Consider the following 129616-nt stretch of genomic DNA (forward strand, 5'->3'; position numbering starts at 1 on the left):
GCCCTTGTGTGACCAGGGGCCCAGGCAGTTTGGCAAGGACCATGTGCTTCTCCTGTTTGGGCACAGACTCCTGGGGTGGTGTGGAGGTGGAGAGGGTGGCTGGGACGTGGGACACGAGGGCCAGTGGCTCAAGCTGTGCCACACACAGCCTGCAGGACCAGGTGCAGAGAAGAGGATTCTGGCCATGTGTGCTTTCCCTTGACCCGTGCCCACAGGACTCAGGAAGTGCATAAAGGGTGGATAAGTCACTTCCATGCTGGACCTCAGCTCTCTGGAGGGACAGCAGGGCCCAGCTCCCTCCTTCCCTGTTGCTGGCAGGGAGGCAGCCGTTCCCCTCACCCTGGTACAGGCAGGCGCTGCCGCTCCCTGTCCACCTCATCAAAACCACAAGTTTGCTGTGGGGCTCTCATGTTCTCCACCCATCCTGGGCTCCAGCTCTCTGCCCAGGCTGGCAGCTTCCCTGGAAGTCTGGGGCTGCCTGAGAGCCATGCAAGAGCTTGCAGGGATCAAATCCTCTGTGATGCAGGGACTGAGGGTCAGGGCTTCTCCCCTGTGCTTCCCTCTGCACAGCCATGCTCCGTGCAATCCAAGCTGGGTAAGCCTGCTTGGGGTGGATGGCTGAGGGGTCTGTGAGCATCCCCCATGCAGGATCTCCAGAGAACATCCTATTGCTGCAGGGCATGGGGCACCTTTGCTTGGGAGCATCCAGAGGCTCATCAGCATGAGGGTGTCCAGACAGGCTTGATCTTGCTCCTCTTTGGTTGTTTCCTCTGGCCTGATGGTCGCTGGTGGGATTTGCCACTGCTCAGCTCGCTTGTTTCCTTAAGGACAAACCTGTTTGTCCACAGTGACACCATGGAGGTCTAGTTTCCGTATGTAATCCTGCTCAAGATATCCTCCACTCCTGTCTGCAGCCTCTCCTTGGGCATGACTTGAAGCCCCTGTGGAGGAAAAACTCAAAAGGCAAACTTGTGTGTTCCTGCAGGAATGTGGTGATGGGAAGGATGACGTGTGCTCTCCACTGCCTGTGTGCTGCCTGTGCCAGAGGCTGCAGCTGAGGGGCCTCAGTAGCTCTCTTGGAATCCTGCTGCTACCTTGCACCTGCATCCTACAGAGGCTGTGCTGGACTGTGACCTGGGCAGGACCAGTGTCCGAGGGCTTCGCTGGGGATGTCGCTCCTCTGGGACTACACCTGGTGGTCTCTTTCCTCCCACAGATGCTGGAGTGGGGGTCAGGACACAGGCAGGTAAATGCACCTTTGCAGTTGTGTCTCTTGAGAAGCAAGGTGCCCTTGTAGGAGGGATTGGGCACCTCCTTAGGTGGCTGCACGTTCACTGCTGACCTCAGCAAAAGGCAGCTGAGGGGCCCCAAAGACTCCAGTCCCTTCCTGTCCCCTGTCCCTGTGCAAGACAATGAGCAAGGACATGGCCTCAAGACCCTCAGGACCTTGCCACTCTCATGCAATGGCTTTCCTGCTTGGCCTGTCCACGGCCCAGAGGAGCTGCTGGTGGGTTTTTCCCAGGATTGCTGGACAAGCTGCACCTGGAGAGCAGCCATCTCTGGTGCACTTGTACGTGGGGTTGAGGTGAAGAGGAGCATATGGGAAGGTGACCTGGGAATGTGATTGCCCCTCCAGTGAGGAGGAGAGCAGACCTGTGAGCCAGATTTCCAGCCCTGGGCTGGACCACCAATGGGTGGTACAAGGGAGAGCCCTGGGGTTTGTAAGGGCTTGAGCCTCACTGTAACCTTGGCCAGCTATCGGCCTCCCTTCATCCTCACCTTATTCCATTTCCTGCTGGATGGGGAGCACCCTAGCATAAAAACCTGGCAGAGAGCTGTGTGTCGGTTTCTGCTTGGGCTTGCTGAGGGCAGATTCTGTTTGCCATCAACAACACTCCCTGCTGTGCCCCAAGGTGTGAACAGCCGCCTGCAGGTGGGTGGCACAATAGGGCTCCTGGCAAAGGTGACAGGGACCTTCCAGGCAGGAGCAGGGGAGCTCCTGAGAGAGCTTCTTTGTTCTCCTGAGAGAGCTCGGATGGCAGGACAGAAGTGAGGAGCAGGAGAAAAGCCACTGTTGCTGCCTGGGACAATTCCTTGGCTAAGGAGGAGTCTGACATCCTTGTGAGTGTTGGCAAAGGGAGGCAGCTGCAGCCTGGAGGGTACAGGCAGCCAGGGAGGTGTCTTTGTCAGGAGAAGAGTCTGGGATCCTGGGCGAGATGAAACTACTGCAGGGCTTTGCCAACTGGGACAATCCCTGGGAATTTCCTGGGTCTGGAGTGGCCTGCAGAGGTTTCCTTAGCAGGGAGTGGAGGGTGATGGAGCTCCTGCTGGAAATGTCTCCTTGCTTCTGAAGTCAAAGCAGAACATCTGCAAAATAAACAAAAACATCAGAAAGAAGGAGTCGATGCTGCGTAAGTGAACCCATTAGCTGGAACAATACAGAAAAGTCATATTCAGGGTTAAAATTATCCTGGGAAGGTCCAGGAGTCAAAATGCTTCTCATGAGCTCACGTTAGAGGGGCCTGGAAGACCTCGTGGCAGTGCTGTGATGCTGGGGCAGACTCCAAAGAACCCTGGCTGGTACAAGGGGATGAGGAGCCATCCCACAGGGCAGTACCAGGGTGGCACTGGCTGCACCCACAGTGAGAGTCCAGGTGCCTGAGCCCAGGTCTCCTGGCTCTGCACTTGTCCCTTTGCCTCCTGCAGGCAGCCAGAGTTTGAGGACCTGGAAGGAGGTTGTTGCCACTGGGATAAGACAGGGAATGAATGCTTGATGTGGGACTGGGTTCCGTTCCTCCCTGTGGATGACCACAAGGACCCTGCTCACATTGCTTAGCTATGTCTTTTCCCTGTATTTAATTCTTTAATTTTTCTTTTTACATTTATATTGTGTTTGTGTGTTTGCACGTGCACTTTGCTTCAAGAAGGATTTATCTCCATCGTTTTCTGCCAACACGTGGTCGCTTTGGCCACACCATTTGTACCCTGGCAGCTTGGAGGTTGCTGGATCTCAAAGAGGGATGAAAAGACATGAGGACTATGTGTGCCTTCCCAGCAGGAGTCAGCTGGCAGTCCCAGATGCAGGGACGGATTGGGGAAGCTGAGTTCTGGGACACCCCAATTTCCTAGGTCTGTAGTTATTCCCACAAAACTCCCAGTGGAGAGGAACTTGAGAGAGGGATGAGCTGTCCCCTCGCTGCCAGCAAACCCTTTGTGCAGCTTTTCTGTTTGCTTTTCAGACCAGTTTCCAGACAGACCTGTTCACGGACCGACCCATGATAATTGCTGGATGACTCTCTCCAGGGTTTCCAGCACTCTGCCTTATCAGCAACGTGCAAGTTTGCATTCCAAGTTGTTCTCCAATCTATCAGCCCATGAGACTCCCCTTCCGCCGCTGGGCAGCCGCGCTCCATCAGCACCCACCTAAATTGATCTTTAGTTAATTTTACACTTAGCAAAGAGAGCAAGGCATGCCCATTTCCCATTAACTCCAACACCTCTCCTGGACACTGAAGTGAGCCTGGGGCCATGCCCATCAATACCAGCTCTCTGAAAGGATGCTCAGGGAGCAAATGCATCCAGCTGGGAATTTGGGAGCAAAGCGTGGTGGGAGCTGAGTGCAGTGGCTGCTGGGCTGTGTGAGACCCCACCACCCCAGGGATCTTGTCCCAGAGACAAGGCAGAGATTGTGCCAGCACCGGGCAGGGCTCCTCTTGGGTGGGAAGGCTGATAAGCATGGCTTTAGGCAAGGAGTGCATTGTTGCTCTGGCTGTATGGTTTTGGCTGGAGTTGGGATTGGGACTTTGGCCCTAATCATACTTCTATTTGTTCTTTAATCTCAGTCACCTTATCAGAAACCTTTGAACAACCAAACACATCTCTGCTCACCTGGGGAACAGGCTTTGCTGTTTCTTTTCGGTTGGTTTTGTTTGTTTGCCAGAGACCTCCAAGAGATTAGGTGATCCCTCACAAACCTGGGCTTCGCCTTGAAGCCTCTGGAGGCTGCAGCACTTGGGTGCTGAAAGATATCTATATTTTAGGGTGACTGATATTAGACCAGATCCCTCAAGGCCTCGTAGGATCCAGGATCTGAACCATTCCTGAGACTATCCATGTCGATTTTCTCCAAAGAAATGTTACTGGGAGGATTTGCTGGTCTGTCTGCAGAAGAAGAAATAGAAGTGGGCATCCCAACCACAGGGTGCCATGGGCTCCTCTCCTCAGCAGAGGTGGGATGAGCCTCCCCTCGTCATTAAGTTTTGTCTAGTTTTGGGCTGTTCAGAACAAGAGAGACCTGGAGCACCCGAAATGGGTCTGATGGAGCATGACAAAAATGCTGAAGGGCTTGGAGCATCTCCGTGCCCAGGAAACACTGAGGGAGCTGGGGCTGTTCAGCCTCGAGAGGAGCCCCAGCTGAGAGGGGCCCTCAGCCCTGGGTGGCCCTGTGTCATGGGTTAGCAAGCATAGTCCTGGAAGTGATGTTCTTGCAAAGGGGTGCTTACAGCTTCCTCTGTGACCTGACAGAACCTATCAGCTGGCCAGTTTGAATATGGACAATTCTTTAAGCCACTTAAAGTTGTGACCATCTTTGTGATACACACTTAAGAATAGGAAACTCCGAGGCAGAGCTTCTGTCTGTCTCATTTCTGGTGCTGGGACAGGTGGCTGTGGGCCCCGTGCAGGGGCCAGCGGCCCCAGCCCAGGCCCTGCTCGGGCCAGGCCGGGCCGGGCCATGGCCATCCTGGAGCCGATGGGCCCTGTTCCACCCGCGGAACCCCCCCACAGCCCTGCTGTGGGCAGCCGGAGTGGCTCGGCTCTCCCCCCCCTCCACTTCGGCCAAGATTGAGCTACAGCTGCACCGCTGTCCGGCAGAGATCCGATGACCAACAGCAATAAGCTTCATTCCAGCTGCAAGGCCGAGGTGAGATTAACCCTTTTAGTGCTGTGAAGAGCTGAAAACCTGAGGGAAGAGAAAGAGGAGATGCTTAAAGCTGAAATTCTGTTGTGAAGCTATGATATATCAGAGTATCCCGTTGTAATTTCGTGAAGATATGGGGGGTGGAGCGTTCAGCTCGTATTTGTGAGCAAAAGCACCTGCGCAGTAATTTCATGAGGAGTTTGAACAGGGAGAGATGGAAGCGATGAGGACTTTTGCTCCAAATGGGAAAGGAGAAAACCTCAGTTCCTAGAGATGCTCCCAGAGATAGTCCTAAAGACGAAGATGAGGGAGACCCTTTGCTCCCAGGGAAGGAGAAGGGCCTCTGTTCTTAGAGATGAAATGCTCCCAGAGATCGGTGAAGAGAACTTTTGTTTCTGAACGGCTCAACCTTAAAATTGTACCCCAAAAAAACTTCAAGAGTGAACCCTCGAAAGCAGTTGCGGGAAAAGCTGCAAGTCAGGGAAGGGACTCACATGCGAGCAGAGAGACTCCTCTTCCTAAATGGACTGAACAAAGGTTATTATGGAAGTGGTAAACAGATTGAACACCTGAAGGGTTGTCTTTTTACATTGTCACTTGGAGAAGGGAGAAAGGTGGGGGGAGGAGAAGTGTTCTGAAGGTGTGGTATGATTTTTTTCTTCTTCTTTTAGGTCTGTTAATAAACTTCTTTATATTCTTTCAAGATTGGTGCCCGCTTTGCGTCTCTCCTAATTCTTATCTCACAGAAGGTAAACAGTAATGAGTATCTTGGACCAAACCACTACACTAAATTGGTGTTTCTGCCCGGTTACAAACCCAACCCGCTACACACTGGCTGCAGGGAGGGCTCCGGGCAGGGCCTGGGCTCTGCCCCGGGGACCCAGCAATGGCACCAGAGCAGCGGGCAGGGACTGATCCCAGGAAGTTCCACCTGGACATGAGGAAGAACTTTCCTGGGCAGTGCCCAGGCCCTGAACAGATCCCAGACAGGCTGTGGAGTCTCCCTCACTGGAGATATCCCAGAGCCATATGGACACAATCTGTGCTGTGTGCTCTGGGACAGCCCTGCTGGAGCAGGGAGGTGGCACCAGGTGACCACTGTGGTCCCTTCCAGCCTGGCCTATCCTGGGATTCTGTGGGGCAGCTCCCATGGGTGAATTCCATGCAGTTACATTTGCTCCCATTGCCTCCTGTCCTGTCACAGGGCACTGTTGAGAAGAGCCTGGTTTCCTGCCTTCATTCCCTCCCATCAGATGTTTATATGTATCTACAAAGTCCCTCCAAGACTACTCTGCTCTGGGATGAGCAGCTCCAGCTCTCTCAGCCACTCCTCACATGAAGGATGCTTCAGACCCTCACCACCTTCACGGCCTTGCACTGGACTGGCTCCAGCCACTGCACCTCTCTTGTACTGGGGAGCCCAGGGCTGGACCCAGCACTGCAGGTGTGGCCTCACCAGTACGGAACAGAGTGGGAAAGGAGGCTGCTGGAGCCCAGGAAGCTGCGTTTGGCCTGGGGATGGCCAAGGATGTCTTTAGGACTCTCCATGGCCAGCGGGAGCCGTGTGCTGCATCTGACCCTGAGGAGTGGGAAGTGGGAAGTGCTGGGTCCAGCCCCAGCTTTGCCTCAGCCAGTGCTTGGTGCCCATAGCAACATAGTGGAAATGGTTTTCAGGAGAAGCCTGGAGAGAAAAGCTGTATTGATCGAGGGAAACTGGGTGGAGCAGGTGTTTACAGAGCAAAAAATGCCTTTTGAAACATATCAGCAAGCAACCAGGGCAGGGACCTCTCTGGCTGATGCCGCCTCCTATTTATGGAAAGTGTGAGATGATGTCCAGATAAATGGGATGCCTCACCTGGTGGAAAAAACAACAAAACAGTGAAATCTAGGAGAGATTTTATGGTTTCTAGGAAAGTTCAGCATTGCCATGTGTACTGAACAGTTGCCCCCGTCACTACAAGAAGGACATTGAGGGGCTGGGGCATGTCCAGAGAAGGGAATGGAGCTGCAGAAGGGGCTGGAGCACCAGGAGCAGCTGAGGGAGCTGGGGGAGCTCAGCCTGGAGAAGAGACCTCTCTCTCCACAACTTCTTGACAGGAGGAGGCAGGCAGGTGGGAGTCGGGCTCCGCTCCCAAGGAAGAAGGGACAGGATGAGAAGAAACATCTTCAAGTTGTGCCAGGGGAGGTTCAGGTTGGGTATCAGGGAAAATTTCTTCACAGAAAAGGTTGTCAAGCATTGTCACAGCCTGCCCAAGGCAGTGGTGGACTCCCCACTCCTGGAGGGATTTAAAAATTGTGTGGATGTGGCACGTGGGGACATGGGTTAGTGGTGGCCTTGACAGTGCTGGGGGAACGGGTGGTCTCAATCTTAGAGGGTTTTCCAACCTTAATGATTCCTTGATTCTATGTGTGAGTTACCCCGGCCTCATCTCGCACTGAGGGGTGTTCCTGGCCTATGGAAGGAAGCTGAGGGTCCTCACCTGAAGAGGATGGCTGACATGGGCTGCTCCACAGGTACTCCAAGGGGAGCATCCCTTGCACACCTGCCCTGCTGACTGAGATGGCTTTGCAGGGTCATGCCACAAACAGTTTGCTCTCCTCTCTCTGAGTCCCATCTCTGCACAAGTGAGCCCCTGTTCAGTCAGAGGAAGGACACTGGAGCCTCCTCCTCATACACTGAGAGCCTCATGAGAGGCTCTCCATGTCAGATCTCCTGGGAATTTGTCCATGGAATCCCATCAACAGGTGGAGTAGTGCTAGTATCCTTGAAGGACTTGGAGATGGAAGAGCACTCACCAGGGAAAGGGAAAAAAAAGTGCCTGGAAAACTACTATCCAGAGAGCTGGGAGTCTTGGGTGGGATGGAAGACCTGTGTAAGTCAAAGGGAAGATGGAAAACATCAGGACAAACCAGCAGAGCATAAGCAGTCCAGGATGTTCCTGGAATGTGTAGATGAAAATGTCCTTCTCCAAGGAATAGAGGAGATAGAGGAGCCAACAAGGAGAGATGCTGTGCTGGATCTTGTTCTCACCAACACGGAGGGGCTGACTTGGAATGTGAAGCTCCAGGGCAGCCTGGGTGCCATGACCATGAAAGGTTCAAAATCCCTAGGGAATCCGAGAATTCCAAAATCCCAGAATGGTTTGGGTGGAAAGGGACCTTAAAGCTCATCTTGTTTCACCCCCTGACATGGAGAGGGTCACCTTCCAAGAGACGAGGTTGCTCCCAGGCAAAAAAATCCAGGAGGTCTCTGTGGATGAACAAGGAGGTGCTGGAGAATTTCAAACACAAGAAGGAAGCCTGCAGAGGGTGGAAGCAAAGACAAGTAGCTTGGGAGGAATACAGAGAGATTGTCTGAGCAGGTTAGGAAAGCTAAAGCACTGAGAGATTTAAACTTGGCCAGGGACATCAAGGGCAACAAGAAAAGCTTCTATAGGTAAGTTGGAGATAAAAGTAAGATTAGACAAAATGTGGGCCATCTCTGGAAGGAAATGGGAGAGCTGGTTTCCTGGGACATAGAGAAGGCTGAGGTACTCAATGACTTTTTCACCTCAATTTTCACTGGCAAGTGCTCCAGCCACAGTGCCTGAGTCACAGGAGGCAAGGGCAAGGCCTGGGAGAATGAAGATCCACCTCCTGTAGGAGAAGGTCAGGTTTGAGGCCATCTTAGGAACATGAAGGTGCACATGGAGCCTGTAAACACCAACATCCTGGTGAGGATCCATTACAGATTCAGCCTCTCGATCCATCCCGGCTGACTCCCGGCTCTCATGAGGGATGAGCCAATGCCACCCAGCAATACAGACACAGCACCAGTGTGTGCCCAAGGCAGGGATTCTGCTGAGAGCCCTGCCAGGGCTGGATCTGCCTCTAGGTACCAGAAAACTGCTCACAAACCTCCAGGGCTGCCGGGAAGGGCAGAAAGGGCCATCTTGATTCCTGGCACAGCCTGGGGCCTCCAACAGGAGGGTGCTGCTCAGGGGGAGCCGCTGGCCAGTACCAAAGAGCCACCTCCCGCTTGCCAGGGTTTTCCCACCTACACCTCCATGAGATCTCCATCTGTCTCCAGGGCAGAAGGCACCGTGAGGCCGTGGTCACCCTGAGCAGCCTCACCCCGTGCTCAGCTGCCCTGGATGGGGCAGACTCAGCCCCCAACACTCTTGACACTGATATTTGGGGGCTATTCCTGGGAAACAAGGTCTGCCAAGGCAGCAGGGAGGGGTGGGCAGAAGCTCGGCCCCAGTGCCAGGAGCTCTGCAGCCACCGGGGTCATGGAAGGGGATGGAGCAGGGTGGCAGTGAGGACCTGGCATCCTTTGGGATGCACCCTTTGGACACTGCACAGCTCTTGGGGTGCCCCAGAGTGGGGAAGGGCTCTGGGCTGCTTCAGAGAGACCCCCTGAATATGAGGCACATCCCAGCTGGGGCTCTCTTGTCCTGGAAGCCCAGCACTGGACACAACATCCCAGGGGTGGCCTCCTCAGAGCTGATCTCTTCCTTGATCTGCTGCCAATCTCCTTTTCAGTGCATCAGCCACCCAATCCCTGCACACAGCAACCTTCACAGGAGGAATTAGAAACATCAGGAGTAGCTCCATCCCAGGCTATGGGAGGCAGCCCCTGGGATGAGGATGCCGGAGCCCAGGATGAGCTCAGGATGAGAGCAGAGGACACGGTGCCTGTGCCCTGGGACACTGGGTGCTGCCCTGGCAGCATGGCATGGCCTCTGCTTGTCCCCAGGGCACGGCCACGTTCCATGCAGCAGGTCCATCCCAGCAGCTCTGTCTGCTGCCCTGGCTCAGCAGAGGAGGACAGAGCCAGTCACAAGTGGGGTACCAGGAAGTGGAACTTGCTTGCAGGGTTCCTGAGCTTGCTCAGCGGGCTGTGCCGCTTTATCCTGAGCTGCACCACGGAGCCGTCCTGTCCGGCAGCTTTCAGGTCGATGTGCTCGTTCTCCGCTTTCCCGCCTTCCTGGACGGAGAGCCGCAGGATGCGGCGGCTCAGAGCCGGCTGAGCCGCGGGGTCCCGCTCGGGCCGGACACCGCCCGCCCCGTCCTCGGCCGGCCCCGCTCCTGCTCCCCCCGGCCGGGACGCCTCGGCGGCCTCGCTCCGCGGGCGGGGCGGGGCCGCACCGCAGCCGCGTCCCGGGACACGGAGGGGCGGCCGCCGCTCCCCTCCCTCCCCTCCTCCCTCCGGCTCCTCCCGCTCCTCTCCCGCCTCACTTTGGGCTTCTCCTCCGACGTGGCCGGGGCTCACCGGGGCCCGCGCTGCGGGGCGCGGCCGGCGGCCAAGGGGGCGCTGGGCCGCACGGGGGCGCTGTGCGCCGGCGCGGGAGCGGCGTGAGGGGGGCGCCCGGGACAGCCCTGGACAGCCCAGGACAGCCCCTGGACAGCCCTGGACAGTCCTGGATAGCCCCTGGACAGCCCTGGACAGCCCTGGATAGCCCCTAGACAGCCCCTGGACAGCCCCAGGACAGCCCCTGGACAGCCCCTGGACAGCCCAGGACAGTCCCTGAACAGCCCAGGACAGCCCCTGGACAGCCCTGGATAGCCCCTAGACAGCCCCTGGACAGCCCCAGGACAGCCCCTGGACAGCCCCTGGACAGCCCAGGACAGCCCCAGGACAGCCCCTGGACAGCCCCTGGACAGCCCCTGGACAGCCCAGGACAGTCCCTGAACAGCCCAGGACAGCCCCTGGACAGCCCTGGATAGCCCCTAGACAGCCCCAGGACAGCCCCAGGACAGCCCCAGGACAGCCCCTGGACAGCCCCTGGACAGCCCCAGGACAGCCCCTGGACAGCCCCTGGACAGCCCCAGGACAGCCCCTGGACAGCCCAGGACAGCCCTGGATAGCCCCTAGACAGCCCCTGGACAGCCCCTGGACAGCCCCAGGACAGCCCCTGGACAGCCCCTGGACAGCCCAGGACAGCCCCAGGACAGTCCCTGAACAGCCCCAGGACAGCCCTGGACAGCCCCTGAACAGCCCCTGGACAGCCCAGGACAGCCCTAGACAGCCCCTGGACAGCCCAGGACAGCCCCTGGACACCCCGGAACAGCCTCCGGACACCCCGGGAGCCCTGTCTGAGCACCCCCGAGACACCCCGGAACAGCCGATGCTGGGGTGTTCAGATCCCCTGAAGGGGAGAAGAGGCAAGTTTGCCTCAATCCACAGTTGCGGAAAGAATTCGATTCTAAACATACCCGAAAGCAAAATTAAAACACAAACGAGGTTAAATGTTGGGATCCAAAGTGATATTTCAGCTTTTTTGCCCTTTAAAAATTTTTTTTAACTTTATTCTTCCATAAAAGAGAAAAGAAAGAAGATTGAAAAGTGGGAAAATGCCAAGAATAATGACGTGAAGCACAGGAAAGGGGTTACCGCCACCATGGGTCCAGCGCTGGCTTACAGGGTGCAAGGGGTCTTTCCCCGGCAGAGTCCCTCCGACAGCGGCCCAGCGAGGGAGCAGAGCCAGGCAGCAGCACCAGCGCTGTGGGAAGGCACGAGCAGCCTCACAGGAGCAGCCGGGCAGCCGCGGGCAGCACACACAGCGAAGACTCCCACACTCAGTGGATTTAGCAGCTGCAGCTTCTGTGGCAGGCTAGGCACTTCATGATAGGGTTTTGAGAGTGGCAACGTCATGCCCACCTCAAAGCAACAGCTCGTCCGTGGGCAGATTCATCTTTGCTGCCTTCAAGTTCATTGGCTGCTCGTTGGAATCCAGGTGAAGTTCACCTGACCTATCAAAAAATTTATTGCTTGCTTTTCTCACGTATCAAAGCTTTGCTGCTTGGTCTCCCGATGTATCAACTGCAAGCTCTCTTCGTCACTTCGAACAGGGTTTATTTTCCAAAATAAAGCAGGAACTAAAGTTTTTGTTAGAGGCAGTTTAAAACTTTAATTTTCAAACTTCAATCTTCGAAGAGGCAATGAAGACACATTCCTTACTCTTTACTCGTTCACTACATGGGGCCAGGTGAGAGGAGGCAGCGGGGCAGGAGGTTGGTGCTGCCGGAGGTGCCCCTGAGGGTAGGAGTGGAAAGGGCTCCGGACTTCTTCAGAGGAAACCCCCTAAATATGAGGTCCATCCCACCTGAGTCCACTTCTCTCACAGGCAGCGTTTTCAGCTGGTGGCTGTGCCAGGGCTGCCTCCTCCAGCCTGGAGGGCCTCCTTGGGGTTGAAGACTTTCCCAGCACAGCGGTGTTGTGGGGCCAGGAGAGAGGAGGTTCTGCCCCAAACCTCCATCTCAGCCTGTCCTCACCCTGGCCGTGAGGAAAGCAGAAACTGGTCCCTTCAGAATATGCTCCAAGTCTCAAGGGATTTTCCCTTTTCCATTCCCTTTCCTGGCTGCACCCCCTCAGAGATGAGCAAAGTGGCACAGAAGCAACCAAGAATGGCCCCTCTCTTCCACTTCCAACATCCACATTCCTCCACCTCTACCAGTTCTTCAGCCATATTGATACTATTAAAGTATCAAATAGCACATCCTGTGAGCTCCAAGAAACATGAACGGTGGCTCTACAAAACCGCACGGCCTTAGATCATCTGCTTGCAAGCCAAAGAAAAATGTGTGCTATTATAGGACAGGAACGTTGACCTTACATCAGTGATGGGTTTGAAATCCAACAGTCGGGAATCACCTCAGTAGAAAGAGCAGTAGAAGGGCGGCAGAAAGAAGAAAATTCTTCTTGGTGGGAGTGGCTTACCATGGCTGCCAAATTGGAGACTGCTATGAAATGCATTTGTGGCAGTCACCGTGTCGTGGTTTGGCTAAAAGCCAGGCACCCACGAGAATCGTAACGAAGGGCTCATGAGTTGAGATAAGGATTAGGAGAAAAACACCTTAAGGGCAAAACAGGTTCAAAACTTAAACGGTATAAAGAAAATTTATTATTAACAGAGTCAGAGGAGGATAATGAGGAATAAAATAAGCCTTTTGAACACCTTTTTCTGCCCAGTCCCTCCCTCCTTCCCACCAACAGTGCAGGGAGACAGGACACGAGAGTTTTGGTCAGTTTCTCACTCGAAAAATCTTTCTTCAGTTCGCTTAGGAAAAGGAGTTTCTTTTTCTGCTGTGCTGTGGGGTCCTTCCCACGGGAGACAGTTCTCTGTGACCTTTTCTAGCGTGGCTCTAATTTTCACAAACACCAGTCCCACCCGACCTGCTGTAACGGGAGTCCCTCCCGTGGGCAAAGCAGTCTTCCCGAAACTGCATAGCGTGGGTCATTTAGTTCATGGGGCGGAGTCTTTTAAGGACAAGCTGTTCTGGTTTTGAAGCAAAAGCTCTCTATCTCTGGAAGCAAGGGTCTTCTCTCTCTGCTCGAATTTCCCACTGGATTACAGCTTTTTAGCATCCACCCGCTCCGGTGTGAGCACGTTTTATCACGGGCGGTGAGTGGATCTCTGCATCCCCCCGTGCACTTCATGGATTATAGGGAAACAATTTGTTGTATTATAGTCCTCACCAGCTTGCAGAGAGATCTCGACTCTGACACCTGGAACACCTCCCCCCACTCTTCCTTTGCACTGACCTTGGTGTTGCTATGTTGGTTTTCTCCATGTGTCCTCACTTTCTCCTTTTCTCTGACTAAGAAGAAAAAAACTGCTGCTCCCAAGTACCACTGTCAACAAATTCCAGCAGTTCAAGGATTTCTGTAGGATTTTGCAGCGCTGAGAAGTTGATCTCATCTGGATTCTGTGCTGGGGAATTGCTCACCATGTTTTCGTCGCTGGCCACGTTGTCCCCGCCTGCACCGCACAGGCGCCGGCTCCATTCAGCGCCTCTCTGTATGCGGAGCGCCGAGAAAGAGAAACCGCTGCCGCCGCCTCTGCCCTTCTGCTCGCAGCAGCAGCTGAAAGTGGCTAAGCAGGCAGAGTTCACTGCGAGCTGTCCCGAGATGGCGCCGGCCGCACGGTGCCGGCCGCTGGCCGCTCCTGGCCCCGGGAGGGCCCTGGCCCACGCGCCTCCCCCCCCTCCGAAGAAGAAGGACTGCGTGCGTTCTTGTCCTTCTTCAATATGTCATCACAGAGGTGTTACCAACGTCTCTAATTAGGCCAGCAACATGTCCATCGTCAGAGCCTTCAGGGATTGGCTCTGCTGGACAGAGTAGAAGCTTCGAGCAGCTTCTCTCTCAGAAGCTGCCTCTGGGGCTTCCCCCCGCCCATCAAAAAAAAACCCCAGACTGTTTTAAACTAACACACACCTTAATCATTGTATTGTGTGTACTCGCTTGTATTCAATGTTACGACTGTTGTAACACTGTGCTGGAAAATGAAGTATGGAGACTTGTCTAAAGGAGAGTCCCAAGAAAAGGGGGGACTTGATAAATAAGACAGAGAACAGAAATTTTCAGGTCCCCTGAAGTTGCTGAATAGAGCTCTAAGACTACCTAGCAAAAAAGATAAAAGGATGTAAAGGTATGCACAAAGGAGGATAAACGTAGCTGGAACCAGTGGAGAAACAGATAAAGAGGACTACAGAGGGTTTTTTTCAAGTTAGGTAACAAAAAGCAGCAGTGCATGCCCAAAGAAAAAGTTCAAAGAAAGGTCACCTGTAATATTGAAGCACTCGGTGAATGTGACCACCAGACACCCCTTATGACGACCTCCAGGACCAAAAAAGGACTTCCAGGAGAAGGCAAATGCATGGAAATTAGTTCTAGGAAAGTGGTGTTTGTGTATTAGCTGGGAGGCACATTGTGATGGATAAGTGTGATCGGGACGGAATAACAACGGACCCTGTTACGAAGTTTCACCACAGACGTCAGATTAAAGGAGATATTATTCCGTGTGTCCGGCGCTAATAAAGAATGCCTGCTTTCTAATGCTTCAAATGAATGAAAAAGTTTATTTACAGCTAATTCCACTATCAGTATCCTACTCTCTAACTAAGTTCCTACGGCTAAATGCTTTCCCTCCCACAGCTCCCACTCCCTCAAGCAAGCAGGCAGAAGAAACCAGGCGAAGCTCTTCTCGGCATCCTGGCTTTCGGTTCACACAGGCCATGGAGGCTGCCCATCAGGGGGGAGCACGGCGGGGCGGCGCCCGTTGTCCCCTCCGCCCAGCGCTTCACGTTCGCTCCGCGGCCACCTGCTCTCCTCCTGCCCGTTTCTGTCCAGCTCCTCCAGCTCTCTCCGGGCACGCTGGCGGGGCACAGGGCTCGGCGGCCGGTCCCCATCAGCCAATCTTCGGCGCCGGCCACCTCCAGCAGCTGCCTCCTCCTGCTGCTCCTGCTGCTGCCGCTGCCGCCACCGCGCCACGAAGGGATGGAGGCGGCGGCGGTGGCGACGCGGGGCCAGCCCGGCACGGTTGTCCTGCCCCTGCAGCAGGCGGATGGCCCCAATGGGCTCTTGGCAGATGGGGCAGGTGGCAGCGGCGTCGGGGGCAGCCCGGGGCTGGATGCAGGCGTGGCAGAACACGTGTCCGCAGGGCTCCACGGCAGCGGGGCTGCGGAGGGGATCCACGCAGATGCGGCAGATCCTGACGGCTCGCGGCGCTGCTGGCTCTTGCCTGGCCTCCTCCATTGCTGCTCCCGGACCTGACTCCTCTCAGCTGCTGGCAGGACTCGAAGGCTTGGCTTCCACTGGTGGCACTCAGGTGTTCCTCGGCCTCTCGTGGGACTCACAAGCTCCTCGGTCACTGGCAGCACCCAGAGGCTCCTTGGTCGCTGGCAGCACTGAGAAGCTCCTCAGACTCCGCCAGCGCTCGGGCTCCTCACACACAGGCAGCGCTCGGAAGCTCCTCGGCTGCCAGCGTGTCCCAGGCTGAGTGCTGTGGCACTGCCCAGCGCTGGTGTCCATAGTTACCTACCCACTGCAAGTGATGGCACAGTGATCATGACTGGTGACATCACAGGGCTCTAAGGGGCACACCCAGGAGCTCCCCCATGCACAGAGACGGACCCTGTGGCACAAAGCCGACCTGGCCGTGGGCTCAGTGCTCACCCAGCTGCCTTCCAGGCGGTCTCTGCTGGGGTGGGGCTGTGCCAGTCACACTCGGCAGGACCTGCTCTGCAGAGCTGCTTTCCATGGTGTGTCCTGGTGCCTGGGGCTGCACCTCGCCAGGGGCAGGACCCTGCATAGCCCTTGGTTGGACTTCAGGAGGTTCCATCAGCCCATTTCTCCCGGTTGTTGAGGTCCTTGTGGGCGCAGAGTCATCCTCTGGTGTCTCTGCAGCTCCTCCCACTGTAGGAAATTCAGCAAGCTTGCTGAGGGTGCCCTGGGCCCCATTATTCAGGCCACTATCAAGAAGGAAGGCCCAGTACCGGTGCCTGGGCTACTCTTGTCAGAGACTGAAATATTATAGTTTAAACATTTTCATGAAGGACTTTAAAAATTGTATTACAAGAGCTGCAGAGAAGACTACCATGCCCTGAATGGGGCTCTGAGAGGCCCATCACCACTCAGGGCTGGGGACATTCACAAAGCACAAGCTTAACACCTCCAAGGTGGAGAGCACAGCCCCAGGCCTATCAGCTGCCAGGCTGGCACAGACCCTGCACCAAAGGGTGGAGGGAGAGAGGCTTTGGATGCGTGTTGGCAAAGCCTCTGGGCAGAGGCGCAGTGACTGCCCGTCCTCCACTGCGCAGAGGAGCCCAGCTGAGGGGCCCCTTCAGCCGGGGAAAAGCCGCAGCCGTGGGAAGGACAGCAGGGGGGCTGTCATGGCCCATCCAAGGCCCCCCAAAGGGGCCCTCAGACCCTACACCAGAGGTGATGCAACAAATCCACAGTGTTGGGAGGGACAGTGTCAAACTGGCCCCTGCACGGGAGCCACGTGGGCATTCCCACCTGGCCCAAAGTGGGCATTAATCCCTGGGATTCTGTACTCTCCGGCGTGTGGCAGCGTGGTGCAGCGTGGCGCAGTGTGGCGTGGCACGGCGGCAGGGGACCCTCAGCACCGAGGAGACCAGATGGAAGGGAGCTACGAGACGTCATTGGGACTCTCGGAAGAGCGATACGCTCCCTAACCCTGTCACCTCTCTCCCTGTCCCCCTCCCCCTTTTACTATTAAATAAAATACATCCATTGTTTGGCGCCAACATCTAACCTCGTTTGGTTTTAATCTCAGTTTTGGATGTATTTTGAACATTTCAAGTTCTTTCTGGTTTATATGCATAATTTTTCCTTGCTCTTCTGGGTCTAGACTGGATCGTAACAACACTGCTGATGATCAGCCTCCGCCTCAGCTTCACGCTGCTGATCAACACCCTCTACTTAAAAACCCGGAGTACCAACAGTTAAAATCACTTGCTCACAGGGCAGAGCCTATTTGCAAAGTTCCACCATCCCCAAGCCTCCTGCTTTCTCTGAGCTCATGAGGAATGTCTGGGTGATCATTTATCAGCCCGAGTGAGCATTTTCCCCTTCAAATACAGCAGCTTTGGAATACAGCATAGAATCTGTTCAGTTGTTTGCCTCTTCCTCCACTTTTCCTGAAAATACCACTGTAGCACTCCACACCGAAACCACTGCAAGACACTGAGGTTGTTTGGCAGAGACTCTCCAGCACCAGGCACCTCCAGGGCCCTGCTGCTGCTGCCGCCATCCCTGCCACCACAGCCCCGCTGTGCAGGGAATGGAAGAGGCTGTGATGACAACGGGCCACCCCAGCACAGTTATCCACCTGCAGCTGGGAGGCCTGTGGTCACAGCGCTGCTCCCAAGTACCACTGGCAACAAATTCCAGCAGTTCAAGGATTTCTGTAGGATTTTGCAGCGCTGAGAAGTTGATCTCATCTGGATTCTGTGCTGGGGAATTGCTCACCATGTTTTCGTCGCTGGCCACGTTGTCCCCGCCGGCACCGCACGGGCGCCGGCTCCATTCAGCGCCTCTCTGTATGCGGAGCGCCGAGAAAGAGAAACCGCTGCCGCCGCCTCTGCCCTTCTGCTCGCAGCAGCAGCTCAAAGTAATATTGAAGCACTCGGTGAATGTGACCACCAGACACCCCTTATGACAACCTCCAGGACCAAAAAAAGGACTTCCAGGAGAAGGCAAATGCATGGAAATTAGTTCTAGGAAAGTGGTGTTTGTGTATTAGCTGGGAGGCACATTGTGATGGATAGGTGTGATCGGGACGGAATAACAACGGACCCTGTTATGAAGTTTCACCACAGACGTCAGATTAAAGGAGATATTATTCCGTGTGTCCGGCGCTAATAAAGAATGCCTGCTTTCTAATGCTTCAAATGAATGAAAATGTTTATTTACAGCTAATTTCCCTATCAGTATCCTACTCTCTAACTAAGTTCCTACAGCTAAATGCTTTCCCTCCCACAGCTCCCACTCCCTCAAGCAAGCAGGCAGAAGAAACCAGGCGAAGCTCTTCTCGGCATCCTGGCTTTCGGTTCACACGGGCCATGGAGGCTGCCCATCAGGGGGGAGCACGGCGGGGCGGCGCCCGTTGTCCCCTCCGCCCAGCGCTTCACGTTCGCTCCGCGGCCACCTGCTCTCCTCCTGCCCGTTTCTGTCCAGCTCCTCCAGCTCTCTCCGGGCACGCTGGCGGGGCACAGGGCTCGGCGGCCGGTCCCCATCAGCCAATCTTCGGCGCCGGCCACCTCCAGCAGCTGCCTCCTCCTGCTGCTCCTGCTGCTGCCGCTGCCGCCACCGCGCCACGAAGGGATGGAGGCGGCGGCGGTGGCGACGCGGGGCCAGCCCGGCACGGTTGTCCTGCCCCTGCAGCAGGCGGATGGCCCCAATGGGCTCTTGGCAGATGGGGCAGGTGGCAGCGGCGTCGGGGGCAGCCCGGGGCTGGATGCAGGCGTGGCAGAACACGTGTCCGCAGGGCTCCACGGCAGCGGGGCTGCGGAGGGGATCCACGCAGATGCGGCAGATCCTGACGGCTCGCGGCGCTGCTGGCTCTTGCCTGGCCTCCTCCATTGCTGCTCCCGGACCTGACTCCTCTCAGCTGCTGGCAGGACTCGAAGGCTTGGCTTCCACTGGTGGCACTCAGGTGTTCCTCGGCCTCTCGTGGGACTCACAAGCTCCTCGGTCACTGGCAGCACCCAGAGGCTCCTTGGTCGCTGGCAGCACTGAGAAGCTCCTCAGACTCCGCCAGCGCTCGGGCTCCTCACACACAGGCAGCGCTCGGAAGCTCCTCGGCTGCCAGCGTGTCCCAGGCTGAGTGCTGTGGCACTGCCCAGCGCTGGTGTCCATAGTTACCTACCCACTGCAAGTGATGGCACAGTGATCATGACTGGTGACATCACAGGGCTCTTAGGGGCACACCCAGGAGCTCCCCCATGCACAGAGACGGACCCTGTGGCACAAAGCCGACCTGGCCGTGGGCTCAGTGCTCACCCAGCTGCCTTCCAGGCGGTCTCTGCTGGGGTGGGGCTGTGCCAGTCACACTCGGCAGGACCTGCTCTGCAGAGCTGCTTTCCATGGTGTGTCCTGGTGCCTGGGGCTGCACCTCGCCAGGGGCAGGACCCTGCATAGCCCTTGGTTGGACTTCAGGAGGTTCCATCAGCCCATTTCTCCCGGTTGTTGAGGTCCTTGTGGGCGCAGAGTCATCCTCTGGTGTCTCTGCAGCTCCTCCCACTGTAGGAAATTCAGCAAACTTGCTGAGGGTGCCCTGGGCCCCATTATTCAGGCCACTATCAAGAAGGAAGGCCCAGTACCGGTGCCTGGGCTACTCTTGTCAGAGACTGAAATATTATAGTTTATGGCTTAAACATTTGCATGAAGGGCTTTAAAAACTGTATTACAAAAGCTGCAGAGAAGACTACCATGCCCTGAATGGGGCTCTGAGAGGCCCATCACCACTCAGGGCTGGGGACATTCACAAAGCACAAGCTTAACACCTCCAAGGTGGAGAGCACAGCCCCAGGCCTATCAGCTGCCGGGCTGGCCCAGACCCTGCACCAAAGGGTGGAGGGAGAGAGGCTTTGGATGCGTGTTGGCAAAGCCTCTGGGCAGAGGCGCAGTGACTGCCCGTCCTCCACTGCGCAGAGGAGCCCAGCTGAGGGGCCCCTTCAGCCGGGGAAAAGCCGCAGCCGTGGGAAGGACAGCAGGGGGGCTGTCATGGCCCATCCAAGGCCCCCCAAAGGGGCCCTCAGACCCTACACCAGAGGTGATGCAACAAATCCACAGTGTTGGGAGGGACAGTGTCAAACTGGCCCCTGCACGGGAGCCACGCGGGCATTCCCACCTGGCCCAAAGTGGGCATTAATCCCTGGGATTCTGTACTCTCCGGCGTGTGGCAGCGTGGTGCAGCGTGGCGCAGTGTGGCGTGGCACGGTGGCAGGGGACCCTCAGCACCGAGGAGACCAGATGGAAGGGAGCAACGAGACGTCATTGGGACTCTCGGAAGAGCGATACGCTCCCTAACCCTGTCACCTCTCTCCCTGTCCCCCCCCCCCTTTTACTATTAAATAAAATACATCCATTGTTTGGCGCCAACATCTAACCTCGTTTGGTTTTAATCTCATTTTTGGATGTATTTTGAACATTTCAAGTTCTTTCTGGTTTATATGCATAATTTTTCCTTGCTCTTCTGGGTCTAAACCGGATCGTAACAACACTGCTGATGATCGGCCTCCACCTCAGCTTCACGCTGCTGATCAACACCTTCTACTTAAAAACCCGGAGTACCAACAGTTAAAATCACTTGCTCACAGGGCAGAGCCTATTTGCAAAGTTCCACCATCCCCAAGCCTCCTGCTTTCTCTGAGCTCATGAGGAATGTCTGGGTGATCATTTATCAGCCCGAGTGAGCATTTTCCCCTTCAAATACAGCAGCTTTGGAATACAGCATAGAATCTGTTCAGTTGTTTGCCTCTTCCTCCACTTTTCCTGAAAATACCATTGTAGCACTCCACACCGAAACCACTGCAAGACACTGAGGTTGTTTGGCAGAGACTCTCCAGCACCAGGCACCTCCAGGGCCCTGCTGCTGCTGCCGCCATCCCTGCCACCACAGCCCTGCTGTGCAGGGAATGGAAGGGGCTGTGATGACAACGGGCCACCCCAGCACAGTTATCCACCTGCAGCTGGGAGGCCTGTGGTCACAGCGCTGCTCCCAAGTACCACTGTCAACAAATTCCAGCAGTTCAAGGATTTCTGTAGGATTTTGCAGCGCTGAGAAGTTGATCTCATCTGGATTCTGTGCTGGGGAATTGCTCACCATGTTTTCGTCGCTGGCCACGTTGTCCCCGCCGGCACCGCACGGGCGCCGGCTCCATTCAGCGCCTCTCTGTATGCGGAGCGCCGAGAAAGAGAAACCGCTGCCTCCGCCTCTGCCCTTCTGCTCGCAGCAGCAGCTCAAAGTAATATTGAAGCACTCGGTGAATGTGACCACCAGACACCCCTTATGACAACCTCCAGGACCAAAAAAGGACTTCCAGTAGAAGGCAAATGCATGGAAATTAGTTCTAGGAAAGTGGTGTTTGTGTATTAGCTGGGAGGCACATTGTGATGGATAGGTGTGATCGGGACGGAATAACAACGGACCCTGTTATGAAGTTTCACCACAGATGTCAGATTAAAGGAGATATTATTCCGTGTGTCCGGCGCTAATAAAGAATGCCTGCTTTCTAATGCTTCAAATGAATAAAAATGTTTATTTACAGCTAATTTCCCTATCAGTATCCTACTCTCTACCTAAGTTCCAACGACTATATGCTTTCCCTCCCACAGCTCCCACTCCCTCAAGCAAGCAGGCAGAAGAAACCAGGCGAAGCTCTTCTCGGCATCCTGGCTTTCGGTTCACACGGGCCATGGAGGCTGCCCATCAGGGGGGAGCACGGCGGGGCGGCGCCCGTTGTCCCCTCCGCCCAGCGCTTCACGTTCGCTCCGCGGCCACCTGCTCTCCTCCTGCCCGTTTCTGTCCAGCTCCTCCAGCTCTCTCCGGGCACGCTGGCGGGGCACAGGGCTCGGCGGCCGGTCCCCATCAGCCAATCTTCGGCGCCGGCCACCTCCAGCAGCTGCCTCCTCCTGCTGCTCCTGCTGCTGCCGCTGCCGCCACCGCGCCACGAAGGGATGGAGGCGGCGGCGGTGGCGACGCGGGGCCAGCCCGGCACGGTTGTCCTGCCCCTGCAGCAGGCGGATGGCCCCAATGGGCTCTTGGCAGATGGGGCAGGTGGCAGCGGCGTCGGGGGCAGCCCGGGGCTGGATGCAGGCGTGGCAGAACACGTGTCCGCAGGGCTCCACGGCAGCGGGGCTGCGGAGGGGATCCACGCAGATGCGGCAGATCCTGACGGCTCGCGGCGCTGCTGGCTCTTGCCTGGCCTCCTCCATTGCTGCTCCCGGACCTGACTCCTCTCAGCTGCTGGCAGGACTCGAAGGCTTGGCTTCCACTGGTGGCACTCAGGTGTTCCTCGGCCTCTCGTGGGACTCACAAGCTCCTCGGTCACTGGCAGCACCCAGAGGCTCCTTGGTCGCTGGCAGCACTGAGAAGCTCCTCAGACTCCGCCAGCGCTCGGGCTCCTCACACACAGGCAGCGCTCGGAAGCTCCTCGGCTGCCAGCGTGTCCCAGGCTGAGTGCTGTGGCACTGCCCAGCGCTGGTGTCCATAGTTACCTACCCACTGCAAGTGATGGCACAGTGATCATGACTGGTGACATCACAGGGCTCTTAGGGGCACACCCAGGAGCTCCCCCATGCACAGAGACGGACCCTGTGGCACAAAGCCGACCTGGCCGTGGGCTCAGTGCTCACCCAGCTGCCTTCCAGGCGGTCTCTGCTGGGGTGGGGCTGTGCCAGTCACACTCGGCAGGACCTGCTCTGCAGAGCTGCTTTCCATGGTGTGTCCTGGTGCCTGGGGCTGCACCTCGCCAGGGGCAGGACCCTGCATAGCCCTTGGTTGGACTTCAGGAGGTTCCATCAGCCCATTTCTCCCGGTTGTTGAGGTCCTTGTGGGCGCAGAGTCATCCTCTGGTGTCTCTGCAGCTCCTCCCACTGTAGGAAATTCAGCAAACTTGCTGAGGGTGCCCTGGGCCCCATTATTCAGGCCACTATCAAGAAGGAAGGCCCAGTACCGGTGCCTGGGCTACTCTTGTCAGAGACTGAAATATTATAGTTTATGGCTTAAACATTTGCATGAAGGGCTTTAAAAACTGTATTACAAAAGCTGCAGAGAAGACTACCATGCCCTGAATGGGGCTCTGAGAGGCCCATCACCACTCAGGGCTGGGGACATTCACAAAGCACAAGCTTAACACCTCCAAGGTGGAGAGCACAGCCCCAGGCCTATCAGCTGCCGGGCTGGCCCAGACCCTGCACCAAAGGGTGGAGGGAGAGAGGCTTTGGATGCGTGTTGGCAAAGCCTCTGGGCAGAGGCGCAGTGACTGCCCGTCCTCCACTGCGCAGAGGAGCCCAGCTGAGGGGCCCCTTCAGCCGGGGAAAAGCCGCAGCCGTGGGAAGGACAGCAGGGGGGCTGTCATGGCCCATCCAAGGCCCCCCAAAGGGGCCCTCAGACCCTACACCAGAGGTGATGCAACAAATCCACAGTGTTGGGAGGGACAGTGTCAAACTGGCCCCTGCACGGGAGCCACGCGGGCATTCCCACCTGGCCCAAAGTGGGCATTAATCCCTGGGATTCTGTACTCTCCGGCGTGTGGCAGCGTGGTGCAGCGTGGCGCAGTGTGGCGTGGCACGGTGGCAGGGGACCCTCAGCACCGAGGAGACCAGATGGAAGGGAGCAACGAGACGTCATTGGGACTCTCGGAAGAGCGATACGCTCCCTAACCCTGTCACCTCTCTCCCTGTCCCCCCCCCCCTTTTACTATTAAATAAAATACATCCATTGTTTGGCGCCAACATCTAACCTCGTTTGGTTTTAATCTCATTTTTGGATGTATTTTGAACATTTCAAGTTCTTTCTGGTTTATATGCATAATTTTTCCTTGCTCTTCTGGGTCTAAACCGGATCGTAACAACACTGCTGATGATCGGCCTCCACCTCAGCTTCACGCTGCTGATCAACACCTTCTACTTAAAAACCCGGAGTACCAACAGTTAAAATCACTTGCTCACAGGGCAGAGCCTATTTGCAAAGTTCCACCATCCCCAAGCCTCCTGCTTTCTCTGAGCTCATGAGGAATGTCTGGGTGATCATTTATCAGCCCGAGTGAGCATTTTCCCCTTCAAATACAGCAGCTTTGGAATACAGCATAGAATCTGTTCAGTTGTTTGCCTCTTCCTCCACTTTTCCTGAAAATACCATTGTAGCACTCCACACCGAAACCACTGCAAGACACTGAGGTTGTTTGGCAGAGACTCTCCAGCACCAGGCACCTCCAGGGCCCTGCTGCTGCTGCCGCCATCCCTGCCACCACAGCCCTGCTGTGCAGGGAATGGAAGGGGCTGTGATGACAACGGGCCACCCCAGCACAGTTATCCACCTGCAGCTGGGAGGCCTGTGGTCACAGCGCTGCTCCCAAGTACCACTGTCAACAAATTCCAGCAGTTCAAGGATTTCTGTAGGATTTTGCAGCGCTGAGAAGTTGATCTCATCTGGATTCTGTGCTGGGGAATTGCTCACCATGTTTTCGTCGCTGGCCACGTTGTCCCCGCCGGCACCGCACGGGCGCCGGCTCCATTCAGCGCCTCTCTGTATGCGGAGCGCCGAGAAAGAGAAACCGCTGCCTCCGCCTCTGCCCTTCTGCTCGCAGCAGCAGCTCAAAGTAATATTGAAGCACTCGGTGAATGTGACCACCAGACACCCCTTATGACAACCTCCAGGACCAAAAAAGGACTTCCAGTAGAAGGCAAATGCATGGAAATTAGTTCTAGGAAAGTGGTGTTTGTGTATTAGCTGGGAGGCACATTGTGATGGATAGGTGTGATCGGGACGGAATAACAACGGACCCTGTTATGAAGTTTCACCACAGATGTCAGATTAAAGGAGATATTATTCCGTGTGTCCGGCGCTAATAAAGAATGCCTGCTTTCTAATGCTTCAAATGAATGAAAATGTTTATTTACAGCTAATTTCCCTATCAGTATCCTACTCTCTACCTAAGTTCCAACGACTATATGCTTTCCCTCCCACAGCTCCCACTCCCTCAAGCAAGCAGGCAGAAGAAACCAGGCGAAGCTCTTCTCGGCATCCTGGCTTTCGGTTCACACGGGCCATGGAGGCTGCCCATCAGGGGGGAGCACGGCGGGGCGGCGCCCGTTGTCCCCTCCGCCCAGCGCTTCACGTTCGCTCCGCGGCCACCTGCTCTCCTCCTGCCCGTTTCTGTCCAGCTCCTCCAGCTCTCTCCGGGCACGCTGGCGGGGCACAGGGCTCGGCGGCCGGTCCCCATCAGCCAATCTTCGGCGCCGGCCACCTCCAGCAGCTGCCTCCTCCTGCTGCTCCTGCTGCTGCCGCTGCCGCCACCGCGCCACGAAGGGATGGAGGCGGCGGCGGTGGCGACGCGGGGCCAGCCCGGCACGGTTGTCCTGCCCCTGCAGCAGGCGGATGGCCCCAATGGGCTCTTGGCAGATGGGGCAGGTGGCAGCGGCGTCGGGGGCAGCCCGGGGCTGGATGCAGGCGTGGCAGAACACGTGTCCGCAGGGCTCCACGGCAGCGGGGCTGCGGAGGGGATCCACGCAGATGCGGCAGATCCTGACGGCTCGCGGCGCTGCTGGCTCTTGCCTGGCCTCCTCCATTGCTGCTCCCGGACCTGACTCCTCTCAGCTGCTGGCAGGACTCGAAGGCTTGGCTTCCACTGGTGGCACTCAGGTGTTCCTCGGCCTCTCGTGGGACTCACAAGCTCCTCGGTCACTGGCAGCACCCAGAGGCTCCTTGGTCGCTGGCAGCACTGAGAAGCTCCTCACACACTGGCAGTGCTAAGGCTCCTCACACACAGGCAGCGCTCGGAAGCTCCTCGGCTGCCAGCGTGTCCCAGGCTGAGTGCTGTGGCACTGCCCAGCGCTGGTGTCCATAGTTACCTACCCACTGCAAGTGATGGCACAGTGATCATGACTGGTGACATCACAGGGCTCTAAGGGGCACACCCAGGAGCTCCCCCATGCACAGAGACGGACCCTGTGGCACAAAGCCGACCTGGCCGTGGGCTCAGTGCTCACCCAGCTGCCTTCCAGGCGGTCTCTGCTGGGGTGGGGCTGTGCCAGTCACACTCGGCAGGACCTGCTCTGCAGAGCTGCTTTCCATGGTGTGTCCTGGTGCCTGGGGCTGCACCTCGCCAGGGGCAGGACCCTGCATAGCCCTTGGTTGGACTTCAGGAGGTTCCATCAGCCCATTTCTCCCGGTTGTTGAGGTCCTTGTGGGCGCAGAGTCATCCTCTGGTGTCTCTGCAGCTCCTCCCACTGTAGGAAATTCAGCAAACTTGCTGAGGGTGCCCTGGGCCCCATTATTCAGGCCACTATCAAGAAGGAAGGCCCAGTACCGGTGCCTGGGCTACACTTGTCAGAGACTGAAATATTATAGTTTATGGCTTAAACATTTGCATGAAGGGCTTTAAAAACTGTATTACAAAAGCTGCAGAGAAGACTACCATGCCCTGAATGGGGCTCTGAGAGGCCCATCACCACTCAGGGCTGGGGACATTCACAAAGCACAAGCTTAACACCTCCAAGGTGGAGAGCACAGCCCCAGGCCTATCAGCTGCCAGGCTGGCACAGACCCTGCACCAAAGGGTGGAGGGAGAGAGGCTTTGGATGCGTGTTGGCAAAGCCTCTGGGCAGAGGCGCAGTGACTGCCCGTCCTCCACTGCGCAGAGGAGCCCAGCTGAGGGGCCCCTTCAGCCGGGGAAAAGCCGCAGCCGTGGGAAGGACAGCAGGGGGGCTGTCATGGCCCATCCAAGGCCCCCCAAAGGGGCCCTCAGACCCTACACCAGAGGTGACGCAACAAATCCACAGTGTTGGGAGGGACAGTGTCAAACTGGCCCCTGCACGGGAGCCACGTGGGCATTCCCACCTGGCCCAAAGTGGGCATTAATCCCTGGGATTCTGTACTCTCCGGCGTGTGGCAGCGTGGTGCAGCGTGGCGCAGTGTGGCGTGGCACGGCGGCAGGGGACCCTCAGCACCGAGGAGACCAGATGGAAGGGAGCTACGAGACGTCATTGGGACTCTTGGAAGAGCGATACGCTCCCTAACCCTGTCACCTCTCTCCCTGTCCCCCTCCCCCTTTTACTATTAAATAAAATACATCCATTGTTTGGCGCCAACATCTAACCTCGTTTGGTTTTAATCTCAGTTTTGGATGTATTTTGAACCTTTCAAGTTCTTTCTGGTTTATACACAGAGACATAATTTTTCTTTGCTCTTCTGGGTCTAAACCGGATCGTAACAACACTGCTGATGATCGGCCTCCACCTCAGCTTCACACTGCTGATCAACACCCTCTACTTAAAAACCCGGAGTACCAACAGTTAAAATCACTTGCTCACAGGGCAGAGCCTATTTGCAAAGTTCCACCTTCCCCAAGCCTCCTGCTTTCTCTGAGCTCATGAGGAATGTCTGGGTGATCATTTATCAGCCCGAGTGAGCATTTTCCCCTTCAAATACAGCAGCTTTGGAATACAGCATAGAATCTGTTCAGTTGTTTGCCTCTTCCTCCACTTTTCCTGAAAATACCATTGTAGCACTCCACACCGAAACCACTGCAAGACCCTGAGGTTGTTTGGCAGAGACTCTCCAGCACCAGGCACCTCCAGGGCCCTGCTGCTGCTGCCGCCATCCCTGCCACCACAGCCCCGCTGTGCAGGGAATGGAAGAGGCTGTGATGACAACGGGCCACCCCAGCACAGTTATCCACCTGCAGCTGGGAGGCCTGTGGTCACAGCGCTGCTCCCAAGTACCACTGTCAACAAATTCCAGCAGTTCAAGGATTTCTGTAGGATTTTGCAGCGCTGAGAAGTTGATCTCATCTGGATTCTGTGCTGGGGAATTGCTCACCATGTTTTCGTCGCTGGCCACGTTGTCCCCGCCGGCACCGCACGGGCGCCGGCTCCATTCAGCGCCTCTCTGTATGCGGAGCGCCGAGAAAGAGAAACCGCTGCCGCCGCCTCTGCCCTTCTGCTCGCAGCAGCAGCTCAAAGTAATATTGAAGCACTCGGTGAATGTGACCACCAGACACCCCTTATGACGACCTCCAGGACCAAAAAAGGACTTCCAGGAGAAGGCAAATGCATGGAAATTAGTTCTAGGAAAGTGGTGTTTGTGTATTAGCTGGGAGGCACATTGTGATGGATAGGTGTGATCGGGACGGAATAACAACGGACCCTGTTACGAAGTTTCACCACAGACGTCAGATTAAAGGAGATATTATTCCGTGTGTCCGGCGCTAATAAAGAATGCCTGCTTTCTAATGCTTCAAATGAATAAAAATGTTTATTTACAGCTAATTTCCCTATCAATATCCTACTCTCTACCTAAGTTCCTATGACTATATGCTTTCCCTCCCACAGCTCCCACTCTCCTCAGTCTTGCGGTGACAAGCAAGCAGGCAGAAGAAACCAGGCGAAGCCCTCGGTGGCATCCGGGCTTTCAGTTCACACGGGCCATGGAGGCTGCCCATCAGGGGGGAGCACGGCGGGGCGGCGCCCGTTGTCCCCTCCGCCCAGCGCTTCACGTTCGCTCCGCGGCCACCTGCTCTCCTCCTGCCCGTTTCTGTCCAGCTCCTCCAGCTCTCTCCGGGCACGCTGGCGGGGCACAGGGCTCGGCGGCCGGTCCCCATCAGCCAATCTTCGGCGCCGGCCACCTCCAGCAGCTGCCTCCTCCTGCTGCTCCTGCTGCTGCCGCTGCCGCCACCGCGCCACGAAGGGATGGAGGCGGCGGCGGTGGCGACGCGGGGCCAGCCCGGCACGGTTGTCCTGCCCCTGCAGCAGGCGGATGGCCCCAATGGGCTCTTGGCAGATGGGGCAGGTGGCAGCGGCGTCGGGGGCAGCCCGGGGCTGGATGCAGGCGTGGCAGAACACGTGTCCGCAGGGCTCCACGGCAGCGGGGCTGCGGAGGGGATCCACGCAGATGCGGCAGATCCTGACGGCTCGCGGCGCTGCTGGCTCTTGCCTGGCCTCCTCCATTGCTGCTCCCGGACCTGACTCCTCTCAGCTGCTGGCAGGACTCGAAGGCTTGGCTTCCACTGGTGGCACTCAGGTGTTCCTCGGCCTCTCGTGGGACTCACAAGCTCCTCGGTCACTGGCAGCACCCAGAGGCTCCTTGGTCGCTGGCAGCACTGAGAAGCTCCTCAGTCTCCGCCAGCGCTCGGGCTCCTCACACACTGGCAGCGCTCGGAAGCTCCTCGGCTGCCAGCGTGTCCCAGGCTGAGTGCTGTGGCACTGCCCAGCGCTGGTGTCCATAGTTACCTACCCACTGCAAGTGATGGCACAGTGATCATGACTGGTGACATCACAGGGCTCTAAGGGGCACACCCAGGAGCTCCCCCATGCACAGAGACGGACCCTGTGGCACAAAGCCGACCTGGCCGTGGGCTCAGTGCTCACCCAGCTGCCTTCCAGGCGGTCTCTGCTGGGGTGGGGCTGTGCCAGTCACACTCGGCAGGACCTGCTCTGCAGAGCTGCTTTCCATGGTGTGTCCTGGTGCCTGGGGCTGCACCTCGCCAGGGGCAGGACCCTGCATAGCCCTTGGTTGAACTTCAGGAGGTTCCATCAGCCCATTTCTCCCGGTTGTTGAGGTCCTTGTGGGCGCAGAGTCATCCTCTGGTGTCTCTGCAGCTCCTCCCACTGTAGGAAATTCAGCAAACTTGCTGAGGGTGCCCTGGGCCCCATTATTCAGGCCACTATCAAGAAGGAAGGCCCAGTACCGGTGCCTGGGCTACACTTGTCAGAGACTGAAATATTATAGTTTATGGCTTAAACATTTGCATGAAGGGCTTTAAAAACTGTATTACAAAAGCTGCAGAGAAGACTACCATGCCCTGAATGGGGCTCTGAGAGGCCCATCACCACTCAGGGCTGGGGACATTCACAAAGCACAAGCTTAACACCTCCAAGGTGGAGAGCACAGCCCCAGGCCTGTCAGCTGCCAGGCTGGCACAGACCCTGCACCAAAGGGTGGAGGGAGAGAGGCTTTGGATGCGTGTTGGCAAAGCCTCTGGGCAGAGGCGCAGTGACTGCCCGTCCTCCACTGCGCAGAGGAGCCCAGCTGAGGGGCCCCTTCAGCCGGGGAAAAGCCGCAGCCGTGGGAAGGACAGCAGGGGGGCTGTCATGGCCCATCCAAGGCCCCCCAAAGGGGCCCTCAGACCCTACACCAGAGATGACGCAACAAATCCACAGTGTTGGGAGGGACAGTGTCAAACTGGCCCCTGCACGGGAGCCACGTGGGCATTCCCACCTGGCCCAAAGTGGGCATTAATCCCTGGGATTCTGTACTCTCCGGCGTGTGGCAGCGTGGTGCAGCGTGGCGCAGTGTGGCGTGGCACGGCGGCAGGGGACCCTCAGCACCGAGGAGACCAGATGGAAGGGAGCTACGAGACGTCATTGGGACTCTCGGAAGAGCGATACGCTCCCTAACCCTGTCACCTCTCTCCCTGTCCCCCCACCCCTTTTACTATTAAATAAAATACATCCATTGTTTGGCGCCAACATCTAACCTCGTTTGGTTTTAATCTCATTTTTGGATGTATTTTGAACATTTCAAGTTCTTTCTGGTTTATATGCATAATTTTTCCTTGCTCTTCTGGGTCTAAACCGGATCGTAACAACACTGCTGATGATCGGCCTCCACCTCAGCTTCACGCTGCTGATCAACACCCTCTACTTAAAAACCCGGAGTACCAACAGTTAAAATCACTTGCTCACAGGGCAGAGCCTATTTGCAAAGTTCCACCATCCCCAAGCCTCCTGCTTTCTCTGAGCTCATGAGAAATGTCTGGGTGATCATTTATCAGCCCGAGTGAGCATTTTCCCCTTCAAATACAGCAGCTTTGGAATACAGCATAGAATCTGTTCAGTTGTTTGCCTCTTCCTCCACTTTTCCTGAAAATACCATTGTAGCACTCCACACCGAAACCACTGCAAGACCCTGAGGTTGTTTGGCAGAGACTCTCCAGCACCAGGCACCTCCAGGGCCCTGCTGCTGCTGCCGCCATCCCTGCCACCACAGCCCCGCTGTGCAGGGAATGGAAGAGGCTGTGATGACAACGGGCCACCCCAGCACAGTTATCCACCTGCAGCTGGGAGGCCTGTGGTCACAGCGCTGCTCCCAAGTACCACTGGCAACAAATTCCAGCAGTTCAAGGATTTCTGTAGGATTTTGCAGCGCTGAGAAGTTGATCTCATCTGGATTCTGTGCTGGGGAATTGCTCACCATGTTTTCGTCGCTGGCCACGTTGTCCCCGCCGGCACCGCACGGGCGCCGGCTCCATTCAGCGCCTCTCTGTATGCGGAGCGCCGAGAAAGAGAAACCGCTGCCGCCGCCTCTGCCCTTCTGCTCGCAGCAGCAGCTCAAAGTAATATTGAAGCACTCGGTGAATGTGACCACCAGACACCCCTTATGACGACCTCCAGGACCAAAAAAGGACTTCCAGTAGAAGGCAAATGCATGGAAATTAGTTCTAGGAAAGTGGTGTTTGTGTATTAGCTGGGAGGCACATTGTGATGGATAGGTGTGATCGGGATGGAATAACAACGGACCCTGTTATGAAGTTTCACCACAGACGTCAGATTAAAGGAGATATTATTCCGTGTGTCCGGCGCTAATAAAGAATGCCTGCTTTCTAATGCTTCAAATGAATAAAAATGTTTATTTACAGCTAATTTCCCTATCAGTATCCTACTCTCTAACTAAGTTCCTACGGCTAAATGCTTTCCCTCCCACAGCTCCCACTCCCTCAAGCAAGCAGGCAGAAGAAACCAGGCGAAGCTCTTCTCGGCATCCTGGCTTTCGGTTCACACAGGCCATGGAGGCTGCCCATCAGGGGGGAGCACGGCGGGGCGGCGCCCGTTGTCCCCTCCGCCCAGCGCTTCACGTTCGCTCCGCGGCCACCTGCTCTCCTCCTGCCCGTTTCTGTCCAGCTCCTCCAGCTCTCTCCGGGCACGCTGGCGGGGCACAGGGCTCGGCGGCCGGTCCCCATCAGCCAATCTTCGGCGCCGGCCACCTCCAGCAGCTGCCTCCTCCTGCTGCTCCTGCTGCTGCCGCTGCCGCCACCGCGCCACGAAGGGATGGAGGCGGCGGCGGTGGCGACGCGGGGCCAGCCCGGCACGGTTGTCCTGCCCCTGCAGCAGGCGGATGGCCCCAATGGGCTCTTGGCAGATGGGGCAGGTGGCAGCGGCGTCGGGGGCAGCCCGGGGCTGGATGCAGGCGTGGCAGAACACGTGTCCGCAGGGCTCCACGGCAGCGGGGCTGCGGAGGGGATCCACGCAGATGCGGCAGATCCTGACGGCTCGCGGCGCTGCTGGCTCTTGCCTGGCCTCCTCCATTGCTGCTCCCGGACCTGACTCCTCTCAGCTGCTGGCAGGACTCGAAGGCTTGGCTTCCACTGGTGGCACTCAGGTGTTCCTCGGCCTCTCGTGGGACTCACAAGCTCCTCGGTCACTGGCAGCACCCAGAGGCTCCTTGGTCGCTGGCAGCACTGAGAAGCTCCTCAGACTCCGCCAGCGCTCGGGCTCCTCACACACAGGCAGCGCTCGGAAGCTCCTCGGCTGCCAGCGTGTCCCAGGCTGAGTGCTGCGGCACTGCCCAGCGCTGGTGTCCATAGTTACCTACCCACTGCAAGTGATGGCACAGTGATCATGACTGGTGACATCACAGGGCTCTAAGGGGCACACCCAGGAGCTCCCCCATGCACAGAGACGGACCCTGTGGCACAAAGCCGACCTGGCCGTGGGCTCAGTGCTCACCCAGCTGCCTTCCAGGCGGTCTCTGCTGGGGTGGGGCTGTGCCAGTCACACTCGCCAGGACCTGCTCTGCAGAGCTGCTTTCCATGGTGTGTCCTGGTGCCTGGGGCTGCACCTCGCCAGGGGCAGGACCCTGCATAGCCCTTGGTTGAACTTCAGGAGGTTCCATCAGCCCATTTCTCCCGGTTGTTGAGGTCCTTGTGGGCGCAGAGTCATCCTCTGGTGTCTCTGCAGCTCCTCCCACTGTAGGAAATTCAGCAAACTTGCTGAGGGTGCCCTGGGCCCCATTATTCAGGCCACTATCAAGAAGGAAGGCCCAGTACCGGTGCCTGGGCTACACTTGTCAGAGACTGAAATATTATAGTTTATGGCTTAAACATTTGCATGAAGGGCTTTAAAAACTGTATTACAAAAGCTGCAGAGAAGACTACCATGCCCTGAATGGGGCTCTGAGAGGCCCATCACCACTCAGGGCTGGGGACATTCACAAAGCACAAGCTTAACACCTCCAAGGTGGAGAGCACAGCCCCAGGCCTATCAGCTGCCAGGCTGGCACAGACCCTGCACCAAAGGGTGGAGGGAGAGAGGCTTTGGATGCGTGTTGGCAAAGCCTCTGGGCAGAGGCGCAGTGACTGCCCGTCCTCCACTGCGCAGAGGAGCCCAGCTGAGGGGCCCCTTCAGCCGGGGAAAAGCCGCAGCCGTGGGAAGGACAGCAGGGGGGCTGTCATGGCCCATCCAAGGCCCCCCAAAGGGGCCCTCAGACCCTACACCAGAGATGACGCAACAAATCCACAGTGTTGGGAGGGACAGTGTCAAACTGGCCCCTGCACGGGAGCCACGTGGGCATTCCCACCTGGCCCAAAGTGGGCATTAATCCCTGGGATTCTGTACTCTCCGGCGTGTGGCAGCGTGGTGCAGCGTGGCGCAGTGTGGCGTGGCACGGCGGCAGGGGACCCTCAGCACCGAGGAGACCAGATGGAAGGGAGCTACGAGACGTCATTGGGACTCTCGGAAGAGCGATACGCTCCCTAACCCTGTCACCTCTCTCCCTGTCCCCCTCCCCCTTTTACTATTAAATAAAATGCATCCATTGTTTGGCGCCAACATCTAACCTCGTTTGGTTTTAATCTCATTTTTGGATGTATTTTGAACATTTCAAGTTCTTTCTGGTTTATATGCATAATTTTTCTTTGCTCTTCTGGGTCTAAACCGGATCGTAACAACACTGCTGATGATCGGCCTCCACCTCAGCTTCACGCTGCTGATCAACACCCTCTACTTAAAAACCCGGAGTACCAACAGTTAAAATCACTTGCTCACAGGGCAGAGCCTATTTGCAAAGTTCCACCATCCCCAAGCCTCCTGCTTTCTCTGAGCTCATGAGGAATGTCTGGGTGATCATTTATCAGCCCCAGTGAGCATTTTCCCCTTCAAATACAGCAGCTTTGGAATACAACATAGAATCTGTTCAGTTGTTTGCCTCTTCCTCCACTTTTCCTGAAAATACCATTGTAGCACTCCACACCGAAACCACTGCAAGACACTGAGGTTGTTTGGCAGAGACTCTCCAGCACCAGGCACCTCCAGGGCCCTGCTGCTGCTGCCGCCATCCCTGCCACCACAGCCCCGCTGTGCAGGGAATGGAAGGGGCTGTGATGACAACAGGCCACCCCAGCACAGTTATCCACCTGCAGCCTGTGGTCACAGCTCTGTCTGTCCCAGGGATTTCACCTCTCAGAGTGTTGGCTCTTTGTCCCACCTTTCCTATCACACGGTTGGTATTGGCCCAGTGTCAGCTTTTTGTGGCCTTTCTGTGCAGGGCTGTTGAAGTCTTCTGTGGCTCAGAGCCGAGCTCCCTGTTACATCTCATTAACCCCTTCTTTCCAAGTTCCCTTGTGCACCCTCCTAGTGCCCATTGCAGGTGCTGAGGCACTGTCCCACTCCTCAGCTCTGGTGTTCCCATCGCTATCTGCTCCCCCCCCCCAGTCAGGACAGCTTTCCATCCTGGCAGCCTTGCAAAGGACCAGTTAATCCTCATGAAGTGACTCCTTAGGTGCCAGGCTCCGCTCTTGGTTACGCTGCAGATGCTTCTTCCCAGACCTGAGCAGGCACCTTGGCCACACAAGGACACAGCTTCACCTCAGTGCCATGGCCCAGCCAAGGCAAAGGGTTGATCAGCTTGGCAGTGCATCAGCCACCCGATCCCTGCACACAGCAACCTTCACAGGAGGAATTAGAAACATCAGGAGTAGCTCCATCCCAGGCTATGGGAGGCAGCCCCTGGGATGAGGATGCCGGAGCCCAGGATGAGCTCAGGATGAGAGCAGAGGACACGGTGCCTGTGCCCTGGGACACTGGGTGCTGCCCTGGCAGCATGGCATGGCCTCTGCTTGTCCCCAGGGCACGGCCACGTTCCATGCAGCAGGTCCATCCCAGCAGCTCTGTCTGCTGCCCTGGCTCAGCAGAGGAGGACAGAGCCAGTCACAAGTGGGGTACCAGGAAGTGGAACTTGCTTGCAGGGGTCCCCCATCCCTGGTGGGTTTGGAGGCACCACCCCTTAGTGCTGGGAGCGGGGCCAGTGGAAGCACTCAGGGAACCCAAAATGGTTATACTGGTCCCAGTCCCAGGGCAGGATGGGGCCCGGAGCCTGGTGCAGCCCAGCAGGGGAAAGGCAGCTCCAAAGGCTTTAGTGCCAGCTGTCCCTGGCCATTGCTGGCTCTCAAACAAAGCCCCCACAGCTTCCCCCGTACCTTTGGTTGGCCCACTTTGGGCCAGTGCACGCAGGAAAGCCCAGGGCACAACCGGGACCCTCATCAGCACTTTCCCTTCTCTTTACAAGGCTCCACAGTTCATCTTCAAGCACAAGGAGATTCAAGCCAAACGGGGATGGATCCCTGAATCATCATCTCCCTGCCGTGCACATGCGGAGACGCCGCTGGCAGCGCCAGAACGCAGCCCCTGCCCGGACAGCCCGGCTGCCTCGGACAGAAGGTGGAGAGCAGCCACCACGAGAGCTTGGCAGAGTCCATCCCTTTGTTCCTCCCACCCGAGTCTCTTCTGGCAGCTGTCAGAGACAGTCTGAATTAAAAGCCACCTGCAAGTCCTGCCCTTGGAGCGTCCTGGCAGCAGCCAGGGCCTGGCACGGTGCAGCCCGGGCAGCGGCAGCAGCGAGGGCTCCCGGCCACCTCAGCTCCTCAGGTGCAGCTGGAGCAGCTTGTGCAGAGCTCCACGGGCCCGGCCGTGCAGAGGGAGGGTTTTATCTGAGCCCACGGCAGCCTGGGGAGCCTCCCCTCCTGGCAGGAGCCACAGGCAGCTTTCCTCAGCCCAGACCCTCCCAGTCCCTGCACAGGGGCCTGCGGGGGCCCCACAGCCAGCCCTGGGCGGGCACCGGACCCCGCCAGAGCAGGCAGCTCCATCCTCCTTCCCCACCCCAGCTCCCTCCCAGCTCCGTCTGAGCCCCCAGGCCACCCCAGTACATGAGGGCTCTCTCCTAGAGGTGCCAGGGCACAACAGGCCAGAAGCTCTTGCCAGGACACCCAGCTCCTTCCTTAGAGAGCAGCCTAACTTCCAGCCCAAGCTCTTCCTTACCCCTGAACATCTCTGGGAACAGACTCCTCCTTTCAAGCCCAGCAAGAGCCTGAGGCAGTGCCCATGACCACACCACACTTCTAGGTAAGGAAGAAATTAAAACTCAAGACCTTTACTGCTTGTCCCTGCAGGGGTCATCAAAGCAGCGTGAAAATCCAGGTATTTGCCCAGGGAACAGGCACAATAAAGTATTTCCTGCTGAGAGTTACTTTTTGTAGGAAAAAAAGCCCCTGAGATTTGTGTTTTCTATCCTCAGTTGCAATGGAGGAATCTTGACATATTTTAAGGGCAAGAAGATTAATTTTGGGGCCTTGGAAACCTGCAAAGGGGATAAAGTTCACAGACAGCCTCACTTCATACCTTTGCTTTTCCAGGTCTTTTGTGGCCTGGCTCCTTCACCACCACCATCTTCATCCCAAGAAGGAAGGAATTTTAAGTCAAATCCCCACAGGAAGTCCTTCAGGTCTGAGTTGTGCTGGTCCCACCAGCTTCATGCTCTGGTCCCTGGAGCTCCCACAAGAGAGTGTGTGACACCCTCAACTATGAATGAAAAGCTGATGCTCTGCTCCTACAACTGCTCCATTGCACACATAATGAACCCAAAAGGTAAGGGTGGCCTGTCCTCCTGTCTCCAGCAGGACTGGACTCGAAGCTCTCCTACAAGGGGCATTGGTTCTTTGTTGACCCAGTGACTGCTGATGGATCAATTTATTTATTTATCTATTTAATGATTTACTAATTTTTGAGGCTTTTTTATGTGATGGTGCTGCTTTAGGGGAGTTCACGGCTCAAGGTGTCAATGGGGAGTGTCTGCTCAAGCAGGAGCTGCAGGTCAGGCTCCAGCTGAGGCTCCCAAGCTCCCTGCTTGGTTCTCCTGGCATCGAGGCTGCCAATAAACCACATTCCCATCCCTTCCTGCCTCCAGGACAGCGTTGACACAGAGGGTATCCAGGGCTTGGACATTGGCCAAGTCACTGTCATCTTTTCCCAGACCAACCAAGCCCCACTGTACGATATTGTCATTGTTTATGGTTAATTAAACCATTAGCCATATGGTTCATTAATTAACTATAAACCACTGCTTATGGTTGATTACCATATCCAACTCCAGTAATTGACCTAACTGGGGTGTCAGTGCCCTGTGAGGCAGTGTGGGTCAGTTGAGAGTGACGAGGTGAGCCTCAGGGGGAGCCTGGCCCCGGTGGCCACAGTGAGCTCCTGCGGATGCCGAAGCGGAGGTGGAGGTGCGCAGTGCTCCACTGTGATCTCGCCACGGGCAGAGGGAGGTCGTAGTACCTGGGGGGGCTGCAGAGCCAGCTCTGGCCATTGTGTTTGAGCAAGGGCTGTGCAAACAGCACTACGTGCCGGGCCAAGGCTGCCGCTGCCATTTCTTGTTGGCAGCAGAGGGTTGGAGGTTCAGAGGGACAAATTCGGGTCCAGAGTCTATGTGTGAGGAGAGCTGTAACTCATCAGAGTCATGACAGGCGCTGGGGACTGAGAGCTGTGGCCTCAGGAGCAGAGTGGGTGCTCTATGTAGGGCTCTGGGGCCGGAAGGGAAGAGCAGACTGAGGTGGATGTTGTGAGGAAGAGGAGCACAATCTGCTCTTTTCCTTCCCGCATGTTTGCCCAGACGCACTCTGCCCCTGCACCAGGTCCGTGGCTGCCTTCATTCCTTCCTCCTGCCCTGTCTCCCCTGATGTCCCTTCTCACCTGGCTCTTTGGCCTGGAGAGATCTCTGTCTTGCCATGGAGTCTGAGGGCACATTTGTCCCACAGGAACTGAACAGAGTCCTACAGAAAGCCAAGGAGCTGAAGAAGGTGGGGGTAGACTCCCTGATACGCTGTGGGTTCAGTGAGGGGGATAGGGTGCACTGGGGCTGTGTGTGAAGGTATATCCCCCAGCCGCACCCCACAGCTGCGTAAGTGGTCCAAATACCAGTTCTTGGCAGATGTTAAAACATCCCCTTCTCTGAAAATGCTGTCGAGGCTGCGGCAGCAGCAGCAGGGCTGGGGTAGGAGTGTTTGCTGAGCAAGCAGCTGCCGATTGCACAGATGGGACTCATTAGGCTCCAGGTGGGTTGAACTTTGTTCCAGGAATCACCTATTACAACTTGTGCTCCCCTCACCTCTGCTGCCTTGGCTTTGGATCCTTTTCTCTGCCATGGGCCAGGGGAATGATCTTCCTCTGGGCCATTTTTCATGGAATCACAGAATGGTTTGGGTTGGAAGAGGCCTTAAAGCTCATCCCATTCCACCCCCTGCCATGGGCAGGGACCATTTCCACTATCCCAGGTTGCTCCAAGCCCTGTCCAACCTGGCCTTGGACACTTCCAGGGATGGTGCAGCCACAGCTTCCCTGGGATAAGTTTTATTTCTATCTTTTCTGCCTCATTTGCTTTCCTCACAGTTATCTTCTGTATCTTCTGCAATACCCTGACCTGGGGCAGCTGGCAGGACTGCTCAGAGGGGCTCCTGTCCCACCAGACATGGAGCTGGGTGGAGTCGATGCATTTTTTGGTGCCTGTCCCTGGGATGCTGTAAGGAGGCAAGAGCTGATATTTAGGAAAACAACTAATTCCCTGCAAAACCAGGCTGGGGGAGTGCAGATGGCACACAGCGTGGATCAAAGCAAGAGGTGTGTGTGGGCATGGGGGGCATGTTACTGCTACTGGCACAGATCATGAGACATCCAGATCCGTGTGGAGATACTCACCCAGCAAAGCTCAGCTGGGAAGCAGGGAAGAATTGCAAACAATCAGCTGGGACACCACATCCCTAAAGGAGCTGTCTCCTCTTCCCATCAGTTGATCCCATCTTCGAAAAGGCAATTTCTGAGTAAGGGGAATGCAGGTCCAGGCTGGGGAGAAGTGAGGAGATGAGGAACTGAGCCCCAGGAGAGAGGGAATGGAGCGCTCCAGGCTGTTTGGCATTGAAAGGGGAAAAAGGGGAAGCCACAGACCTACACGTGGTTTGAAGTGTCTTAGGATGAATGACAGATATGAGGGCAGCTCACAAGGAGTGGAAGAACTCTCTGGGTGTCTGTGTAGCTGCGGTGGTTTCCACCAGCCTCGCAGAGTCTGCAGACCATCTCTGAGGGGTGGTCTATGTGCTCCCATGGGTGGTAGCTCCAGGGAGGGTTGGGCATGATGCCCCTCCAGAACCGCCCCTGCACCCCAGGGAATGGATATCACTGTTCAGAGACCTTTGGACCACTGTCCTTCTGTTGGTGCAGGAGGTGTCTCTTTCCAGATCTTCCTCAGCCAGTCTGGGAGAATTATTTTCCTTTGAACAACTAACACCAGGAGATAGTGCAAAAAACTGTTCTCCACCTTTACATTGCTCCTTAACCTCAGCTAATCTTACAGATCACGACCTTCTAGATGTCCCCTGCCTTCCCTTTCACCGTCAAAGTCTCTGAGTAGGAGGTGCATGAACATGAGAGTTTGACAACTGTGAACTGAGTAAGGGATGAGTTAAAGAAAAAAGAAAGAAAAGGGGATAGTTCCTCAAACTGGGAACCCAAACTGGGAATCTTGCCATGTGTTAGAGCTCAAAGAGCAGCCCCAGGTCCAGCTGTACGTGCTGTTCCTGGGGCAGGGCTGTGTCTTGTGCCCAAGAACTGGAGTTCCTGTCTTGGGTCAGCCAAGAAGATTGCAGATGCAGGAAAATGACTTGAGCAGACCCAGCACCCCACTGAAATCCTTCAGGAGATGATGATGTCCAAGGTTTGGGTTGGGATACTGCTCCCTGGTTTGTCCCCTCAAGCCAAGACCCTGAGTGCTGCCAGGAGCTGGAACAGGAGCTGGCCACAGTCCCGAACTCCAGGTGCCCCAGCTGGGGACAATGTCCCTGGCACAGGACTCTGGCCACAGCACATCCTCTGTGTTCTCCCAGTGCCCTTTCTGCTTACACCTCTTTTATTTTTGGTCGGTCACCTGTGACCAGGAGAAACTGCACCGTGGCTGCTGGACAATTGAGCAGCCTGTACTTTGGCATTTGTGAGCGCAGCAGACATAACCCTGAACTGCTCCAGGTGCCTATGTCTCTCCTTAAAACCAGGACAGCTCAACTTGCAGTTAATCCTTTAATTCAGCTTGGATTGCTGAAGGTGGGAATAACCTCTGAGCCACCACCTGTGCCCTTTAACATGAGATACTCTATATAGTCTATATACTCTTACCCTGCTGTAAGCATCCTCTGAAAGCTGTCCACACCCTGGAATGAGAGAGGCAGCTCAGTTTAACTTTTAGGGGCTAAACCAATGCAACCTGCTGCCTTCTTTGTCTTCTCTAGTTGATTAAGTCCTCTGTCACAGCCAGAGCCTGCAAGAGTTGCTAATGGAAATATTATGCTAAGGAGAAAAAAGCTGATGGGTCTCTTGGTATAAAGCTCTCCCCCAGGGAAGCTGTTTGCTGCTGTGCTCTGAAAATCTGTGCTGGAATCCCTCGTGGTAGACAAGGAAGGACACAGAGGTTGGTGGCTCCAACTTCCCTGAAGCCTGCTGTCATTACACAAGTCTGGTGACCTTGACTAAAGGCCAGGTCTTTTCTCGGGGATTTCCCACCTCAGAGAATGTGCAAAAGAAACAAAAATCTTGTTTGTAACAGGATCTTCACAAAGCGTTTCCTGCTGTTTGTTCATGTTATGTCTCCATGACCTGTTTATGAGGATGGTGTTGATGTCAGCACGGGGCTGTGGGAGTCCTGTGAGAGCCAGGACTCAGTAGAAACGTTTGGTTTGATGGAAAAATCCTACTGCTGCATACAAGAAACCATGGCCCAGGATAAAATGGGATGGAAATGGATTGAGGTATGGGATCAAAGCCCTACAAAGACTTGGGGTCTTGTTTCCCCATTCCTTGGTCTGACCAGGGGAGAGCTTTGTGTTTTTGCCTGCGTGCCAGGATACCGCAAGGGCTGACTGCTCCCAAAGGAATGGGGACCCCAGCCTGATCCTTGTCCTCCAGAGTCTCCATTCAAGGTGAGCAGGATTGGCCCTGGACAACAGCTGGGCTCAGCTCAGAGTCCAGATCTCCTGGGAATCTGGTGGTGACGAGGGAGGTCTGAGGCTGGGATCAGATCTGGGGACAGATCTGAGTTGGAGACAGCCTGGGGACCACCAGGCAGGTCCAAGGTCTGGCTGAGGAGTGGCATCTGTCTGTGGGTTGGGATCAGGCCCAAGAGGGCCATGGCCAGGCAAGGGCAGAGCTGTGGTGGAGCTGGGGACCAGTGCTTCTCCAGCATTGCTCAGGCAGGAATGATCAGCTGAGCATGAACAGGCTCCTGTTAGTGGAGGTCCCCAGTGAGGCTGGAAATGAGGGAGGATGGGGTTGTAGGAGCAGGTGATGCCTTTTGGTAAGGGATGTCTCTTGCACATGACCAGTGTTTCTCATTGCCTCTCTCTGCCCCTGGCACGTGGCCCTGGCACTCTCTGGCTGTGGTGTCCCTCCAGGTTCTACCTGGCAGAGGTGTGGCAGGACCTGCTGAGTGCAGTGGATGACAGGAGGAGGAGGATGGTGGTCAGAGGTGTGCAGGTGGAAGGGCAGAGCGTCAGATCAGGTCTTGCAAGGCTGTGGACACGGCTGTGCTGAGACTCTCAGTGCCTGGCAGTGAGCAGACTCCCCAAAAGGAATTCATTTTCCCTTCCCACTGCAATTCAAAGGGAACTTAAATTCAAAGGGAATTGGAGTGGAATGAAGCCATTTCTCCCCATACCTTGCCTAGAATATAACTGATCATTACTGATCATTGATCGCTGTACAACGAGAGAGGTTCTGGACTCCCCCTCCCTGGAAGTGTCCTAGGCCAGGTTGGACAGGGCTTGGAGCAACTTGGGATAGTGGAAATGGTCCCTGTCAGTGGCAGGAGGGTTGGATTAGATGAGCTTTAAGTTCCCTTCCAACCCCAGCCACTCTGGGATTCTATGATAACACCTACAGAGTGCAGCCACGTCCCTCCACTTTGCGCAACTTTTAACAAAGCATCTGAAGCAAGAATTTTTCTGGTTCCTTCCTTATTCTTGCAACAGTTTTCAGGAGCTGTTAGAGCCATGTCACACTTTAGCTGGGCTTTGCCATCACATTGCCCGGTGTCACAGCACCCACATGAGCAGAGGGTGGGGACAAGGACCCAGTGGATGATGCTGGGGGGCTCTGGGAGTGCGCTGCTGCATCCTCCTGTCCACCCCAGCCCAGAGCTCCCTCACTGAGACCAGGCCCAGCCAGACCTGTGTCCTGAAGCCCCCTCATCTCTGCCTATGTTTTCTGCTCCTTTATCCCTGCAGCTGGAAATGCAATGAGGATTAAAATGCCACGGGAGTCTAAAAGTCCTCAGGAGGGGGTTTGAAATCTGCTCAGCTGGGCCTTTTGCTCCCCCCCCTTCTCATCCCAGACCTCTTAACAGCCCCAAGACTTTTATTATTTTCCACATTGCAAAACAGTAATTACTGGAAAGGACGAGGTTGTTTGAGAGCCAGGGTCCAGCCGTGCCTCAAGACTGTGCCAGCCCCGGGTGGCCCAGGAGTGAGGACGGGAGGAGCCATCCCACTCGGATTTTATCTTGATGAGAACATCTTGACTGGCCAGCAGGAAACAAATTCCTCTGTCTCTTAGGAGTGAGAGGAGGCACCAAAAGGTCAAGTGTGCCTGTGGGCTCCTCAGCGATCCCTGGGCAGGGCAGGTGTTTCTTTGGTGGTGTGGTGGTCACCAGAGGTGGTAGGGAGGAGATGCCCTTCCAGGTCCTGGGGCCAGTATTTGCTCACTGGGGTCATACTCAGCTCTTGACCTCTAAAGGGTGAGATGTTTGCACGGCTCGTGACAGGTCTGTCTTTGAAAATCTCAAGAGCAGAAGGGAAATTAATTTAACTAGAGTTCAAAGGGTCTCCAATAAAGACTAAGCTTTGCTGTTATTCTAAAGTGTTATTTCCATTAATTCCCTTTTAATGCTGCTTTAAAACTACAGGGTGGAAGGGAATGTTGGCCAACAGATTTTTCTGTGGTTTCAAAACAACCACTATTAATCAGCAGGGAATTATATTGGCTGTAAGAGTGTTTAAATGGGAAGGTGGCTTCAACCAGGACACATGTAGCAGCGTGTAGTTGTGGTGACAGATTAAAAATTAGCTATTGTGAAGCTTCCCGCATGGACAGGGGCTTAATGATTACCATAAATTAACTAACTGGAAAGGGGTTGAACAGCAAGTGGTAGAGTTCAGCTTGACCCACTGATAAGCTGACCCTTTTCCCATTCATTTAATGCCCAAATCTCATTTCTGGCCAGAGCAGCTCTCCAGCAGCTCCAGTGCTTGGGTGCAGTGGTGGGTGGCTGTGCTGGTGCAGCTGGGCTGCCTGGGGACTGTGGAGGGTGAGAAGAGGTTCAGTCCCTGCTCCCTGGGTCAGATCTAGCAGAGAGAGCTGCTCCAGCAGATGCTCCAGCCCCACATCTGGTACTGCTGGTGCTGCTCCGGGAAGCCGGTTCCCAAGTTTTCCCTTCTTGGTGTCTCCCCTTGCCTTCTCCTTTGTGTCCTTCTGGCTGCTGGCCTCTGCTGCCTGCTCCACCTGCAGCTCCATGCCCACAGCAAAGCCACTTGCAAAGTGACCCTTTGTCCAGCAAAATCCACAGCATCACTCTGCAACAGGCTCAGAGCTGCTCCCCTGGCTGCATCTGCCAGGACCTGCTTCAGTGATGTCCCCCTGCTCCTTTGGCACCCAGCTGGGTGTCCCCTTATGGCAGTGGACTGGCAGTGGCTCACCCCCAGGTTCACCTTGTGCTCCTCTACTCTTTCTCCCCTCTCACTACAAGGTCTTCTTGACCAGCTCTGCCACAGTCTTGCCTCTGTCCCCATCCCTGGGCTCTGCTACTGCAGGGGAACGTCCCTGGATGTGTGCACAGTGTCTCATGAGAGCCACAGCTCCCTGCCTCTGGAAATAAGCCACTTTTTCTCCTGTTCTCAGCCAGCCACATCTCTGGGATGGTCCAGCATCTCGTTGTGGGAACACGCCCCTGTGGAAACTGTCTGGCATGTCCTGGGGAGCTGGACACAGCCACTTTGTGGACAGAAGTGTTGTGCAACTGCCTGGTGTGTGCCCTGGTGTTGGACCTGGGGTCCTGCAGGAGAGGAGCAGAGGGTGCTGCGGCCACACAGGGCAGCTGGCACTCCTGCCATTTCTTTCCCAGATAGCAGTATTTACCAGTTTGTTCCCACAGATTTTGGAAAATATACAGGAGGCAGGGCTGAGTTATCAGGCTCTCTTTGCAAGAGTGTCTTCAGCAGGAATTCACCACCTTCCCTTCCAAAATCTTTTCAGGAATATCACAGTTGCACAGAGTTGCTGGTAATCCTGTTAACCTTTGGGTTAATTAAGCAAACAGGGATCCTTCTTTAGGAGGAATGGCACTAATTGCATGTCTGAGAGGGTGAGTTTTGCCTGGACCGCTGGCTGGTGGAGCAGAAACCACTGCTGACTTCAGCAAGGGGGCTGGGGAGTTAAAGAGGGGCCTGCTTGGGCAAGGAGGTCAAGAAAACCTGTTTCCTCAGCACTGCTGGGCCAGCTGGTGTTTGCTGGAGCGGGGGATGTGCATGGGGACGACGTGGGGCAGTGGCACCGTCCTGCAGAGCTGCCATGCAAGGCACGGAGGGTCGAGCTGCTGGCACCTGGCTGTTGAGCTGCCATTAGTTTCCAACCTAAAAATGCAAATCTGTAATGGTATGAGCTGGTAAGCAGCTCTGGACAAGAGGCCCCAGTCTGCAGCTGGGCTTAGTACTCCAAGCTGGGAAGAGCGGCTTAAAATCAACAGAGAGCTCTTTGTTTGCCGTGTGCGGTTTAGAAATTAGGCAATACTTAGAAGCAATACTTAGAAGCAAATATTGGTTCAAACAACACCAGCTCCAACTCTCCAGTGGCCAGTTTGGCTCATCCCAGGTAGAAAACAGCATTTTGCAACACAGTCAAAACCTGACACCGAATATTTCTCCTAACCAGTGGGGAAACAGGTTTGTGGCATTTCCTGAAAAATAAACTAAGCACGGTGACTCTGCAGTTGGAGCATAGCACCAAAATTGACACATAGATCCAAAGAGGGCCTGCAAGCCTGTTTCTGGAAAGCCAGCCACAGCTCTCCAGGGATCTGTCAGGCCTTGGGAGTCACAGGGAATGCCAAGCTGGTCCCAGTCCATCATCAGCCAAGGCCATGCTCTCAGAGCTGGAACTCCCACAGTGGCTTACAGCTGCTGCAAGGCCCATGCTGACCTGGGCTCCAGGGCATGCGTGACTCCCTCTTCCAGGAGAGGCTTGGCATCAGGCAAGAAGGCTGGGATTTCCCCCAGGTTCTTACACAGGCGAGGTAAACCAGTTCTGCAGAAGCCCCCTGACTTCTCCCTGCCCCTCCTGGGTACCTGAACACTGAATTCCAGAACGGTTTGGGTTTGAAATTACTGTTAAAACCCATCCAGTTCCACTCCCTGCCATGGGCAGGGACACCTTCCACTAGCCCGGGGTGCTCCAAGCTCCATCCAACCTGGCCTTGGACACTTCCAGGGATAGGGCAGCCACAGCTTTTCTGGGCATCCTGTGCCAGGGCCTCGGCACCCTCACAGAGAAGAATTTCTTCCCAAGATCCCATCTAACCCTGCCCTCTTGCAGTGAGAAGCCATTTCCCCTTGCCTTCTCACTTCATGTCCTTGTCCAAAGTCCCTCTCCAGCTCTCTTGGAGTCCCTTAAGGCACTGGAAGGGGCTCTAAGGTCTCCCCAGAGCCTTCTCTTCTCTAGTCCTACTGCCCACACTGCTTTGGATGTGGCCCAGCAGACACCTGGCTGCAATTGCACAGTGCCAGCTCATGTCCAGTATATCACCCATCAGTTCCCCAAATCCTCCTCCACAGGGTCCATTCAGGACCCAGCATCACCATCTCCCATCTCCTGAGATAGGCACCTTTGCCACTTGAGTCCAGCCTCAGCTTCTGTCCCACCATTGCTATTGACAGAAGGTGATCTGGGAAAATGTGTTCCCACCAAGCTGCTCTTCCTGCCTTCACCTGCCTTCACATGTGGGGCCAGGACAGGACAGGAACTTGAGCCCAGCTTTCGTGGTTGACCACGCTGACATCCTTGTCATGGGCAGGCTCCAGCCTTCTCCAAGCCACAAACTGGAAATTCCTATTTCTATAGGGAAACAAGTTAACTCCCAAGCCCAAACTCCTGGTGAGTGTGTATTGCCCTCTTCCCTCAGCCCACCCCACCTCGAGGTTCAGTTGATTCCTCTTTGGTTTTTTCTTCCATTTTCAGGGCATTTTCTCCTTAGTCGCTCAAGGTGACCTGGGTTTTCATCACAACTGCCAGCCCTAGGAACAACAATAGCTCCAAAGGCTTCCACAGTTGAATAGGAGCACCTCTATGGAAATAACTGCTCCAAAGAGTTGGGTGAGATACCTGTGATGGTGTGGTGCCTTGATCACAGATTTCCCTATTTCCCTCTTTTTTGATGTTTTCCAGAGCTCCGCACACAACCGGGCTCGGCTCCAGCCCTGTTCAGCTGCCTTGGCTCCGGGATGAGCTGTGCCGTGGGCAGCAGCCAACTCTGTGGTAAAGCCAAGCCTTCTCCCACACAGCCATGCCAGCTCTAACTTTATCCCAGCTGCACCCACTGTCCTTTCCTTAGGACACAACCAAAACTCCAGTGCAGCCTCATCTCAACCACAAACCGCAGCGCACACACACAGCCTTGCAGTAATGAGGGAGATGTGGAAATAAACAGTATTATTTTACCTTGTGTTTCACTTGGCATTGTTCTTCCCCCGCGGTTCAGCTGTGTTTATGCATCACCAATGACCCGTGGTTGGGCAGAGGGTGTATTAATTTGTATTTCTTCATCATTCATGTAATTTTTAGCAGCATCCTCTTTTGGAAAACACAACGGCCGGGATGTGCGGTGTTGCAATGCAACGAACTTGAGATGTGTGACAATAATTCGGGTCGTTCTATGAAGATGGAAGGGTTGACGTTTCTGGGTAACTGGGACAAAGTCTGAGGGGCACTGACTTAGCTCTGTCCTTTCTGGTAAAGCTGCTCCTGCTCACCGGAGCCAGAGCATGGAGCTCTTGCCTTGAAAGGTGACAAAAATTCCCAGCATGACTAAAAATTGGCCTTTGCTGTTTAATCTCAGCTTAGTCAGCCAGACACAGGCATTTGGGAATGGGACCAACCATGCACCCAGGCAGCAAGGTATGGGTCTCACCAGAACCTGTAGAGGTGGGTGCATGTATTTAGTGAGAGACAGGACCCACTGTGTGACTAAATGTGCATTTTCTAACACAAAATTTGGCAAAGCAGGTGTCTGATGGATGTTCAGAGGATGAAGTTGACTGCACCATGCAGTTCACCCCTCCTGGACTCCAAAAAGAATGGCTTTTTGCAGCTGGAGGCCACCCAGGACACTTCTCCTTTTCCATCCACGGCTTCCTGTACTCCTCAGAAAGAACCACCTTGGAGATCTGTTGGGTCCTTTGGAGATCAAGGCCTGAGCCCTCAGCCCAGGTGGCCTAGAGGACACAGGCCTGGCCTGCTGTGCTTCTGCCATGGGGTACCTCCAAGGAAAGCCATGTGTTGGAAGAGTTTCTCCTCTGCTGGCAAAGCTGTCGAAGGAGCATCCACAAGAAGGATGCACACCAGGAGCGGAGTGGAATCCATCATGGAGAGAGGTAAGATTCTCTAGCACCAAAAGGAGGTGTAGAAGCAGCTCTGCATGTGGCTGGTGATGTTCCAGATGACTAGTGGCTGGACATCTGGAAATGCAGGAGGTCGCTGGAGTACAAGAGGTATTGCAATCCGAGCCTCTTCCTTCGCCCCTGGATTTGCCCTGATGCCATCTGGGAGAGCAAGGGAAAGAGATGTGAAGCGAAAATCACCCATCCCATCAGCACATCACAGCCATCCCCTCGGCAGATGGAGAAGGCATTGGGACGCATGCATGATGTGAGAAGGGAGAGAGGAGCGGTGAGTGGTCCATGGAAGAGGTCTGGGAACCATGTGCAGAAGGCAAAGATAGTTTGGGCTCTTCCAGAAACTGTTCTTCTGTAATTTGAGTGGATCCTTTATGTTTTCCAAGCTCTCTTCTGCATCTTTCCCCTCCATCTGTCATGTGGTAAAAGTATCTTTATCTGGCTAGCGCTGTAACTACTTGTGGAGTCAATATGTCCAAGCATTTCCACCAATATTTATGTGCTCAGGTGTCTTTGTTGTTTCAGCAGCAACTACAATTTCTCAAATGTCTGTTAGAAGAGGCATTTTGGAACAAACCAGCAAAAGGCTCTGGAAGAACCACGTGGGACAGTCTCCTGCAAGCCCTTGTGCCTCTTCTTCCATGGATGGGGATGTTGCTAAGGCTGCCATGAGTGAGGCAGGGATCAGTGAGACCCACAGGAAGCTGGGGATGGATTTCAGTGGCATCTACCTGTCTCGGTGGAAGAAGAGCTTGGAAGGCCACAGCTTGCTGGAGTAAATATGGATGGGAGATCTTTTAAAAGGAGAGGCTTGAGGTGGGAGAAATTCAGTCCCCCTCCAGCTGCAGTGTGTTTGGAGACACTCTGGACACAAGAAAGTCTGCTCTTCTGGGAAAGCAGGGGATGAAGGGATGAGAAATAGGAACCAGCCATGCTGAAGGAAGTGCTGCAGATGATGCTGAAATAACCAGCGTGGCCAGAAGTGCCTCTCACTCATCACAGGCAGGACAGGATCCCCGTACCACGGTGGAGGTGGTCATTGCCTGAGGGCCTCCACCTCCCCTGGGTCACTTTGTAGAACCAAATCCTTGAGCTGGCACTGGGCTCCCACCTGCACTGAAGCCAGTCTAGGCACTGCCACCCACGTGCAGGTCACTTTGCCCTGAGCCTGCTGGGAGCAGGGACAAGAGCTAACCCAGGTGCTTCCAGTCAACCTCCATCTGTGTACAGAGTGAAGGCTATAGGAGAGGAGGGACCTGTGCAGGGGATCCAGGAGATCCTCCCTCCAAGGGAGGCTTGTGCTCTTGAAAGCAAGCCTGGGAGCTGGACCTCCTGGCTGGGCTTCCAGCAGCAAACCTGTAGCTTCTGTTGGGTGGACAGGGTGAGTGGACCAGCCCTAGCAGTGGTCTGGGGATGCTTTTAGGGCTCAAGGGCTGGCTGACATGGTCGAGGGAATTCTCGGTTGGTGTGTATGTGCCAAAGGCTGAAGCTGGTCCTGTAGCCAGCAGCAAAGATGGGCACATGAAGGCTGGGACAGCATCACAAAGGCTGCCCTTCATAAACCAAGCCATGCCCCACCGGCCCCAAGGGTACAGGCCAGGGGTGACACAATCGGATGGAGAAGGTTTGCAGAGGGAGTGGGAGGAGGCTGACTGCTAATCTCAGCATTTCTTCCCAGGTTCATCCCAAAAATTTACCAAAAGTGCAGCGTGATGCTTCCTTCTGTCTGCGGGGCACTTATTGAGCTGTCTGGTCACTGCCGTTGGCTTTTTTTTTTTTTTTGCCAGATCACGTGTAAGAATCATTTACTGCCTTTCAACTCCACTGCCATTGCCAGGAGCACGCAAGGGAGCGGGCAAGCACTCGGTGCTGCGAGCCAAGGGTCGACGGGCACCTCAGCAGCAGTTACTGGCAAACACACAAAACTCAGCTCTGGATCCAGCAGGGACTTTCTGAGATTAGTTCTGGGCAAGGCAGGGGGTAGGCAGCACAAAGAAAATAGCCCCTCCTGCGGCGTTTCAGCCCGCAGGAGAATTCAAATGTCACAGCTTGGGAATTTTCCATCTGAAGCCCCTTGTAAAATACAAAGCGCTGTGCCCCGCTCTGCCTCCCGCCTGCGGAAGGGTTCAGTGCCAAAGTGAAAGGCTTCCTAAAAGTGGGCTGATCCAGGGAGGGGGGCGACTTAGGAGCTATTGAGAAACAAGGAAGGACAAACAGTGTTAGGTCATTGCTTCTGCAAACACAGCCAAGGTTGTTCCTCTATAAAAGGGGCAGCAAGCGGTTCCAGAGCCATCACAGACTTGGAGGGGACAGTCTGTGACCAAGGCTGCCTCACGCTCCCCTCGGCACCCGACCCCCTCCTCCAGCATGAAACTCGCACTCTTCACTGTGCTGTCCCTCGGGATAGTGGGTAAGTGTCTGCTGAAAGCAGCCTTTGAGGGAAGGAAGTCAAAACCTCCGTGGACCCCAGGCTTCCCCCAGGCGAGGCTGTTCTAGAGCTGCAGCATGTGCCAGAGCAGGCAGCTGTTAAGGAAAAGCCGGGACATAAAGCGGTGCTTGCTTTGGCACCCTGGATCTGTCAAGGAGATCGGTATTCTGAGTGTTACTGACCGCAGCTTGGGCCAGCCCGGGGTGGAGGGAGGGCTGCAGCTCCCCACACTGCCGATACCCACCTTGCAAGGAGGAGGGATGCTCCGCTCCCACCACCACGGAGGGGAATGCTTGGCACAGGCTCCGCACTCCTGCTGTCACGGGCTGAAGGCAAAAATCATCCTCCGGCCAACTGCTGTGCTGGGAGAGGAGCACGGGCTCAGCCAGGGGGGAGAAATTATTGCAAGACCTGCCTGCCGAGCTTGTGCATGTGTTTGGTTAAACCTAAGGGCAGTGACAATAAAATAGAGCTTAAATAATGAAAGATGCGGTGTGCTCCCCGCTCTGCTCCTGCGCTGCTCTGTCCTGCTGCTGCAGCTGCATTTTGCTCGGGCTCCTGCGTGTTTTATGCCAAATTTGTGCTGCTGCAGGGCTGGGTCTGCTTGGAGTGATTCTTTCCTCTTTCGCTGCTCTCAGCTCTGGCAGGCAATGGGCTGATAGCCGCGGCAAGGAGACTGCTGTCTGCACCCGATGCGGAGACAGGGAAAGAGGGATCTCCTTCCTGGAGTAGGCAGCAGGTCCCTCTGATCCCCCATAAAGTGTGGTGGTGATTAATGTCCTCTGGCAGGAAGTGCTCCCTGTGCCTCTGGCATCAGGAAGTCCTTCAGCACCTCTGCTGAACATTAGCATGCGAAGATATTTTCCTAATGGTTCTTCCTCGTCCTCCCCTGCATGGAAAGAGACAAAAGGTCACCCAAAAGGTCTGTGACAGTGGCCAGGGCACTCAGGCTCCTATTACTTTCCCAGTATCACCAGTGCAGCTGGGCTGACTCCCTCAGGAAGTGCCCATCCAGCCTCTGCCCCAGGCAGGATGGTTGCCAGTATTAGGTTAAGGTGACCATGGCTTTGTGCAGCCAAGGCTTGAAAAATGTATGATGAACTTGAAACACATATGAAAAAAGAGGTGATGGACGTAGGAATTGAGGCTAAGGATCCTCCCTGTGGCCAAATTCAGCACCTCCACTGGAAGGCTTGAAAATCAAGTAAAGAGAGGCTGTTTCTGAGATGAAAGAGAAAATGGAAACGACGCAGGTTAATCTGGAGGTGTTTGGATGAAATGTGCCATCGAGGGTTTGGAGGGACAGAGTGGTGCAAGTGGCCTCTTGGTCTGCACAACCCTGCCCAGAAGGGGCAGAGTGAAGGTGAAGTGTCAGCACAGGCTGGCCACATCCTTGAACTGCAAGTTTCCAGCATTTCTGGGTTCAGGTTTCTGGAGGAGACATGAACCTGCATCCACCTGAGGCCTTTGCTTTGCTCTGGTCCACCAGAGCAGCCATTCAGCTGCCTTTACTGGTGGGGGGACTCATGGAAGGACTGTGGTGGTGCTATGGCATCTCTCCTGGGGTGCAGTGGAGGAGGTGAGACACAGAGGCAGTTCAGGATATCAGATCATTCAGCTGCCAAGGAGGTGAGAGTGGCAGTGCACTGTACACAGCCTTGCCAGGTCAGAGCTGCTCCCTCTCTGGCCTTATTGGCACAGGCACTGCTTCAGCGCTCCAACTTTTCTCTCTGTTTTTGCAAAGGCTTGAGCTTGATTTCTATTGAAGTGTGTGGATTTACTCTTCTAATCCTGTGGATGTTGCTGTGAGTCCAGGCTGCTTGAATGACGATAGTCCAGGGCCAGGAATGATCATCCCAGATGTTCCTGACAGAGCACACGTCAGGCAAGAAAGAAAGAAAGAAAGGACCTTCCTGCATGGCTTGGGAGATCCTGCATGTGGCCATCACCCAAGGCCGTGACCACAGGGAACCACTGACCTTGTGCTCACAGGGAACCATTGACCTTGTGCTCACAGAGATGCTGTTTCTCTCCAATCAGTGCTTTTCTACCTTTTTGAGACTATTTATTTCTGGTTCTTTCTACAGCTTTGTGTTTTGCTGCTCCCCAAAAGCCAAGCATCAGGTGGTGCACAATATCCTCAGCAGAAGAGAAAAAATGCAATAGCCTGAGGGACCACATGCAAGAGGAGAACTTTGCTTTCAGTTGCCTGCAGAAAGCATCGTACCTCGACTGCATAAAAGCCATTTCGGTGAGTGGGCAGCAAATTCCTGTGCTGGGAAGATTCAGCAGCCTGTTACACCTGGTGATGGAGTTTCCTTTCAATCACTGGTTGTTACCTGTGATCCCCCTGTTATACACAAGGATCCAGGAGAGACTCTGGGAAGCGCTTTTCCTGCTCTTTGTTAATTGATGAAATCTCTTTGCTGTTTAGAATAACGAAGCAGATGCCATTAGCTTGGATGGAGGTCAAATTTTTGAGGCAGGCCTGGCTCCCTACAAGCTGAAGCCCATCGCTGCTGAGGTCTATGAACACAGTGAAGGTACATTTCCATGCAATATTTTTAAGCCAGGTGGTGGTAACAAACTAAGAGTGCAAAGGCCATCCTTTCCAAGCAGAGTTCCCACATGTTTTGGTTGGGGGTCCAAGATATTGCCCCTGGCTTCCAGCTCCCAGAGGGGAAGGCCTGGGGGGCAAAATGTGAATCATTACCCCTGGCTACAGGATCCAGGGCCCCATTTCTGGCCATTTGCTGCAGTGAAGGTCTCTGATCCCATGAGCAGAAACCATGGTTCTCCTGAAGCATGGCATAAAAACTGTGCTGGTCTCAGAGATCTTCTGCTTTCAGTGGCCTTGAACTCTGTGAGTAAAACATGGAGTTAGGAGGCACAGGTAAGTTCTGTGATTTCCTGTGCAGTCATCAAGACAGAAAAAAAAATGGTTGGAGAGGCAACAGCATTACTAGTGGTTGGGAGGGACACCCAGTTGAGATCACTGAGGTGAGAAACGCAGGCAATCCCCAGGAAAAAAGAAAAGAAGCATGAAAAGGGCTCTGCGACAATCCCTTCTGATCGGAGTTAGATCCGCGGCTCCATCCCTACTCACTCACTGTTCCATCCTTCATGTCTCCCATCTTTCTCCTGGGAGCCAAACCGATGCTATTTCCCCACCACATCCAAAGCTCCCAATCTCTTTTGACCTCTTCCCTGGAGTTCAGGCTGTTTGTACACAATATTCAGGATCAAAGCAACATGGCAGAGTCATTGCCAATGAGGTAGCTAAGGAAAAGGTATTAAATGGGAGGCTGAGGTCTCTGCCACCCCCAAAACTCAGCCATATGGAGCATGTGACAGACTGGGTAAAATTCTAAATATGGAGTTTCAGTCTCACAAGGCGTCCATGGGAAATGGCACTTGAGAAGAGACTTGCCAATGGAGACTTGCAAAAAGATTTGTTGAAGTTCCTTACAGATCTGTGGCACCTTGAGCACGGTAGCATTTTCAGGTCACTTACTGTAAGCTGTAATGTGCACAATTAGTTCAATATCGGCAGCGTAGCTCACACCCAAGAAAATGAGGAAACCACAAGCGTTCAACCAAATCGCTGATTGTTTGGAAGTGCAGCACTTTGTTCCCTGAAAACTGGGGGTTTAGCAGGATTTCAAATGTTCCTAAGTCCTCTTTTCTCATTGCTTTATTCCTTTTTCCTGCACTGCAGGCTCCACTACCAGCTACTACGCCGTGGCTGTTGTGAAGAAAGGAACAGGCTTCTCCATCAATGAGCTGCAGGGCAAGACCTCGTGCCACACGGGCCTGGGCAGGTCGGCTGGCTGGGTCATCCCCATTGGAATACTGACCCACCGTGGGGACATCGAGTGGGATGGCAAAGACTCGGGCTCCATCGAGCAAGGTGAGCTGGGGCACGGCGACATCGGCCGTGGGAGTTCAGCCAGGGCTGGTGTTACGGTGAAAGGGGTGTTGCCCAATCTTCTGCAGGCATCCAGAGGTAGCTCGCAGGGCACTGACATTTCTTGTGGATCCCCTCCCTTCCCAGTCCTCCTAAAAGTGAATTTTTGACCAACTATTGCTTCCTTTTCCTCCACAGCTGTGGCCAATTTCTTCTCTGCCAGCTGCGTTCCTGGTGTCACCACTGAACCCAAACTGTACCGTCAGTGCAAGGGGGACGCCAAGACCAAAATGTCCCGTACAGGACCTTATTCTGGATATTCTGGGGCTTTTCAGTGAGTGAGAGTTATTTTTCCTTTGGGCCTGACACATGCACGTTTTTGTTATACCAAGGAGGGCTGTGTTGGAATCAGGGGTCCTGAGGAGACTGAATTACTTCTCTGCCATTACAATTTCTTGCCTTCCAGCATAGCTTTTTTTTTGGGAAGACCATTCCTCTATGGCTGCAGTTTATGCCAAAAATAATTTGCTGAAACGGGAGATGGGGAGTCACAATGCCTGTTTTTCTAACTTCTCTTCTGTTCCTCCCACCTGCAGCTGTCTAAAAGATGGGAAAGGAGAGGTGGCTTTTGTGAAACACACAACTGTTCAAGGTATGCTTGCAAGATCCCTCATTTCTCCTCTTTCTAGTCCCACCTCTCGCTGCCACTCCATCCTACAATTTGTCTACACTGTGCAGCTTTTATTCCTCTCCAGGCCCAAACCCCTCTTTCATCTCTTGAAAAAGGTTTTGCACATTGTGAACTGACTAATCCTTGTTACTGAGAAATAGGATTATGGTGGATCCATGTTTTCTTCTCTGAGGTTCTTCTTTGTAGCTGGAAAACCTGCTTGGTGCCGTATCTCAGAGCCAGCTGTGATGTGAGCAACGGAGCAGGTCACCTATCCCTCTGGGAGGGATTTTGGAGAGAATTCAGCCCACAGCAAGAGTTTACTAACTCTGTGGAGACCAAGGATGGCCTGGCACACCCAGGACCTGCAGTGAGCTCAGTGGAAGGTCACCAAGGTGGTCATGGGGCAGGGACAATTGTCCTGCAAGGAGGTGCTCTGTGGGATGGGCTTGATCAGCCTGGGGACCAGATACGAGGGGAATTTTTTTCTCCTTGAGGACAGTGAAGTACTGGGATAGGTTGTCCAGGACAGCTGTGCACTCTCCATCCTTAAAGGGTTTCAAGATCTACCTGGAACATCCTGGTCTGTCCCTGCCTTGACCAGGGATATTCAAAAGTCCCTTCACACTTGAATTCTCCTCTAACCTGTGATCTCAGTCCTGGGCTTTGTCTTCAGCCTTGACATTAGTCACCTACTGGCCTTCACAGACCATGTGCAGCTGCTGACCTGTTCAATCCATTTGTATGGTGTTTGGAAACCTATTTGTATCCCTTTGTGCATAAATCCTTGTACTGTTGGGTCAGTTACGGCAGAGGCAGAGGTGATCTCTCTTCCAAAGGCATCGCCTTCATGTGCCCACGATGACCCCATTGCAAGGGGGGTGCCTGCAAGCTGTCTTCTGCAGAAATAAATGAATTACAAAGCTTCCCCACACTGGCTTTTCTGTCTGTTTTCATGGTGACACAACTCATGGTTCCTCTCTTCCTTCAGAAAATGCCCCAACTGAGAAGGATGAGTACGAGCTCCTGTGCCTGGATGGCACCCGCCAGCCCGTGGACAACTACAAGGCCTGTCACTGGGCCAGGGTTCCTGCTCACGCCGTTGTGGCTCGAGATGACACCAAGGTCAATGACATCTGGAACTTCCTCTCCAAAGCACAGGTAACAATCACCAAGCTCTCCTTTCCTTCTCTAACATCCCCTGTCCTCTGGTTTTGATTGCTTTCTCCAACTTTCCAAGAGTTTTGGTGTGGTCATTTGCTGATTATTTTTCCCTCGTGGCAGGAAAAATTTGGCGTGGGCACAACCAGCACCTTCCACCTCTTTGGGCCACCTGGCAAGAAGGACCCAGGCCTCAAAGACTTGCTCTTCAAAGACTCTGCAGTACGGCTCAAGCAAATCCCATCACTGATGGATGCCCAGCTCTACCTGGGCTTTGAGTATTACAGTGCTGTCCAGAGCCTCCAGAAAGGTAGGTAGGATATCAAACACCAATGTAATGTCAGCATGGGCTGTATGGAAGAGTTGGCATTGACAAATACCACCAGGCAAAAGGAACGTGATTTTTTCAGACTGTATCATCTGCAAAATATTTCCTGTGAAATCACAGAACCTTCACAAACTTCACTTACATCAACACAGGAATTTGTTGTATCCAAAGCCAAAATAACGTCATCACCACACTGACAAATAGGGAAAATCTACACAAACTCCACACACTGGAGTGGTAGAGATGGTGGTAGAGATTGGGCATGGTCAAAACTGCTCCTTAGAAAAGCCATTTCTGGGATGTAAAAAGAAGGAACATCCCAGGACACCAGGTTCAGACACTTGAGGGAAACAATGTCCTTTATTTCCATCTAGACTCATCAAGCATTTTCTGATAGCTTTCTGAGAGTCAAACATCCCACAAATGATCTCTGAAGCCCACTTAGAATTCATGGTACCATTTAAAGTACTTCACTTCTGTGAAGTAGCATTTGTGGAGGACGGTAAATGGGCTTCACATAGCATCAAACCAGATTATTCAAGTGCTGTTTTACAGAACCATAACTAGGTTGTAATTTTCCAGCTCGGCCTGGTCTTAGTCTCATGGCTGTCTGGGCTGTGAGGAGTGCAGAAACGTGGGACATATTACAGGCTGCAATTCCAAGTACTATTATCACATGGGCATTTAGTGGTTGTGCTGTCTTAGCTGACAGAAATCTGCCTGAATGGCTTGTGTTAGGCAGAAATTCACCTTTCTGACCTGCAAGTTGATTTTTGAGCCTCCTTCAGCTCAAGAATCACCTTTTCTTTTCTTGCCAGCCCAGGGCTTAATTAACAAGAACTCCTTGCCCTGAGCAGCAGCAGGCTGGTGTGTACGGTGTGTGGCTGAGTCCCTTGCAGCTGGGATGTGGTTCCACAGGGCTCATCCTTGTTCTCCCTGCGCTGCCCTTGCAGACCGCCTGACCCCCAGCCGCAGAGGCAACAAGACACAGTGGTGTGCGATTGGCAGGGATGAGAAGAAGAAGTGTGACGTCTGGAGCGTGATGAGCAAGGGGGAGGTGGAGTGTGTTGTGGCAGAGGACACCAAGGAATGCATCACGAAGATCATGGTAGAGCTTTTTTCCCCTTTTCTTCTCACTGTGAACTTCCCAGAGGCTTCTTTCACCATCTGAGCTCTGAAAAGCGCTGGCCTGGGGACGTGCAGTGTTTCATTTCTGCACCTTTCCCTTGCAGAAAGGTGAAGCAGATGCCATCAGCTTAGATGGAGGCTTTGTCTACACTGCTGGCATGTGTGGCTTGGTGCCAGTGATGGCAGAGAGCTATGAGGGTAAGCACAGCCCTGTCTCAGGGTCCAGGTGGTGGGGAATGGGCTGGTGCCAAAGTGCCGGTTTTATTCTGGAATCTTACAAAGCAGCTGCAGTGCTGCATCCTGCAGAAATCACAGAATATCCTGGTTTGGAAGGGACCCACTGGGATCATCAGTCCAGCTCCTGGCCCTGCACAGACACCCCAACAATCCCACCCTGTCCCTGAGAGTGCTGTTCAAACGCTCCTGGAGCTCTGGCAGCCTCGGGGCCGTGCCCATTTCCTGGGGAGCCTGGGCAGTGCCCAGCACCGTCTGGGGGAAGAAGATTTCCTGATAGCCAACCTAACACACGGTGCTCTGAGGCAACTCTGCTCACCATTGCATGCCTTGTCTTTCCATGAAAGTGGAACAGCCCTGGCAGAGCAGGCAGGGATAGTCAGGAACTCTTCTTTGTTTTAATTAGGATGCCCTGGTCCTTTAGCAGCAGCCTTGGTAAAACTGCTTGTTTCAGCTCAGAGGAACAGCTTGGAGGCTGTGCTTTGTTCTGCTGATGCACAAGGTGTTACTTGAAATGGTCACTTCTACAAAAAAATTTCTCCAGAAATCAGTGAGCTCGATTCTTCTTTTGGATTTGAGATGTCTTTAACACATCATCTTTTTCTTCTCCCCTCCCACAGATAATCACTGCGAATCAGGAGAAGAACCAGGTAATTACTGCCAACAGAGGGACAGAAAACAGTCCAGAGGGATATAAGTAGAAAAGTAGATATGAGTCATGAGTGGAGAAGAAATAGCCAGTCTCCACCCAAAGAGTGTCCAGTGTAGATATTAGAATTTAGGAGATAGGTTTAGCAGTCGGAGGGAAAGTCAGGGGCTGCAATAAGATCAAGGTGAAGCATTTGGTAGTGGCAGAGATTGGTGTGGTCACATCACAGCAGTGTCAGGGCTGTGAACAGACAAAGAGGGTCTGGGCTGCAGCATGAGGAAATTGTTCTTTCTAGGAATGGAAAGCGGGAGAGGAGGGAAGAGTTTTGTCCTTTGCTAAGGAGAGAATAAGAAATCAGGAGTGGATAAGAAATCCTCACGTGTGTCTTGCTGTAGCCTTCTCACATACCCAGGTGTCAGAGCTTTGGAGGGCAGGGAACTGTCAGGGATAATAATTTCCTAGGAGCATGGTGGAAGTAGATGCATCACATCTACAAACTCTTCCATTGCTGCTGCCTGGCAAAGTATTTATAAGCACAAAGTAATTCTGTGCTGTTCATGCCCTTTCCCAAGTGAAGCCAGTGCTCTCTCCTAAGGGATCACAGTGGGATCCTTGGGTCAGGCCTTCATTCCTCTCTATTTTCTCTTCTGAAAGCAACCTACTTTGCTGTGGCTGTTGTGAAGAAGTTTGACAGGGATATCAACTGGAACAACCTGCAGGGCAAGAAGTCGTGCCACACCGCCGTGGGGAGAACTGCTGGCTGGAACATCCCCATGGGCCTGATCCACAACAGGACAGGCAGCTGCAACTTCGGTGAGTCCACTTTGCCATCCAGTTCTTTGAGCTGGGAATCTGCTCACAAAAAAAGGTTTTACCATCCTTCATCTGGTTTTCAAAGTTTCTCGTGCCTCAAAGATTCCCTCCTGGAGGGAGGAAATGGAGAAGGCTCTGTTATTTAAGGTTTCATTGAGCAAAATTTTAGGCCTTTGGTGTCTGCTTCAGAGTAAGATATGGCACAACAGCTGCTTTGGGGGGTCTTTGCTTTCTTTTCACATCTCTCCCCTTCCTTTTGCAGCAGCCCAGGAGGCATTCCCAAAAAGGGAATATGGGCTGCCCCACAGGGGCCTGGTGCTTGTGCAGGGTGTGGAGTGGGGATAAAGGATGAAACAAAAGGGAAGGGAAGGGCTGAGAACAGGGGACAGAGGCTGATCTTCATTCAAGAAACTTAAAGGGACTGATCTGACTGCCTGAGAATCCATTGAGAGTTATGGTCCAACAAAAATAATTTGGAAACCTTATCAATATTATCAACCAAGACAAAGTAAGCTTATAGTTATTAAAAGGAAGTCTCTAACCACATGAAGATATTAGTGTCAGTGAGTTTTACTCTTGGCTTCTCTATCCTCCTGCCATCCTTTCCCACTGTCCCTTCTACTCCAAGAGCTCTGGCATTGCTGCCAAATGCAATTCTGCTGACCTATAAAGGCTGTGGAGGCTCAGGCTGGCTCTGTGTGAGCTGGGAATGGTTTGCAGGGAAAACAATCCTCTTTTTATGCCAAGATAGTGCCTATTGCACTTGAGCCTTAGGCCCTGCTTCATCACAGAATCACAGAATGGTTTGGGTGGGAAGGGACCTTAAAGCCCATCCTGTTCCACCCCCTGCCATGGGCAGGGACACCTTCCACTAGCCCAGGTTGCTCCAAGCCCTGTCCAACCTGGCCTGGAACACTTCCAGGGATCCAGGGGCAGCCACAGCTTCTCTGGGCAGCCATAACAACAATTATCAATAATAACAGGACCCAAGTTCCCTAGTGAAAGCTGGGTGCACGTGATTTGTTGCCCACCAGGTCATGCTCCTTCTCCCAGCCCGTTTCCAGCTCCCCAGCGAGCGCTAACGCAAACTCAGGGCGAGAACGTGTTATTAAAATAAAACCTAACTTCTCAGGGCAGCAAAAGTGAATTTCTCCTATTCCTGCCTCCAGATGAATACTTCAGCCAGGGCTGTGCTCCTGGGTCTCCTCCTACATCCCGCCTCTGCCAGCTCTGCAAGGGCTCAGGGGGGGTCCCTCCGGAGAGGTGTGTGGCCAGCAGCCACGAGCAGTACTATGGATACACCGGAGCTTTGAGGTACGTGCTGGGGACACCCAGGCTGCCTCAGGTACCCTGGGGCTGACCACAGAGGGCAGCTCACAGGTGAAGTACAGCCTCGTGTCGACACTAGTTTGCTGAGCTACTCTTTTACTCCATTACACCGTTGAAAGTGCAGATCTCTGTAATTTTATACATATGCCACATGCTTTTCCTTTGCTTTCTGAAAATTGATGTAAAATACCAATTTTACCTTCTGTAAAACTCATGTCCTGCTGCCTCCAGGCAAACCCAGAAAGACACAAGCCCTCCCACAATGTCAGAAGTGCTCCTCTTTTTAACCTAAATAAGGAGGGTAAAGACTGTGTTTCAGATATATTTAAAATATTTGTGGCAGGGCTCCTAGACCTGGCTGTCCTTGGAGATTAATTGTACAGAGTAAGACTCAAATCTAAGTCAAATCTGTGGGAAAGGGACAGGATTCAAGCAGCCACATCACTGGCCTCTTTTCCTACTTCCCAGGTGTCTGGTCGAGCAGGGGGATGTGGCCTTCATCAAGCATTCCATCGTTGAGGAGAACACTGATGGTACGTGCTCAGGGCTGCCTTCCCCATCTGCATTATTGCTTAGGTGGTGTTGGGGTTGATGCTCTCCTGCTGCACAAGATCTCTGAATCTCCAAATCCATTCTCTTTAAAGGCAAAAACACAGAAAGCTGGGCCAAAGATCTGAAAATGGACCAGTTTGAGTTGCTGTGCACTGATGGGCAGCGGGCAAATGTCATGGATTACAGGAGATGCAACCTGGCCAAAGTCCCTACCCACGCTGTGGTGACACGTCCTGAGAAAGCACAACAAGTCCGTGAGCTGCTGGAGAACCAAGAGGTTTGTAGTGCTGAGAGTGGAAGAAATACTGCGGGGTTGCTCTGATTTTCCCCAAGTCAGCGTAAGGTGGAAGATCTTACCTCACTGCTGTGGGGTGACAGCCTTGTCCTTTGGCCTCCCCCTTCCTCCATCCCTTCCCAAGTGCTCTTTCTCCTCTGCCACCTTAGCAAACACACCTTTAGGTAGCAGTAGTTGCTGCTGTCATGCTATACTTGTGTGACATGAGTTTATCACCTCCTTTCTGAGCTCTGCTCTTGCTGGGGCATCTCAGAAACTGCTCTGTGGTGCCTGGTCTGTGCCACAGCTGGGTCAGGCTCAGCCTCAACAGCAGCCTCCCTGCACCCACACACACAGTCCTACAGCCACTGGGCTGACCATAACCAGGCTAAACCATCTCTGTTTCTCCCTGCAAACATTAATGTTGGCTCCACCATCAGCGTCTGGTGAGAGGCGCTTGGGTCCTTTTGCTTCTATTCATGGTTAAGTTACAGGACCTGCTGGCAGCATCTCTGCACACAGGGACAGGTTAAAATGGGGGAAAAAATGTGCCTACCAGTGAGCAATCCCTCCTCTAAGCATACAGACAGAAGGTTCAATCCTAAATTTCTAGAGCCTGGCTTGGGGCTCCCCAGGCTGACGGTGAAGAACCAGGAGCAAGAGCTAGGTCAGCTTTCTACTTCTCTCCTCTTCGTGCCTTTATTTCAGAGACTGTTTGGAGCAAAAGGGACCAAGAATAAAGATTTCAATATGTTTGCATATGAATCCAAGGACCTTCTGTTTAAAGACCGGACAAAGTGCCTGGTCAAGCTCCGTGATGGAATATCGTACAAGGAATTCCTGGGAGATAAATACTTTTCTTCACTTGCCAGCCTCAACACCTGCAATCCATCAGGTAACTGGAACAGCCCCAGAGGAAGTCCTGAATTGCAGCTCTTACCTTGCAGGCACGAGCAGTTTCTTCTGGGACTGTCCATTCAATGCCTTTTAAGCATGAGGATGTCAATATTCTTTTCTCAAAGTTCCGTGGGTGAACTGAGAACAGACTTAAAAACGTGAATAAAAGACTTTCCCTCACCTTTAGAAAATAATGGACTTTGAGAAATGACGCAGAGAACTCCCTGGACCCAGCAGTGTGGGTTCACTGGGATTTGTGGTTAAAGCTCTTTTTTTGTGGCACACTGTGGGTTTTCCATGTGGTGACAAGGTTGGCATGGCTGGGTGTGTGCTGGTGGGACGGGAGTGTTTAAAGGCAGGATCTGAACTTCTCCCTGTCCTTTTCCTTTCCAGATCTTCTCCAGGTGTGCACCTTCCTTGAGGACAAGTAGTGAGATGAGAAGGATCCTCGAAGTGGGGGAGAAAACCTCAGTCCATGACTCCTCTCGTGCCCTCAGCACCGAACACTGACCCGCGGAGGGCCCTCTGCCTTCGCTGCTTTCTCTGCCCGCCCTCATCACTCTGAAAGTGGCTCTTTGACACTTTACAATTCTCTGCTGCCAGCACAGCAAAAAATAAAATCTCAAATCTAAGTGGGCGTCCTGAGCTGTTTCCAAATGGTCCTTAAGCCCATTCCTTCCTCAGTGCCTCTCACCGTAGGACAGTGACAGGTACCAGCGTGGCTGTTGTCACTTACTGCTGCGCCTTAGGGAAATGTCTGGCACCATTTGCCAAAGCAAAATGGATTAAATATACCCTAGAGCCTAATTAACAGATGCTTTGTACTCTCTGTGCTTTTGCTTTGCCCAGATTATCCCTGGCAGGTGATGGTCCCTTACACAAGGCAGGACTCATTGAGCACATACCTGTATCGATGGGGAGAGTCCAGGATTTGCTCCAAAACATGTTTGTTTTGGTAGTCTGTCTAATTCTGTGCTGAAAACAAACATGTAGTTTGTTTTGCCTGATTCTGATCCACAGTGAACATTAAAAGGCGAGACGAAAAGGGCTGCTGAGGCTTTCTGCTCCAGAGGAACAGCCTGGGCTCACCCAGGGTGTCCCAGTCCTGCTGTCAAGGCAGGCATGGAGGAGCCGCTGAGAGCACAAAGCTCCTCACTTTGAGGGAATGAATATTTTGATGGTTTTTGGATACATATGGTAAGTGTGGTGAGAAGTCCACCAGCCTGAATGAACATCCCCCTGGATGGCAGAAATGCAGAGCATGACAGGAAAGGATGAAATGTAGTCCCTCAATTTATGTAGGATGGATACACTGGACAGGTGGCTTTTTAATCCACTCTTCAAAACTAGCAAAGAAAAAGAATCAGTGCCTCTAACGTGCTGTTTCTACAACTCAGCATGGCTGCAGTTAGAAATCTTTCCCCTCCCCAGAAACCTTCATCATCTGCATTTCATGTCAGGGGTAAGCCCTTGTCCCATAAGCAGAAGGCATGGATAAAAGGAACCTTGCTAGAGGACCACTCAAGCTGGAAGGGGCCTCTGGGGGTCTCCAGTCCAACCTCCTGCTCAAGGAAAGGGATCAACCAAGGTGCTCAGGGCTTGACCTCCAATGGTGGTGACTCCATAACCTCCCTGGGCAGCCTGTCCTGCTCCTGGCAGCCCCCAAAGGAGGAAATTCCCCTCATACCCACTCTGAACCTGTCTTGTTTCAATGTATTCCCGCTACTCCTCATCCTGCACCACTGTGGGAAGCCGAGCTCTGCTTCCCGATCTTCCTGGGGTCGTATCTTCCTGGGGCAAACCAGCCCCACGGAATGCTCAAGGTTGGGGACAGAGTGGTTGTAAAGCTGGAAAATGCCCTGGAGGTGCTGGTGACAGTGGCTGGACGTGAGCCCAGGTGTGCCCAGGTGGGCAAGAGGCCAATGGCCCCTGGGCTGTCCCAGCCATGGTGTGTCCAGCAGGCCCAGAGCAGTGACTGTCCCTCTGTGCTGGGACCTGTGAGGCACCTTGAGCGCTGTGTCCAGTTCTGGGCCCTCACAGCAAGAGAAACATTGAGAGCTGGAGCATGTCTGGGGAAAGGAACGGAGCTGGGAAGGGGCTGGAGCCCCAGGAGCGGCTGAGGGAGCTGGGAAAGGGGCTCAGCCTGGAGCAAAGGAGGCTCAGGGGGGACCTTGTGGCTCTGCACAAGTCCCTGACAGGAGGGGGCAGCCGGGGGGGGGTCGGGCTCTGCTCCCAGGGAACAGGGACAGGAGAGGGAACGGCCTCAGGCTGGGCCAGGGGAGGTTCAGGATGAACATTAGGAAAATTCCTTCCCAGAAAGAGCTGTCCAGCCCTGGCACAGCTGCCTGGGATTTAAAAGCCCTGTGTGGATGTGGCACTTGGAGATATGGGTTAGTGGTGGCCTTGGCAGCACTGGGGGAAACGTTGCACGCGATGATCTCAAAGCTTTTCCAGCATAAACGATTCCATATTTCTCCAGGCTTCCCCAGCGAGTCTGCCTTCCTAGCTCCTCACGGGAGAACTACAGCTCCCATGGGCCCCCGCGCGCTGCCATTCCCGGCGTGCCGCGGGGCCGGAAGCGGAAGCGTGGCGTGGCCACGTGTGCGGGCCATGGCGGGCGGGCTGGAGCCGCACTTGGAGGCGCTGCGGCGGGAGCTGCGCGGCCCCGCCGTGCTCTCCGTGCTCATCGCGCTCATCGCCGTCGCCATCACCTTCCGTGAGTTGCGGGAACCTCCCTTTCCCCCCGCCCCGCGGCCTGCCGGGGGCCAGCACTCGCTGAGGGGGCGCCGGTGCCGCCAGCCGCGGGTCAGGTGTCCCCTTCTCCTCCTCATCGCTCTCTCTCCCGCAGTGATCTGGCGGTTCGTGCAGGGCAGGAGGAGTAGCCGGAAGGCCGTGCTGCTGCTGGGCCTCTGCGACGCGGGGAAGACGCTGCTTTTCGCGCGGGTGAGCGGGGGGCTCCGAGCGGCGCGGGGGCTGCCCGGCTGCGGCCTCTCGTACGGAGGTGAAGCAGTTCCCGTTCGTTCGGTTTTTAATCTCCTAATGAAACTTAAAAGTTGGGGTTTATAGGTGTAAGGAGGGATGGAGACCGAGTGTTGTCTACCACGGAGTGTCAAAAGAAATTGAGTTTTGGTTTGAATATGTCGCAGTAAAAGGCTTAGCGATACTTAACCTCATCGCAGTCCGCAGCTCCTCCCGAGGGGCAGCGGAGGGGCAGGAGCATATCTGGGACCAGGGACAGCACCCAGGGAACGGCTGGAGCTGTGGCGGGGAGGGTCAGGCTGGATCTCGGGAAAAGGCTCTTCCTCAGAGGGCGGTCGGGCACTGCCCGGGCTCCCCAGGGAATGGGCACGGCCCCGAGGCTGCCAGAGCTCCAGGAGCGTTTGGACAACGCTCTCAGGGACGGGGTGGGATTGTTGGGGTGTCTGTGCAGGGCCAGGAGCTGGACTGATGATCCCAGTGGGTCCCTTCCAACCCTGGTATTCTGTTACTGTTAAGTCTGAAAACGAAAGGGGCACAGCCATGGTGATCCCACCTGGAAAACTCTGAAGGATTTGCAGGCACACTCTCTTCTTTCTTGTTTTAGTGGAGATTGACAATATAAATACATATTTTTTCCCCTAATGACCATTTATTAATTAATTGGGGAAAGTAACCCCCAGCAATAGTTCCCTGCAGGAAACTGAGATCAGATCTCCGATGCCCATGACCCCTGTCAGACCATTTCAGTTTCTGAGTACATGAAGCGTGATGCTAAGCCTGGTTGAAGGGTTGGGAGCCTCCCAGGCTGTTTTTTTCTGAAGCCTGCCTGTTCCCCCAGCTGCTGTCGGGGCGGTACCGCGACACCCAGACCTCGATCACCGACAGCTCCGCCGTGTACAGGGTCAGCCGGGACAAGGTGAGTGCACAGCTTCAGCCCTCACTCAGCTCAGGGTGTGCAGCCTTTCTCTGCTCCCTCTGCTAAACCTGCCCCTGAATCTTTTGTGCTGCTCAGGCCCCAGTTTGGTCCCAGTGTGGGGCAGGATTTTTCCAGGCAGTGCATGCTGAGAAAGTAGGGAAATCCTGGGATGTGTTAGAGCCTGCTGGGCTCCACAGGTTCTTTTTTCTTTGCTTGTCAAGTAGTGAAAGCCACACCTGGGGGTTCAGCAGCGTGCTTGGAGCAGGAGGGAGATTTGTGGGGGTTCACTGTTCTGATGAATTACTGTATTTCCTCAGCAGTAATTTCTGTTTCTCCCCAGAATCATTGAAATTAAAAGCTCTGTCAGGTCTAAGCAGAGGCTGCGGCCGCACTTTATATGGTCTCAGAAAGGATTTTGTTGTTTTTAGGTCCTGGGCTGCCACAGACCTGGTTATTTTCAGGTTTTTGGCAATTCTTTCCTTCTGGAAATCTCTTCCTTGTGCTGGATGCACACGTGGGGGGAGAGCAGCATGCTGGCAGCACCTTAACTGCTGGTGAACTGTGAAAGTAGAGGGTGGTTTTGTGGCTTCACCTCCTCAGTCACTATTAACAGCAGTGATAATAAGGTTACAAACTTGGTAAAAGGACATGCGGAGTTTTTTAAAGACCTCTCCCATTTTTGTGTCTCTTTAATTGAGCAGACGAGTATTTGGAGGGGGTGAGGCAGTGGAATGCTGCAAGGCAGATTGCTGCTGTTTTGATCCTTTTGTTAAAATCATAGACAAAGTTTCCAGTAAAACCCTAGAGCAGTGGGCTGGAAGGGGCTCCTGCAGCCTTATCTTGAGAGCAGTGACGTGGCCCTGGCTTGGCTGTTTGTTCTCTGCCACCTCCTGGCTTTGGCCCTTTGCTTTCCTTTCCTGGGAAGGGAAACATTTGCAGTTTTCAGTTGAAAAAGGCTCTTGCAAAGGCATTTTATGTTATTCCCAGCGAAGTTCGGTGTATTTAGGGAGACTTGTGTGAATGGGTAAGGCTGTAGGTTGATATTCTCAGGGGCAGGTGGCATTGTGCCTTCAGGACACAAATCCCGGGTCAGACTGGTTTTCCCCAGTCTGTGATCACAGGAACCCCTGGATCAGGTGGTGTTAATTCCTTCTTGCTTGTGTTCCAGAGCACTAATGTGACCTTGATCGACCTTCCAGGCCATGAGAGTTTGAGGCTGCAGTTCTTGGAGAGGTTCAAGGCTGCAGCCAGGTAACGTGGAGGGGATCAGCAGGGGAGGAGGGGGTGGGTGATCCTTTGGAAAGGGAATAAACCAAGTGATGGTGCTGGGAATGCTGTGAGCTGGACTGGTGGTGCCCTGAGAATCAGAGCTCTGCTGTGGGGTAGTGCTGGTTCAGTTTTGCTTTGCCTTCATAGAGTATCTCGAGTGGGAAGGAACCCACAAAGATCATGGAGTCCAGCTCCTGACCCTGCACAGGACCATCCCAAAAATCACACCATGAATTTCCTACTTACCTGTGCTTGTAGCGCACCAGGAGGCAAAGCTGCTGCAGCAGGGAGGCCTGGGGGATGTGGGATATCCTGGGGCTGACAGGGGGAGAAATTCCTGCTGGAGCTGGCCATGGGATGTATTTCAGGCAGCACATGCTGCGAACCTCTCTTGGCCTGGGTGAGACCAGATGTGGAAATCTCAGCCCAGGCTGGAATACTTGCAGAGGAAGGTGACTGGAGAGCTTCATCCCCATCACATGTCCTTCCCTCTTGCCCCAGAGCCATCGTGTTCGTGGTGGACAGCGTGGCCTTCCAGCGGGAGGTGAAGGATGTGGCAGAATTCCTGTACCAGGTGCTGGTGGACAGCACCGTGCTCAGGAACGCGCCCGCGCTGCTCATCGCCTGCAACAAGCAAGGTACCCTGGCTGCCCTGGGGTTGGGCCTGGCCACTCCTGCAGGCCAGGGCTTCGTGTTATGGCTGCTGATCTTGGGAGTTGGGATTTCAGCAAAAGGAAGGCTGGAATTCAGGTTTAAACTTTGACTGCTCAGCAGGAGCGTTTGCAGGACTGCTTGGGAGAGCTGCAGTTCTTCGGGTGGGTGTCATTAAGGCTTTTGCGTGGCTTTTTGGTTTTGCTTGCTTTGTGCAGAGCTGTTCCTCAGTCTCCAGGCAGCAGGAAATAGGATCAGCTGGAGCATAAGGAGCTATCCCTACACACTCGGCAGCTTCGAAGTTAAAAGGAGTTGTCCAGCTGCCAGGGTTCCATGTTTTCTCTGGAGTAGCCTGAACATCCAGCTACTGGAAAAGAGTCGCTTTTCTAGTTCTGCAGTGAAAGTGTGGGTCTCTCTGTAACAGTTGGATGTTTTGGGGCAGTATCAGGTCTGGGTTTTGTAGTTATTTCCTGCCCTAACTGAGGAGCTGCCTGAGGCTTCCCTGGCTCTGTGTGCCACGGGTGGAAAGTGCAGGACAGGAGGGAGTGCTGGTGCATCAAACCCATCCTCTGAAGTAAGCAAGAAGAAGTTAATTCCCTGCATTGTATCAGACTGTTGGGTTGTTCCCATTCACGCCTGTGATCCCAAAGCTCCAGCATCCCTCATCCTACTGCAGGCACGGCTGTCCTTGTCCTGGTAACTCCAGTGACTGCACAGTGTGACCTGCCCTTACTTTAGGAGGAGGAACCAGGTTCTGAGTGCTGACAGACAACCAAAGAGCTGATTTCATGTTCTCTTCTCTCTAGATGTCACAATGGCAAAATCAGCAAAACTCATCCAGCAGCAGCTGGAGAAAGAGCTGTAAGTATGGAATGGGATCTCAGTCCCTCTGAGCTTTTCCTCTTGTCCTTTCTCTCTTCCCTCAGTGCTCAGTGAGCTCCCTTGAGCCGTGTCTGAGTTCTCTGTGGCACTGGGAACAGTCTCTTTGGTCTGGGGGTTGGCAGTGCTGGGTTTGCAGTTGGACTTCATGGTCTTAGAGGGCTTTTCCAAGCTAAATGATTCCTCGGATCTGTAATCCCTTTGCCCAGCAGACGGCAGCAGAGGTATTTGTGCTGTGCCTCTTCCAGGCTGAATACCCGGCCTGCTGGTTTTTAACAGAGCAGGCAGTTGCCACATGCTCACATTCTCCAGGAAAATAAGGATTGCTTGTTCTGATGTTGAGCATTTGCCAGCTACCTGTGTGTAGGTGTTGGATTTCTAGGTAGTTACCGTGTCCTGTCAGGCATGGTTATTCCAGTGTTCCCTCTGGATAAATTGGGATAAGGACACCATCACCATCTGACTTTTGGTGTCATTTATTACAAAACCAGACCTGTCTGAACACCTCTCCCTGAGTTCCCTCCTACTCCCCTGAGCCGCTGCACTTGTGCCTTCCAACAGTGGCCAAAGGCCCTGGCTGAGCCTGACAGGGCAGTGCTGGGCCTCGTGTCCTTGGCATCCTGCTGGCAGAGCTGGATCCCAAACGTCCCAGAGCCGTGGTGCAGGTGATATTCCCCTGCTGCTTCCTTCCTGACCCTTTCTCTTCTCTCCCTGCAGCAATACCCTGCGGGTGACCCGTTCTGCAGCCCCCACCAGCCTGGATGGCTCAGCCACAGGGGGCCCTGCCCAGCTGGGGAAGAAGGGCAAGGACTTCGACTTCTCCCAGCTGCCCATGAAGGTGGAATTTGTGGAGTGCAGTGCTCGAGGCAGCAAGGGAGAGGACGGAGAGGCTGACCTGGAGGGCCTCGAGAAGTGGCTGGTGAAGGTGGCCTGAAGAGAGACCGACAGGGCTGGGGGGTTGAAGGGAAAAAGGTGGTCTGGAGCACTCAAATCTCATCTTGATGTAAAAAGAAGGAACTTCAGCTGGAAGTCAGCACTGTGGTGTCTTCCTCTGCTGCTCGTGGGCTTGGGAGCGACGTGACAATTGCTGGTGTGATTCCCTCTGACTGTCCCTTCGTGCTGCAATGTTTTTATCCTCTCCCCTCTTCCCTTGCCCTCCTCTGGCCTGCTGACCCTCTGGGCTTCTCTTTTTCCTTAATCTTTAGGCTTTCATTTGGTAGTTGCCAAGCAAATTAGGAAGGAGTGCACTGGCAGGTGAGTTTTAGAGACTGGAGTGTGCCTGGTGTTTCCTGCTGTGGTTTAGACTCCTGCTGCCTCTCAGAGCCACTGACTGCCTTATGGCTGGGGCTGCTGGGGAGCTCCCTAAGTTAGGCAGGCATTGAGAGAGTATAAAAAGCTGGTTTCCTCTTTGTCTCTACCTTCCCATTTTTCCAAACTGGTGCAGCCCCATTTCTGTGGGGCTGGAGGAGTGTGAAATGCCCAAACCAGGCTGCCTGCCCTGCTTTACTCCTGCTTTACTCTGGGCCCATGTCTGGCGATTTCCTCTCTTGATCAGCTCCTGGGAGTGTTTTGTCAGCTGAGGGCCGTGTCCTGAAAGCTTCACTCTGCTTCTCCTTCCAGGCTCTCCTCCCACAGCCACGAAGGAACACTTTTAAGAGTGGCAGAGCTATGGGGGGGTCGTGGCACGAACCTGTGAGGTGGGCACAATTTCAGATCCATACCTGCATCCAGTGTGGGACCTGTGGTGCCAGGCACTTGCTGTGCAGGCTCCTGCTGCCTCCTGCTCCCGTGGCTGCAGGAAGGTCTGTCTTTATGTCTAATTAGTCAGCACTTGTGGCAGAGTGAGAGGGAAAGTCAAGGAGCTGCCAGCACGTGCGTGTGCTTCCTCCTCCTCCTGACGGAGATGCTCAAGGAAGAGGGGAAAGGGGAGGTTTTCCCAGTTTGTGTCTCACTGCACATTGCAGAGTCCTCGTGCAGTGACATTTTCCCTTTCTTTGTGGCTTCCCCTGTTGCTTTAGGGTTGAGGAGGTGGCTGGCTCCTGGCAGACCCTTTTTGTAGTTTGCAGCCCCCTCTTCCCCCGTGGTTTGATGCCTCCTTCATCGCTCAACTCATCTGTTCTCTTTTTTTTCTCTTTTTTCTCTGTATCTGTGTTCTTTTCCTTCTCTGGGGCTTTTCCTGCCTCCCTGCAGCATTGCCAAGTGTTGGGAAGAGCAGGAACGGCCTTCAGCAAAGCTCTGTGCCTGTAATGGAGCTGATCCTTGCATTTCCAGCCTCGGGAACCATCCATGCGGGAGGTGGGGAGGGTGATATTTATCAAACACGTTACATTCTTCTGTTTCCTGCAGGCAGAGTCCTGTTGGAACATGTTTGTCATGCTTTGAACTGCTTTAGCTGGAGGTCTTGGGCTGCCTGCTTTGAATCCATAATGCTGAAGTGGTTTTGGGTGAAAAATTGCTGTTTCTTTTTGTGGTTCTTGCAAAGACGCAGAGGCCAAGCACCAGCTTCAGCTTAAGGAGGGGGGAGGGGGGGAGATACCATGAGGCCATGGTGGGTTTTAAGTTATTCTTTTAAAAAGTATTCCTTAAGTAAATTCTCTTTTGCTTAAATGTTTGTTCTCAAGTCTTGCTTCACTCTGTGTGTTTGCCTTGGCTCTTCCCAGCGGTGTCAGATCCACATGGATGGGGCTCTGCTCCTGCTCAGCACAGTGTTGGGGATCAACTTTCCTGCTCTGTGGCCAGGTCTGTGTTGTCAAAAAACATTGTTTTCTGCACACACAGAGCTTTGGGGTTGGGTTTTTCTTGGTTTTGGTTTCTTGGCCCGACTAATTGATAAATTGATAATCACATAGCAAAAAACGTCCACAAAGCATAACAAAAAATGATGTGCACAGGAATGCTCCAGCCAGCTGCAGTGGCTGTGGTGGCTGTGGTGGCTGTGGTGACAGAGCAGTGCTGCTCTGCCCTGGAGGTGGCTGTGGCACCCTGTGGCTGTGCTGGATGGAGATGAGGTTCCTCAGCTTTCCCAGCATGGGGAGTGGCTGCATGGCCACGGCCGAGCCGCTCGTGCTGGAGCACAGAGCAGAACTCCAGGAGTTCTTTGGTCCTCGCTCCATGACTCGTTAAATATTCAGGGCTGTTTTTCCCCCAGTGGCCGAGGGAAAAGAGCAGAACTGGAAACTCTGAGTGTTGTTTTCTTGTTTGCCTTTATTCCCCAGTCAGCTCTGTGCTTTGTTCTTTGCTCTTCTGACCTTGTTCCTAGCCCGTGGCTCTGCTGGCCGGGTGTGCTGCTCCTGAGGCTGCAGCTCGGCAGGGCTGTGTTGGGATGTGATAAACTCAGCCCCTTCTTGCTCCAGCTGCCTGACCCTGAGTCAGGAATCCACTGTGTTCACACATCCCCAGGGACTGAGGCCCTCGCTGTGCTAAAGCTCTTTTGGTCAATGTTTTTTCCTATGGATTGTCCTACAAGCTGTTCCCCTGGAAAAGGCAGATGTTTTTGGAGGAGAACGATGAGCACAGTGATAACTGGGACAGCAGAAACCTGAAAGAGGAGAGATTGCTGAAAGGCAAAGAAAGCAAAAGTAACGATGCCTACACATCAGTATCCTGAGGGGAGTGTGGTTTCCAAGGTGTTCCAGCTGTGACCTTCTCTGTGCACAGAGCCACCCCCCCAGCACCTTTGGGGCCAGGAGCTTCTGTTGGCCCCATTTGGGCCACCTCATGCACTTGTGACCAGCTCATCCTGGGGCTTGTCCTGCTGGATGGTGTGAAAGAAGTGGAGGAAGTTAGGGAAGGTCAGGTGGGTGTTCAGGGAAAATCTGCCAGGTGGAGGGGGAACAGGAATAGGGATAACATGGAGAGAGCTGTTTTTTGTGAAGGCTTTGCTGATCCAGAGCAAATCCAGGGCAGGTCCCCTCTTGTCCTTCCTCTCCCTCGACTCCCTCCGTGAGCATGGATGCAGCAGGGCCAAGAGCACAGGGAGAAGCCATGGGGTAAGGACAGCAGGGCCTGAATACATTCACCCCAAAAAACCCCTGAAAAAGAGCCCCAAACCCACTGTACCCTGCCCAGAGCCCTCTGTAATTGAAAAAATTACAGGATTTTAAGGTAACTCAGTGCTTGACATAAGTAGCTGGAATTGTTAGGCCTTGGGTTGAACTTGATGTGAACCCTATGGCTGTGCTGTGTCAGGCAGAGATGGATCAGAGGGAAATCTGGAGCTCACAGTCTGATCAATTATAATAGTAAAGATCATTAATAATAGTTAGAATAGGCAAAGCTGCAGTTAAAACATTACTTTTAAATGCTGGAGCAGATTGTGGTCTGTAACAACCCCATCATAATGTGGACCAACAGAACCCACCAAAACCCACCTGAGGGGGGTGAAACAACCAAAACAGCAAAGCAGTGAAGGGTCAGAAGGACCCCAGACCCTGCTATGGCTCTTGCTCAGGACTGTGAGGGAGGGGGAATGAAACTTTCTAATTGCCAGGCATTTCTTTGTTCGTGGTCCCTCCTCTGAGGCACCAGCTCAAGCAACCAAATACCAGAACTGATCTGTGCCAATAAACCAGTGAGGACCTCAGGTCAAAACCTTCTGCTGTGCCTGCAGCCCCCTGCCCAGAGACCCTGTGTGCCAGGGAGATGCAGGCAGGGCCGGGCAGGTTCCATGGCACGGCAAACAGGGCACCTCTGCTGGGCCCTGAGCTCTGTGTAGCCCCTACCAGCCCTCCCCCATCACCGCTGGAGCTGCAGAAGAATGTCCTCCTCCCTCTGCCACCATCTCTTCCCCCTTCCCAGCTGGAATGTGCTCAGCATGGGCCAGGCTGTGACCTGCAGCCTCCCCATGGCCTTTTCTTGCTGGCTGGGGGAAGACCAAGAAAAGCACCACGGTTGGAAAAGTGACCTTTATTTAAAAAATAAAAAGAGCAACAAACCCCAGATGTTCTGCAATAAACCCCTTGTGCTGACTTGTCCCAACACGTGTGCGGTGTCCCTGCTGACCTCTGTGGGGGCTGTGGGTGGGGGGACACCAGGCAGCCCCTCCGGGCTGGCAGCCACCTCCCCTGCTCCTGTCCCAGCCGTGAGGGCACCTCCCGGCCGGGAATGTCACGCCGGAGCGGGACCATCGCCCACAGCAGGCACTAGTCCGGGTCCGTGTGTTCCAGCCCCCTCTGCCTCCTGCTCCAGCTGCCCCGGGGCTCCCCAGGGTGATGGGAAAGCGCAGCTGGAGACCCTGCGAGAAGCCATTCCCAGGATGGGGCCGGCCCGGAGCATCCCTCGCCGGGAGCACCTGGGCTGCGGCAGAGGAGCTCGGAGCTGCGAAGGCGGAGTCGCTCCCGTGGGAGGTAAAACAAACCCAGACAAGACAAGGTGGTGGCGGTGGGTGATGGGGGTGCGAGTCAGTCCTCGGGGGCTACACCAGCCCCGCCGCCTTCTCCTGCACGTTGTACTCCTTGCTCCTCTTCACCTTCCAGCTGATGAGGGCGAGCAGCACGGTGCCCACCACCTTGTAGCCAACCTGCAGCCCCAGGTATCTACCGGGAGAAGAGGAGGGACATGCCACATCCAGAGGTGGCACTTGCAGCCGGCCCCAGGCTGGGCTGGGGCCCTGCCCTGCTCGGGGCCGGGGCACGGGGTACCTGTTGCGGAGGAAGTCGTTGTTGTAGTAGGCGCAGAAGTGGCGCTGGCTGCACTGCTGCTGCCAGTAGATGCAGGAGGAGTCGATGAGGGCCCCAAACATGGCTGGAGCTGGCAGCCAGGCTGGCGGGGAGAGAGAGGATGGAGTCAGGTGCTGCTCCCGAGGAGGTTCAGTGCCTCCTGCAGTGGCTCCAGCAAACCCCCAGCCTCGTTCAGAGATGAACACTCACCCAGCAGCCGCATTAGTAAGAACTGCACTCCGATGGCGAACGACTTCTCGTCCTGATTCACCACCCTGCAGGGGAGAAGCCACGGGAGGTCAGAGCTGCTGGTGCTAGATTTGGCCAGGACTTGGGCTGGTTGCACGTTTACGGCATCCCGTTGGTCCCAACGTGGGGAACCATCCCATCGGCTCACACCCTGCTCACCGTAACACCATCATGTACAGGGGGTTGTGGGACAGGCAGGCGACCAGGGCAGCGAAGGAGATGAGGAATATGGCAGGAAGGAGCATATGGGAGCAGCTGGCTGGACAAGAGCCCGTGTAGGCGGAGAAGAACTCATTCCCTTTCAGGGAACAGCTGTGGTAGATCTGTTGGAAACGTTTGGAACAAAACAGACGTCAGGCTCCCAGTGCCAGGAGCAGGTTTCTCGTGACGCATCGTCCCACATCCCTGTGCAGTACGCCGACAAGAGCACCAGCTCCAGTTTTAGGGCACAGCTGTGGCATCCTGTAATGGGATTTGCCACCATCTCTGTTCCTCCAAGCAGACTCCCAGGGCATTACAGCAATTCTCCGTGGCACCTTCCCAGGGCTCAGCACGTGTGGAAAAGGTTGCACCCCGTTACTGCATTTGTTGGATCCCTGCAGCATCACTGCACTGTGCCCAGCAAGGCTGCTTTGCTAAGCACTTGCTTTACTCACCGGTTGTTTGGGGTTGGAGGGGTTCGTGGTGCTGTTGGTGCAGCCAGCGAAGCAGGGTGAGATGTATTCCGTGGTGTTTTCCCGGCACACCGGGTGGAAGATCTGCTTAGAGCACTGGCACCCAACCCGTGCCTTAACCTGCTGCTGGGAATTGGGTGTACTGCCAGAAAGGAGGGGGGAAAAATTGGGAAAAAAAATTAAGAAATAGGACAGGAGGAATTAAAAAAAAAAAAAAAAAGAAGAAAAATTCCCTTTTACTAGTTGAGCAGTTTTCCTGTTCCTGTTTGGGCTGGGACACTGCCAGCAGCAGCCTGGCCTTCTGCCAGCCCCTGATCCCTGCAGGTACCTCTGGAAGTGTGCAGTGAATGTCACAGCAATTATGTTATGTCTACAAACAAGTACTCACACGCTTCTTTTCTTTTCTCTTTTTCCTTTTTTTTTTTTTTTTTCCCAGCTGAAAATTAATCAGCCAAAAGCCTGGAGAAATGGATTTGGGCTCCATCCAGAGCTGCACAAACAGATGTGCGAACAGCTGGAAACAGCACACGGACACAAACTGAAAGCAGGCATGTTCCCAAACAAGCCTGATGACTGTGGAAGTGAAGAGCACAAACCCGGTGATCTGCCCTGTCTTCCCTCACTCCCTCAAGGAGTGCATCTGCTGGAGTCACACAGCCTGAATCCCACGGGAACGTGGCACTGTGGAGCTGTCCTTGGGCACCGTGGGATGGGGCTGCTCCACCTCCTGTGGGGAGATGGCATCAGAAATCTCTTCCTTGCTGGCAGTGCACTGGGAAACGAGCTCCATGCACTCGACATCAAGCCTTGGTCATGTCAAAATGTCATTTTTATCTTAAGAAGTCATGGTAAAGAGCTAAAAATATCCACTGAGGTGAAGAGAAAGGTGATGTCCAGCTGGAACGCCAGGAGCATGTGAGGTGACGTGGACACAGTATTACTAATTTTCCCCTAAAAATCCAGAGTGAAACATTACACCCTGCTTGTTTGGCCCAGAAAATCATGGATAAACGCCCTCCCGAGCTCTCTGGGCCGTGAAGCACCCGGATCTCCTCCAAGCAGCAGGATCAAGGAGTGAGCAGCAGCATGGTGATGTCTTGTGCCTCTCCACCAGCATGTATCCCTCCCCACAGATAAGAGCTGGAGAAGCAAGGAGCTGGGAGCAGCACCTGCCTTACCTGGGGTGGTAGATGCCCTCGATGTGCCCTGTGGAGCAGCCCATGAAGAAAAGGGGCAGGCAGATGAGGATGGAGAACACGAGCACCACCACGGCGAAGCGCGGGATGGCCCGCAGGGAGAAGCAGAAGCGCTTCATGATGATCCCTCCCAGGAGCATCCCGAGCGCTGCTGCCGGCAGGTTCACAGCTCCTGCAGGAAAACTGAGCCATCAGGGAGGTCCTGCCTGCCCAGAACCCCTCCATGGGCAAGGGGCAGCTCTCTGGAACTCACAGGAGTTGGGAGAACCCACAGACCCAGCTGTTGTCCAAGACAGCCCAAACCAGAGGCAGATGGGGAACCTCAGGTCAGGAAAGTCACAGACCATCCCAAGGTGAACCCCAGGTCTCATCCAAAAATGAGCTTTCAGGGACTTCCTCTCCAGGTTTTAAAAAGCCTGGGGAATATGGGCTGATGGATATTTTTTGCCTCCATCCGTGCTCACCTATGAGGAAGTTGGCGTGGGAGGGTGAGGCACCGTACTGCTTCTCCAGGAATTTGTTGAGGAAGGTGGCCAGACCCGCAATGACGGAGGAGAAGCTGCACTGAGCCAGCACCAGGAGGATGAAGAGGGGGTTCAGCAGCAGCCTGAGGAAGATCTTTGGGAATCCTACAGGGAAACAGCAGGAAAAATGTCTTTCAGCTGTGTGATCCTCACGTCAGCGATTTGTACCGGGCAGAAACCCCCACCCTTAGCCTGTTCCCGGTAAGGATGTCTGTGGGATGATGACCATCTAGTGGAGATGTCTGCGGGCATGGGAAAGCGGGAGGGGAGACACCCCAGTGTGTCCCAGCAGCTGGCAGGACCATGGATGTGTTTTCCTGGTGGGACATTGCGTCCTCCGGCCCCGTCAGCAGAGGCAGATGGACCCTGGGAGCAGCTCTGTTTATTTAGTCTCTTACGAGTTTTCTAATTAGCAGAGAGTGCTGGAGAGCCAGCACCCATTAAAGCCCAAAGAGAGGAGAAGAGGGAACTGACAGCTCCAGGATATGACTGCAGTGGAGGAAGAGGCAAGGAGGGAGGGGCTTTATCTGGGAAGAAATCCTCCTGGAGCTAGAAGAGTCATTAATCTGGTCCCTGAGCAGTGACATCCCTCTCAAGCCTGTCTCGGCTCCACATAAACAGTGTCAGCTGCAGTGGGGTGACCTCGTCGAGGAGCTGGTGGCGCCGGCAGCCCCGTGCCTGCTCCCGGAGCTGGGGTTAACCCTCCCAGCGACCCTTTTCTTTTAAGGTCCTCAAAGCAAAATTTGGAAACAATTCAGGCCCCACAGAAGAGAGGCCTCAAGAGGTCTGTAGCCAGAGGGAGGCCGTGCCCACCTTCCTGTGGTCCTTAGGCTCTCATGGTGCCAGAGCTGGTCCACACACGGTGCTGGACTCCCAAACTTGGTGTGAATCTGCTGGCATGGTGGTCCCCACCCACCCAGCACGGCCCAGCATCCCCATCCACCCTCGCCCGGACCCACCAGCACTTTACTTTTTATAAACTCCAGCAGGGAGGTCTCTTCAGCCGCCCCTGCCTCCATCTTCCTGAGCATCCCAGCCTCCGTGTTCCGCTCCTGGGAGGGGAGAGAGCAGCAGCCTGTGGTGAGAAGGGCTGGCACTGTCCTGGCACAGGGGGGCTCAGGAGGGGCAGGGTCTGTCCCAGGGGCCTTTGACCTGCAGCCAAGCCTGACAATTACAGCAAAGCCCCATCCCGTGTGCCCTGAGCACTTCTCTGGGCTGGGAGAGCCAGGGGTGCTCACCTGGAGAAGAGAAGGCTCTGGGGAGAGCCCCTTCCAGGGCCTAAAGGAGCTCCAAGAGAGCTGGAGAGGGACTTTGGACAAGGGCCTGGAGTGCCAGGACAAGGGGGAATGGCTTCCCACTGCCATTAGGGTTAGATGGGATGTTGGGGAGAAATTCTTGGGGTGCTGAGGCCCTGGCACAGGGTGCCCAGAGCAGCTGGGGCTGCCCCATCCCTGGCAGTGTCCAAGGCCAGGTTGGATGGGGCTTGGAGCAGCCTGGGCTAGTGGAAGGTGTCCCTGCCCACAGCAGGGGTGGAACAGGATGAGCTTTAAGGCGCTTCCAACCCAAACCATTCCGGGATTCTGTGATTAAAGGGGTGGATTATCTCAAATATTACTGCAGCCCCTGAGCAGAGCAGCAAGACAACAGCTTGTTGTTGGGAGGTTTTCAGAACTTGGAAATCTTTCCTATCCTGAATCCTGACAAAAGACTTCCCTTTTAACTCTGCAAAAAGTCTGAAAATGAAAGTTGGACACAGCTCCAGCCTGGGGAGTCCTTTAGCCATAACTGTGAAATATTTTGGGTTTGATTTTACCTTTAAAGAATCGATGAGTAAACAATTTCAAAACAGAACTAAAGTCTTTTTGTAACAAAACCAGTGGGGCTTGGCTTTGAAAACACCAAAAGGATACATGCTAATTCTTTTCCATCTTTTAAATTTTGTTTTAATGGGAAAGGGTTGCTGGACTCCTTCCCTCCCTCCCACCCCTCTCCTCTGGGGACAGGTGTTCCCTCCCTGAGCACATCCCTGGCTCCAGGATGTTCCAGCCTCTGGAGATGAGGTCTCACCTCTCCTTTCAGCATGTACCGAGGGAAGAAGAAGTAAGGGATGGAGGTGAGCACCAAGCAGCCCGAGGAGATGAGCAGCCCCAGCCACCAGGCTCCGATCCACCGCTGGTCACTCGGCGTCAGGTCCACTGTCATTGCAAGGCACAAGGACACGCTGTGAGAGCTCCAGGAGTGAAAGGGACAAATCTCCATGAAAACATGGACTGGTGGAGCATGAAGAGTCCCTGTGGGCACAGCCCAAGGGTCTCTCCACTGGCACGTAAGAGCAAATGGATGGAGGTGGGAGCTCCCACCTGTGCTGGCAGCAAGACCGGCCTTGGTTGTGTTTGACCTGTGTTTCCCCTGGCCAGGACCCTGCAACACCACTCATCCCAACTGCACCGAGCCTCCCAGGGGACTGCAGGATGGATTTGGTCAGCATGGAAGCACAGTGATGGCACAGGTTTGACTCTACGCCCCAAGCCAGCCAGTGAGGCAGCGATTACGGGGGCCCGACTCCATCCTCTGCCTGGAGAGCACAGTGGGTGGGACCATGCTGCCTGTCAGGGATGCTGAGCCAAGACAGGGACTGGGAAACGGCACTCCTGGAAAAAGTTGCTCTCCCATTGTTCCAGGCTTGGTCGCTCTTTGCTTGCAGGGACCGGAGGAAGGCCCTGTGCTGGCAGAAGCTCCTGGTTTCCGAGTGGACCAAACTCTGGGCGCCTTCTCCGGAAAAAGGAGGAGAAGGTGAGAGCCTCTCTGTCTCCAGCACACACATCCTTTGGCTGGGCCAAGTGATGCTCACAGGAGGTTTGACAGATTGCTTGGCTTGGCTTGGGGCTGCCCACGGCCGGGATGTGGTGGCTGGGAAGGAACCAGCGGCTGGCTCCGGGCGGGAGCTCCGTGCCAGGGTGTGACAGGAGAGGAGCCCACACCTCACTGGAACAATCATCCCACTTCCCCAAACAGGACCACTCCACTCTGGAGCTTGGACATCATCATGGAGCGACCAGGCAGAGGCTGCTAAATCCGTCTGCCGCCGCGGGGAGTGGGCCAAGGCTTTTTGGCGTTTCCTGCTCACGTTCATTTATTATTCTTATCAGGCACCGGACAAAAATGTCAGGCAGGCTCTGATCTCTCTAAGGAAACACAGGAAAAGCCACGTTAATGATGGAGCTGGGGAGAATTCTTTAGTGATTAAGTTACCAGAGATAAGAAGCACACGCTGTGGAGAAAGCAAATTATCCCTGCGGTGGCGTCAGCTCAGCCCCTCTCTCTGCAGGTGCTGGTGGAGGGTGCTGGGGAGGAGCATGAGTAGACTCAAGGTCTCTGTGTATCCATAGGGCAGTGATTGCTCTCTGGTTGTCTTCTCCATCCCTGGATTCCTCAGATTTCCCTGCTCCTCTGCACTACCGTGCTGGGGTCGTGGGATACCTCCTCAGTGTGGTGGCAGTGGGCAGACCCCAGCTGTGACCTCCAGTGCAGCACCATGAGCTGGGCGTTGGAATGTCCCTACCCCAGGGCTCTGCTTCAGTGGTGGTGTCAGGACCACCTGTATCTGTCCTTATGGGGTGATGGAGTGGAGGTGTATGCTGGGTGTGCTTTTCCAGGTCGGGTCTTTCCGGGGCGGTGGGTTTTATGGGTCACAGGGCTGGTGGCTTCTGTCACCTTCCATCTCAGAGTGACCTTCTGACCCGCAGAGGGTCTTCAGGACCACTGCTACCTGAGCAATACTCACCAGTGGCAACCCTTCCGATATCCACGAAGAGCCGCAGCACCACGGACCCCAGCAGGTATCCAAAGGCAGGGCCGAACACGGCGATGGCAAAGAGGATGGCTGGGAAAAGGGAGCAGAGAGAGCCCTTGTGAGCAGGGAGTGGCAGTTGCCATGCAGGTATGGCTTTTGTCTTCCCAGGAGAGGCAGGAATGGTGGCACAACACACAGAAGGGAGAAACCACCCTTCATCAGGCTGCAGGTGGTGAGAAGGTCCCCGCTGCCCCTGTGCTGAAGGTGGTGTTTATGTGACAGGAACAGGAGGGGGAAGGCAGCTGCCTGTGGAAACAGTCCCTCTGCTCTGCTGCCATCAAGGCTTTGCTGACCCGGTACAGGTTGTCAGCTACACCATGAATATTCATGATATTCATGAACCCCAGGGAGCATCCAATGAAGGTGATTGAGACCTTCATTTCTTCAAGGATGCCAAGGAAACAAACCCATCCTAATCCTCAGATCCAAGGAAAAACAGTTGCTGCAAACATCAGGAGAGGTGAAAGATTCAGAGGGCAAAAAGGCCACCAGACCGCCCTGGGTGCAGCTGAACCCTCCCACTCTGAAATAGATAACCCACAAGGTCAGAACGTTTCCTTTTGACTTGTTTGCAATGACAGGATCCAAGTTCCCTCCTTGAAGGAAACTCTTTGAACAACCTTCTCAAGAAGTTTAAAAGGAGATGGTGAGCTTGAGCTGCATCAGACACAGAATGAAACAGGCCTTAGGGAGATGGAAGTTTTGCTGTGTTGAGGCAACTCAGACCCCCCGGAGCCATTCACCCTGACAGACATCCCCGCAGCCCTAAAGGGACTATAAGAAACACACCAGCCTCACTTTCCCTCCTCTTCAGAACCTTTCAGGTTCCTTCAGTCCTCCTTCCTTCATTTTCCTTGCAGATTTGGGAATTCTAAGGGATCAGTGGGACAATTCCTTGGAATGGTGATCCATCAGAGGGGATCATGCAGAGGGAGGACGAGGGTGCTGGGGCTTGGAGCAAGCTGGTACTGATGGAAGGTGTCCTTGTCGGTGGCAGGGGGTGGAACTGGGTGAGCTTTCAGGTCCTTTCCAACCCAACAAAGCATCCTGGGATTCTATGAAACAGCACAATGCACAGCAACGGTCCCACTTACCCACATACAGTGGGGAATTGTTGGCGTCTGCAAAGTCGTCCACGTAGGATATCCCAAAGGGCTGGATGGGCACGGTCCCGATCCCAGCCAGCAGCTGGGCAATGACCATCATGGCCCACACACTGCTGGCCTCCTTCTGGGGGTCCTGGGTGGTGTTTGGGCACACAAATCTACTCTCTGCATAGCACAGCTCAACCTGCCCCTGGCTTTTGTTACCTGGAAGGGAGAAAAATGACCCTTACAACACTGGGCACATCCCCTGCTTCCTCCCATACAAAATCCCCAAAGAGCAGGAATCTCCCAAACTCACTGAGTAGGCACAAACTGCTGGATTTTGGATGGATTGCTCTTTTTATTCAGCAGTTCTCATCACCCTGCCCTTCCTTTGGAGTTTTACACTGAGGTCAGGGTAGCAAATGACCAGGCTGTGATTTTAATCAAACTTTTAAGGAGTTCATGCCATGGAGTGAGGGTTTAATGAGGGCAGACCTAACTCATGGCTGGTTTTTGCTGTCTGTGGTCGTTGTTCCCTTGTGGTACCCGGACAGGGAACAGGGAACAGGGAGTGCTGCCCTCTGGGGTCAGCTGGCTGCCCTAAGCAGGACACCCTGCCCTGAATCTCTGTTGCCCCATGGCTCAAGAGCAGCCCAGCTCCTTCCAAGACATGGGCCTTGCTTCTCCATACAGCCTAGACACAGGGGGTCTTCACCCTGCTCCAGACTGCCATGGAAACTCCAACCAGGACTGAAGTATCTTCAGGGGCTGTTCACAGACTGAATTTGTTCTTTTCCATCATCAGGCAATCCTCATAATGTCAATATCTTTGCCCTGTCCGTCTGATTTTGCAGTCCATCCTCTAATCCTGTTCAGTTTAGCAAAGGTGTCGTGCAAGAATTGTGCTCTGTACAGAACTTTTGGGTCAAACACAGTTCTTGGTACTTTCCTTCAGCCTTTTTGGTGGTTTCTGGTTGTACTTCCATGGTTGTACACAAGCCTATCACTGATCAGTTGGGGTACTAGCATTACTTGACCAATGCATAATTCCTGTCCAGATCCTTGTTGTTGTACCTATTCACCCACACAGGGAGCCCGACTCTGGGCAGGGAGCAGGGTGATACCTGCTCCTTCCTCATTTCCTTTGCAGTAAGAGCAGGCCCTGTCCCAAATCCTGACCTGTCCATAGCCTGATGTATGAATTTAAGCTGCTGGAAAACTTGGCATCTGATGCCTGATTTACTCTCCAAACTCAAAAATCATGGGAGGGGGATGAGCAGAGAGCTGGGTTTCAGAGGTGGCAATCCCCATGGAGCCTGAGGCTCATCAGCATTCTGAGGATTTAGCGACCAAACCACTTTGGAAAGACCAAAGTCAGCCTTGTGGCAAGTGCTGCGGATTCTTCTGCTCATTCCATTCTGCATGGAGAAATAGAGCTGTCATCATATGCACGAGCTTGTTCCCAAAGCCTTCTCAGTTAAAGCAGCAGCCTTCCTTGGAGTGGATCCTAAGGATCCTGGCTAGAGCAGGACAGGCCCTGGGGACAGGGGAGCTTTGCTTTATCACAGAATCCCGGAATGGTTTGGGTTGGAAGGGACCTTAAAGCCCATCCCATCCCACACCTGCCGTGGGCAGGGACACCTTCCACTAGTCCAGGTTGCTCCAAGCCCCAGTGTCCAGTCTGGCCTTGGACACTGCCAGGGATCCAGGGGCAGCCCCAGCTTCTCTGGGCAACCTGTGCCAGGGCCTCACCACCCTCACAGGGAAGATTTTCTTCCTAAGATCTAATCTAAACCTACTCTCTCTCAGAGAAGCTGTGGCTGCCCCATCCCTGGAAGTGTTTAAGGACAGACTTGGAGCAATCTGGTCTATTGGAAGGTGTCCCTGCCCGTGGCAGGAGGTGGAATGAAATGATCTTTAAGGTCCCTTCAAACTCAAACCATTCCATGATTCTTTAACAGCAGCTGGAACGACACGTGCAGGAGAGGCAGAAGAAATCCCAGCTGTAATTTTTGCATCCAGAAGGGGTTCCAAAGCTATAATGACGTGAGGTTTCATCAGCATCTGCCCACCTTAAGCCTCTGCCTCCAAGCACTCTTTAAATGGTGTGTGCCCTGGAAACACCCCCTTTTTTTGGGCAGTCACCCATAACCCATCCTGGAGCAGCTGGCTCTGGGTCTGTGCGGGCACAGCTGGTGGCACTCACCGGTGCTGAGCGTGGTGTACTTGTAGGGTCCTGACAGGAAGTGGGGCAGGGTCACCAGGAAGGCCCCCAGGGCCAGCAGCAGCCCCCCCACGCCGATCACCCGCGGGCGGTGCACTCGGCTGCCGAAGTAGCTGACGAATATGATGAGCACCACGTTGCCGATCTGGAAATGGCACAGAGAAGCGGGAGGAATGTGAGAAGATGTCAAGGATGACATCCAGCCCCTATGGCTGTGTCGGGGTGGGTGGACAGGTCTCTCATCAGGAGGTGTCCCCTCACCCTGCGTGGTCACAGTGCGTCAGTGCTCCCTTCTCATCTCCAGCCAGAGGGTCACTCCTTGGCCTCGGCCACCTCTGTGCGTCCCTTGTTGGCAACAATGACATCACAGGGAAGCTGTGGCTGGGGCTTTTTTCACCCCACAGGCATCACAGAACCATTTAGGTTGGAAAAACCCTCTAAGACCATCAAGTCCAACCATTCCCCCAGGTTGCCAAGGCCACCACTGACCCATGTCCCCAGGTGCCACATCCACACATCTGTTAAACCCCTCCAGGGATGGGGACTCCACCACTGCCCTGGGCAGCTGTACCAGGGCTGGACAACCCTTTCAATGAAGAAATTTTCTCTCATACACAAACTAAACCTCCCCTAGGGTAATTTGAGGCCACTTCCTCTTGTCCTGTCCCTTTTTCCCTGGGAGAAGAGATTGACCAGTGTGGCATAAACTGACAATTCCTCCAAAACCAGCAAGGAATGAAACATAGTGCCTCCATTCCTGTGACTCAAGCAGACATGAGCCCTGCTACAAAGTTCAGCTCACTGCAAATATTTGTGACCCTGGACATTTGCAACTGCAGGTAGCACCATCTAAAAGCCATGAAATCACTCAGTTCACTGAGGCGAGTGGGTGAACACCACAAAATTTCCATTACATGGGCTTTGACAGCTCGGGACAAGCTAAACATCATTTTAACTTTGGCATGTTGAAGCTGTCCCTGCTCATTGCAGGGCATTGGGAAAGATGGCCTTTAAAGGTCCCTTCCAACCCAAACCATTCTATGTATGGCTAAGAAAACTTTGTATTTATGTTTGTGTGGGCTCCCTTGTTTGTCTCTTTGTGGTTTTTGTTCTTGGAATTGCTGCAGGCACCAACCCAGTAAGATTGTTGTCCTGGACAGGCAGGGCAGCTCCCACAGTCACAGACAGCAGGAAGTCTCAGTGGGCCCTGAGACACCTTTTAAATCCCAAACGTTCATGCTGGTTGAGGTAAGACTTGGACACCCACTTCCCCAAGGATCCAGGAAGATTCCCAGTGTGCAGCTCCTTGATGGAGCACCCCATGTGCTCACCAGGGAGCTCACAAACAAGTCTGCTGCCACTTGGTGCCAGCCAAAAAGTCTCTGCCAGCAGGTCTTTCCTGGCCTTTGCCAGGCCTTGAGGAGCTGCTAGGAAGGACAGAATTCCTGAAAATATGAACAAGAAAACTCATTCCAAGGGATTTCTTGATGAGAAAGTGTTTGTGAGAAAATCCTCAGCCAGCTCGGAAATATGCTTGAGGGCAGGGTTAGATGGGAAGGAATTCTTCCCCGTGAGGGTGGTGAGGCCCTGGCACAGGGTGCCCAGAGAAGCTGGGGCTGCCCCTGGATCCCTGGAAGTGTCCAAGGCCAGGCTGGCCATTGGGGCTTGGAGCCGATAGTGGAAGGTGTCCCTGCCCATGGCAGCTGTAGAATGAGATGGGATGGGCTTTAAGGTCCTTTCCAACCCAAACCATTCCGGGATTCCATCCAGTGAAAGTCAGCTCTTGTCCAAGGGCCACCACCACGTGACCATCCGTTCACCTCCCTGGACGTGGCAGAGCAGAACGAGGGGTGATGAAGTGTCCCAGAGCCCAGCACAGCTGCTCCTCCCAGCACACAGAGGCTGAGGTGTGGACAGCCCTGAGACCCTGTTTTGGGAAGGTGCCCCCCACATCCTGGCCACCCCTTGGCTGTTCCTCTCCCTGTTACCTCGTGCAAGCTGGAGATGAAGCCTGAAGAGAGGCTGGAGAGCCCAAAGCGCTTCTCGATGGTGGTGAGGCTGCTCTTGAAATTAGCGCTGTAGAGGAGCTGGGAGAGCTGGAGGAGCCCATGGCACAGCACAAACACCTGTGGGCAAACAAAGAGTGCCCCCCCAGTGAGGACCCAGTGGGAATCACAGACTCATTAAGGTTGGAAAAGACCTCCAAGGTCATCAGGTCCAACCTTTGACCAAGTACCACCATGCGCACCAAACCGTATCGAGAAGTGCCACATCTACTCGCTGTTTGAACACTCCCAGGGATGGTGACTCCACCACTTCCCTGGGCAGCCTGTTCCAACGATTAAGCACTCTTTCAGTGATGAACTCTTCCTGATATCCAATGTGAGCCTCTCCACGCACCCCTTGAGGCCGTATGAGACCACAGTGCCCTGCTGCTGCGTAACTGCTGGTGACCACATCCTGCAGGAGCGTGTTCCAGCCGGCTTCAGCCAACGGCTGCACCTCTGATATGGAGCAGCCTGGGATTCACTCAGCTGGAAAGTCAATTAACAGAACCTGCTCCAAGGGGTGTTGCTAGAAAAAGTCGAAAAAAGGCGTTAAAAGCCCCAGAGGGAGAGGATGAAATCTGCACAGCGTGGTCTCACTACTGGAAGGCTCCAAAGTCATATTCCAAACCCAGCATCTTCCCTTGAGCCAGGCAGTGAGCTGAGCCAGGAGCCAAACTGAGTGGAGGCAGAGGAGGGAATACAGAGAGTTTAGGGAGAAATCTGGTTGAAAGAGCCCGGGTGGGCTGCGAGAGGAGAGCGCTCTCAGCCAGGGATGCAAGAGGCAGCTCACAAGTGTCTTTTGATCTATATTTAGTCAGAACAGTTTTCCTTTATTTTTCTTGGAAAGGAATGCATCCACACGGTGCCAAAAGTATTTTAAAATCAATTTAAAAAAAAAAAAAGAAGAGGGGGGGGGGAAAGGTCTTTTTATTTAGATTCACAGGAAATCAAATATTTGCTGAATACCGGAAGACTGTCCCTCAAAGATAACGTCGGGAAGTGCGGGATGATGGATGGGGGATCAAAGGTACTGCAGGGCTGACAAATTCCTGATGTTCTTGGCCAGGAGAGCAGCAATAGTCCTTATGAGTATTTCTTTGGAAGGGCAGTAGCGCCCAGTAGCCCTAACCCACTAAAGGATAAAAAAAAAATCCAAAAAGACCAAAATTGTCCACCCATCTTGGAGGATGCAAATTCCATTAGTGGGTGGAGTTGTGTTTTGGGAGCAGAGGATGATGCAGGGCCAGGTCCGGCAATTGTAGCAGAATTTGGGTAGAAGATGGGCAAGAAAGTGGTTTCTCGGGAATCTTTCCCTGCAAGAGAGGAGAGATCCAGCCAGAAGACCTTGCTGGGAATCTAAAAGCATAAGGGATGGGAGAGATGCTGACAGACAGCAGAAGAAAAGAGGATGGAGGTGAAGGAGAAGGAGAAAGTGGAGCCCTGGCAGTGGGAGGACAGGCTTGGAAAAACATGGAGACCACAGGGAAAATGATGGAGAAAGGCAAACACCCCAAAAAATGAGAAAAGAAGAATCAAAGGCACAAGCTGCCATCACGGAATCCCCGGCCACATCTCGGAGGGGTGAGAGCAGGCAGGCTGGCATCAGGCTGGCATTGCCATCACAATAACCAGGAGAGGACAAAGTCCCAAGCTGGGACTTTGCCCTGACAAAAAGTTGCAGGACAGGAATTTGGGGTGTAACGTGGGAAATCCTCCCAGACAGGGACAAAGTGGAAGTGAAATATCTGCCAGTAAACTCATGAAGCAGAATGACCTCTCCAGCCTCCCACTATCAGCTCGCACACTCGAAATCTCATCCCAGCACAAAATCCTGTGGGTGGAAACTTCCAGCACCTTCCCCAGCCCTGACCTGGAATCACCATGGGCTGATCTGGAGCAGAGAGGTGACTCCTGTGAGGATGGGAACTGGAGAGGGGATCTTGTTCCCTGAGAACATCAGTTTTTGTTCCTGTGGCTCTGGCCAGACTCTACTGAAGCCACTGGAGCAAGGAAGCGCCGGCTGAACAGCAGCGGTCCGGGACCGCCCGAGCTGCAGAGCAGCTGGAAGCAGAGCTCTCCTGGAGCCAGGCGTCAGCCGGAGAAGCAAAGCTGTTTACCAACAGGGAGGGAAGAGGGTGGATCACTGAGGCCGAATTTAGCGCAGCAAATGTCAGCCCGATCCCAGGGCAGATGGGGAGACGGAGTGTCGGGGACAGAAACGATGCTGGCACGGAGGGAAGATGAGGACGAGAGGCAGCCTGGCTCCCCGGAATGCTGGGGGGTTGGCAGGAGATGGATGGGCTGGAGGCATGGAAGGAGCATGGGAATCACAGCAGGAGAGGAGAGGGACAAGCCATGGATGGAGAGGGCAGGGAGGAAAAGGCAGAACTACCAGGAGATGGCCTGAGATGTGTTTGTGCCTTGGTGATAACCTGGGATGGCCAAAACAGAGCCCTGGATCCTGCGATGCCTGGGACCATGCTGGGGCTGCCTGCCAGGAGGGAAGGCAAGGTGGGAGAAATGCAGCTGGAGAGCACCAGCGAAGGGAGGGGGAAACCTTGGTGTGTGACTGTTTCCCCCTGCCCATGGGTCCTTCTAATCCAGCTCTCGTCTGCAGGATTAACCGGAAAGGCAGCAAAGCCAGAGGGATGCTCCAGGGATGTGATCCCACCCTGAGACCACACAGCAGCCTCAGCCCTCAGATGTGCAGAGCCCAGAGAATGGGAGGGGAAGGGCAGGGGTGATTTTTTTTCCTTGGGAGGAAGCTGCCACCCAAAGCAGAGAAAGGCAAAACAACCTTTGCTCCAGGAGTTCTGCAGCTGGAGCATGGCTTTTCCAGACGCACTCCAAGTGTCTGGAGGTGAGATGAGGCCGGATTCAAGACTTCCCCTGCATTCAGCAGACTCAGTTTTCATTAAAATAAGGACATCCCAAACCTTGAAGGCTCTGAGTGCAAAAAACTGGGAGAAGGCCTTACTTGGCTCCAAAAGAAGCCCACGTACCCCCTGAGGCTGGTAGACATGAGGGGCACCACTCTCCTGTGTCCCCTCACAGGTCTCTCCCATCCCTATCCCTCTTCCCACGCATTCCCATCCCCACATGTTCGTGCCGACCACCCACGGCCCGCTGGTGCATGGAAACCAGCCCTGGCCTGGCCCTTCCAGCTGCACCAGATGTGCTGTGCTGCCCCGTGCACCCGCCGAGCAGCTCCGGGAGGGGAGGGAGCTGCCGTAATCCATCTTCCCTGATGACAAGAAGGGGTTCTTAAGGGAGAGCCAAGGTCACTTGCAGGGAGGTTTCACTGACACAAAGCCGACACGAAGGCGAAGGCACGGTGGGAGGTTGAGGAGCCGGGGGCACTCCCAAGTGCTGACCCTCCGGAGCGGAGGCTCCCACAGGAGCCTGGGGTATTTTTGGAGCTGCAGGCAAGGAGTAATTGCAGACAGGCAGGGAGCAGCACGGGAAGGCCAACGGCGTGCACCCACATGGACCCCCCCAAAATCCTCTCGTCATCCTCCCCACGCTTCCTTCGGAGCAATCCTGACTCCAGGCTGTTTATACAAGGCGCTCGACTCCTTTCCAAAAGGAGCTGCGTTTAGAAGGGAAGCAAACTCCTGGGGGAGACAGGCTGCTCCTCCCACCCAGCTCGTGGGGACCAGCAGCTCCCCGGGCAGTGCTTCTTCCAAAGGAAGAGAAACCCACCTCACTGCAGGGAAGGGAGAGGACCTTTCCTTCCATGCTCTGGACAATGGGAGCTGGAAAGGATTCGGTCAATCCCGGCCTAAAGCTCCGAGATGTGTCCAACAAATACTCAGGTTTCATTTCAAAGGAGTGAACCACCTCTATGGAGCCTCCAGGGATGTCCAGGAGTCAGGATAAGACTCCTCCAGGCAGGAGACTCTGCTCTGCAGGGACCATGGGTTTGGGAGGATCCTGCTGCATGTGGCATGGCCATTGCTCCACCTGGAGGAGTGAGGTAAGGGTTAATTCCTGGCTCTGTTTCCACAGCTCATATCCAAAGTCATCCCTCACCTCATTTTTCAGTGTTTTCCCCTTGGCAGCCCTGGTTGGAGATAAGGAGGGTGGAAATGCTGACGGCACTTGTGCTAATCTCTGTGCCCAGCATCCTTCCCACGGCAGTGGGGATGGAAAGAGCCAGGGCTTTGTTCATTAGATGGACACAAGGACTGCCTGGAGACCTGGAGACCCTCACAGAACCTATCCAAGTGCTCCCAGGTGACCGAAGACACCGAGGTAGGACATGGCCAAGAGCAAAATTAATCTGGCTGGAATAAACCTTTGGAAAGGACTAGGAGTAAGGATGCTCCATTATCGCAGAGTGCTATTGGAGTTGTGTCCAAAGCAAAATTGTTTGACTTTAGTGGAAAGTCAGAAGACTTTCCTCCCAAAATCAGGAAACATTCCTCCCAAAGCAGGAGACTCCAACCCGCCCACCTCTGGAGACTCCCTTCACTTTAATCTCCTGAGTTTGCAAGAGAAGAAAAGGAAAGGGAGGGGGGAACTGTAGGAATTATTAAGAATATCCCCAAAATTTTGCTAGGGAGAAGACAGGTGTTTATTTTAGAGTTTGTGTATCATCAACATTTACTGCACTGGGAGATCCTCCCCTAGTAGGACAGCTGAGGTCACTCAGGCCAAAAGGAATGTATCAGCTAGAAATGGGAAGCGTGGGGATGTGTGGGGAAATCCATCCCTCCTTGGCATCACTTTCCTATGGGCAGCTGCCTGGATTTGTGGATCAAAAAGTACCATGGAAGATGAAAAAAAGCACAGCATTTCCACGAAAGGAGCCAAATACCCTGCACAGAGCCCTTCCTTTGGAACCTCTGAGCCTGGTCCGATGGCAGACGTTGGCTCCTAAGTGGGATTTCTATTGCAAATAATAAAAGAATATAAAAATTAACCTGATCAGGGATTTCCTGAAGCATGCTGGAATGACAGCTGCCTACTGTCACGTTTTACACCCCCCGACTGTCACGTGCAAAGGCAATATTTGCTCTTTTTGCAACAAACACAGACACGGGATTTCCTGGCACTGTATCCCGGTGACTTTGCGAGGCCCATGTGAGCCCAGCTTTGCCCAGAAGGGAGGATTTTGGCTGTGGAGGATTGCTGAGACAGACAATATCTGCTGAGACAGACCCTCAGCGTGTGACACTCCCCAAGAAAATACTGCCTGCAAAATAGGATGCCGGGCATCCAGCAGCCTTTCCTCCCTCGGGCAGGTTGGGTTGGTTGGGTCTTCACTCCCTCATTCTTTCCCGAAGGTCTCCTTTCGTTCCGGGGCATCAGGATCCGATCAGGGTTTCCTGGAGGGCAGGTCCAGGCTGGCTGGGTTTTGCCTGACCCAGAAGTGTGTGCAAACACTCCTCCCGCCCTGCCTCGTGCTCCCTATCAGCGTCACTCCTGTCCCGTCCTGCTCCCAATAATCTTATCTACACTGACCACTCCTTGCTTGTGTTTGGGCACCCAACCACCTCGCCCCTCATAAAATTACCTTGTCTCAGGTCTCCTAGACCTTGATCCCACTAAACTTTCCAACCCATCTTTTTCCTTATCCCACTGCTGGTGTTGCTGGTGAAGACCAGGTGGTTCTTCCCTTCTGGAGGCTGATCCCACCAAAAGCAGACGTAAACACAGTGCTGGACCATCCAAACCCAACCTGTGCTCTCTGGTGCCAGCACCATCACCACAAATGCTGGACAGCCCTGGTCACTGCAGGTCCTTCTCCTCATGTCACTAAGGACCCTCCTTGTGTCTTTGCCACAAACTCTCATCCAGCCCGCCCCGCCTGCACAGAGCCCAGGAGTGGAATATTGCCTTGATTTTCTTGCTTGAATCAATGGCTCTGTTCAGCCATGGCTTTCTCCTTTCAGTATTTCCCTCTCCAAACCTACAGCCACGCTGCCTCCAGATCTGTGACTTGATGAATCTCCTGTTCTGGCTAAACAAAGCAATTCACAATCATTTCCAACAGGATATGAGAGCACAACTGGTACATCTCCAGGCTTCTGGAATACACTCCTCAGCAAATTCCTTTAGTCCCTTGGAAGGAAGGGACAAAAAACTTACCCTGCTGCTGTTGGGACCTCAGACCCCAAGGCCAGGCTCCTGTTTCCTCTGCAGGAGACATCCAGCCTCCCCAGAGAGGGGAGAGCTCCCTGCTCCTGTCCACTGCTCCTCCCTGCGTGCTCCCAACACCTTCACCCCGGGATGATTTCAAGCCTTATCACCCTCTGAGAGCCCACAGTCTCCTCCTGACCTTGTTGTCCCCTCTCCTACCCTCTTCCATCCCCTCCCTGTCCCTGCCCCTGTACAACACCCAGTTTAAGCCTCTCCTAAGGCTTTTAAACCTCTCCCTGGATCACCTCCGGCTGACATAAGTGAGAATAATTCTCTGTTGTCCTCCTGTTTCCTTTTCCATGCCAGGCGGTCTGCAGGCATGGAAAAAAAGCCTCCCCCTGCCTGCACTCGCAACACTTTCACACTGCTCCTCTGTGCTCTCCAGCTTCCAGCTGAAACCAGTCCAGCTCCTCTAAATCAAAAGATATTTATAAAGCTCTCCTCCTTGTCATCTTTCTGGGGATCCCAAAATCAATTAAAATAGTTCAAAACCACGAATGAGACAGTAAAGGCGAAGAAGCCAAAATATCTGAGGCCCTGTAAACAGAGAATTCCTGTGAAATAATCCTTTTCCAGTGGTTGTCTGGGAGCAGAAAACGGACATAGGATCATGGCACCATTAAGGTTGGAAAAGACCTCCAAGATCATCAAGCCCAACATGAGCTTAAATCACATGGCTGGGGCTCTGGACTGGGGGACACTGATGGGGTCCCTGGCCATGTGTGGACATCCAAAGGCCCAACCATCTCCTCCACCTTTTAAAACTGTTTTAACCATTTAGGCTGTGAGGCGCTTGGTGTCCCAGTGCCACCAGGTGCTGGCATCCACCTGAGGGTTGGGCTCATCCTGCATTTGCTGAGCAGCGCAGCTGTGTCCCCCAAATCCCAGTGCCAGTCAGCACAGCCCTGGGAGCTCTGGTGAACATCCCAGCAGGGGGATGTCCCTGCTCATCACAGAAACCACAGAATCACAGAATGGTTTGGGTGGGAAGGGACCTTAAAGCCCATCCAGTGCCACCCCCTGCCATGGGCAGGGACACCTCCCACTAGCCCAGGCTGCTCCAAGCCCCGTCCAACCTGGCCTTGGACACTGCCAGGGATCCAGGGGCAGCCCCAGCTTCTCTGGGCACCCTGTGCCAGGGCCTCAGCACCCTCACAGAGAACAATTTCTCCCCAATATCCCATCTAAATGTCTCCCCATCTCCACCAACGCTGTGGGGTTACCGGGATGCTCCACGTTTCTGGCCCAGGTCAGAGCTCAGCAGCCCCAAAACCTCCCAGCTGCAGAACCTGAAGGTCTTTTGTGTTGTGCTCTGCCTGTTCCAGGGGGATCAGGGTGGAAGCAGCTGGCACTCAAACCAGAAGCAGTGGCTGGGCTGGTTCCAGGTGTGAGGCACGGCAGGCAGCCCTCACGCTCCGGCTGGGCCAGGCGGGGCCCGGCTGGGCCACCGTCAGTGAATACCCACGAGTGACCGGGAGTGACTCCCTCAGCACCACTCAGACCTGTCACAGCCGGGCTCCAGAGGGAGAGCAGAGCACCTGGAACCACACGGATCCGAGCCCACGGCCACTTCCACAGGGAATTGCTTCCTGAAGCGCAGCTGCACGGCTCCTGCAGCCCGAGCGGTGTCCCCATGACTCCATCTCCATCCCACTCTTCAGGCCCCCATAGAATCCCTCAAACTGCCCCTTTCCAGCAGGATTTTTCCCTCCCTGATGCCCATCCCTGGCATCAATGTGCTCCCACACCTCCAGATGTCAATGGTGATGGGCCCAGGTCTGGAAAACGCCCTGAAAGGGATGGGGTCTGGTGCAGGGTGTGGTGGTCCCTGTCACAGGGAACTTGGAGGGGCAAGATGGTTTACACGGCAAAAGAATTTGTTATTTTGCCCCCAACCCAGCAAAAGACACCCTGAACATGATCCCAGCACGTGGGCTTTGGGTATTAAACGAGCTTCGGGGGGAAAACGGGCTTTTTCTTTCTCCCTTAAGAACAAAGAGGGTTCTTCAAAGGACTCCTTTTCAAGGAGGTATGTGGGAATTTTAGGTGTGAATTCTTAAAAAGCTTTTTGTAACTTTATTGACAGCACGTTCCTGGAACATCTTTGAAAATATAGCTGCATTCTCTTCATGCATAACTAGGTTGCTGTGATTCCCTGGTTTTGGGCTGCGATTCCCTGGATTTTGGGCATCCCTGTGCCCCCAGCCTCTGACCGGGATCATCTCCGTGTCCCTGGCTGTGATTCCCTGGATTTTGACTGTGATCCCATGCATTTAGGCTGTGATTCTCTGGATTAAGGCTTCCAAGTCTTAGTCGTGTCCTTCCAAGCCTGTTAAAAGTAGGGAATTCTGTTGTGTTGGAAATACTGTCCCCAGCAGAAACTGCCATTGCCTGTACGAGGATGTTGTGTCTGATGGCTCTGGGTGGGGGGTGAAGGGGGGGTGATGCCTGCAGCTTCCCATAAAATTTGGGTCTGGATGAGGCTTTTTTATAATCCATCATTCACAGCACCAGTGGCTTCTTGTACAAACAGGAGCTAGAAACCCCTTCAAACCCAGGTGCTGACCACGCCATGCCTGCTGATGACCATTCACTCCAAAACTCCCCAAACCTGGAAATAGCACTGTGCCACTTTGACGTCCTACTCATTTTTGGGGGCTGAGGAGACTGACACTGCACACAGGCTGATGCTTTCTGACCCTGAGGCATTTCTTTTGCTAATATATCTATTTCTAATGTGAATGTCACAGGACAGGAAGAGCGAACAGATCAGGAAAGGGTGGGGGTTTTGTTACCTGTCAATTTATACATTTGCTCTTAAAAGCAAGAATATGTCTCGGAGGGATGGGTGTCCTGACTGCCCACCATCCCAGATGGAGCACACCATCCCTCTGATGCCAAGGAGCTCGTTGGACAGAGCTTGAACTGCTCCTTCACGCTCTTGCACGGTGCCGCTGTCGGGCTGTTGACTTTTTAAATCAGAAACAATTTCAAACCAGAAGTTTTAAAAGAAAAAGTTTAAAAAGCAGTTTTAAAGCTTTTCTTCAGGCCATGGTTTTCCTGCCACCAGCAAAGTGACACCCCCGAGTCATCTGTCCTTGGCCAGATGCCCCTAAAAGGTCCCATCCAAGTGCCCTGGGGCGTGTGGGGTGCTGAGCACCCAGCCTGACTCTGGGGCACCCACATCCCACACCCTGTGGCTGCCTATGGGGTGAACAGATGGAGTAGCATTTATTTGTTGGGGCTTTTGTTTCTTAATCCGAAAGTTCGACATCCTGCAAGAGGGTTTGGCAATGTTTTTTTCACTCCACGCTATTTTTCCGTGCTGCCAGTTTCAGGAAAGAGCATGAATTCCAAGGAGGGCTCTGATTTTGGGTGACTTTATTCACCCCAAGTCATGGTCATTACTGCAGCAGCCTGGAGGGGGCTGGGGACACATTTTGCACCTCCAGCAGAGCAGGGGGCAGGTCAGCAGTCCCCTCCAGAGGAACATCAGTGCAGCCCAGAGGCAGCCCCAAATCACCCAGGGTAATCTCAAGGTCTTTCTCTTGGAGCCCACACCCAAAAAGTGCCATCAAGTCACCTGCTGGAATAGCCCAGCCTGGGCAGTGGGGACCTTCAGGGGTATAGGACTGGGAGACATCATCTGGGATGATGCCTCCAGCCCTGAGAGCTCTCAGGAGGAGCAGCCGCTTGGGAACAGCCCCATGGTACCCTCAGCATTCCCACAGAACCCCAGCACCGTCCGGGGAGGAGCGGGCAGCCCCGTCCTTCATGCAGGGTGAGAGAAGCTCGACGGCAAACAAACCCCAAACCCATCCCTACCACGACACCTCATCCACGGCCACACATCCCGAAAACCCCGGGCTGGGAAGCGCTGACAAAGCACAGCACACACGCTCGGATCCAGGAACACCGGTGGGGAATCAGCCCGGCCTGGCCAGCACCGGCAGCACCGGCACGAGGGGGTCCTGCCCGCCGGTGGCCACTCGCCCATCCCCGGAGCCGCTCTGCCCACGGCAGCCTCCCAAAAACTGCGCCTGGCTGCTCCGGGTGCCGATGCGTGGAGGTGCTGCCAGGTGAAGCATGGAAATCCCCCCCTTCCAGGGACATCCAGGCGGATGTCCCTGGGACAGGAACCAGCACGTGCAGCAGCCTCGGTGCACATCCACGAGCGGGGGGAAAAAAGGCAGGTGAGGGGCGGTGTAAAGGCAGGTGGCTGGCAGGGCGTGAAACGTGACCCACGGCCGCGGCGAGCGGCGTGTCCTCACACAGGCACTGCGCTCAGGAGCCTGGAGCTCAGGCAGGGGCCGGCTCTCAGGTGGCAGCAGGTGAGGAACTGGGCAGGCAGCACCGGAAAACCCACTTCAACCCACCGAGCTTTTGTTTCTGTCACTCAAAAACCTTGCTCACCCAAGTTCTTAAAGCAAGCCCGTGTTATTCTAGGGCAGTGTTTTCTTTTCGCACCAGGATGTGGTTAATCATTCCCCAAGCAGCAGCACACCGTGTACCAGACGCTGTGGGGAAGCTCACGGAGAGCTGCTCTATGGGGTGAAAACCCCACGTGCCGTGTAGGGCATCACTGCGAACCCACAGAGCCCCCCGGCCCTGCCCGGGCACCGAGCAAGTCGGGATTACCCAGGGCTGCCCCAGGAGCTGATGTTCAAATTCTGCATCATCAAACACCCTTCGTTCCACCCGCGGTGCGTGCGAGGGACGTGGGGATGCGAGGGGTGGGCTGGGGTCCCTCTGCGGGCAGGAATCCCCCTCCCTCCCCGCGAGCATCCCTGCCCGGCTCCCATCCTTACTTTGATGTTGCAGAAGATACTCCTGGAGCAGGTGCTGGAGCTCTTGGTGATGTCAGCTGGGGATTTGCCGACTTCAGGGTGGACTCCCATCGCGAGGGCTTCCCGGGGAGCCCGGAATTGCTGGGCTGCGCTTGGGCTCCCGCCGCTCTCCGGCCCGTCCCGGCGCCCGCAAGCCCGCACGGACTGTGCCGAAATCCCTCCAAGGCTGCGAGTGAGCCAGGCAGCGGGAGCGTCAAGTTCTTATAAGTCGGCTCCCGGGAGCGATGATGAAACGCTTTCTCCTCCCTCTTTTGCTTTGTGCACCGAGGGAACTTTAAAGCCGCAGGAAGCCAAGGCAGTGCGCAGGGAGCAGGTGGGAGCGAGGGCTCGGCGAGCCCCGGACACTTCGGGAGTGGGGGGCTCTGGGGGTGTGACAATGCTCTGCCCACCCGTGGGAACACCCCGAGCCGCCGCTGGACTCATTTTTGGGGGATGGGGACGGAGTCATGGGGACACCTGCCAGGCTGCAGGACGTGGCTGGACAAGGGAACGGCGTTGGCAGACGGAATTTTCCCGCAGGGAAAACGACTGGGATTTTAATTCAAAGGCCCCCTGAAGGGGCGAGAGGAAGGGAAGGCACCTTTCAGCAACTGATTTGGTGGTAGGAGGGGGAAACTGAGTGGCCAGATGGAGAAATCCTTCCCTGGGCCGAGGGGTTTTGGAGGGATAAAACCCTTCTGTGTTTGTTTTTATAGAAAAAGCTGCATTCGTGAAGATCCCGAGCGCTGTTCCTTTCACCAACACCTCTCGGGGCTCTGTTTATGCAAAGCACTGATTTATTTTGCAAGCTCCTCTCAGGGGGAAACGCGTCAGAAGGAGAAGGGCAGGTTGATCCAGCCGGAGGAGAAACCAGCTTTTCAAGGGTTTTGTCCTTATTATCGCTTTCCCTGCGTAAAGCAGGTGGGGAGAGCAGGGGCAGCCCATGCGAGACAGTGGAGCCCACCCTGAGCTGTCCTGAGGCTGGAGAAATAAATCCCAGTTCCCGGCGTGGTTCGAGGGCTGGCGGGTCCCTGTGTGTGGTTCCAAGGAGCCGAGCCCCTCCCGGTGGCACTCCCGGTCCCAGCGGGCCCGGGCCGTGGGCGCTCACCACGAGAGGGTGCCTGGAACCCTCGGGATGTGAGCCTGCCTAGGGCAGTGTGACAGTCGGGACTGCTGAGATAAAAAGAGCTCATTTCGGCTGTCAGCCGCCCAGTTTCTGAGCCCTGTCCCAGGACAGGTGGGTGTCACTGGCCTTGGGGTGGCAAAAGAAGCATCTTCTTTTCCAGCTCTCTTTTTCCACACCCATCCCCAAATTTGCCAGATATGGGGCCAGGACATGGCGTGAAGAGACGCTTTTTTCCCCGTCAGAGTCAGCCAAGCCCTTTTACCCAACATTCTGTGGCAAGATATGGAAGTTTCAGCCTTACCAAGAGAAAAAGCTCAAGCAAACCAACATCTCTGCTCCTCTCCCATCCTCCCCGGAATCCCAGCGTGCCACTGACCCAGTTTTTCAGGCAGTGCCTGACCCGCTCCCTACCGGCCCCGTCTCTCCGTTTATTCTGCAGCAGCCGTGACGCTGACTTTGTCATAACAACCCCTCCACACAGCAGCTGTTCTGGCCACTGACTCCAGCTTTTCCCCACTAATTTGTCTCCATACAGCAAAACATGGTGGGGAAGATGCCCGACAAGTCTGAGCCCGACCTGGCAGCAGGAAAACACCCCTGCCCTGATGCCCTGTGCCATGCATGGGGTTGGACACCCCGTGAAGGGGGTTGGGGACCCCCACAAGGGGAGGCAAAAGGCTCTGGTGGGTCAAAAGGGAATTGGGACTCTCTGCATCTGCCTCTGGTGAACACTTCTGGGGGCTGGATGTCGCTGCCCCACTGGAAATGTTTAGATGGGAAAAGCCCTCTAAGACCATGGAGTCCAACTTTTCCCCCAGCACTGCCAAGCCCCGCACCGACCCATCTCTCCAAGTGCCACATCCACACCTCTGTTAAATCCCTTCAGGAATGGGGACTCCACCACTGCCCTGAGCAGCCCCTTCCAATGTGTGACCACTCCTTCTGGGAAGGAATTTCCCCAATATCCAATCTAAACCTCCCCTGGCCCAGCCTGAGGGCGTTCCCTCTCCTCCTGTCCCTGTTCCCTGGGAGCAGAGCCCGACCCCCCCCGGCTGCCCCCTCCTGTCAGGGACTTGTGCAGAGCCACAAGGTCCCCCCTGAGCCTCCTTTGCTCCAGGCTGAGCCCCTTTCCCGACTCCTTCGGCTGCTCCTGGTGCTCCAGCCCCTTCATGGATGCAGGTCCTTGGTGGGAACTGACCACACATCGCACTCAGTGGCTGGAGCAGCCTCGGACGTGCTCGGAAGCACAGGACCTGTCCCCCCAGGCACTGCTGTCCTCCCCAGGTCTGGCCACCCCCAGCAAGCCCCTGCTGGATCTCAGACATGGAGAGGTGCCCCAGCGGGGCCAATTTGCCAGAGGGCAGGGAGAAATGATGCTGGCAAACCACGCTGCCGTTGTATTTCTCAATGTGCAGCTCTTGCAATAGGTAAGGCAAGAAAACAGCTGGTTCATGCCCAGCCGTGAGCCATGGACTGCACTGGGACCTCCCCAGGGGCTGCATGCCCTGCTGACCCATCCCATGCCACTTCCTGGTCTGCGCTCCAGGAAGAGCTCCCAGTGAATGTTTTTCCTGAGCAGGGAGCGCTGCCCAAGCCTTGGCAGCTTAAATAGCCACAGTACCCCAACAAAAGCTGACAATCTGAATTTAAAGTCCAGTGATCTCTGACCATAGGGGAGCACTGCTGACATCTCCCAAGCTTTTATCCCACTGGAAGAGAAACTCCAGCCCTTGGACACACGTTCATGGACTTCAGATTGTGCAACAGGAATAACAAAATGAACTGCACCTGAGAAAATGGGGGTCTCTGGCCTCTTTTTGAGGATTCTTTACTGCATTTCACTTCCTGGGCAAGGAACAGCTCATCCTGAAGATGAGTGCACAGGAGGGAAGTGATTGATGGTGGTCCTGACAAGGGGAGGAGAGCTGGGTTTCACATTCCTCTCATCATGCTTGGTCAGGGCGATAGGGTTGATGCTAAAGTGCCTGGCAGGAGAGATCCCACATGGGCAGGGTTTGGTTCATTTTGCAGGGCTCCTGGGGCTGTGCTTCATCCTCAGCCCTCAGAAATGAGCTCCTCGTCCAGCGGTCACGCTCCCCTGGCCAAGGAGTCAGCTGGAAGGAGAACTACTTCAGGCAGCAAGGCTGAGTCAGGCCACAGCTCCCCCTGTACCCAGCAGCTCCTCCTCTAAGCCAGCCTTTTCCCTCATCCACAACAAGCCACCTCCATGTGAGACATGCCCACCTTGCACGTTTCCAATGGCCAGACCTAACTTTCACCCGTGCAGGAACTAAGACAAGCCCCTCTTTGGGCTGCTCACCTTATTCACAGAACATCCAAACCCTCTGAAGCTCCTTTCCTTCTGCTGGGGAGGAGACAGGGTCAAACTGCTTCAACATGAGCACGAGTAAAGAGAAGACTCTTTCCCCACACCCCCCTCCTCAGTTCTTTCCACCGAGTGGTGGGCTGATGCTTTCCTGGGCTGAGGACAAGGCTCGCTCTGCTTCATCACCCAGCTTCAATCTGGCAGGGACTGAAGCACCTCCCTTTTCCTCCATGGTATCTCCAACCTTTCCTGCTCAATTATCTGTTTCCAACTGGGCTTTAAAATCACAGAAATCATGGAAAGGTTTGGGTTGGAAGGACCTTAAAACCCATCCAGTTCCACCCCCTGCCATGGGCAGGGACACCTCCCACTAGCCCAGGGTGCTCCAAACCCCATCCAATCTGCCCTTGGACACTTCCAGGGATGGGGCAGCCACAGCTTCTCTGGACCTTAAACTTGGAAATTATTTTCTTTAGCTGTTGTGCCACCTCTAGAAGACCTCAGAGTGCTCTGAAAGCCACCACTGAATGGAAATTAATTTGCTGGGGAAGCAAGCACGAAGCCCCTGGTCTCTCAGGAGGTTTCAGAACTGCAAGTACAAACATTGTGCTGGGAATGTGGATTAAGAACCCCCTCCACATTACCAGAGCCAGTCCCTGGGGGTGCAGAACAGCACAAAATGGAGCCCTCATTTATGCTCCAGGGCTGGTGGTGTGGCACGGGGAGGAACAAGGACCGGAGTGGCACCAGTGGTTCCTGCCAGTGCCAGTGCCCGTGGTTGGGAATTCCAGAGCTGCATTTAAATCCGCCAGCGCTGTGTATTTGGAGCTGGAATACTGGTGAGGGGAAGTGCACAGCTGGACTTGAAGAACAAGCTTGGCTGGCTCACAGCCCGACTGTCCTGGGCATGGAGAGTGAGGGGCAGGTCATTCACCAGCACCCCCGGGGTGTCCACCCTCCGGGGAGGGGACACTGCTGTCCCCACGGTGGAGAGGCCCATAGGGGATTTGCTTTTGGGACAAGCAATGGCTGAGCCCCAGAGCAGGAGGTGACACTGCCTGTCCTCCATCCGAGGCCACCACCAGCCCTGCAGGGCAGCCAGAGCTACACCCAGGATTAGGATTGAGGTCAAGGTGGGACAGAGGGCAGGGAACTCCTCCGGCAGGTGACGGCAGAGCTGCGTGTCAGGGTTAAACCTTCCCTCCCATGATGCTGACTAATGAATGCGTCAAGCAGCTCCATCGCATATCCAAAGCCAGGCAATCAATCCTCTTGCAGGGCAGCAGCAGAAGCAAGGTGCATTCTGGAGGAATAAATGGGAAGGCAGGTTTTGCCAGGCTGTGACTGCAGGAAACTGGGAGGCTGGGATTTTGGCAGGCCGAGACTTTAGGAAGAGCAGAGAGGAAAGCAGAAACTCCTCCACTTTTAAGAGCTAACGGGGATGGAGGAAATGCTTTAAATGAGCCCTGGTGGTGCTTCATGTCTCTTAAACAGCCACTTTCTTTTCCTCTGCCTTTTCTGTTTCAGGTAACTCTGGTTTATTCTGAGGCCACTTGAGTTTCACCATCAGTTAAGTCAATGCCATGGTACAGCAAAGGCTCTTCAGTTAAACTGGAGATGGCCTGAGGGGTGGATTATTTTGGTGGGAGAGCCAGCTCTCCATTCTCCTTGACACCTTTCCCACCTCTCCTTTCTCCCCAAGAGCTTTTGGAGGTGCCAACCCCAAGGTGTCACGTGTGGGGCTTTTAGCTCAGCACATTGCAGAGGAGAAACTCTTCTGCCTGGTTAAAGGAGGAGGTGGGAGATTGGAACTAAGATTATTTATTCCACACCCTGCCCGTCCATGTTGTGCCACGCACAAGGGCAGTTGGAAGGACGGACGGTGACGCTCATCCCTCGGTGCAGCGTGGGTGCTGTGAATGCCAAGGGGTCACGCAGCACCCAAAGGACCCCCCAGCCCTCACACCCTCCTGGCACTCTCCAAGCACAGTGTTTCAAACAGCCAGATGTTTGTAGCCAAGCCAGAGCCCCGGCCCTCACTGCAGGATGTGTTCTGCACAGCAGAACAAAGAGACAGTCTTTGCCTCGGAGGGTTTGCAATCTGAAGCATCAGTATCCTGTAGGAAAAGCAATTAAAGGAGGCAGACAAGGATCTGACAGAGCCATTCAAAGCAGGATTGCATTTCCTTGAAATTGCTTCAAGTGATCACGATGAGACAATCTAAATTACTTCTGCCCACTGCCAATAAACTGCACAGTTGGTAAATATTTCAGGAACAGTGCCCCTAAGCGAGGCTTCTGCTGCCTGGAAAGGTAGAGTCAAATATTTTATGTAAAATTCCCTAACCTCCACAGCTCCATGGAGTTACACCCTGGAGAGACACTTTTCCAGACTCTCCCCTGCCTCAAAATGGGTTGCAAGGCAAAGCTGGTGCATCCAGCAGCACCAAAACCTGCTGCTGCTTGTAGGAGCATCCTAAATCCCTGCAGGTCTGCAGAGCTGCGGGGGGTGAGACGTGGGACTGGATCAGACCCTGAGCAGCTCAAGGAGGGTCCTATCCAGAAGGACACTCCCCAGCAAGGGGCTCATCCCAGCCTGGGGAAGAAGGTGGTGACATCTCAGCATCACCTGGCCCGGCAGCTGCTCCCAGCTGGGTGTGATCCAGCAGCAGCGGCCATCCCAGGAAAAGACAGAGAGCTCAGGTGCCAGCCTCCTGCTTCCCTTGGGAAGCTGGTGACGTGTGGGATGTGTCACCGTGTGACACCCTCTAATTCACCCTGCATGAGGAGTCTCTGCTCTCTGATAAGCAAGGGACTGACGTGAGCACAGAGTCCCCACACACACCCCCAGGAAGGGCCAGAGGGGGTGGGATGGTCTCTGTGGTTTCGGACACCCAAGTGCCCACATTGGTCATGTCCCACTGGAAACATTTGCTTCCTCCGAGAGCTGATCCTTGTTGGGTATATCATGGAATCCCAGGATGGTTTGGGTTGGGAGGGACCTTAAAGCCCATCTAGTGTCACCCCCTGCCATGGGCAGGGACACCTCCCACTAGCCCAGGCTGCTCCAAGCCCTGTCCAACGTGGCCTTGGACACTGCCAGGGATGGGGCAGCCACAGCTTCTATGACCCTTAAACTTGGAAATTATTTTCTTTAGCTGTTCTGCCTCCTTTAAAAGACCTTGGAGTGCTCTGGCAGCCGTCACTGAATGGAAATTAAGCTAAAAAAAGCAAAATATCCAAAAGCTTTAATGGCTCTTACCCCATTACATGACAAGAGCTGGTCCAAGCACTGTGCAGAGATCGCAGCTCTGATCTGATCCCTCCTGAAGCCATGCTAAGGACAGTAAAACCACAAACTTTGGATGCTTGTACGCTTCCCTCTGGAAAAAAAGGTTGAATTCAATAAAAAGAGGATAAGCAAGAGTGAATTCAGCACATCTCATTCCTAATACCTCTGGCTCTGACTGCACTCACACTGCTGCAAGTCCTGAAGCTCTGGGCATTGTTAAATACGGAATGAGAGTTATGTGTTTGCAAGGAAAATGTTTCAGTCTCCACTAATAGGCAGCAAAATATTTTTATTATACTATATATTGACTTATTTAACGATGATGGTAACAGGAATGCCAACAAAGTTGTGTAATCATTTTTTTTTTCCATTTTGTTTTTCAACTGCTCAGAAGTTTCATAGAAACTCCTTGTTTGGTTCGAAATCTCGCACATCTCCCCCACGCTGTGGGGTGTCACCACGTGGTTTGGCTGTCACCGAGGAAGGGTCACCCCCCCTCCATAACCCAGCCTGGATTTCAGGCAGCAAACTCATCAGTGCACCCCAGACAAAGCCATGAACTGCTCTGCTCGGGCCGGACGCGAGGCAGCGGCGGCTCTGAGCGAGGCGCCGAGGTTTGGCAGCCACCAAGCCCTGCTGACACGGGTTCTGTAGAGCCCAGCTGGGAATCAGGCTTGACAGACCCATTTTTGAATGCTCAAAGCAGTTGGATCTCTTCATTCCTCCTCCGAGGTTTTCCGAGGAGACGCCGCTGCTACGAGCTCCTTACGTCCCCACACAAAACACCTTTGGAGGGTCTCTCTTCCCACAGGGTTCCCTCCAGCACTGAGATTTTAGCAGCTCAAACCCCAAAATTAAGGTGAAGGCTTGGCCATACCTTGGTACTGGCAGCTCTGGCTCCATCCCGGGCGTCATCCCGAGAGGAGAATGCAGGCGTTGCCCAGGGCAGGATGGAAAACTGCAATGTCCGTCACACAAAAAGTGCTGGAAACTTTCTGTTTGGAGAAGCTGGAATCAAAACAGCCAGAAGGTTTTGGATCACAAGAGCCTGTCCAAACTCTTGAGTGTGGGCAGGGAAGGGCTGACTTTGAGCTGCTATCGGCATGAGCCATTGCAAGTGAAATTTGTTTTCCTTGGAACAGGCAAATCCAACTGGAACAATGGCTGGAACCGACATTTTGCGAGGAAAGATTTTGTTTCATCTTGAAAGGCTGTAACACCTTGAAATATTTTCCAGTGGAAATGGCGTTTTGCTTCTGCTCATACACACAGGAGTTGTCCCATCATAGTTTCCATCCTTCTCTGTCCCTTCCCACTTCAGCAGGAGGGATCTGTGGAGCCACATGCAAGAGGAATGGAGAGCCACCCAACCATCACATCCAGGGGGATGGAGAGCCATCCAAGCAGTCACCATGGGCACAGCTCATGGAAACACCTCTTTTCATGTGGAAAACGGAGGGCAAGACATCCAGTGGGATCTGTTTTGGACTGAGGAGCCATAAGACCTTGGGAGAAGGCCAACAAATTAGGAGAAAACCAGCACTGAAATGTGACATATCACAAAATAGGTCAACAGGAGACCTGGGGATGGTTTTTAAAGCTTTTGGTTTCTACCTGACAGGAGGAAGAGGCCTCTTTTCATCTCCTCCGTGGACTGGGTGGGAGCAAATCCCTGTGGAGCCACGTCCAGGGCACCAGAGGAGCACTGGAAAGAAGCCAAAACCCCTGTCAGTTTTCCATAAAGAAGTGGAAAGAAAACAGGTAACAACTGAGAAATCTGAGTCCTGCTTTGTTGTAGTCTCAGGCTGCTCATACCTGGAGAACTCAAGGAACATCCAACCCCTCTCATCTCCAATCCGGACAAAAACTCTGTTCTTGGAAAGCTTCATCAGCAGAGGAAAGTTGCAATCTCAGGTTGGCTGCAGTGTTATCCTTTCCCAATTTCAAAACATTTCCTTTAGATCATGGCTTTTTTATGTGATTTTTATGTGATTAGCTCACATTCCTAAACAACCATTTCAGAGCAAAATAATGTGCCGCTGTTTCCTTTCAAAAATGGGCTGGGGACTCCGAAACATCTTTTCCCCCCTCACACATTCGAAATGATTGTGAAAAGCTTTGGGTTTGAAACAAAATGTGCCCTTTTTTCCTTCCTCTTTTTCTTAGATTTTTAACACAAATGGAAAGAAAATCACAGTATCCTAGTCAAATGTGTTGGAAAGAGGATCCTTTCTTTCCTCTTCTCCTTTAGGAGACAGGACAAGGGGGAAAGCTTGGAACGGAGAGAGGGCAGGGTTAGATGGGATACTGGGGAGAAATTCTTCCCTGTGAGGGTGGGCAGGCCCTGGCACAGGGTGCCCAGAGAAGCTGGGGCTGCCCCTGGATCCCTGGCAGTGTCCAAGGCCAGGCTGGACGGGGCTTGGAGCAACCTGGGATAGTGGAAGGGCTGGATGGGCTTTAAGGTCCCTTCCAACCCAAACCATTCTGAGATTCCATGATCCTTAAAGAACATCCTGATGGAGGTGATGCTTCTGCTCCCACCCCACCCCACACCTCGTGTCCCCTTGACGGTGCCGGGGATGGGCTGGTGGAAGGAGTGATTCAGTACCACATCCTTGGACCAAGTCCAGCCCACACAGTCCGTGCCTTGGAGTATCAGCACTACAACCTCATCAGGGGAACCTGACTGTTCCCAGCTGCTCCGAGGACAGCAAGGACCCGAGTCACACAAGAAGGGAGTGAGCTTGGAGCAAGGAGCAGGTGTGGTGAGGATCTTCCAGCTCCCATGACACACATTTTGCCTTCACACTCCACCTGAGCCACTTCAGAGCCACCCCGAGAGAGTGACTGATTTCTCAGCCTCTGCCACGGCTGCTCAGCCTCACCCTAGAAATTGAGGCAGATGTTTGTTTTTACAGGGAAATCGGTAAATTGTTCTGACAGCCATGATGGAGCACTCCCACCCAGAAGAACTCCTTTGACCAACCATCTTCCTGATGGGCTCGACTTTACTTACCTTAGAAAGGACTTGTTTTGAATTGGGAACATTGTGTTCCTGTGTCTGACAGCTGACAGTCAGATGAAGGATCTGTCATAAGGTTTTAATTCCAGAGCAAAAGGCATGGCTGAGATCCCACCAGCTGGATCCATACTGGCTGGCTGCACAGAGACCCCATCCAGCTCTCTTTGACATCCCAGCACAGAGCTGTAAGGGGAGATACATTCCAGTGTAAAAAGGATGTGGTCAATGGTGGTCCCCTGAAGCTCTCCCAAAATCAATCATTTCAAGAGTGAGCTGCCAGCTCATGGAGCAAGCTGACTGTTTTCCCTTGGAAGTGGCATTTTAAAGTTTCTCTGCACCCTGAGCAAAAGGAGAGGGACAGGAGCTGCTGTTCTTTAGGAAACTCCCCATAGCTACTCACCTGAAGGGAGGACCACACACTGCCACCGTAGGGGTGGGATGGTAGAGGCCACTGGGGGAGTTTGGTCAGCATTTCGAATTGCACAGTTGTCCTTCAGCTCCCTCCCTTCTCCAGATCTCCTCATGAGCTGGAGTTAAGGAGAATTGGCTTCATCTGGCAGGGGTGGGAACTGTCTAGCCAGAACAATGGGAAGCTGCATGGACACCACCACACTTTTTGGGGCCAGTTGAGCTCTTCACAAACAGCCTGTGGGGTGATTTCAGTGGGGGCTGCCCACTCATCCCATCCCAAGCACTGCCCTTCTTTTGGTGAGGAGCCACCAAAGTCCTCACCCTGTTCAGCCCAGACTCCTGCATCCCTGACACCCCAGGGACATCAGGAACCCCAGACCCCAGTGCTCTCCTCAGCACCATGAAGGGAAAAGCTCTGACTCACTCCCAAAGACACGTTACCCACACGAGTTCAGTAATTTCAGCAAGGGGTCATTTCCTCAATGCCTGCTCCTGTTGTTTGACCTCTGGCTTGGCTTTTCCTTCTTTTGCAAGGTCACCCAGGTCACACCAGTGAGAAATGTCAGCCCACTTCTGGGAACCGCTCCCTGAAACGCGCCCGCCTCTGTTATCTCTGTGCCGACACGCTGCTGAAGGAGCCTCTTGACTGGAAACACTCAACTGGGAAGAGAAATGGGACATCCCATCCCGCTCCTGCCTCCCCCCTGCTCCTTTGGGGAATGCCTGTAGGAAACACAACCCTGTCCCTCGTGAGACTGGGCTGTCCTGGCCCGAGGTCTTCATCACCAAGGCACCAAACATCAGACAACAGCTTTCCTCATGTGACTTTTTTATTCCAAATTTAAAACACAATGAGCATGGAAAGACAAAAATAGTGGTTTAAATTTAGGTAGAATAGACTGAGAGGCACCGTCGACGCTTCCCCTTCCAGCGACAGCGGTCTGCGGCCAGGAGGAAGCAAACAAAACAGGAGGAGAAGCCGCCAGGCCAGCTGTAGGATGCAGTTGTTGAGGAGATAGCCAAGGAAAGATGATAGCATGATGTTTGTCCCGTGGAGACTCTCTGGACAATGCCTGACTCATCGTTTGTTGCCTGCTCCTGCGCTAGAGCGAGCGAGGCAGGGGATGGAACATAACTGGAATAGGTGGAGCACAGCAGCAGTTCCTCTCTCGCATGACTCAGGCTGTATCTCCTCCCATCCCCAGAGGCTCTGGCATTTGGGGTCTTCCAGGGATCCAAGCTGCCCTCTCTGTGGGCTCTTGATGCCAACAGAAGGCCATAGGCACCTGGAGACTCATCTCCTTTTCCAGTCCCACCAGGAGGTTTGCTCTTAGATGAATGATGTCAACTCAAACCCAGTCTGGGCACAAACAGAGCAGCAGCAGAGTGATGGGAAGATGCTAAGAGGAATTAAGACTCAGCCAGTTCCCCTCTGCTTCCACAAAAAGCAGTGCAGATCTTGCCTGGTCCATCCATGCATTAGGAAGCAGGTTCCTAACTTACTCAAATTAAGGAAAATTAGCTCCTGCAGAGGTTGCTGGTGCTGGCACTGGCAGCAGCTGCTGACCCTCCAAAATGTTGGGGAAGACCCAAGGACAGGCACACCAACCTGTCCTGTCAGCCAGGAAAACTCCCAGAAGAGATGCCAAGGATGTGATGCAAACCTGGGGATAAGTGGAAGCTAGAGGAGAAAGATCACAACCCATCAAACACGTGGGTAGAGGCAGCGGGTCCTTGGCACTTGAATGTAGTTGGTGCCATCCGGATGGACAATTTCTGGGTTTTCATGGAGCAGTGCTGTGCCGTGGTCCAGAGACAGATCCTTGGGAAAATAACAATTGGCGTAAGACACGGGGCATCCTCCTCACAGGTCATGGGCACACAGGGGTTGAAAGGGCAGGATTCTGTGCAGGATTCCCCAGGCAACCAGCCTTTCCCTGCCTCCTCCAGCCTGTGTGCCCAGAGCCAGCCCTGATCCTTGGTGCAGCCAGGACGTTTCACGAGAGAGCGCGGCAGCACCGAACCGGGAGGAACTGTTCTGTGAACAGCCTGTCCAGAGCTGTTGGCATCCCCAGCTGGATGCTGGCCCAGGACTCCTTGTTCTGCAGCACAGCCCTCCATCGCCAGAGATAAGAGGCAGAGCCACTCACAGAGCGCTGAGCGACAGCCAACAGCTCTCCTGGAGGGACCAGCCTCGGGAACATCACCTTCAGCACCCAGATCCTGGGGGAGGGCAACAGGTTGTGCCCCTCGTTGTGAGGAGGGCACCAGTGCCCAAGGGGGGGCTGCGCTTCTCCCACCAGCACCCACGGGGGTGGTTCTCCTCCCAGAGCCCGTGGACACATTCCAGGGCACGCCAGGGCATGGCAGTGCTCTCCCACAGGGAAGGCACAACCTTGCTGGGGAAATAGTACTGGGCTGGGGTGTCACTGGAGCGTGGGGTGTCCCAGCTACCTTTGGGACAGTCCAAAGATGTTCCATATGGAGAGTTTGGGACAGCTGTGGTTCCCTGGGGTTGCGGCAGGCAGATGATCACTCACTGAATCCCAGGATGGTTTGGGTTGGAAGGGACCTTAAAGACCATCTCATTCCAAACCCCTGCCATGGCAGGGACACCTTCCACTAGATCAGGTTGCTCTAAGCCCCATCCACATGAAGGAGTGTGCAGGATGCTGTGCTTTGGCTGCCAGCTTGGTGTTGGAAGCATTCCTGGGAATCACGCAGGAATGGTGAGGACACAAGACCCAGAGTGTGATGTGGGGTTTGATTTAACACACTCAGTGTTTACATGGTGAGGTCCTTTAAGAAGCAATTTCTCATTCTTTGCACAACAAGGTACCCAGGCAAATCCAGCCCCTCTCCTGCTCCCTGTCCAGGAGCACAAGGTATCTCTGATGGGTTCCCAGGCCAACAGGAACTCTGCAGCACCGAGTCCCTTTCTACTCACTGGACAGCACCGCTATTCACAGAAGCAGAATCTTGTGGCACAGAGCAAACCCGACACGTACGGGGCGCAAAGAGGGAAAGAGGACCCGTAGTTCCTTAGGGCACAGCCGTCCCCACCACGCAGTGCCAAGTCTCAAATGTTTCTTAGCCTCTTTTGCAATCCCCATCCCAGGAATTCTCACCTGGGCTGCTGGCACCTCTTCAACTCTGAGAAGTGCCAGGACAGGGGCTGTTTCAAGCCTTCATGGATAATTCCCTTTTTCGTAGGCCAGGTGATACAGGGACATTCTCCTGCAGCGTCCAAGAAGAAAGGTAAACAGGACACTCGATGGACTCAAACAGAGGGTGTGTGCTCTTCCTCAGCAAGTATTTTGAAAAGGCTGACTGGAATGCTGGTATGGCTTCCTCTGGACTGGGAATTTCCCCTGCCGCTGCTGGGGCTTGGATCCGGACCAGACGAAGAGGCGGCTGTGTTGGTAGCACAGTTGGAGGTGTGGAGACAACTGGGTGGTGGGTTTTGTTTTCTCCCATCATTACACGTGTACAAGAAACTCTTGTAGGAAGGGTTCTCCTCAGGAAGGATTCAGCACATGGGAAGAAAATCAATGACTGCAGCAGAGAAAAGCCCAAAGCAAGTGTGCACGCAGGTAAAAGCAGATCCAAAGAGGTTTTGCTCCCATTTTCAATTCCTCCATTAAATGGGAATGTGTTGCGTTTGAGCTCAATGGAAAACAGCAGAAATGAGACCAGTAAGAGGCAGAACTCGAGGAAACCATTTTTTGATCAAACATCACAGATTCAAGCAGAGGAATGGGTTTCTAAAGAAGCTGTGGCTGCCCCTGGATCCCTGGAAGTGTCCAAGGCCAGGTTGGACGGGGCTTGGAGCAACGTGGGCTAGTGGAAAATGTCCCATTCCATGGCAGGGCATGGAACGGGATGGACAGGTCCTTTCCAACCCAAACCATTCTGCGATTCTAGGATTTAATGTTCCAGATGGAATGACGATTCCATGAAACAGAAACCAGTGACTCAGTCATATGCCAAGAGAGGACCAAGGATCTACGGCCACAGCTGGGTTTGTGCCAGCTTGGCTGTGCAGACAATGCAACACAGGTGCCAGAGGGGAAACCCCCGTGTCCCCCAGCAGGAGACTCCATGGCTTCCCATGACTAGGGAGGGATGGATGTCTCATGTGGAATCTGTTGTTCCCTTTCCCCAAGGAGTTCGGGAGTGTGGTGGTCCTTTTCCATGACAGATGGAAATGAGTGAGGTACAGGTACAATATTTTCCCTGCTTCGTTGTTTTCAAGCCCTTTCAGAAGCTGAGTTTCCAAAGAGAAGGGTGGATTGGCATCACCTTAATGAAAACTAATTAAACATAATTATTTATCCCTTGGAAAATATTTGGGCTCCACCAGGAACACCCTGCAATTGGCTTTTAAAAGGCAGGAAGAAAGTACTTTTCCAGAAGCAGGTTTTCATGTCGGCTGATGTGGTGGGGAGAGCTTCTCATTGAGATCTTTCATGCTCACAGAAACCAGGTTGGCCAAGAGTCTGGCACAATCAAGCTGAGCCTTGCATTTTTGAGAGTAAAGAACAGCCTCCCCCACCCAGTTCCATGGATTTAGGAAATCTGCAGGGAGGTGGGTAGAGCGAGGGGGGAAGCTTCACCCACCCCTTCTGATTTTTCTCTGAAAGCTGCTGGGTTTGGGGCTGAAGAGGAGGTTTTATAGAGTAAGACAATTCCTCCCAAAACATTCTCTGCTAGCAAAAACTCCCAAACCACACAACCAGCCGCAGATAAAAGAAAAGCTGTTCTGTCAGATGACCTCAGTGAACAGGAAAGGCTGTTTCTCAGAAATGACCGGTCAGGGAAGTGTCAGCCCCTGGTATGGAGAAATGGATGAGCACCGAGCACAGTTTGAGGGATTAGAAAGGCTAAGGAGCCTGGGTTCGAAGAGTCTGGTGTTTAAATACGTTACTTTTCTCCTCTACTATCCCACAGCTCTGCCTCTCTTTCCTTGTGACCTCCATCTCAGCACTGAGGACGTGCAACACTCAGTGGTCCAGGCAGCAAATGATGGGAAATTCCTTCTGACCTCTCCCTCCTTCTTCATCTCTTCCCTCCATTTCTTGGGAGTTGAATTATCCCAGAGCCCTCTGCAATTCATTCAAGGGGATCTCTCCATAAACATATTCCAGGTTGCCCAGAGCAGCTGTGGCTGCCCCATCCCTGGGGTTTGGAGCAACCTGGGCTAGTGGGAGGTGTCCCTGCCCTTGGCAGGGGGTGGAACGAGATGAGCTTTAAGGTTCTGTCCAACCTAGACAAGTCTGGGATTCTGTGTTCCACATCTGGAACCTTACCCTGACAAGGGCCAGCGTGGCAGGGTCTATCAGTGCTGGCAGCTGAGGCCCAGGAGGGGACAGTGCCTGTGAGTGCTTCGGAGCTGCTCGAAACGGAGGAAGCCATGAGCAGAAAGGCTGGGCTGGGTTCTCAGCACCAGCTGTGCTCTTCCCAGAGCCGAAAGAACAAGAAAAAGGAATTGTGTGTTGCAAAACCACTGGAGTGCGTAAGGACACAGGAGACTGACCCAGCCTGGCCAGGCTTTGCCCAGGGAGAGCTCCGTCACCAAGGTGGGTGACAGCAGAACCGAAACCCCTGGATTCACAGTTGTCAGCTTTTCACAACTTTTCCTCCACGGAAAACATGTGATTTTTGATTGAAAAGAGGCCAAAGGAACCAGCTCTCAGGCAGACAATCCCTGGCTCCTGGGAGCTCTTTAGCAAGCAGAGCAGAGCCTGTGCTGATGTTTTTGGGCCATCAGTGTCTCAAAGAGGGGTTTGGGACCCCTGGTCCTCTTGGTCTCTCTTGCCACTCTGGCTCAGAGAGAAAGCCAAATCCTGATGAGATGCTGCTATTCAGCAGTGGAAGTGATTAAGTGACTCCCTCCCGTGCAGTGATCCAGCCAAGGCTGGCAGCCCCTCCTGGGGAAGGGGTAGGCTCAGCCCAAACCCAGGCTGGGGGTGTTTCGGAGAGGGAGCAATCCAGGATCCCCTCAGCCTCTGCAAACCCAGCTGCACCAGCAGCAGTTTGACCCCCACATCACTCACAGGAGTTACAGAGATGAGCCCAAAAGCAAACCTGAAGCACAGATCCCACTTTCTGACAGACAAGGGCGCTCAGGGATTCCAGAGAACACCATGCCCCGTTCTAACCCCTCACCCTTGTGCTACCAGGCTGCATCTTTTCCATGGGATCGCTCAGTTCCCTGTCTCAGTTTCCCTGACACTTCAGGTGAGCCCAAATTTTGTAAGTCGTGGCTAAAATCACAGCATGTGCCAGTGCCAGGGTCATTGGAGCAGTAGGTCAGGTCTGTAAGAGAAAGCAACACCTTTTATTCATATTTTATTCAACCAAAACATCATGTCTCCTCCTCAGCCTCCTCTTGCTAAAGGTGCACACAGAACTTCTCCTGAGTCTTCCCAGCTGAGTTTCTAGGGAAGCTTCTGGCACACTTCTGGTAATTTTCTCTGGTTTGTTCATCATTTTGATATTCAAAATGCCTTTGGGATGGTCAGAACTGATCGTGGGTCTCCGAAGCCTCGGCTGGGCTGCAGAGCATGTCCTACACCCCCAGCTACAGAAACTTGCACACGTGAAGCCTTGGCTGGAATATCAGACAGAAAATATTGTTGGAATATCAGCTAGAAAATAGTGGGGTTTGCCACTGCACCCCAGGGCCAGGGGGACAAGAAGGTAATGTGATACACAGAGGACGCTTGTTCAAGAAAAGTGATCAAGGGAGGCTTTTTGGGGAACCAAGCGTAGTTTTTATCTCTTCGAAGGGAAGTTTGAGTTATACAGCCCACATTGTACCCTCTGGAGCAGAATTTAAAGGAAGAGAAACTCCCTGCATACTTTTGGATGCCTCATTTGCTGAGGGAGGGCTGAATCACAGCATTTGACTAATCTCAGCAAGGAATCCAGCTTTCTCCAGAAAAACTGACCGTGGCACAACTTGTGCTATTTCCCCTCCTCTGGACCAAGCCGTAACCAGTGTTTCCCCAGAGATCTGAAAACGCAGACACTTTGCTAAAACCCTTGCCTGGTGGATTTCATCCAGCTTTCAGTTTCCAAGGCCTCAAAAACATATGCTCAGGGAGCAACACAGCCCCATGCCAGTGGTGCAAACATAACCAAAGGCAACCTAAGGCAAGATGTGGAGTAATTTACTCCAGGGTTACTCAGGTTCTTTTGTGCTGACAGGGGTGAGGGGCAAAAGAAAACAACTTATATTTGAGAAGTGGATTATTTACAGGGTTCTTTGCCCCTCCTGGCTTTCAGCTCAGGACCTGGAATGGCTTTCAGGGTCTTCCACTTCCCAGGTATGACCTAGGTTGAGCTTCAGCACAGTTGCCACCAAGTTGCTTCCTAAGCCAGGAAAAAAAATCCCTTTGGAGCTACTTGTGGTGACTCCTGACTTCCTCTTCTTTTGTCTCCTCACTCCCTGGGTTGCTGCTTTTTTTTTTTTTTTTGATAAAAGATTTTTAAGGATGTTAAAGCAGAGCAGCCCAGCCCAGGGAGTGCCAGGGGTGGCTGCCCTGTGCCACAGGACAAGAGTGATTTCCCTGCAGGAAGGGTTGACTGCCTTGGCCCAAGACCTCTAGCTGCTTGGGGACCACGAGTCCTGCAGCAGAGCAGACAGGATTTCCAGCCTGGAGAACAATTGCCATCAGGATGTGTTGCTAAGGTCACAAGTGGAAGCAGCCAAGACTCTCCAGAGAGCTTTATGCAGGCTCCAAAGATAAGCGAGACTTTGCAAGACAGACACACGGAAGCTGGACCTAGACCATTCCTGCAAGGAGAAACAATGGATGCTCAGCGTTCCCCAGACCAGCGAGTAGCACATGGATCACCCTGGGTACCTGTGGATTCGTGGAGGAAGGATCAGTCCACAGGAGACACGGGGTGTGGTTCCCATAACCTACTCGTGTGGCCTATTTCCTTCATGAGGAAAGCCACAGAGCTGAGCTGACCAAAGCCAAAAGTGACGTGGGCATGGCTTCCAAGGAGCATCCTGAAATGTTCCCTTGAGGCAGGACAGCCATGTCCAGACAGGGGTGAGCAGCTTCTGTAATGACATAGAGTGAAGGGAGGGACAGACCCACACCTCTTCCCCAGGCCCTGAGACAAGGATGAGAGGAGAGCCGCTGTCACCCAGCAGTGCAGACAACACCCAGCTGCCCACGGCAGAGATCCCAGCTGGCCCCATGGGATCAGCAAGATGCTTCCAGGGCACATCAGACCCTCAGCACGGGCAGGGGAAGGGAATCCAGCAGCGATGCCCAGCAAGCTGGACACACAGGGTGGCATTTTCCTGCATCGGTGATGGTGCCCAGCCAGGCAGAGCTGGCTGTGAGTCAGCCCAGGAGCGGCATCCCTTGGCACTGCACCCCTTGTCCTTTCTCCTGCTCCTCCTTCCCCGCGCTCTCCCACTGCGGTTTCAGCGCGGTGTTTTTCTGCTAAGCCCACGTGTGCGGAGACTTGCCCATTCCTCCCCAAAAGCCCCCTGAGCCATGGCATTGACGTCAGCAGCTCCCCAGCTGTCAAACAATGGAGATTAAGGCTTGGCAGGAGGTGCCAAGCCATGGAGTGCGTGTGCCTCCCCGGGCAGGTGAGTAACATTCCCTGCCGAGCAGGAACAGGCACATTGCACCAACCCATCTGCTGCACCTGGACACCTGACCCTGCCTGATCCCCAGCCTGATCCCTGGCAAGGGCTGGGTCATGCCCGGGCAGCCCCCAGCGCTCGGCAGCCCCTGTGCTCGCCCAGCAGGACCCACCGTGGCCAGGGCACAGGGCTGGAGGGGGCACAGCGCTGGCAGCGGCCGCTCATGGCTCCAGCCTGTGGGAGGGTTATCCCGTGTGCCAAGAGATGTGCAGTGCTGGGAACAGGCCCGGGGCTTGTCCCTCCCTGTTCTGCCCAGCACAGGGACAGAGGCCACAACGTGCTGCCTCTTGCAGAGGAGTGGCACAGCCAAGGCCTCGCTCCCCGCTCGGGAGGTTCAGCCCTGGGGTTTTTCCTGGAGCAGACAAACATCTTCAGGACACTCAGTCCCGACCCACAGCAAGAGTCTGGGCAACAGGGAATGTCTGGGACATGGCCAGGCTGGCACCAACTTGAGGGAGCAGCTGGAAAGACTCCTGGAAAACAGGAAGGGAGCTGCTGCTTGTCATCATGCTTGACCATCCCATCGTCCTGGCTTTGCATGCCAAGCTTCCCATCCCCCCTGCAAGCACAAGGTGCCCCACTGCCAGCAGGGCTGCCAGGACCTGTCTTTTGCCAAAACAAAGGTGGAAGAACTGCTAACACCAAGGTCACCCAGCACTGCCAATGTAACTTGGCTCCCAGGCTGGGCTCAACAAGGACCTGGGGGCCCTCAGGGCCAGAGGAGAGACAGAAACATCCTTGTGAGCAGAGCAGAACCTGAGCGACCAGCAGGGCACCAGCAGGGCACCAGTCTTCCTCCCAACCTTCACTCCTCACCAAACACGCAGAGCCAGGAGGGCACCTGAGGTCAGAGAAACACGATCTACAGCACCCAGAGACAGGAGCCCACAAGGATGTGACAGCTCCAGCACAAGCTGCAAACCCTGTGGGGCTTGTGCCCTGCTTTCTGGGAAGATCTCCCAGCTTGGTGTGCCTCCCACTCCAGCTTCAGGATCCTGCTGGCAAACTGTGTCTCGCCAGGTGCAGGAGGGAAGCACATGGGACACACAGCACTGCCCGGGGACAAGGGCACAGCACACCCACAGACCTGGCCAGTGTCCAGGTCCTGCCCACTCCCTCCACACCAGGCTGGGAATGCCAGACCCCAGGCACCAACAGGAGAGCCAGGCCCTGGCATCTCCTTGTGCCAGGGCTCCTGTAACTCACCCTGCCCATGGGAATACCTGTTGGTGAGGTCCTGCCTCTAACCAGGACATCAGGAGATGCTCTCCGCTCCCAGGATTCCCTTCCCCAGCTCTGAGGACCAGGTCAGGCCCAATCCAAGCTGACTGTGTTTGCTGCAGTCCCTGCCCTACAGCCCAGCCAGGGTTCAGAGCAGAAGACAGAGGTGCCCAGGGCAGGAGCTGCACCAGGGGCAGCAGGCTGGCAGGGACAGCACTTTCTCATGGGCTCTGTTGACTTCTCCACCTGAGTGGGTCCCTGGTGTGGTGGGGCTCAAGGGGCCCCTGTGTGCTGCCCCTCTCACACCCTTCACACCAATGCTCCTGGCAAACCTCGCCTTTCACCCACCCGCATCAAGGGCCTGGCCCACCGTGGCCGGATGGGAGGGGAGCAGACGGCCCATTTGAGTCCTTCCCATTTGTTCCCCTTCAAGACACTCTCAAAGGAAAACCCTGGAAGTCATTGTTCTATTTTGGTCCAATGAGGGCATCCAGCAAGGCTTGGGTTAGAAGGGGCTGGGCTGGAGGAAACAGCTCCACGAGAAGGGTCCAGGGGGAACATCCAACATAAAGTCCAGACAGCCACAACCACATCATGCCTACCTTCCTGGAGCACCTGCCCAGGGCTGACAAGACACTTTAAACACTTCATGTTTAAACACATCATGAAAGATGGTTCCCCACCAGGGCTGCTGGACACCTGTGCCTGGAGGGGACAAGAGCAGAGGAACAGAGCACTGGGAAGAGCAGCAGCTGCCACCAAGAGGCTGAGAGAGCCAGGGGTGTTCATCTGGAGAAGAAAAAGTTTGGGGAGGCCTTACTGCAGTCTTTTGGTGCTTACAGGGGCTTATAAAAGAGAGACAACAGACTTATGAAATGTCTTTTATTGTAAGAGAGAGACAACTCCAGTCCAGGAGATGGCCCTGTTTCAGCCCTGGTCAGTGCATCCCACCACTACCTCCCCTGAAGGACCTGCACAGAGCCCCAAGTCTTCCCTGGGCACTCCTCCTTTTCCACGGCAGAGCTTTCCAGGAAAAAGCTTAACCGAAAATCTGCAGCAACACGGACTTTGGCCAGACAGAAAGCAACAAACAAACATAAAAACACCAACCAGGCCCAGCAGCATTTCCACTAAATGCCAGGGGAGAAGGGAAGAGGAAGGACTGGGGTTTGTTTTCATTCTCACGGCGTTGCGCAAGAGCCGCAGCCCCACGTGCGGCCGAGCCCATGCCAGCCTTTATCTCCGTCAGCAAACAAACACCCAGCAGCTCCACGGGGAGGATGTTCCGCAGCTCGGCCTTATCCCGGAGCACACGGAACCCCCCCGCTGACGTGAGCCCAGCCTGGAGCCAGGGATGCCAGCAGGGCATGGCCTCTCGAGGTTCTGCGGCACCAGGGGTGGCCTGGCTGTGCAGGTGACACCTGCCTGCTGCTCCCAGCCCAGGTGGGACTGTCCTTTGTGCTGCCGGGCTGGAGGATCCCTCTGCGTGCTGGGGGAGCATCCTTACTGCCCTGCTCCCAACGGTCATGGAATCCTCAAGGTTGGGAAAGTCCTTCGACTCACCAGAGTTCACCACTAACCCGTGGCCTCAAGCACCACACCCACACGTTTGGGAGCACTTCCAGGGATGGTGACTCCACCACTTCCCTGGGCAGCCCGTTCCAATGCCTGACAACCCTTTCTGTGACGAAATTTTTCATAGTATCTACTCTACTGTCTTCTTATGGAACGGCCCTGGACACAGCAGCAGCAACAGGTGACCCAGTGCTGTGCTGGAATCCTGAGGGACATTCAGGAAGCAAAGCCAGCTCGTTCCCGGGGATTCCACACCTTGCTGGGGTCAAAGGATAATGCAGATATGTTTTGCTCCGGGTTCTGACATTCCTGGGAGCTTAGAAAAGGTGCCTTCAACCTGCCAGCCCTCGCTGCCTCCTGCCAGTGTTGGCACTGGTGCTGCCACGCACGTGCTGCTTTGTTTGCCCAGAGCATGTGGAGGAGCTGCCCCGTGGGTCACTGGAGCTGTGCTGGCTGCTCCCACGTCTCTCTGGACCCTGCCCAGGTCTCAGCCTGACCAACAACTTCGTTGTTGCTGGAGGACTCCCCACAAAGGGTACAGCTCCCACCCGTTTGTTTCCTTCAGGCCGAGCTTGGCGCATCGCTCCTGCTTCCCTCGCCGAGCACATCAGCCACCTGCCTTCGTTTGGACAAGCCAAGGAACGAGGCTCTCCGGGCTGGAGCGTGCCAGGCTGGAATGTGCCACCCACAGGGACAGCTTGGCACAAGCTGCAACGGGGAAGCACGTTTTGAACACGTCAAGCAAGTTCATGAGCCTTTGGTGGCATCAAACCCCGCGCAGTGGAGCCAGGATGCAGCCCAGCAGGGCACAACTACGTAAGGACTTGAGCGTTCCCTCCCCAAAGTGTGGCCAAAGGGCTCAGGAAATTTTGGATCTCTTTGGAGCAGGGGGGCCCACACACACCAATTGGGTTTACAACGCATTTGACAGCTTTGCAGGACTCAATTACAGAGGAATTTACCCTAAAGAGACCCCTGATGAAGGAAATCCTGGGGTGGGTGAGATGGCCACAGCCACGTTTTGCAAAGGATTCATGGGGGCAGGGAGAAGAGAGGTTGCTTTGCACCACATCCCACCAGGATTCACCCATGGGGGCTGCACATTCCAGGTCCTCCTGTGCTGGGAGAAAGGGGGTCTCTGTCCAGCCTTTTTCCCCTCATTTACCTTTAGGGAGCACCTGGAGCAGCCCCTGCCAGCAGTCCCAGGGAATGTGGGCTTTGCTCTCCAAGAGCATCCCTTTCCCATGGCACGTGCTCACCTACTGCTGGTAGAGGCAGAACAAGCCTGAAGCTTCCTAGGGGTGGAATTCCCAAAAGAGGAACTCATAGTAGCCCCAAATATGTCCTGACAGCAGAACTGCCCTGAAGGGAGAGCCCAGGACAAACCAGCCCCGCCTAGGACAGAGTGCCCTTATCCTTACAAGCACCATCTGCTGCAAGCAAAGAGACTCGTGGAAGCTTCTCCTGTGGTTTCTGAGTTGCCCTTTGCAGCTCCTGGAAAGGTTGTGGAGGCCTGCAACAGGAGACACAGCAGCTCAGCAAAGTGAGTGGCTTGTCTTCATGCAATCATGGAATGGTTTGGGTTGGAAGGGACCTTAAAGCTCATCCAGTGCCACCTCTGCCAGGGGCAGGGACACCTTCCACTAGTCTATGGTGCTCCAAGCCCCATCCAACCTGGCCTGGAACACTTCCAGGGATGGGGCTGCTCTGGGGACCCTGTGCCAGGGCCTCAGCAGCCTCACAGGGAAGAATTTCTTTCTAACATTTAATCTAAACCCACTGTCTTTCAGTTTGAAGCCATTCCCTCTTGTGCTGTCACTCCATCCCTTGTCCAAAGTCCTTCTCCAGCTTCCTCGTCGGCTCCTTCAGGCCCTGCAAGGCCACAGTGAGGTCACCCCAGAGCTTCTCCTCTCCAGGTTGAACAATCCCAGCTCTCGCAGCCTTTCCTCCCAGCAGAGCTGCTCCATCCCTCTGCTCATCCTGGAGCCTCCTCTGGGCTCTCTCCAGCAGCTCCACGTCCTCCCTGTGCTGGGCCCCAGGGCTGGGGCAGCTCTGCAGGTGGGGTCTCACCTGAGGGGGCAGAGGGGCAGAATCCCAACCCCTTTCCTGCTGCCCACACTGGGGTTCAGCCCAGCACAGGGGGGTTGTGGGCTGCACAGGGAAAGAATGAAATGAGAATGAGACTGGGAAATTAAAAACAAACTCTGAGCAATTAATCGACACTTAGAGCTGCTTCCTCCACCAAATGGCCTCCCAGATTACCGTATTTTTGCAGTCAAACACAAACAATTTCCTTCTTTCCTGTGCTGGGGATGTCCAAGCTCCTGGCAATGCTCAAAGATTGACGCGTTACCGGCATCTGTGCCACGCGTGAAGGAAAAGAGTTTTCCTCCAATGTGGGAAAAACCCCAAAACGAATTAAATCTTTTTTATAAAATGACATTCATGAAGATATTTTCCCTATTAGAGCCCATTTGTGTTCCAGGTTTTGGTTTTTCAGGGCTGGGAACTTGCTGCAGCACCTTGATGAGGTGTTCACGTAAGGACAGCACTCCAGACCTTGGGATTTTTAAGGGAGCAAATTAAAGCAATTCTTAAAAAGCCCCATTTGGCAGTTTCCTGCTGCTTTCTGTGGCTCTGACATCCAATCTGTGGTGGCTGCCACAGGCAGCAACACCAGTTCACCAAACCTGGACTCTGGCCCCGCAGCCACCTCACCCCCCAGGGACAGATAAACCAGGAAAGCCTCAGGTTTTGGAACCCCAAGGACCTGCCCAGCACCAATGTCAGGTAAAAGAAGCCCAAATGAACTTTGGAAGTGGTACAAGGTGTTGCTTCTGGCTGAGGAATGTACATGGGGGGCCAACAAGCTCCACATGGGGGTCCCAGCACCAAGGCCCTTGGAACCACGACTTCACTGACAGCAGTGAAGGGAAGGGAGAGTTTCTGCTGCAGGCAGCTGGAGGAAAACACAAACCTGTCACCAATTACTGTCAGATGAACTCTGCCAGGACACAGGAAGGAGATAAAAAGAAGTGGCAGCACTCAAGCTTCCTGCAAATCCAGAGCACTTCATCAACGACTCGCTAGGAGGAAATATATTTGTGGGAGTGCCGGCTGCTTAATGTGCTCTCCCACCCACCTCTCTTTCCTATGGCTCCCAATTTTCCCCCTGGGATTCGGCTTCTATTGAGCAGACATGTTGAGAAATAGGATATTAATTCCCTAAACACCAGAGTTTCAAACTGCTCTGGTCCAAATTAAGCAGATTTTGGGAAGGGATAATGGGAAGAGATTCCTGCATTTCAGTGATCATGGATCCAGGCAGTCTGGTCCCACACTCAGAAGCAGCGCCTGACAATACATGTAAAAACTGCTTTAATTAACTTAATTTTTTCCTTAAAGCTCATAGATTTCAAGATTAGAGACACACACCCAGCATGGCTCGGGCTACCCAAAGGAACAAAGGAGCTTTGAGAGAATGATGTGTTTCTATAGACTCGGAGACAATATCCACAAGTCCCTTCTTGCAGCAAAACCCTGCGTGTACAACCGAGGGCATTAAGCTTTTCATTATTAAGGTCTTTTTTCCCTTGTTTGGGAGTCATGCTGAAGCTTTCCAGTATGGATAATTGTCCACAGTGTGGGGCACTCCTCATTACAGCAGTGTTCCACCAGGGAAAAGGACAAACCTAACACCTGGGTCAGGAACTCCATTAACTTTAATTTATCCGTAAAGCCTTACTGTAATTCCAATGCTCCACGACAACGTCACTCGCTCCTCAGCCAGAAACTGAATGTGAGGTGTTGTGGAACGGATCAGAGAGGGGAAAAGAGGATAAATTTCACTGCAGTGATAGGTAAATGCAGAGTTTACCCACACCAGGAATTGTTTGGGTGTTTATGGCCTCCTGGCCCTTGTAAAAGGACAATCCTTTCCGTGAAGAAATGTTTTCCTAATATCCAACCTAAACATCCCCCAGTGCAACCTGAGGCCGCTCCCACTTGTTCCCTGGGAGCAGAGCCCGAACCCCTCTGACTCCACCCTCCCTTCAGGGAATTGGACAGAGTGAGAAGGTCCCCTCTGAGCCTTCTTTTCTCAAGGCTGAGCCCCCCCAGCTGCTCCTCATCAGACTTTTGCACCGAAAATTACTTGGACTCTAATTTTTAAACATCCAAGGGAATGGGATTGTATCTGGTAAGTAAAGTTAGAACAAGGAGCAGAATCTCCTCTGCGGGTCCAGGAACCACACCAGAGTTAAGGAGGAGAAGCCGCTCCAGAGGTGGCCCCAGCCTTGGTGACCACACGTCTTCAGACCTGCGGCAGCAACGCAACTGTGGTCGGTTCTGTCTCAGGAAGTCCTCCTGTTTCTTGGAAGCAGCATTCCTGCTGCTCCCAGGTACAGCTTTCTGGCTGGGAGTCTTTGGAGGACGCACCCCAAAAGCCAAGGCTCTGACGTTGCGCAGCGCTGGCAGCACGGAGGGATTGGGGAGCAGCCAACACCATCCCAGGGCACCGGCACCGAGGATCCAGCACGGATGCCCCAGGGCACAACAACTCCCTGCAGACACCCAAACCTGGCTCTGACGTGCGATCCTGTTTTCCCAAAAGCTGAGCAGAGCTAGAGCTCACAGCTCTTCCCAGAATCCACACTCTTTGTTATATCCCAATGGTGCCAAAACAAAGTGAGGAATGGCCTCTGCAGGTAGGACCAGGATATGCTGAGGTAACATGACGTCGGAGAAGGAAGGACGGGCACGGGGTCACCTGAAGCTTCATTTGTCTTCCAAGAGCAACAGCTGGGATTTCTGCTGAACACTGGCACTGAAAACACCTTTTTTATGGAGATGGCCCTGATTCCCACCCCAGTTGCTGCCATCAGCCAGGCTACAAAGGGCATTTGTAGACCAGCTGGGCCCACAACTCAGCTGCCAGCACCATCCTGCTGGAGAGAGGATCAAGCCAGCAAACTTTTCAGTGGGTTTTCACCATCCCTTCATGGTTTTGTAAGAGTTCAAGGCCAATTGTCTCCTCAGTCCTGCAATAGACCACTCCTCTGCTTCAGAAGTAAAATTTGGTTGTTAATCTGCAATGGCACCCTCTGGAAGGGCCCCTTGCAGATGCAGCACAGGTTTCCCACTCCCACGAACCCCAGAGATGCTGCCAGCAACTCCCTCTTCCCATGTCTAATTTCCCCTGTGCTATTTCCTGCTAACTGACAACTAGCAGGATGGAAAGGCCCTCTGGGATCATCGAGTCCAACCCCACCCCAGCACTGCCAAGGCCACCTCTAACCATGTCCCCAAGTGCCACATCCACACAGCTTCTAAACCCCTCCAGGGACAGGAATTCCACTACTACCCTGGGTAGTCTGTTCCAATGTCTCACCAACCTCTTGGTGAATTTTCCCTAATATCCAATCTAAACCTCCCCTGGCCTTGCATTTCCACCATTCCTTATGCTCTTATAAATCCTTCAGCAAGGCAGCCTCAGCCACCATTTCTTTCAAGGTTAAATACTAGTTTAGCTGTGGGATTTTTGTGTGTTTGTTTTTCATTGGTTTAGGTTTTTTTTTCCCTACTTTTCACTCCCTTTGCTCTTTTTCTTTCCCTGCTCAGCAGGACTGCAGATCCAACCCCGGTTTGGTCACTGGTACAGAGCAGCTCTCCCCTAATTCCATGCCTGGCGCTGTGCATCAGCCAGGACCAAGCCTGGATTCTTTCCAAGGGGTGTCCTGTCCAGCTGCTCCATGAAACACTGTTTATGCATAAAAAGAGATACTCCAAACATGACATTTACCCAGCATAGAGCCTGAAGCCTCCTGTCAGGCCAACATAGCTGCTCTCCCCTGGTATTTGACCATGTCCCTGCTCAGGTCCTCCTTTCATCATGCCCATGGTATCAATATCCTCTTTCCACAGCAGCTTCCTGTCTCCCCACCTCCTAAGACTTCAACATGTCTGCATGTCACTCCACTTCCCTATTCCTTCAAGCCTTTTCCATCAAACCCTATTATTCACTTTGCTTCAGCACTTCCCAGAGAGCTGTTCCCAACCTCTGTCCCATCTGCATCACCACAGGCAGACAATGCATTTATTTTTCCTTGTAGAGCATCGATCACCCCCAGCATGGCACTTTTCCTACATGGAATCCCAGAATGTCAAGGGTTGGATGCGACCTTAAAGCCCATCCCATCCCACCCCCTGCCATGGGCAGGGACACCTTCCACTGTCCCAGGGTGCTCCAAGCCCCGTCCAACCTGGCCTTGGACACTGCCAGGGATCCAGGGGCAGCCTCACCTCCCTCACAAGGAGGAATTTCTTCCCAATATCCCATCTAAACCTACTCTCAGTTTGAATCAACTCCCTCTTGTCCTGTCACTCCAGTTTCTGATGAAGAGTCCCTCTCTGGCTTCCCTGTAGTGCTCTCAGATCCTGGAAGGCTGCTCTAAGATCTCCACACAACCTTGTCTTCTCCAGGCTGAAGCCCCAACCTCCTCAGCCTGACTCCACAGGGGAGGTGTATCCACCCCTGAGTTTCTCCTGGCTCAGAGACAAGCCTTGGAGGCAGCTTTATTTACAAGTCCCACCAGCTCTGCTCCATTTGGAAAGACTGAGAACAGCTGGATTCTCTGTGGGCAAGAGGCTTTAGGAACCGAGATGTGCTCACAGCAGTGCTGACCCAAGGCTGCCTGGAATGAGGTGGGACACAGAGGGCCTGGGCTGAGCAGTCTCAGGACCACGTGAGCTTGAAAGCATCTTTTATATGTTGGCTGCAGCACTTGATTTGCATCCTGCGCAGGCTATCGCATCTCAGGCGCGTCCAGAGGAGATTCCGACTGGCTTTGCAGCTGAAATGCACTCAGCACTCACAGCTTCAGCTTCCAGCCTTCTCCAAGTCTGTTCCAGAGGCTTCACAAATATATTGGAGCCACCTCCCCTGACTTCCACCCTTAGAGCAACTGGCTTTTACAGGGCAGCCAAGCCTGGGACCTGCACAGAACTGGGATTTCAAACCCATTCCAACAGTGAAAACGCCTCTTTTGAAGGTGTTGGACAGCTCCAAGAGCAAGCCTCAAGTGCCGGCCTCTGCTCCGAGTCTCTCCCACATCAGGACACGTCCCAGACATCGTGTCATCTCCAGGCTGACGTGAGCAGAACCACACAGATCCTTCTCTTACCAGCTGGTTCCAGTCTGATCCCATGAGCCAAACAGCTTGGGCTGAGGGACTCCTTGCAGCCCAGCCAGTGCCAGGGCTTCTGGTTGCTTGCTCTGCATTTTGGCTCCACATGGATGCAAGGCAAGGCAAGAGCTCTTGGATCCTGAAGGGTTTCTCCCAGACATAACCCAGCTCGCCAGGTCCAAAGCTATGGGATTGTAACAGAATTGAAGAGCCTGAGATAAAACTTCCCAAGCAAAGAAAGAGCTGGAATAAACTAAGTGATCCTGTTTAAGAAACCCAGGTGGAAGCTGAGAGTATGGATGAGCCGGAGCTGCAGAAGGGGCTGAGAGCAGAAAGGAGGGAGAGGACGAGACAGGTTGATGATCCAGCCTCTCCCACCCTAGGAATGCACAGGAGCTGGCAGATGACTCAAAAACACACTTGGGGATGTTATTTTGTTTAAATTTGTCTAATTCTTGATTTCTTAGTGGAAGAATGTTTTCATTGGAAGCTTCTGCAAAGCCACCATGTCCGGCAGCAGGACATCAAGTTCAGTCGTGTGAGAACACGCCAAGCTCTGCTGAGTCCTGAGCCAACACTCAGCTCCAAATCAGGCCAAAAATTGACCCAAAACACTCCTCCCCTCCACCAAATCTTCCAGCCAAACCTTGCCTCCTGCTCAGAGCTGCTGCACAGCAATACAAGTCCCTTCTCAGCAGCACTAAGATGTTGCTCCAAGCAAGACCCAGCCTGAGGTCAGGACAGGCACAGGAACGGGGTTGAGCCACTAGGAATAAAGCACATTCCCTCCACCCCAAAATGCTCCCTCTCTGCAATGCCACTTCCATCTGATATTTGCAAGCCACTCCCAAAGATAGGTTCTCCACATCCTCACCCGTGAGGAAGCAGCAATTACCAGGAGCATCACTGCGTGGAGCCCACGGATGGCTGCAGGAATGTCCTTATCTGGTTGGAAGAACCTGGATGTGCCAGGGCGTTAAGTGCCTCACTCCCCCAGCAGCAGCTCTGCAGATTCCAGCTGCCAGGCCGGCTCCTTATCAGGAACTCTGTGGAGATACCGAATCCCTCACACCAGTTATCAGAGCCCTTTGCTTATTTTAAACATTTCTTTGATTTCTTCCCATGGCTCCTCACTGAAATTCCTGTGCTGAGCTCAAACAGCATCCTGTGACAATCCACTGGCACCAGCAGGAATTCACCTGACAGGGATTTCTCAAGCTGAGTTACCACAGCCTCGAGCACACAAAATCCATGGGTCATTTGCACATGTGTTGTGCTGAAAAAATATCTGATGTGAGGTACAAAATACTCCAAGGGCGCTGCTTCCCAGTGGGATTGCATGGGCGCCCTTCATGTGCCGGGTGAGGGTTTTAACACCAGCACTTGGATTGGTGACTTTTCCTCCTTATTGTTATTGATCTTCCTTCTCTTCAAAATGATTCCCATCCATCAGCTACCACAAAAATGTTTCAATTCAATGCCCTGACAGGAATTCCGCTGTTATGGCAGTATTTCCACTTGCCTCTGATGAGCACCAGCTGACCTTTCCACACTGTAGTTTAGAGCACACATCATGTGTCCTCCCAGACAAAATAGCAGGAAGCCTTCTCAGATCCCAGCACAAAGGTTGTTGAACACTCCGGGGAGCTGATTCCAAGTGTCAAACTCTAGGGAAGAAAATAATTAAATAAAACAAGGTCACCTCTTCATTCCCACCTTCTTTTTTTTTGCCATGTCAGCCTCGCCCTTGGCTGCAAATCTGGACACAGCTACCATGGGAAACAAAGGACTTGAGGCTGAACAAGGAAAGTGTTTTGATCCTCCAAGGTGTCTTGAGTTACATGGAAAAACCACAGTGCAGCCATTCTCTGAGCGCTGTTTCCAGGTGCCGTTCATCTCCCTGAACACCTCCGCAGCTCTCAAACCATCACTTACGAAGCCCTGTCTGTTCTCAGCCTTCTCCCTTCTCCATGGTTTGATCCTTCACTCCAGAGTGACTCCTCCATCTGAGTCCACCCAAGAACTCTGCCCTCTGTCCTCAAAGGGAATCCCATCCCACTCTGTCCTTCAGCTGGCTTCCCACCTAAGCCACCGACTTAATGCTCAACACCTCTTGCCTTTTACTCCTTCTTGCCTCGTCTTTACTTCTGGCATTACCCTCCCAAGAAAGAAAACCTGGGAGCCATAATCTTCCTCATTTCTTCTTTCCTGTAACCACAGCTTTCTGTTCTTCATCTCCTTGCCTCACCTCCCAGCCACACTCCATCCAGGGTCACACTGAGACTTTTCCATGTTCTTTAAGACCAGAAGTTACTGACAATGTTCTCCTTCCAGAAGTCTGTCTTTCCAGTCTTCTACCCAAGTGAGCTGCTCCTCAAGAGTTTCCCCAAAAGCCCATGGAGCTAAGATACAGCACATGCAGCAAAATCCCAGCAGGAAAGTTATTTGCAGTCTCAGGTACAACAAATCCCTGCAAGGAATCTACTCAAGGTAGCTCTGCTATCAGCAGAATGCCTATCGTAGAATCATGGCATCATTAGGGCTGGAAAAGACCTCCAAGATCACTGAGTCCAACCTTTGACCACAGCCCACCATGCCCAACAAACAGTATCATGAAGTGCCACACCCACTTGTTTCCTGAACACTTCCAGGGATGGGGACTCCACCACTGCCCTGGGTGGAGCAGGTGGCAGCCTCATCCCTGTAGATGAAGCCTGATTAAACGAAAGCAAATTTCCAAAATTAAGAGTTGTATCTGTACCCTGACCCACACTGAACCACTTCCCAGTCTCTGTGGATGAAAGCAGGGGAGCAGCAGCCTGGGGAAGGGAAAGCTGACGCACTTCCCGCTCCCACAGCTCTGAGTGGAGCAGGTCCAGGTGCAGCACATCCCTGAGCCACGTGCAGCCCACAGTGGTCAGATGTCACCTGTGACACCCCTGGGGTGTGAGCAGAGCTTGCACAAAACACATCCTGTGTGCATGCAACTCTGCCCTGGGCACATAGAACAGGTGGATCATTTTCACCCTGGGCTGTTCTCCAACCTCACTTTTACAGCTGTGATCTCCACAGATCCCGCTGCAACACTGACCTGGATGTCAGGAACTGCCACTGCTGACTTCAACACCCACGTCACTGTCAAGTCCTGCCACTGGTACCAGTTCTCCAGGTCAGAATGGAGAGACCACACACCCAAAGCCCTGCTGCTGTCCCCACACTCAGCCACTCCAAACTCAACCAAACAAAACCAGTTCCAATTCTGTCAGGCAAGCACAGCCC

The 129616-nt window shown here is 54.0% G+C and overlaps 3 protein-coding genes and 1 long non-coding RNA gene across 6 annotated transcripts; 2 read left to right on the top strand and 2 right to left on the bottom strand.

Moving 5' to 3' along the window:
* Window positions 1–31541: 31541 nt before the first annotated feature.
* Window positions 31542–36964, bottom strand: LOC116449063 (E3 ubiquitin protein ligase DRIP1-like). The gene is made up of 2 exons (XM_032120224.1): window positions 36603–36964; window positions 31542–32897 (listed from the first exon to the last, which is right to left on the bottom strand). Exon 2 carries the CDS (start codon window positions 32235–32237, stop codon window positions 31707–31709), a length of 531 nt encoding a protein of 176 aa, XP_031976115.1. The 5' UTR covers window positions 32238–32897; window positions 36603–36964; the 3' UTR covers window positions 31542–31706.
* Window positions 36965–40766: 3802 nt separating this feature from the next.
* On the top strand, window positions 40767–47002 carry LOC116448523. Of its 2 annotated transcripts, none has more exons than XR_004241986.1 (3): window positions 40767–41050; window positions 41145–41221; window positions 46524–47002. It is a non-coding gene; the product is annotated as an uncharacterized LOC116448523 (long non-coding RNA). The 2 variants fall into 2 exon arrangements; XR_004241985.1 differs by having other exon boundaries at window positions 40776–41050; window positions 46731–47002.
* Window positions 47003–50027: 3025 nt separating this feature from the next.
* TF (transferrin) lies at window positions 50028–71627 on the top strand. The gene is made up of 25 exons (XM_032119906.1): window positions 50028–50366; window positions 52472–52635; window positions 52819–52927; window positions 54103–54294; window positions 54490–54625; window positions 54888–54943; window positions 55953–56122; window positions 56246–56432; window positions 57404–57558; window positions 57683–57776; window positions 58433–58462; window positions 59116–59274; window positions 60444–60588; window positions 61072–61136; window positions 61248–61432; window positions 62138–62324; window positions 62720–62756; window positions 63011–63036; window positions 64737–65042; window positions 65175–65269; window positions 66144–66221; window positions 67390–67472; window positions 67992–68128; window positions 68948–69002; window positions 69738–71627. Exons 1-25 carry the CDS (start codon window positions 50324–50326, stop codon window positions 69952–69954), a joined length of 3111 nt encoding a protein of 1036 aa, XP_031975797.1. The 5' UTR covers window positions 50028–50323; the 3' UTR covers window positions 69955–71627.
* A 2282-nt stretch (window positions 71628–73909) lies between these two features.
* On the bottom strand, window positions 73910–97723 carry SLCO2A1 (solute carrier organic anion transporter family member 2A1). Of its 2 annotated transcripts, XM_032119007.1 has the most exons (14): window positions 97486–97720; window positions 86474–86611; window positions 84468–84630; window positions 82268–82483; window positions 81105–81203; window positions 79388–79515; window positions 78291–78372; window positions 77261–77425; window positions 76779–76968; window positions 75583–75742; window positions 75086–75249; window positions 74888–74952; window positions 74660–74780; window positions 73910–74554 (listed from the first exon to the last, which is right to left on the bottom strand). In XM_032119007.1, exons 1-14 carry the CDS (start codon window positions 97573–97575, stop codon window positions 74434–74436), a joined length of 1902 nt encoding a protein of 633 aa, XP_031974898.1. In that variant the 5' UTR covers window positions 97576–97720; the 3' UTR covers window positions 73910–74433. The 2 variants fall into 2 exon arrangements, with proteins under 2 accessions (XP_031974898.1, XP_031974899.1); XM_032119008.1 differs by lacking the exon at window positions 86474–86611 and having other exon boundaries at window positions 97486–97723.
* Window positions 97724–129616: the final 31893 nt, after the last annotated feature.

This window comes from Corvus moneduloides, chromosome 10, assembly GCF_009650955.1.
Source record: "Corvus moneduloides isolate bCorMon1 chromosome 10, bCorMon1.pri, whole genome shotgun sequence".
Lineage (NCBI taxonomy): Eukaryota > Metazoa > Chordata > Aves > Passeriformes > Corvidae > Corvus > Corvus moneduloides.

Coding starts and splice junctions, on each gene's coding strand:
- LOC116449063 (XM_032120224.1), bottom strand. CDS start 32,237: ATGGAGGAGGCCAGGCAAGAGCCAGCAGCGCCGCGAGCCGTCAGGATC.
- TF (XM_032119906.1), top strand. CDS start 50,324: ATGAAACTCGCACTCTTCACTGTGCTGTCCCTCGGGATAGTGG. Junction 50,367..52,471: donor GCTGTCCCTCGGGATAGTGG/GTAAGTGTCTGC, acceptor TTCTTTCTACAG/CTTTGTGTTTTGCTGCTCCC. Junction 65,043..65,174: donor CGCCGTCGCCATCACCTTCC/GTGAGTTGCGGG, acceptor TCTCTCCCGCAG/TGATCTGGCGGTTCGTGCAG.
- SLCO2A1 (XM_032119007.1), bottom strand. CDS start 97,575: ATGGGAGTCCACCCTGAAGTCGGCAAATCCCCAGCTGACATCACCAAG. Junction 81,204..82,267: donor CAATTCCCCACTGTATGTGG/GTAAGTGGGACC, acceptor CCCTTTTCCCAG/CCATCCTCTTTGCCATCGCC. Junction 77,426..78,290: donor CCTGCTGGAGTTTATAAAAA/GTAAAGTGCTGG, acceptor GTTTCCCTGTAG/GATTCCCAAAGATCTTCCTC.